Raw genomic sequence first — 123,254 nt, forward strand, 5'->3', positions numbered from 1 at the left:
CAAGAATGGAGATGAAATCCAAATGCACATTTCTCACTATAAATCACATTAGTGATAAATGTTAAAGCAAATAAATGAAGAGGGAAGGGACATACAGGAGGGATGTTAACTATAAAGGTAGGGTTATCATGGAAGGCCTGAGAAAGTGACATTGAAGCAAAGACCAGTGGACCGTACGGGACAAGACCAGGTGGCCATCAGGGGAAGAGCATTCTAGGTAGAATATAGGTAGTGTAAGCATACACAAGAAACACGGACAGGGACGGGGAACATACAACATCGAGCCTTTGCTTTTCCTTTGAGATAGGAAACCACTGGAGCGTTCCAAAGAAGAGGGACATGGTTTGACCCACCTTTTAACCCAATTATACCAGCCATTCTGTTGAAAACAGAGCATAGAGGGGTGAGGATAGAATCCAAGGAGATGAGTCAGGAAGCTACTGCAATCATCCACATGAGTAATGTTGCTGTTGCTGACATGGTGGCTGAGAAGATGGAGTGATGTGGTCAAATATGAGTCTACAGTGTTTGAAAGGTAGCGCCTATATGGGTTTTTTAAAGACCTGTTTTAGGGTCACAGCAAAACTGAGAGGAAGGTACAGAGATTTCCTGCGTGCCCCCACCCCCACTAATGCACAGTCTCTTCCAACATCAGCATCCCCCACCTGGGGGTCCATTTGTTACCACTGATAAGCCTACATCAACACCTCATTTGCACCAAGCCCTATAGTTCACATTAGAGGTCACTCGTGATGTGCGCACTATGGGTTTGGACAAATGTATAGTGATGCATATCCACCAGTATGGTCTTAGTAGTTTCCCTGGCCTACAAATCCTCTGTTCTCCTGTTCATCCCTCCTCCCTAACTTCTGGCAACTATTCATCATTTTATTGTCTCCAGTTTTGCCTTTTCCAGAATGTCATGCAGTTGGAATCATACAGTAAGCAGCTTTTTCAGATTGGCTGCTTTCACTTGGTACTGTGCATTTAAGGTTTCTCCATGTCTTTTCATGGCTTGATACTTTGGCTCTCTTTGACACTGAATAATATTCCATAGTCTCGATGGACTAGTTTATTTATCCATCTACAATGGACATCTTGATTGTGTCCAAGTTTTGACAACTATGAATAACGCTGTTATAAACATCTGGTTTTGATGGGGCCATAAATATTCAGCTCCTTTAGGTAAATACCAAGGAATATACTTACTGGAGTCACATCAATTGCATATGGTGAGAGTATATTCAGTTTTGTGAGAAATCTCCAGACTGTCTTCCTAACTGGCTGTGCCATTTTGTGTTCCCACCAGCAATGAATGAGTTTTGGTTGCTCATCTCGCCAGCATTTGGTGGTGTTAATGTTCTGGATTTTGGCCATTCTAACAGGTGTGTAGTTGTATCTCACTGTTACTGAATTTCATGTCTACGTGACACAAGATGTGGAGCATCTTTTCATGTGCTTACTCACCATCTGTAGAACTCCTTCAGTGAGGGGTCTGTTAAGGTCTTTGGCTTTTTTTTTTTTTTTTTTTCAGTCAGATTGCTGTTTTATTTTATTTTTTTAAGATTTTATTTATTTATTCACGACAGAGAGAGAGAGAGAGGCAGAGACACAAGCAGAGGAAGAAGCAGGCTCCACGCAGGGAGCCCGATGTTTTTAAGTAGGTTCCCACACCTAGTGCAGAGCCTAATGCAGAGCTTGAACTCATAATGCTGAGATTAAGACCTGAGCTGACAGGATGCCTGGATAACTCAGCGGTTAAGCTCTGCTTTTGTCTCAGGGTGTGATCCTGGAGTTCAGGGATCTAGTCCCACATTGGGCTCCAGTGGGGTGTCTAAACGACTGAGCCACCCAGGTGCCCCTGGTTAGGTTGTTTCTTACTGTTGAGGTTTAAGAATTATTTCTATATTTCGGATGACAGTCTTTTATCAGCTGTCTTTTGCAGTACGTCCTCAGTTTTTAATTTTAGTGACGTCCACCTTATCAATTCTTTCATTGGTCCTGCCTTTGGTATTCTGTCTGAAGTGTCACGGCCACAACCATGGTCGTCTGGGTTTTCTCCTATTATCTCCTATGAGTTAAATAGCTCTGCATTTTATACTGAAGTCTATGATCCATTTTGAGTTAATTTTTGTAAAGGGCATAAAGTCTACATTTCCTTCTTCTCTTTCTTCTTTTGCATGTGGAAGTCCTTACAAGTTGTTGTTGTTAAGTAAACTGTAGACCTAGACATGGAGCTTGAACTCATGACCCTGAGATCAAGAGCTGCATGCTCCACTAACTGGGCCCACCAAGTGCCAAGTTTTTAATGAGGAATTTTTGAGGGAAGACTCAAGACAGAGGTACTCAGTACTGAGTCAACTAAGTACTTTGTTGTAGAGAAGAGAGAGCCTGGAGAATAGATTTGCAAGCCAGTTATCAAAGAGGCACAAAGAACAGAGTGTTAATGAGGCAGGGATTAGTGTCCTGTTTTAAATTAATCTAAGCTTACAGGAAATATGAGGTTCTAGCAAATTTGTTTACTGAGAAGTATAGAAAAGAAAGAAGAAATTGGCAGCCCAGACATTGGGAAACTAGAGATAGACACTTTCAGCTCCAGAATCATTACCATGTGACTGTATTTCAGTAACAAAATCTATGTAACAAACTATGCATTTTTAAAGTATATACGTAAATATTGAAAGTCAGTACTGATAACGTTCAAGCAATATTTCAAGCAGAAAGGCATCTCACAAATGTGTATTTTCTTTGGATGTGTTTCCACTTTTTAAGAAAGGGTGGAACAGAACACACATATAAAAAAATGATCTGAATCATAAACGTATGGTATAAAAAATAATGCTACACACCTGAATAAACACCACCCAGGCCAAGAAAAAAACCACCAGCAGCATTCCACAGCCCCAAGTGTCCCTCCTGACATTACCTCCCCACCTGAACCTCTGTCCTGAAACTGCAACACTCATGTGCCTTTTCTTCATGTTACTTTTATTTATGCCTTTGTGTGCACCTGAAACACTCTGTGAAAATCTTCTCTAAAGGAAGTTCAGTGTGGTGGGAAGAGTGCAGACCCTGGATTCAGAAAGACCAGGTGGAAAGGAAAGGAAAGGAAAGGAAAAAGGAAAGGAAAAAGGAAAGGAAAAAGGAAAGGAAAAAGGAAAGGAAAAAGGAAAGGTAAAAGGAAAGGAAAAAGGAAAGGAAAAAGGAAAGGAAAAAGTTCCAAGAACCCCCCCCCTGACTTCCAGTCCCGGTCCTTTAAATTCACAGGTCAGGCCCTTTATTTGCCCTTTAACGTCCCCCCGTTCCCTTCCCGTGCCACCGCCCCACTTCACCTTCCCTTCCTTCTCCCCCGTCCCCTTCCCTTCCCTTCCCCCTTCCCCTTCCCGTCCCTTCCCCCGTCTCCCCTTCCACCGTCCATTCCCCCCTTCCCCCCCCCCCCCCCCTCCACTCCCCTACCCCAGAAAGAAAGAAAGAAAGAAAGAAAGAAAGAAAGAGTTTTAAATCCCAGCCCCTGGGCAGCCCTGGTGGCTCAGGGGCTTATTTTTATTTTTATTTATTTTTTAATTTTTATTTATTTATGATAGTCACATAGAGAGAGAGAGAGGCAGAGACACAGGCAGAGGGAGAAGCAGGCTCCATGCACCGGGAGCGCGACGTGGGATTTGATCCTGGGTCTCCAGAATCACGCCCTGGGCCAAAGGCAGGCGCCAAACCGCTGCGCCACCCAGGGATCCCCCATAGAGACCCTTTATCAGGTAAAGGAAGCAATCTTGATTCCCAGTTTGTTCTTTGTTGTTGTTTTAATCATGAAAGAGTGTAGATTTTGTTAAGAGCCTTTAATGTGGGGATCCCTGGGTGGCTCAGAGGTTTAGCGCCTGCCTTTAGCCCAGGGTGTGACCCTGGAGACCCGGGATTGAGTCCCATGTCGGGCTCCCTGCATGGAGCCTGCTTCTTTCTCTGCCTGTGTCTCTGCCTCTCTCTCTCTCTCTCTCTCCCTCGTGAATAAATAAAATCTTAAAAAATAAATCCCAGCCCCACTGGCTACCCACTAGCAGCAGGACTCCTCCAGGCATTCCCTCCTCTGTATAAGCAAATGCAAAAACCCACACTGCCCCCTCCCCCCATTGCCATCAGAATTCAAAACACAGACTCCGCGTTTATTCAACAAGTTTACTGAGACCTCTTGGCCCTAAGCCCTGTAGAAACTGGAGATGAATCAAACCCAGTCTTCACCCTCAAGAAGCTCACAGCTTGGAAATAGGTAACTACAAAAATATCACAGCCAATAAGTGCTTTGAAACAGGGAGGGAAATAAGAAGGATGTAGTGTTTATAAATCCGGAGTCAAAATCTAACCGCAGAAAGAGGTAGGAGGGTTAACAGCCTCCCATTTGCAGAGATGAGCTTGGGACCATCTAGAAAGGCTCTTTCCACAGATGCAGCCACATCCCCACGGGTCTCTGGAGTTCACTGTAGGCTGGCCCACTGCAGGGAGGTGTAGACCACTTTACCATCAGGCTGAGGGGAACAGAGCAGCAGCGTCTTTCTGACGCTGGTCCCCAGGCGGCCAGCAGAAACCAGGTCCTGGAGTGGAATGGGGTCCCCAGGAGCCCAGCACTGAGCAATGTAGTGGGCGTGGAAACGAAGTGGGTCACCTGGGTAAAAGAGAGACATGTAGCAGTTCCCAGTGGTAGAAGGCTAGAAGACACTGGAATGTCTAAAGGTAGGAGACAGGAATCATTTTAGTAATCACTATGAATATTTCCAAATAGCTCTTCTTGTACCTAGCAGTTCCACTTTTTGGCATTTTTTACTTATAAGGATAGTGACACTAAAATATATCTATGAAGATGTTCACTCTGTTATCATTTACAACTGCTAAGAAATGGAAACAATCAAAACCACAGACTTGTTAAATTTGTGGTCTCTCCATAAGACGAAATATAATATAGCTGTTTAAATGCACTTGATCTTAGCCAAAAGGCTGAGAAGCGATTATAGCTGTTAAAATGAAAAGAATGTACCAACATGGAAAAATAAACAATACCCCGCGTGGGGAGGGGCAAGTGGGGCAAACTGCCACAGATGTATGGCATAATTGTATTCAAAAAACAAAACAATTAATTGAATATATCACTGTCGTGATGTAAGAACAAGGACCACAAAGTCAGTCAAAGCCATGTCATGTGAATATCCAAGAATTTTACTTTACTCTAACAGAGTAAAAGAAGAAAAGAATTTACAAAAGGATGGAGTGATAAATAGATGCGATAAAGGAGCTAACACAATTTTTCAGAAAAGGGCCAGACACTAAATATCCTCCATTTTGTGGGCCATGTTATAGGTACTCACCTCTGCACTGTAGCACAACAGGAGCCACAGACCGTAAGTCAACAAATGGACAGGGCTGCATTCTGGTAACTTTACCTTTAAAATCTGTTGGACTTCATTTGACCTGGGGCTGTGGTCTGCCCCTGAATTAGGTAAATCTGATCAAATAGAGTAGGAACCAGAGTGGGGTACCATACAGAAGATAAAGGGGTAGGTAATGTAAACCTACAAGAGCAAAGCGGTGAGATATCCCACATGAGAGGACTGTTAGCTGGATTTCCAGCCAGAACACAGCCAGGAGCCAGGCATCACTGTCTGGTGTGACACCTCTGCCGGCTCAGAAGGAAGCATCAAAACACTTGAGAAGGTACCCCAAAACTGTTCTAAAAGACTTAGTGTCTTTTAAGATTGGGAAGATTTACTGTTAGAAATATTTAAGGGATTCAGACCTTGAAGATTTTCATCTTCAGGGAATAAGGATTTTATATATATCTCATATATATCAAGTATGTATTGTTTTAGAAATATTGATGTAATAGAACAGGTCAGGGATGCCTGGATGGCTGAGTGGTTGAGCATCTGCCTTTGACTCAGGGCATGATCCCGGAGTCTGGGTCGAGTCCACATCGGGCTCCTTGCGAGGAGCCTGCTTCTCCCTCTGCCTATGTCTCTGCCTCTCTTTCTGTCTCTCATAAATAAATAAATAAAATCTTAAAAAAAAAAAAAACCCTAACAGGTCAGCCTTGTGGGCCAGTTTCAAATGTGTGATTAAGTTGTTGGTGTATTTAACCTTATTTCATTGTTATTTTATTACTTTTTAAAATTTTTTTTTTATTTATGAGAGAGAGAGAGAGAGAGCGCACACACGTGCATGAGCAGGGGGTAGAGGGAGAGGGAGAAGCAGACTCCCCACTGAGCAGGGAGCCTGCTGCAGGACTCAATCCCGGGACCCTGAGATCATGATGCAAGTTGAAGGCAGGTGCTTTACCAACTGAGCCACCCAGGTGCTCCAAATTTATTTTTTTAAGATTTTATTTATTCATGAGAGAGAGAGAGAGACAGAGACACAGATACAGGCAGAGGGAGAGAAGCAGGCTCCATGCAGGGAGCTTGACATGGGACTCGATCCCAGAACTCCGGGATCACGCCCTGGGCTGAAGGTGGTGCTAAACTGCTGAGCCACCCAGGCTGCCCAGGTGACCCAGATTTAACCTTATTTTAACCTGTAGTTTAACCTGTAGTAAGACTCTTAACCGTATTAGAACATGTAAACTTAAAACTCAGCCCATTTGCAATGTATTAGATCTGAGTTTTTGGCAAGTTCTATAACCAGAAAACCACACAACTTAAAAAGGAAAAGAAATACATTAAAACTTAAAATGCAGCTTCTAACGCTGAAAACCACATAAGGCCTTCTGTGAGTAGGATCACACAGGGACAAACAGTCCCTCAAAATCTGCTAGATTGATGGGGATCCCTGGGTGGCTCAGTGGTTTAGCGCCTTTGGCCCAGGGAGTGATCCTGGGGTCCTGGGATTGAGTCCCACATCGGGCTCCATGTGTGGAGCCTGCTTCTCCCTCTGCCTGTGTCTCTGTGTCTCTCATGAATTAAAACAAAACAAAACAAAACAAAACAAAAACCTGCTAGATTGGAAAGAAAGATTTGCAACCTGAACTGAAAGCTTAGAAACTAGATATTAGCCTTCATACGTTCAGTAAGCTGAATACTCATTTTCAAAACCAAAATCACCTTTTATGTACAGAAGTCACAAAAAACCAGCAGCAAAGTAAGGACAGTGGTTCTGTAGAGCACAGGGCAGGTACACTGTCTGTCCTAAGTCAGTCCCTCAGTTGAGTGTTTGGTCTGAGAAGAGATGAAGGTTCTCAGCTCGTGTGCAGAAGACACAGTCGGTCTCCAACCAACAGCTAAGATTTGACTATGTATCAGGTGTTTATATCCTTCTGCGTTCTCAGGGGGAACAAAAAAAGGTGATTTGCCTGCAGACTTACTTTTTTAACCTTTTAGTTACACAATAAAGGCATTCTTACTACAAATTCAAAAATGAACTAATACACTGAAAGTCTCCTTTACCTACACCCAATGCACATTCCTTCTCAGAGGTAACCACTGTACTTGGGCTGGAGTACGTTCTTTCAGGCCTTCTTCTGCTTGCTAGTTACTTTCCACTCCATACTTCACCATAAGTTCTCATATTCTTTCACTAGAGCCATACGGATTTTTTTTAAGATTTTAAGTAATCTCTTCACCCAATATGGGGCTGGAACCTACAACCTGAGGTCAAAAGTCGCATGCTCTACCGGAAGAGCCAGCCAGATGCCCCTAGAGCATAATTTTTAAGGCTACTCAAATAACACGTACATAACTGCATCACAACAGAAAACATAATGTGCTTTTTACTGTACCTGTTTCCGACAAGTGGTTCTTTTTCCCCCCCTTTGGTCATTTTTTCATAAATGTACATGGACCTACATTACTCTGACAACTAACACCAGTGTGTAACCACTAACCTATTAATAATCATTCTGGTTGCTTTCTAATATTTCACTACCGTAAGGAATCCTGCAGTGATGATTCCTTGTACGTTTTATGCACATATCTAAGAGTCTCTGAGTGAAACTTCTGGATCAAAGAAAGTGCTTAGATTTACTATACTGCCCTTCAAATGGTTCCCAAGTGTTCTTGTCCTTCCATGGGTTTCAGAGGCTGAGAAAAGACAAAAAGGTGGCAGGCTTGCGAAAAAAGGGGAGGGCTTTGAGGAAAAAGGAGGTCTCTTTCACAAGGAGAGGTCCCAACAAAACTCACCAGGATAGACCAGGAAGTCACCCCCGAACTTGCCAGCTGCACTGAGGAAGAAGCCTCGTTCCCACAGGTCTCTGTAGATGCTATAGCGAAGCTCATGGGCAGGACGGCCAGCATGCGGCCAGTCTTTGGACTGGACACGCCAATCCAGGGGCCTAGCCTTGATAGGTCGAGGCCTAGCAGTGGCCAGCTGGACCAGCAGAGCCGACCTGGGCAAAGGGGCCACTCCATTTGACGGCCCTGGCTGAGGAGAGGAGGAACCTGCGGGAGGTGAATGCAAGAGTCTGATGCATCCAAGGACAGGTCTTCCCATCCCCCAATGAGCCCCAGGCCCTAGATTCCCAGCCAGGATTCCCAAAAGATCTCCCTCTCCCCTGCTCCTGGTCCGTGGACTCCACTCCCACCCTCACCTGCTTCCTCCGGCTCTCCAGGAGCCTGGCTCGCACCGGCCTCACTCTCTGCGGCAGCCGGGTTCGCACTGGCCTCCTGGCTCTCGCTGGCCACCGATTCCTGCTCCAGCTTCTGTTTCTTCGCAGCCTGGCCCTCTGCAATCTTCTCTAGGAGTTCCTGACGACGAGTCTCACGGGCCTCCGCTGCCAGGGCGCTTTGCTCCTGGAAGCCCTGCTCTTGCTGGCGTTTGAAGGATGCCAGAGCCTGAGAAGTAAAGCGGCGGGAATCCCAGGATCCAAGTCTGCCCTGCCTTAGGAAGCCAGGAACCTTGGCTCCCTGGCTCCCTGACTCCTCCCTAACCCAAAGCCTGAACCTGGGGATCCCAGTCTCCAGAATCCAAGGCGCCCAGACCCCTCCCGCAGAGACCCGCAGTCTGGCTGTCCTGCCTCCACGTGCTGAGCGTTTGCACCGCCCCCACCCCGTCCGCCCCTTACCAGGCTGTGTTGGCGCGGATCCGGGCGCGGGGCGCTGACCAGGGTCACCGCGCCGATTTCGGCCAGAAGCCGCGCCTCTTCGGGCATCAGCAGCAGCGGGAGGCCCAGGCGCGAGTTCTGGCGGGGCCCGCGGGGCAGGGCGCCCACCGTGCGGCCCCCTACTCCCAGACGCTCCCGCAGTGCCTGCACCGCCTCGGCCCCCCATACCAGGGAGCGGCCGTTCGCCACCTCCACCACCAGCATCCTCCTGCGGGGGCCAGGGAGGCACAGCGGTCACCGACAGAGTGCTCCCACCGCGGAGGTGGGGGTGGGGGTGGGGGTGGGGTGGGGGGTGGGGTGCCTCAGCGACGCCCCGCCCCTGAGCCTGGGGGGTGGAGCCTCGCCGGGGCCGCGTTCGCCACCTGCCAATTTTCCACACCAGGCCCCGCCCCCTGCCGCCGGGCCCGCCCCCTGGGCCCCGGACCCCGCCCTCGGGCGATGCCACCAGGCCCCGGTGCCGCCGAGACGAGGCCCCGCCTCTCGCCGAGACGTTGGGGCCCAGCTCGGCCCTCCGGACCCTGCAGTCCGCGTCCCGGTCCTCTGCTCCCCTAGCGCGGGGCCACGCCCCCTTCCAGCGCCTCGGAACTCGGCCCCTCCCCTTTCCGAACCGACGAGGCGCGGCCTCAGGCCCTCCTCTCGCGGGGTGGGACCCCACAGCACAAGCCCCGCCCCTCCCGGGTCGGCCGAACTCGCAGCCCCGCCCCCTCCCGAAGGCCGGCGTTCGGGCTCCCTCGGCTCCCGTCGACCAGCAGCCGGGCCCCGCCCGCTCCGGCCGCAGGCGCTCCCGGCGGGAGAGTCCCCGCCCTAGTGAGCGAACCCGCAGCCGGAGGTCCCTCCCCCGGGGCACCCGCCGTCCGTTCGCTGCCCGGGCGGGCTCACCTCCTCGTGAGCGTTCCCCTCAGAATGCGGTACCGTCCTCCGATAGAACGAGTTAGTCGCCTCGTAAACACCCGCTCGCAGCCCCGGCGGAGCCGCCCCCTACGTAGCGCGCCACGCGCAGCTTCCTCCACCCCTCCCCATCCCGACCCCCTGCGTCAATCTCGTCACGCCGCCACCTCAGCCGAGCGGGAAGTCTGGGATCCGCCCCAGCGGCACCGTAGCCCCGCCTTCCCGCGAAGGGGAACAACCTGGCCCCGCCCCCGCGAAGCGAACCTCCCTCCGCCTCTACGGTTCTGCCTCTCGCGTGTGGGAGGCTAATTACCCTGGCCCCGCCCCCGCGGCTGACGGGTCAACGGGGGCCGCCCCTCGGGCTGGGCTCCTGTTGGCCCCGCCCCCTCCGAGCCCTGTCTGTGGCCCCGCCTCCTCAGGAAAAAACAGACTCCGCCTATCTCCTAATCTGAGCCACTGGTACCCAACCATCTCCGGAAAAAACCGACGCTATGACCCCGCCTACGTCCGCCCGCAGCTCTTGGCCCCGCCTACATCCGAACAGAGACTTCCGAAGTACACCGAAGCCTGTGGCCCCGCCTCCAAGCTGCCGCCGATTCTGCCCGAGGGAACCCGAAGCGGAGGCCCCGCCTCCTTCCTCCGAGGCCTCGCCTCTTTACGTGCTCTGGGCTCGGCTGCCGTGAGGTCCAGGTGCAGCGGCCGAGGGGTGCTCGCGGGCGCGCGGAGCAGGACGCTTCCCTGCCTGGCCCGCAGCCTGACGGAGCCGCGCACTGGCCCGGGACCGCGCGCGCCGGGCGAGGGAGGCGTGGCCGGATCCGGGGCGCCGGTGGGCCGGGACTGCTCCGCCGCCTTCTGCCCGGCGGGCAGCGCGGAGCCGGGCCCAGGTGGGCCGGAGCGGGGCGCCTCGGGGGCGAGGCGGGGGCGCTTGCGGACCGGCGGGCCGGCCCGGGCGGGTGTGGCGCCGAGAGCGCGGCGGAGCGCGGGGTGGCGTAACCGCCTGTGGCTCTGCCGGGAGGTCTGACTTGCGCCGGGGGGAACTGGGGCGCTGGGGTGGACCGTCCTCCGGGCTTCAGGTGGGAGAAGGGTCTGCAGCTCCGGAGGAGGTGGAGGCTGGAGGCTGAAACCTGGGTTATCGGAGAGGGAGGGTTGAGTCGCTGGGTCCTCGAAGGAGGAGGAGGAGGCCGGGAGATCTGGAATCCTGCGCTCTCCAAGGGAAGGGCCTGGGACAAGGGTTGTTGCTGGGTTCTCAGAGCGATATCTCAATCCCTGGGACCTCAGTGGGGGCGGGGGGAGTTGCTTTGATTTCTGGGATCGCAGAGAGAGGGCCTGAGAGGTCTGGGTTCCTGGTTCTCACAGGGGAAGAGGACTGGTGGCCCGGGTTCTCAGAAAAGCGGAGCTGGGGGGTAGATTTCTTTAACCTCGAAGGAGGAAGGTTCTAGAGGTACAGATTTCCGTGTTCTCAGAGGAGAGGAGCTGAGGGTAGGACTCCAGGACCCTCACAACTGGGAACTACGGGGGAGTGGGTTCCTGAACCCTCCAGGGGGGAGGGGCCTCACTAGGAACCTCTGCCCCTCCCCCAGACCATGTCGCCTGAAGAATGGACTTATCTAGTGGTGCTTCTCATCTCCATCCCCATCGGCTTCCTCTTTAAGAAAGCTGGTGAGTTAGGTTCCCTCCCTAGTGGAAACTGGGGGAGGGGGGGGGAACCCGGCAGGAGCTCCCTGGAAGGTTCCAGGCTTATGCTCTCCCTTCTCTTTGCAGGACCTGGGCTGAAGAGATGGGGGGCAGCAGCCGTGGGCCTGGGGCTCACCTTGTTCACCTGCGGCCCCCACACTTTGCATTCTCTGATCACCATCCTTGGGACCTGGGCCCTCATCCAGGCCCAGCCCTGGTGAGGATTTGGTGGGAGGAGGAGTGGGGAGGAGGTCTGTCCCTTTCTGCCTCTGTCTCTGGACATCTCTTGCTTATCTCTGAACTCACTGTGTCGTTTGGTCTGTTTCTCTTCCTCTCGTGCCTTTTCTTCTGGGTCTCATCCCTGTGCGATTGACCTGATCCTTAACATCCAGATCCTGTATTCAGGAGGAAGGGGCGTTTGTGTGCTGGCCCTGCCACCATTCGTGTTTGTATTATGTCTCTTTCTCCCTCCTTTTTTCTCGCCTCCTGCAGAAAAGATGGAGGCCCTGTGGGTTTTCACCCTAAAGCTTCTCCTGACCCCTTCTCATGCTCTTCTCTGGCATGGCACATTTCTGTGGGGCTGCGCCCCTTCTTCTACCACCCCCCATTTTTGGAGTGGTGGTGGGGGAGGTTCTGGAGCTAGACTCTGGGGGAGGCAGAGGCAAGGGCCCTGCACCAAACACAGCCTGCGGCCTTCCTCTGTCCCAGCTCCTGCCACGCCCTCGCCCTGGCCTGGACCTTCTCGTACCTGCTGTTCTTCCGTGCGCTCGGCCTGCTGGGCCTCCCCACCCCCACACCCTTCACCAATGCGGTTCAGCTGCTGCTCACACTCAAGGTCAGATGCCCCTCCAGCCCCTCTTTGTACCCTTGAACTCCCATTTTCACCTCCTCCTTCCCGACCTACTCCCGTGGGGAGCAGGGGAAGTGGGGTCTTACCTCCCCCGCACCCCAGGACGTGGGAAGGTACCTCCTTCATGCTCTGGGGCAGATCTTCACCTCTCAGCTATTCCCTGGGGTAGAGAAGTACACCCACACCCCCATCTATGTAATGTAACCGTAGGTGTTTGCCATTTGCCAGAGGTGAGCTAAGTGCTTTACCAACGTGTTCTCCAGGAGCATGTGTTGGTAGCAAACCATTTAGCAAGGTAGGAGAAACAGCTTTGGAGAGAAAGCACTTCTCTAAGGGCACAGAACCAGGACACCGATGTCTGGCTCTTTATCACCTGGGAGAATGAGTGAAAGCAGATTCCCAGGCCCCACCCCAGACTGAAAAGTCAGGATTTCCCATGTGCAAGGCTCCAGCAACATATCAGGGCACAGGAAAGTCACACAAGGTTGTGAACCCAGTGTCCTCAGCGTCCCAGGTTCTCGGGTGGCAAGGCAAGGACAGGCAGGAGTTGGTCAGCAAAGAGTTGGAGGGAGAGCCTTTCAGGATGTAGGACCAGGGTGTGGAAGGGAGCAGGCTGGGTTGCATCAACGGTGTGCCAGCCATAGCGAGTGTACATCGGGAGAAGGAAGGGGAATGGGCCCAAGGTGTGGGCTTTGGGCTTCTTATGGGGCCCAGGAGCCACTGGGAGTGGTCTTTTGGTTTGTTGCCAGAAGAGGTAATGGGACCAGGTTTATGTGTTTGGAAATATGCTCTGGATACTGACAGAATTGTCACAGAAAGGGCAAGAAGGGATGAGGATGGTCTCCTTGATCAAAGTCCTGCTGACTGGCAGTGGCAGCTTGATACAGTCAGAGCTCCAGCAGGAAATGCTGCATTTGGGACACTTTGAGGAGTTCTTCTTTACAGCAGTGGGGGCAGGATGTAGAAGAGCCAGAGGGGACAGTGAGGAATCCTGGACCAGCAGCTGGGGAGCCCAGGGCCGAGAAGAGGGCCAGGTAGTGCAACCTGAAGGGAAGACATTGTGCAGAGCCCTCCCTCCATCTTGACACGGTCCGTCCATCAGTGAAGGGGCACAGCCAGGCCCTGGGGATCTTACAAGGGAAGAAGAGCCCAGTGCTCAATCCTGCCTGCCCCCTCTCCACCCTGGGCTTTCTATGGGCCAAACCTGAGAGGAAGCTGGAAGCCCAGCTGAGGCCTGCTGCTGTAGGCTCAGCCTGAGGTCTGCAGAGAAGGGGGGGTGGGGGCGGGGGGGGGCAGGGAACCAGGGTGAACCCATTCAGCCTCAGCGGAGTGTAGGGGACAGACTCCGAGACCTGCGGGATCAGATCTGGGAAGTAAGGCAGGTTCCTGGTCTGAGCAGTTCAGGCTGCTGGTGGCCTTTGCTGAGGGGACTGGGAGGGGACCCGCTCTGTGGAGTGAGTAGCACAACGCTCCACTCTGGATGTGTCGAGTCTGAGGAACCTGGCAGGCATCCAAGTCCTAATGACAGGAGTCACCCTGAGTGGTTTTGGGGGCTGGAGGGAGGAACCCAGACTAAGGATACAGTTTGTGGAGGTCATGAGATCGTGGCTGGTATCAAGCCACAGAGGACAGAAGAACCTGGAAGGGGGAACAGAGAGATGGAAGGGCCCAGAAGGGAGTGCCCAAAGCCCTCAGCTAGCAGAAGCTGCTACCGGGCCACCTCTGATTCCAGAGGCCCAGAGCTGCCCCTGGAATAGAAGCTCGGCTCCTAGTGGCACGCTGGCCGCAGCACCCCTTGGCTGCTGAGAGGAGTGGGGGCGAGGAGGTCCTGTTGTCTGATGTGTCTGTACCCTACGTGTGCCCCCTGCTCCCAGCTGGTGAGCCTGGCCAGTGAAGTACAGGACCTGCACTTGGCCCAGAGGAAGGAAATGGCCTCAGGTTTCAGCAAGGGGCCCAGCCTGGGGCTCCTGCCTGACGTCCCCTCCCTGATGGAGACACTCAGCTACAGCTACTGCTACGTAGGAATCATGACAGGTGAGTGTGCCTGTGCCCCCATCCCGTCACCCTCTCGGCTCCATTCTGCACCCTGACTTTGGTGCCTGCCCTGTGTTCCTGCCTCCATCCCAGTGTCTGCTCCTCTAAAGGATGAGCATCTAGGCCTGGGTTTATGTCAAGCTTTCCCGCTGCTCCTCCAGAGTAGAGACAGACTGTTCTCCGCCTAAATGATTTCCTGTGGCTTCTTGGGAACAAATAGGAGATGAGGGAGAATGACCTATGGAAGCCTGAGGTTTCTGCCATGCAGGGAATAAATACATTCCACTCCCACGTTAGCCTCAGGAGGTAGTTTCCACTGACACTGACCTCCTAGGCGGTTTTCTGTTTGATGACTGCTGTCCTGATCTCTGATCCATGTGTTCGCCCACTTCAAACTGCATCCCATTCACTAGCTTTAAGTCTAGTTGCGGAGCCATGCAACCTTCACCACCACATCACTGTAGGACAGTTGTATCACCTTCCCAGGCCCCAGCTCCTGGAAACCACCGCAGACTTGCCCCTTTGGATCATTATGAATGGAATCCCACTCAATCTGGTCTTTTTTTGTGACATGTGACGTGGCCGCTTCTGTTCATCCCCACGGCCCCCTCCCCAGGCCAGGTCATGAGTGTATCTCCGGCTTGACAGCTCTTTCCTGTCTTCCTTTCCATCAGTGACCCCTGGCAGTCTCAGCCCTGCTCGAGGGATGAAGGGAAATGCTATTCCAGCACTTCCCAGCACTTCCTAGCCTACGCTGGTTTCCTAGCTCTCAGCACAGGACACCCCCCCCCCCGCCCCCATCCTTGGTGCCTGCAAGGCCAGCGACCTGGCCTCTGCGACCCTCTGGCTTCTTCTCCCACCTCTCTTCCTCTCCAGATGCACCACTCTACCTTCTCCCTCATGCAGAGCTCACTCCCATCCCACGGGGTCTGGCTTATGCATCCCCATCTTTCTCGGGGACTTGTCTCCATAGCCCTCCTTCTCTAGGTCTTTGTTCCTCACCATCTGGCTGCTCTGTCCTCTTTCTTTCTCTCTCAGTCCTGTGAACTCCCTCTCTCCAGTGTCTGTCTTTCTTTTAAGATTTTACTTATATTTTTAGTTTTTTTCCTTCCAAACTTTTATTTAAATTCAAGTTAGTTAACACATAGTGTCAGATTGGTTTCAGTGGTAGAATTCAGTGATTCAGCACTTACATGCAACGCTCAGTACTCATCCCAGCAAGTGCTCCCTTAATGCCAGGCACCCATCCTGCCCATCTCCCACCCACCTGCCTCTATCAGCCCTCAGGTGGTTCTCTATTGTTAAGAGTCTCTTATGGTCTGCTTCCCCCAACCCTTTTTAAGATTTTATTTATTCATTTGAGAGAGAGAGAGCACAAGTGGGGGGTGGGGGGCAGGAGAGGGAGATTGAAAAGCAGTTTCCAGCTGAGCAGAGAGCCTAACACAGGGCTTGATCCCAGGACCCTGAGATCATGACCTGAGCTGAAGGCTGACACTTCACCAACTGAGCCACCGAGGTGCACCGCTTCCATTTCCCGTGTTCATTTGTTTTGTCTCCTAAATTCCACACATGAGTGACAGCACGCGTGTTTGTCTTTCTCTGACTGACTTATTTCACTTAGCATAGTGCCCTCTGGTTCCCTCCACAGCTAGGATTTCAGTCTTTTTGATGGCTGAGTAATATTCCATTGTAGATACACATTGCACTTAAGATTGTGTTTTTAAGTAATCTCTATACCCAGCACCCAATGTGGGGCTGGAACTCATGACCCCCAAGATCAAGAGTCTGCTCACTCATTGATTTCTTGTCCTTTTTTCTCTGAGTGTCACTCCCCTTGTTCTGGGTTTCAGACCCCTCTCCCTCCTCCTCGCCCCTCCCCCCCCATCTCCCCAATCTCAGGCCTCTGGCCTCCTTCCTCCTGTTGGAGGTTTCATAACCCTCTCCCCGCAGCTCCCCAGTCTCAGGCCCCCCGGACGTCAGACACTAGCTGTGGCCACCCTCCCAGCCAGGGATGTCTGACCAGCCACCCTCCCTCCTCCCTCCTGCCACAGGCCCGTTCTTCCGCTACCGCACCTACCTGGATTGGCTGGAGCAGCCCTTCCCGGGAGCCGTGCCCAGCCTGCGGCCCCTCCTGCGCCGAGCCTGGCCGGCCCCCCTCTTCGGGCTGCTATTCCTGCTGTCCTCACACCTCTTCCCGCTGGAGGCCGTGCGCGAGGACGCCTTCTACGCCCGCCCGCTGCCCGCCCGCCTCTTCTACATGATTCCCGTCTTCTTCGCCTTCCGCATGCGCTTCTACGTGGCCTGGATTGCCGCTGAGTGCGGCTGCATTGCTGCCGGCTTCGGGGCCTACCCTGTGGCCGCCAAGGCCCGGGCCGGGGGCGGCCCCACCCTCCAATGCCCACCCCCCAGCAGGTCAGGCAGTGGGAGGGAGGCTTCCCAAGACCCGGCAGGCCCCATCACCACAGGCTGGTCATGCCCCTAGCAGGGAGGAGAGTGGGGAGCAAGGGAGCAGGTTCATCACCTGTTGTCAGAAGAGTGTCGCCCACCTACCCCTGTCCTAGGGAGCAATACTCCCCATACCTTCCACTGCCCCTTGTGCTACTGCTTGTCACCTCTTGGGATGGCGAACTGCTCTCTGTTGTTAGGAGAGGGAAGATGGTCTTTTAGCAACCATGCACTGCCCTTCTGTTGCCATGGAAGTGTTACCCTGGTAACTCGGTTGTTCCTGGTTACTCCAGATACCATCTTTGGGCTGTGATGGGGCCCCACCCTTTGTTGCTAGGGAAATGGTACCCTGGCAACTAGACTGCCCCTCTATGCCAGAGAAGCACTTCCCTAGTAACCGTGGCCTGCCCCTTCCAGCCACAAGACTTGCTTTTCATTGCTGTGTAAATAGCATCCCCTTTAAACCTCTCTCTGTGGCTAGAAGCCAGCACACACACACCCAACCATGGGCTGTACTAGCAGCCTGCACCTTCTAAGCAAATGGCATCCCTGACCATGCTGCCCTCTGCACAGAGGGGATGGCACTCCTAGCCACCGCAGGTCACTTTCCTACCGTTGCCAAGGACATACCCTGGTAACTATGGAGTGACCTTGTTGGCAATGCTGCAGCCCTCACCTCACCCCTTTCTTTAGTTGTTGGGTAGGTCACACTGCCAGTAACTAGGGGCATCTTGTTGCTAAGGAAGTGTTGCCCCTGTGTTGCTAGGGAAATGATGCTCCTAGCAACTGGGAATGGACTGCCCCACTGTTCCTAGCAAACATGGGTGGCCTTCTACCTGGGGCTGAGGCTGGGCAAAGCAGCCTGTCTATGTAAATTATGAATTCCTCCTTGCCCGGATTGGGGCATCCCCTAGTAGTCACAGACAGCCATTCCATTAAGGGGGAAGTAGCACCCCCAAACGAATTTCAGCCACTGCCCTGGTAACCACGAGTGGACCTCCAGTTACTAGAGAGAGTGTCTCCCAGAAAATGTCAAGCAGAAACTGAAGGCTTTTCTAAATCTACTGAGCCCCACTTTTAATAGATGGCTCCCATCCCATTATCAGAAACTACCAACGGCTCAGATGGGTGCAGAATGTTCACCACTGTTGGGGATGTTGACACCAGGGATCCAGGAACCACCGTGTTGCTGGAGATGACACTTCTTAAGTCATCATAGGACCAATAACCAGGAAAGGCCCTTTCTGGAAGCATTTCTAAACATCCCAGGCCTTTTTGCTAAGGAATGCCCTTTTTCTAGCAACAGAGACTGTCCTGGTGTCACATGGGTCAGAACATCTCCCTAGCAACCACAGACCACCTCATTGTTAGGAATGCTACTTCCCTAGCAACCACAGTATCTTCCCCACTTAGAAGGGACCATACTTGGAAGCTTCTCGGAATATAGTGAGCTTGGTTGCTAAGGAATGGCCTTTCCCTAGCATCAGAGACCAGTGAAGGATCAGGTTGCTAAGGACTCATAGCTTAGCAACTGTAGCTCTTCCAGGCTCTTCCTTGCTGTTGCAGCCCTGTTACCAAGAGGAGGACCCCATTGTCAGTGAACTGTGCCCCTCACCTCCACTAGTCTTAGTCCCGGAAAAGCCCCCCCGCCCCAACCCTGTTGCCCTAGCAAATGTGACAGCCAGAGCTATTGCCTGGCCGTGATCCCCTCCTGAGTGTCTGGGGCTAGGACAGTAGCCAGCGTCGGGAGGGGGCCTGGCTGAGCTGCATGTCTGTCCCCCACCCTCATCCTCCACCCCCCACCCCCCACCCCCAGTCCGGAGAAGGCGGCTTCCCTGGAGTACGACTATGAGACCATCCGCAACATCGACTGCTATGGCACTGACTTCTGCGTGCGGGTGCGGGATGGCATGCGGTACTGGAACATGACAGTGCAGTGGTGGCTGGCACAGTATATCTACAAGAGCGCACCTGCCCGCTCCTATGTTCTCAGGTGAGCCCGCCCGCCTTGGGAAAACTCGGAACTACATCTTCCGGCAGCACTTGGGGCTGCCTGCCGGCTCCGCGGTCGGGCCTCCTCCCAATAGAGTCACGGGAGTTGTAGTTTCTGGAGGCTGTTGCCCTGCCATTGATTCGCATTCCTCTGGGAGGTAAATCATTCCCCCTCTCTGGGCCTCAGTTTCTACTTCCGTCCTGTCAACCTCATTCGACAGAAGCAATGTACTGAATCCTATGGACTCTGGTCAGACTTTCTGGAATCTTGGCCCTACCAACTACAGAGAAACCTTAATGAATGAGCTGACCTGTGTCCTCAACTCCTGAATGGGGGTCATGATGTTACCTGCTTCATAGTTTGATGTGAGGATGAAGGGAGATAAAGTGTGAAATGTAGTCACTGTGGGGCCCGCCAGGTGGGTGTGACCATACATTAGATTTTTTCCATCATTCATCTTATATTTCTTGAGTGAAAACTTTGTGCCAGATACTGCTATGTTTACAACCTTATGATGTAGAACTGAGGCTCAGAGGGTTAGGTAACCTGCCTAGTGTTACTCAGCTTTCCCAGAACCAGCAGATGAGGTCAGGACGCAGCTGACAGAGTCTTGTAATGAAGCCAGACTTACTGGGTGCTGGGGTCGGGGTCTGGCACCAACTGGATGTGGGAATAAGAAAGTGCAGAGATGACACAGCACACCAGGTGGTGGCTGGGGGAACGAAGGGCACAGAAGGGCCCTTCCCGAGATGGGGAGACTGGGCAGGAGGCAGTTTCAGGACTGGGTCAGATGAGGGAGCAAAATGGCTCTAGTGTCACTTAACCCAGGGTGACAGTTGCGTTCAGCTGAGGTTACCGGATACGCTGTTAGTTACGTGACTGGCACATAAGGAGGTCGGTGTGAGAAGCAGACACTCCGGTATCATCAGGTAGAGGCAATATGGAAGGCTCTGGAGCCGAGCACCAGGTCAAAGTCCAGGGGGCTCCAGACATTAGACATTCTCAATGGGTGGGGGAGGGAGAGTTTGTGCCACACTCCTTGGCGGGGCGGGGAGCGGGCATTCATCAACAGCTAGAAACGTTGTCATAACCGGGAGGTGCTACTGGCATCCAGTGCTTAGAGGCAGAGATGCTCCTCAACATCCTGGGAAGCACAGAATGGCCCCCACCATAACACAGAATGACCTGGCTCCAAATGTCGTAGTGCTGAAATTGAGAAACCCTGGTGTGGACTAGGGACGAGGAGGAGCCGGCAAAGACCCACCCCATGAGATGGAGGCCAGTCAGGAAAGTGTTCCTTCCCAGATGGGAGCCAAGTGAACCGAGTGTTTCAAGGAGGGAGGGGTTACTTGTGTCTGGTGACTTGTGTCAGGAGCTTCAGCACGGGGTTGGAGGGGAGGAGAAAGTCCCCGGCAGCCTTGATGCAGCCTTGACAGGGGCAGTTTGGTGGGTGGAAGCAAAAGCAGTTGGAGTGGGTTCCAGGGAGAACAGAAACGGGGAAGGGTTGAGGGGAGCGTGGACTGGTCCTTGGAGAGTGTTCACTGCCAGACAGGGCGAGCAGAGGAGGATCCATGCCTAGTGTTGCCGTGTACCTGTGTGGGGTCCTAGGTCCCCAGGCGCCATCCGTGTGCATCCTGCTGCCCTGCTTCCCCCTGTTGGGGACCATCATTGCAAAGCTCCTGACCCAGAGAATTTTTCCTCCACTATAGGTGGAAAAGAAAGAAAACCGTTTTGTTAATGAGCTAGCATTAAGCCAGGCTGTGATGCATGTCGTCGCTTGTAACCCGCTAGGGAGATTACCAACACGGAAAGCTCACCTTCTTGTAGACCCACCTGTCACAGCCCACTGCGCAGCACGTGCTTGAGAGACACGATGGTAACTTGCCCTCCGGCAGGGACTCAGCAGCTCCGTTTGCCACCCATTCCTTCATGTTCTTCCTCAGTTGGGCTGGTGACCGGGGGCAGCCACTGGTGCTGCTCAATAGGAAGACTGGAACGTGTGCCTATGACGAGCAGGTGGCAGCGTGGTGCCAGGTGCTGGGATGGGCCCCCACAGTGGTGGGGAGACAGGGACCCTGTAGATCTCGCAGAGGTGGCACCACCTCCCTCCAGAAAAACATTCATGGATTGCGATGTTTTCATCTACACCCAAAGGACAGAGGAAAGAGTCTCAAACACTAGGTTTTCCAGGGAAGTAGCCAAGAAGAGTGAGAGAGAGAAAGGTCTCCCCTTTCGATAGCAAGGAAAATTCAGCCTTTTTATGGACTCTGTGTGCCCCCCAAGAATGAGAGGGCAGCATCATTGTGTCACCAGGTGTCATCAGCACCCTGATAAGCCAGAGGGAAAAGTTGATGCCACAGACCAGGAAGAGCTCCATCCCCACCCCAGGCCGTGGTCCATGGCAGAGCCTGCTGTGACTTCTGTGTCTTCCATGCGCGTGCCTGAGTTTGTGGGTCTTCTATGGAAAACACGTTTGGGTCATAGAAAGAGGAGACCATGGCTGGAGATTTCTGAGTCCTCATGAATCAGGAATTATACTGATCCCAAAAGGAAGTGGCTGGAGGCTCAGGTTCTTGGGTCTTAAGGACAGATATGATAAGAGGGAGTTAACCAGATTCCTGAAGAGTAGTGACTCCTGGGTCTGAGGGAGGAGGGGGCTGAGGGGCCTGAACTCCTGGGTCTGAGGGAGGAGGGGGCTGAGGGGCCTGAACTCCTGGGTCTGAGGGAGGAGCGGGCTGGGACTCTGGACTCCTGGGTCTGAGGGAGGAGGGGGCCGAGGGGCCTGAACTCCTGGGTCTGAGGGAGGAGGGGTGGGGCCTGGACTCATGGGTCTGAGGAGGAAGGGGCTGGGGCCTGGACTCCTGGGTCTGAGAGAAGAGGGGGCTGGGGGGCCTGGACTCCTGGGTCTGAGGGAGGAGGGGCTAGGGGGCCTGGCTCCCGGGTCCTGAATCTCGGCCTCTCCCCCAAGGAGCGCCTGGACCATGTTGCTGAGCGCCTACTGGCACGGCCTGCACCCTGGCTACTACCTAAGCTTCCTGACCATCCCGCTGTGCCTGTCGGCTGAGGGCTGCCTGGAGTCAGCCCTGCGGGGGCGGCTCAGCCCCGGGGGCCAGAAGGCCTGGGACTGGGTGCACTGGTTCCTGAAGATGCGCGCCTACGATTACATGTGCATGGGCTTTGTGCTGCTGTCCCTGGGAGACACCCTCCGGTACTGGGCCTCTGTCTACTTCTGTGTCCACATCGTGGCTGTGGCCGCCCTGCTGCTGGGGCTGGCCCTGGGTGGGGGCAGCCCCGGCCGCAGGAAGACGTCACCCCAGGCCGCCAGCCTCGCCCCAGAAAAACTCCGGGAGGAGTAGGCCACCGCCGTGACACTCCTTTGCCCGCCACTGCAGCCACTAAGCTTCTGCCTGGGAATTCCATGAACCAGGCTGCTGTCTCCTTTCCCAGAAAGAGCCCCTGATTGGGCTGGGGCCTGGAGAGGATTCCCTCAGCTCTGCACCCCACCCTCCCCCAGCAAGGCAGGGCTGCTCTCCCTGCTCCCCTGCCCTGACCCGAGGGCTCAGGAAGCTCAGACTTCCCTTCTGGAAAGTTCAGGTGTTGTCTAGAAGAATCTCCCTTGGTCCCTGCCCCAGCTGCCAGGTCTTCAGAGCGAGCTACCCACTCCCCAGCCCCCCAACAGGGCCACGGGGATTCTCGGGCAAATTCCCTGTTTCTGGCTCCATGGTGTGGGGCCGGGAGCCTCAGGGCAGGCCCTGGGAGTGGGAACCTCTCTCGTGGGCTTTCCCCCTTTCATCAAGCAGTGTTTCAGGCCGGGAAGGGAACATTTCACAACGGGTAAACTGAGGCAGCTAGGAGCTGCAGCTTCCATCTGAGCCACCTCAGGGTCCCAGTGCTTATGTCACCCTCTTGTCATTTTCTGGCCTAAGGTAGGGTCAGACTATGTGAACCTCCCCCAATAAAATGTTCCAAGAGGTCTGTATGTGTGTCTATGAGTGACCACCAGGTGTGGGGCTCACACAGCCGCTGCAGGATGGGCGCTGCAGGATGGGCTCGAGCCAGGCTCCCTGGTGTCACACTGGCATCTGGGGGTTTCGGTTCCCAGAAGACCTTTCGAGCAGCCGCCCTGTTGGTTGATGACAAGTGCTTCGGATTCCCCTCCCTGAGCCACCTGGTGGCCAGGTATGGACCTGCCCATGTCCCTTCCTTACCTGCGGCTGACCGCGCCCAGCTGGCCGCTGGAGACGGAAACAGTTTCACCTGCGGCCATGGAAGAGCGCCCGACATGGGAACCGGAGGCCTGGGGCTCCCCTGGAGGGTGGCTGGCACCCCGGGAGGCCAGAGCAGGTGGGGGCGTGGGAGGGGGTCCAGCCCCTTGGGCTGGTGGAAGTCCTGAGGGAGGCAGGGACCGGAGGCTGAAACTCCAGGGTCCAGAGGGCAGAAGGGGGAGGGTTAAATTCCTGGTTGTCTGAGGGAGAAGGGAACCAGGAGCTAGGACTCCTGTGTCCTGGGGAGCAGTAGAGGGGAGAAGAGGGGGGGCAGGGTTGCAAACTCCTGAGCAAGAGGAAAAAGGAAATTGAAGACTGGGTTCCTCAGCCCTGAGGAAGGAGGGGTCTAGGGAGCCCACATTTCAGTGCTTACAGAGGGGACATGGGGCCTGGACTCCTGGGTCTGAAGGAGGAGGGACTGGGGACCTGGATTCCTGGGTCTGAGGGAGGAGGAGCAGGGGCCTGGGCTCCTGGGTCTGAGGGAGGAGGAGCAGGGGCCTGGACTCCTGGTCTGAGGGAGGAGGAGCAGGGGCCTGGGCTCTTGGGTCTGAGGGGAGGGGCTGGGGGCCTGGAGTCCTGGTCTGAGGGAGGAGGAGCAGGGGCCTGGGCTCCTGGGTCTGAGGGAGGAGGAGCAGGGGCCTGGACTCCTGGGTCTGAGGGGAGGGGCTGGGGGCCTGGACTCCTGGTCTGAGGGAGGAGGAGCAGGGGCCTGGGCTCCTGGGTCTGAGGGAGGAGGAGCAGGGGCCTGGACTCCTGGTCTGAGGGAGGAGGAGCAGGGGCCTGGGCTCCTGGGTCTGAGGGGAGGGGCTGGGGGCCTGGAGTCCTGGTCTGAGGGAGGAGGAGCAGGGGCCTGGACTCCTGGTCTGAGGGAGGAGGAGCAGGGGCCTGGGCTCCTGGGTCTGAGGGAGGAGGAGCAGGGGCCTGGGCTCCTGGTCTGAGGGAGGGGCTGGGGCCTGGACTCCTGGGTCTGAGGGAGGAGGAGCAGGGGCCTGGGCTCCTGGGTCTGAGGGGAGGGGCTGGGGGCCTGGACTCCTGGTCTGAGGGAGGAGGAGCAGGGGCCTGGGCTCCTGGGTCTGAGGGAGGAGGAGCAGGGGCCTGGACTCCTGGTCTGAGGGAGGAGGAGCAGGGGCCTGGGCTCCTGGGTCTGAGGGGAGGGGCTGGGGGCCTGGAGTCCTGGTCTGAGGGAGGAGGAGCAGGGGCCTGGGCTCCTGGGTCTGAGGGAGGAGGAGCAGGGGCCTGGACTCCTGGGTCTGAGGGGAGGGGCTGGGGGCCTGAGCTCCTGGGTGTGAGGGAGGAGGAGCAGGGGCCTGGACTCCTGGTCTGAGGGAGGAGGAGCAGGGGCCTGGGCTCCTGGGTCTGAGGGGAGGGGCTGGGGGCCTGAGCTCCTGGGTCTGAGGGAGGAGGAGCAGGGGCCTGGACTCCTGCGTCTGAGGGGAGGGGCTGGGGGCCTGGACTCCTGGTCTGAGGGAGGAGGAGCAGGGGCCTGGACTCCTGGTCTGAGGGAGGAGGAGCAGGGGCCTGGGCTCCTGGGTCTGAGGGGAGGGGCTGGGGGCCTGAGCTCCTGGGTCTGAGGGAGGAGGAGCAGGGGCCTGGACTCCTGGTCTGAGGGAGGAGGAGCAGGGGCCTGGACTCCTGGGTCTGAGGGAGGAGGAGCAGGGGCCTGGACTCCTGCGTCTGAGGGGAGGGGCTGGGGGCCTGGACTCCTGGTCTGAGGGAGGAGGAGCAGGGGCCTGGGCTCCTGGGTCTGAGGGAGGAGGAGCAGGGGCCTGGACTCCTGGGTCTGAGGGAGGAGGAGCAGGGGCCTGGAGTCCTGGTCTGAGGGAGGAGGAGCAGGGGCCTGGACTCCTGGTCTGAGGGAGGAGGAGCAGGGGCCTGGGCTCCTGGTCTGAGGGAGGAGGAGCAGGGGCCTGGGCTCCTGGTCTGAGGGAGGAGGCTGGGACTCCCGCGCCCTCCCAGCCCCTTCTTTTCCACCCCAGGCCCATCGCTCTCCTCTGTGCTGAATGAGCTCCCCAGTGCTGCAACCCTTCGGTACCGGGGCCCTGGGGTTCTTCCGTGGGGGGCATCGGAGGAGGAGGAAGAAGATGGAGAGAGGAGACTCCAGACCATGGCAGAAGCCGCCCAGCAGGAGCTGGAGGAGCCCGTCCCCTCCCGGGAGCTGCCATGGCCCATGCAGGCCCGCCGGACACACAGGTGAGGCTCCGCTCCGGCTTGCCAGCGTGTGTCCTCTCCTCCTCCCTCAGCCTCTCCCTGCTTCTCTTGCCTTCTTTCCCTGTGCCTGTGTCTCTGCTTCTCTGACTCCCAGGCCTCCTGCCTCCCTGGCTCCTGGCTCCAGAACTCTCCTGTCGCCCGGGTTCGTGTGCTGGCTCTCTGCTCTGGCTCCTTCTCCCTGTGCCTGGAATCTGTGTAGTGTTTCTGTTGTGGCCTTCTGTTTTCCGAAGTTTGTCCCTCTTCCTTCTTTCCCTTCCCGGGCTACAAGATGTGCACGGCTGCTGAACAACGAACATTCTGGACAGCTCCGGCAAGACTGACAGGTTTCCCCGCTATCCAAAGGACAGCGTTGCTATGAAATCTTTCATAAACCTGCTTGGGGCGTCAAGCAAAGGGTAACACAGGTCTTCCTAAAAACAAAGGCCTGGCCCTGGAACTTTGGGAAAATGTGGGATGCCTGTGTTGTGCATTTCCACCCAGGAACAGCAGGACAGAAGAAGCAAGCACAAGGCCCTTCTGAGAATGGGGCCATGTGTCTTGAAATTGTTCTCCAAACCCCATCATTTTGTTTTTATTCTTTATTTTTTTAATGTATTTATTCATGAGAGACACAGAGAGAGAGGCAGAGACACAGACAGAGGGAGACGCAAGCTCCCTGCGGGGAACCTAATGCGGGACTCGATCCCAGGACTATGGGACCACGACCCGAGCCAAAGGCAGACGCTCAACCACTGAGACACCCAGGCCTCCCTCGTTTTGGGTTTTTATGGTGGTTTTGTTGCACAGGCGTGCTTGGTTAAATCTGTGGGCATTGGCCATGGAACTCAGCCTGCAGCCCCTCTCTCTCCCTCCAGTCTCAGGGCTGGCTCCCCCCGGCAACGAGGCCCCCACTCTTAGTCTCATCACTCAGGGCATTCCAAAGATTTTTAAAGCTCTGTGCCAGGAACGGGGACAAAACCCGATATATATATATTTTTCAGATATATATTTCTTATTATAAATCACAGGATCACACCTTCCTTTTTTTTTTTTTTCCTTTTTTCCTTTTAGGTTTTGATATTTGCCTACAGAAAAGTGCATGAAACATTGTGTATACACAGAGTATTCCCATCACGGGAACCCACGGAAACTCCACGCAGGGCAGGAGACACAGCTCCACAGCTCCCAGAAGCTGCCCATGGGCCCCAAGTCACCCCCACCTCCCCACAACATCCCTTCCCAGACTTTTAAAAAATATTTTATTTATTTATTCATGAGAGACACCGAGAGAGAGGCAGAGACACAGGCCGAGGGAGAAGCAGGCTCCCTGCTGGGACCCTGATGTGGGACTTGATCCTGGATCCCAGGATCACGCCCTGGGCCAAAGGCAGATGCTCAGCCGCTGAGCCACCTAGGCATCCTATCTCAGACTTCTATGATGATCTGTTCCTCATTCTCCTGTCCAGCTTGGCCACCTGCAAGTTCATCCCTGAAGAGCACGGTGTGTGTGCTTGCTCCAGAGCTCCTGCGGTATCTACAGCCTGCCTGGCCTTCTATGCATTAGCTGTGTCTCTTCCTATTGCTGTAGAGGATTCCGAGTTATCGATATATTGCAATTTACTTCCCGCTCCTGCTGTTGTGTTGTTTCTCCACTTGGGGGTGTCCACTGGGAGCTGCCAGGTCCTTCCTATTCTGTCTCTGAATGTTTCCCTACCAGGAAGAGCCATACCAGGGACCAAGTGGCTCAGGGATCGGGTTCCAGAGCCTCAAATTGCGCCCTGAAGTTCCGGAGGATGAAGGAGAAGACGAAGGAAGGCCTGCACACCTTGCAACCCTGGGCGTGGACACTGAAGAGAATTGGGGGTGCGGTGGGGTTGAGGCTGGCCCCATTCCTGGGTCTGAGGGAGGAGGGGCTGGGGAATCAGGACTCCCAGGTCTGAGGGACTGTGTGTCAGGAGCCCCAGGCCTCTCTGCACCCCCTGTAGGCCAGTTTGGTGCCGGCACCGAGTCCTACTTCTCCTTGCTGCGTTTCCTGCTGCTTCTCAACGTGCTGGCGTCTGTAATTAAGGCCTGTATGACACTGCTGCCCACCTGGCTGGAAGGGACCCTCCCGGGTCCCCCTGGCTCTGACACCTCCTCGCCCTGTGGCTTCTACAACCCCAGCCCCCAAGGCCTAGTCACCTTCCCCACCCATCTCCTCAACTTGCTGTCAGGAGAGGTGCGTCCCTGGAGCCCTGGGAGACCCCCCCACCGAGCCTCAGTACCCCCCGATTCTGATTGCCTAAGCCCACGGTGAACTTTTCCTCTGCAGGGTTTTCTAGAATGGTCTCCCCTCTTCTATGGGTTCTACCCACCCCGCGCACACCTGGCAGTCACCTATCTGTGCTCTGTCTTTGTCATTGGCCTCCTGTATCTGCTGCTCATCCTCCATCGGTAAGTAACAACCGCACCCCATCCCCACCCTGGTGTCGTGGGGAAGGAGTGGTGGTGGTAGAGGACCAGTCCCCAAGAATCCAGAGTCCTGCTCCATGATCCCTTTCTCTAGTTGTATTGAAACCAAATTTTTAAAATGCCAAAGACCAGTGACAAAGATGGGCAGTTTCAACTTCCTGTGTCTTAGAAGCTTGTAGGGGAAAGTAAGATATTAGCCCAGCAAATTAAATACATCTTTTCTGGAGGGGAGAGTGCTTTATAGGAAACCAATAGGGGTGATTCATTCATTCTCACAAATATTTATTAAGCCCCTACTATGTTCTGGTCACTGTTCTAGACAGTTGGCAAAACAGGACAACAAACGAATGAAAACCTGACCGAGGGGCACCTGGGTGGCTCAGTGGTTGAGCATCTGCCTTTGGCTCAGGTCATGATCCTGGAGTCCTGGGATCGAGTCTCACGTCAGGCTCTCTGTAGGGAGACTACTTCTCCCTCTGCCTCTCTCTCTGTGTCTCCATGAATAAATAAATAAAATCTTTTTTTAAAAAAAGAAAACCTGACCGAGTTCTGTCCTGATGGAGCTGACAGTCTGCCTGGTGGAGACAGGTGATAAGCAATAAGCTATAAATGAGTCCATGACGTGGGGTGTAAGGTGATTGGGGCTCTGGACACACACAGAGCAGGTGAGGTGGGGTGCCAGTGATGATAGGCCAGGCTGCTCTATGAATAGGTGCCCAGGGAGGCTTCACTGAGACAAGATCTTTATTTTTTTTTAAGATTTTATTTATTTATTCATGAGACACACAGAGAGAGGCAGAGACACAGACAGAGGGAGAAGCAGGTTCCATGCAGAGAGCCCGACTTGGGACTCGATCCCGGGACTCCGGGATCATGCCCTGAGCTAAAGGCATACGCTCAACCGCTGAGCCACCCAGGCGTCCCAAGACAAGATCTTTAAATGAGGATGGGATGTTGAGAAGGAGAGGGATTTGGTCAAGTAAACACCCAGGGAAAGAGCATTGCAGGCAGAGGGCCTGGCCAGAGCAAGGTAGGAGGAGAGTGGTGTGCTGGAGGGTGCACTAGGCAGCTGGCTGGTACCAGAGCAGAGGGAGGTGGGGAGAGCCGTGGAGATGCACCTGCACTCCAGAAAGGATTTGGCTGCTTTTCTGAGTGAGATGGGACTCAGCGCAGTTTCTTGACCAGATCAACCTGATTTGATTTCAGGTTCTGGCCCTGAGGGAGGGAGAGGCAAGAAGGAAAGGAGGGAGGAAAGACAGTAAGGGATGAGCAAACCCACAGGAGGTGAAATAGTCACAAGGGTTTTGCAATCCAGGCAAGAGACAGTGGTGGCTTGGAGTAGGGTGGTTGTAGGGGTCAGCTTGGGATTTTTCTTTTTTTTCCTTTTTTTTTCTTTTTTTAATTTTTTTTAAATTTATTTGATAGTCACACAGAGAGAGAGAGAGAAAGAGAGAGAGAGAGGCAGAGACATAGGCAGAGGGAGAAGCAGGCTCCATGCACCGGGAGCCCGACGTGGAATTCGATCCCGGGTCTCCAGGATCGTGCCCTGGGCCAAAGGCAGGCGCTAAACCGCTGCGCCACCCAGGGATCCCTCTTTTCTTTTTTTTAAATTGAATTTCTACTCCCCCTCCCCCAGCTGTCTTGAGATACAATTGGCATAAATAACATTGTGTAAGTTTAAGGTGTACAAAGTGTTGATTTGGTACATTTACATATTGCAACATGATTACCGCCACAGCAATGGCTCATACCTCCACCCCCTCACATCATATCATGTCTTTTATGATGACATTTAAGATGTACTCTTGTAGGGACGCCTGGGTGGCTCAGCGATTGAGGGTCTGCCTTCAGCTTAGGGCGTGACCCTGGGGTCCCAGGAACAAGTTCCGCATCGGGCTTCCTGTGTGGAGCCTGCTTGAGTATTGTATGTGTTCTTTTTCTATTTTTTCAATTAACCCCAGTGACAGATATGATTTGCAAATATTTTCTCTTATTCCATAGGTTGCCTTTTCATTCTATGCATTCTTTTGCTGTTCAGCGGCTTTTAAGTGTGATGGAGTCCCACTAATTCATTTTTGCTTTTGTTGCTTATGCTTTTGGTGTCCTAGCCAAAATATCATCCCCAATGAATGTCAAGGAGGTCTTGTTTTTTTTTTCCCTAGGACTTTTTCTGTTTTAGGTCTTATGTTTACATGTTTAATGCATTTCAAGTTAATTTTTGTGAGCAGTTTAAGATTGAGACCAGGTTCATTCTTCTGCATGTGGCTCTCCAGTTTTATCAGCAACATTTGTTGAAAAGACTATCCTCCCCAAGGGAATATGTGGGCTCCCTTGTCAAATCTTAGTGTTGTGTGTGTGTATATATATATATTTTTAATATCACACATATCCAGAAAAATGCAAAAATCAAAGAATAGAGCTTGGTATGTCCCCATCCATATCAAGAAATAGAACATGACCAGCCCCTGGAAGCCCCCTCAAGATCTCAGGTTACTACATTTCCCCTGAACTCTCCCCACCCCATCCTTTCTGTTAACATCATGGGCTGCTCTGGCCTGTTTTGTTCTTCATATAAAAGGGAGACTCTGGCTGTATGTTGAGTAGAGCCCAGAGGGTTCCCTAATGATTGGATATGGGGCGTGGTGAAGCTGGGAAGTTAAGAATGACTTCAGGTGTGTTGAGCCCGAGCCCCTGGAAGGGCCACATTGCTGGCAGTTGTGATGGCAAGGGCCATGGAGAGTAGCCTTGGTGGGGAGCACAGTTGTGGCCGGTTTGTTCTGAAGTGGCTTCTGGACAAATGAAGGGAGCAGGTGGTTGCCCACATGGGTTCTGGAGATGGATCCAGATAGAGATGCCCATCTGGGACATGCTGGCATTCAGGCAAGACTGGGAATCCCTCAAGGGCAGGGGCTGTGGTCAAGAAGAAAATCATGGGCTTAACAAAGAAAAAGTGGAGGGTCTCCTAAATGCCAGGCACTGGGCCAGGGCCATCAGATTGGGTCCCCCTACCTTTGCACAGTTCACACAGTCCAGGAGGAGAGAACTGTGAGATAAAGAAAAAGCAACTTTTACATTAAAAATCGAATCAGCTATTTCAGTGTGAGAGCAGTACTATGTAGAAAACAAATGGGGGGTACCTGGGGGGCCCAGTCGGTGAAGCATCTGCCTTTGGCTCAGGTCATGATCTCAGGGTACTGCAATCGAGCCCCACTTCGGGCTCCCTGCTCAATGGAGAGCTTGCCACTCCCTTGCTTGTGCTTTCTCTGTCAAATAAAATCTAAAAAACAACAGTTTTTTTTTTTTTTAAGAAAAAAGGGATGAGATGATAAAGCAGAGATCAGTAATTATTTTCCTGATAAAGTAAAGGCCTGATAAGAAATATGTTCATCTTTTCTGGCTATATGGTGTCTCAATTAAACTCTGCTGTTGTAGGGCTAAGGCAGCTATAGCCAGTAAGTAAATGAGTGGATGTGGTTCTGTTCCAATAAAACTTCATTTACAAAAAACTGGCACCATAATTTGCCACCCCCTGTGATAGAGAATGGGAGGGGACCCTCATTAAATGAAGTGGTAGTAAAGGACTGACCTGTAGGTAGAGACCCGAAGATGAGAAGGAACGTGCCAGGTGAGCAATTAACGACCTGGACATTCTTGGCAGCAGGAACTGCATGTGCAAAGGCCCTATGGTAAGAAGAGGTTTGGAGTGTTCTGAGAAATGAAAGGCCAGGAGGAGGGACAGGATTTTGAGTTTTAAGAAGTAGGTGGGGGCTAGATTAGGTGTTTGCTGGCTGGCTGTGCTATGAAGGAGCCTAAACTTCCAGAACAAGGACGAGCTGTGGAATAGTTTTTAAGTGGTAGTACCATCTAATCTGCATAGAAAGAAGGTTCCAGGGCAGCCCCGGTGGCGCAGCGGTTTAGCGCCGCCTGCAGCCTAGGGCATGATCCTGGAGACCCTGGATGGAGTGCCACATCAGGCTCTCTGCATGGTGCCTGCTTCTCCCTCTGCCTCTCTCTCTCTCTCTCTCTCTCTCTGTGTGTGTCTCTATGAATAAGTAAATAATCTTTAAAAAAAAAAAAAAAAGAAGGTTCCACCAGTGTGGGAACAGAATGGATTCAAGAGGGCGAGGGTGGAAGCAGAGGCCAGGTGGCAGTTCTGTAGTCATCCACTCAAGAGATTCTGGGGGCTTGTGCCAGGTCATTGAGGGTGGATATGGAATCTCTTTGCCCAGTTTTCTCTGCTTCCTTGTCCTCTCCCTGGGTCTTTGCCCCACTTCTTCCTTTCCCTTTCCCTTTCCCTCTTTTCCTTTCCTATCTATCTATCTATCTATCTATCTATCTATCTATCTATCTATCTATGAATGACACAGAGAGGCAGACACAGACAGAGGGAGAAGCAGGCTCCCCACAGGGAGCCGGATGTGGGATTCAATCCCCAGACCCAGGATCATGCCCTGAGCCTAAGGGAGACGCTCAACCGCTGAGCCACCCAGGCGTCCCTGCCCCATTTCTTTGAGTCTCAGTCCTCCACCCTTTGGGTCTTTCTCCCTCACCCCCTTCTCTGGACGTCTGTCCTTCCCTCTGAGTCTCTGACCTCTCTCTAGACCTCTTCCCTCATTTCCCTGTCCACTTTCTCTGAATCCTTTCCCAGTGGGGTCGCAGTCTCCCCTCTACATTTGTGTCTGTCCCCAGGATCTTTGTCTTTGTCACTCTGGGTCCCCGCCCTCTGCTCTCTGGAGCGCGTGGCTCTCTGCGGGGTGTCTACCTTCCCCAGTCGGCCCCTGAATCCCTCTCTTGGTCTTTGGCTCCCATGACTGTGTGTGTCTGCACGTCTCTGACTCTACTTGTCAAATTCCCAAGGTCCCAGGGTTCATTTCCCTGCTAGTCCCATAAGAGGGGTGACCCCGCCCTCACTGACCTTCCACACCCCGTCTCTGGGGCCTTCCTCTCTCAGCTCCGTGTCAGGACTGAAACAGACGCTGTTGGCTGAGTCGGGGGCCCTGACCAGCTACAGCCATCGGGTGTTCACCGCCTGGGACTTCGGCCTCTGTGGGGATGTCCACGTGCGGCTGCGCCAGCGCAACATCCTGTATGAGCTGCAGGTGAGCTCAGGGAAAGGACCAGAGGGGGCGGGGCCCAGACCCGAGACGGGGCTCAAAGCGACGCTGGGCGGAACGTTCTCCTAAGGAGGCGGGCCTTGCGAAATGAGAGGGCTGGGACGAGGCCCCAGTTGGGATACCTGATGTCAAAGGGGACAGGAAAATCAGGCAGCGGGAGGGGGGCGGGGCATGAAGCTCCTCTGCACTGGGTGAGGACTTGGGCATGGCCAGAAGGAGGCCAAGAAAGTAGAACTAGGGATCCCTGGGTGGCGCAGCGGTTTGGCGCCTGCCTTTGGCCCAGGGCGCGATTCTGGAGACCCGGGATCGAGTCCCACGTCGGGCTCCCGGTGCATGGAGCCTGCTTCTCCCTCTGCCTGTGTCTCTGCCTCTCTCTCTCTCTGTGACTATCATAAATAAATAAAAATTAAAAAAAAATAAAAAAAAGTAGAACTGGAACTCCGCCCCAGCCCAGGAGGGCTGGGCGGGGCCTCGGAGGGGCGCGGTGTGGAGCCCTGGGCTGTGGAGAGGTGGGAGATCTAAATTGTCCAGTAGAGGACCATGGGGGGATTGGGACAAGAACTGCAGAAGTCTTTTTTTTTTTTTTTTTTTTTTAAGATTTTATTTATTTATTCATGAGAGACACAGAGAGACGCAGAGACACAGGCAGAGGGTGAAGCAGGCTCCATGCAGAGAGCCTGATGCGGAACTCGATCCCGGGACTCCAGGATCACGCCCTGGGTCAAAGGCAGGTGCTAAACCACCGAGCCATCCAGGGATCCCCTGCAGAAGTCTTTAGAGGGTGCTGCTGTGTCAGTTCATGTTGAGCTGGGGTTCTGAACCACCTGCCGGGCCTGTCTGTGGGACTTGAGCCCACAAGGACGTCTTTCCTGGCCTCAGGTGGAGCTGGAGGAAGCTGTGGTGCGGCGCCAGGCTGCAGCGCGGACCCTGGGCCAGCAAGCCAGGGTGTGGTCGGTGCGGATCCTGCTCAATCTGCTGGTGATTGCACTCCTGGGAGCGGCCTTCTACGGAATCTACTGGGCTACAGGGGCCACCGTGGAGCTTCAGGTGTGGAGGGTCCTGGGGGAGGAGAGTCCTTCCATCCTGGAACTTACATTTCCAAGGTTGGAGGGCATCTTAGGAGGGATGGGGGTGTATGTTTGGACTTTGGGGTGCTGGAGGAAGAAAAGGCTGGGGGAGGACATTTAGCAAGGTTCTGGAGGACCAGAAGCCCAGAGCTTCTTTGCTTGATCCACCACCCTCTCTCCCAGGAGACGCCCTCTGTCCAGCAGATGCCACTGCTAAAGCTCCTGGTGGATTACCTTCCATCCATCTTCATCTCTGGGGTTAACTTCTTGCTGCCACCTGTGTTCAAGCTCATCGCCCTGCTGGAGGGCTACACCAGGAGCCACCAGATTGCTTTTATCCTGCTCAGGTTCTACCTCTGTGGGTGTGCTGGGGATGACGGCAGGGCTGGTGTGAAAGACACTGGCTCTAGTACACAAGGCACAGAAATCCCCTGGATATGGGACCCAGTGAGATCTGGATTCAAATCCTGACTCTTGTTCCATCAGAGCCTCAGTTTCTTCATTTGTGAAGTGGGAAGAATTGTGAGCGTGTTCCACATGTGGGGGGCGGAGGGGGGCTGGCATGTGGTGAACACTGGTCAGGGCTGATTCCGTTCCCCTTGCCAGGACCGTGTTTCTCCGCCTGGCATCCCTGCTAGTCCTGCTCTTCTCCCTCTGGAATCAGATCACTTGTGGGGGCAAGGCTGAGGCTGAAGAGTGTAAGACCTGTGGCTACAATTACAAGGAACTACCGGTGAGAAGGGGCCCCAAATCCTGGGTCCTTGAAGGAAAGCAGGAACTAGATGGGTTCAGACACCAGGTTTAAGAGGAAGAAGGAGCTTAAAGTGCTAGGACACCCTCCCCTTAACCCCCAACCCCCCAAAAAAAGGTTTGTTAGGATCACTTGTGATTTGGAGACTTGGATGCTTGGACCTCCAGGTGCCTGGATCTGGAGGTCTTTCTGACCCATGCCTTCCTTCCTCAGTGCTGGGAGACCCGGCTGGGGCAGGAGATGTACAAACTCCTGCTCTTTGATCTGCTGACTGGCGTGGCTGTCATGCTGCTCATCCAGTTTCCTCGGAAGTGAGCCCCCACCCCTACCCCATTTCTTTGACCTTTTGTCTGCAGGCCCCGCCCCCTCTCACCTAGTTACTTCCCTCTAGACACACCCCCTCCAGGACTGAAAACTCCACCCCTATTCAAATATATTCACTTCTGATTGGCGGGCAGGACGGCAGGGGCGGGGCAAGGCGGGCGGGCTTGCCTCTGACTTGGCCCCGCCCCGCCCCTCAGGCTGCTCTGTGGCCTCTGTCCCGGGGTCCTGGGTCGCGTGGTAGGAACCCAGGAGTTCCAGGTACCCGACGAGGTGCTCGGGCTCATCTACGCACAGACGGTGGTCTGGGTAGGGAGTTTTTTCTGCCCTCTACTACCTCTGCTCAACACGGCCAAGTTCCTGTTACTTTTCTATTTCAAGAAGGTGAGGAGTGTGGTGGATTCCTGGGTCCTGAGGAAGGAGGATGCGAGGGTCCCCAGCTACTAGCTCCTGAGAGAGAAGGGTCTGGAGGACAGACTCCTGGATGTGGGAGGAGGGGATTAGGGCGTCTTTTCCGTCCAGGGGAAGAGGGGATCCGGCCTCCCAGATCTGACGGCAGCAAAGAACCAGGGATTCTGTTTCCCTCCTGAGGAGGGGCCAGGGACAAGGACTCTTGGACGATGAAAAAGGACAGGCCAGGGCTCAGGGTCTTGTGTCTCCTTCTCCCCCCAGTTCACCCTTTTCTCCACCTGCTCCCCGGCCTCCCGCACCTTTCGGGCTTCCACAGCGAACTTCTTTTTCCCCTTGGTCCTTCTCCTGGCTCTGGCCATCTCCGCTGTTCCCGTGCTTTACAGCATCTTCCTGTAAGTGTGGCAGGGGCCTGCCTCTCCCTTCTCCTTCCCTCCTTCCTTCCACCCTCATCCAGGATTCTGAATCTTGGCCATCCTTGAACACTGTCTCTGACTTCTTCAGGATCCCACCTTCTAAGCTGTGTGGTCCATTCCAAGGGCAGTCGTCTATCTGGGCCCAGATCCCTGAGTCTATTTCCAACCTCCCTCAGACCGTCCAGAACTTTCTCTTTTTCCTGGGGACCCAGGCTTTTGCTGTGCCTCTTCTCTTAATCTCCAGGTGAGGGAGCCCAGAATCCTGGGTCTGAGTTTGTGTTCCCTGGGGGCCCCTACTGCCTGTTTCTAAGAAAGGAGGGGTTGGGGGCCAGGACTCCTGGGTCTGAGGAGGGAGGGGGCTGGGGGCCTGGACTCTTGGGTCTGAGGTTGGAGGAGCCTGGACTCCCGGGTCTGAGGGAGGAGGGGTCTGGCGGGGGTGGGGTGGGGCTGGGAGTCCAGATCCCCGGTTTCTAAGGAGCCTTTACACTGAAGATATGCTAAGAGCCCCCTGGGTATGGCTTCCATTTCCGTCCCTATAGCATCCTGATGGCATATACCCTGGCCTTGGCTAACTCCTATGGACGTCTGGTCTCTGAGCTCAAACGCCAGATAGAGACGGTGAGGCAAAGCGGGTTCATGGTAGGGGGTCCTGGATGTTGAAAGAAATGGTGGGGAGCGGTCGGCCTCACCTGCACTTCTCTTTACCCTTTACCTCTACCCAGGAGGCGCAGAATAAGGTCTTCCTGGCACAGCGCGCTGTGGCACTGAGCTCGGCCACCGGGGCTCTTCGACCTCCCTAGCCCTGCTCGGGACCATGGCCCACTTCATCCTGCCCCCGGACCCTATGGAAGCCCGCACCTCATCTGTAAAAGAGAACTTGAGAAGACCCTAAGTCCCCGGCTGCGGAGATTTCCGGGGCCCTGACACCCCCTCACTCTCGCGTTAACCTTTCTCGTACCAATAAACGCCGCTGAGACTGCAGAGCGCTTTGTTTGTAACTTGCATCCTGAGCCGGCCAATCAGATTATCGGCCTCGAGAAGGCCAGCCAATCAGCGGCCGCGTCCCGTAGCTTCAGGGCGGGGACAAGTGATTGGCTCAGGACCTGGTGAAGAGGCGGTCTCCAGGCTACACCAACCCGAATTCGGCATCTCAGCCAATCAGCGCTCGCTACGGACTTGGAGGGGCGTGGCAGCCAGCCCAGGGCCAATCCGTAGCTGAGGCAGGAACAACAGGGAACGGCATCCTCTCGCCAATAGAAAGTGCTCAGAGGTGGGCCTGCAGTCGGTGGACGGCTACGACGCCATGAATATCTTGCCCAAGAAGAGTTGGCACGTCCGGAACAAGGACAATGTCGCCCGCGTGCGGCGTGACGAGGCTCAGGCCCGAGAGGAGGAGAAAGAACGTGAGCGGAGGGTGCTGCTCGCTCAGCAGGAGGTAAGCCCCGAGTGCGGTCGGACGCGACTCCCGGGCCGAGCGCGCAGGCGCGTGGGGGAGGGGCCGGAAGCGGGATGGCGCACACGCGCAGTGCCTCCCGTGAGGCTGGAGGAGCTGGGCGCGGTTGGAAACGCAGGGGCTCGCCTGCGCGGGCCCTACCTGAGGCTTCCCCACCTGGGCCTCCCCTTTGCCCTGGTTTCCGCCACTCGTTTTGCGTGAGGCCGGGGTGTGCCTGGCTTAGAGTAGGGGCTGCTGAAAAAATGAATCCTGTGCAGTTCAAAGAAACGCAGACCCACGTTTAGTGTTCCTGCCCGACCCCTCTGGAGCGTCTGCTGTATGCTCGCCCCGAGCAGAGCGCTGGACCTGCTCTGTTCGTGCCCAGAGGGCACTGCCCTCCGCTGTGCAGAGAAGTGGGACGTACCCATCCCCCTGTGGGGCCAGCCCTCTCCCCGCGGCCCCCAACCCCGGGGGTTCTCGGAGTAACTTCTAGCTTCTAGTGTGCACGGAGTTTGAAGTTTGTTAACGAATCTGGCCCTCACCGCTGGCCGGGAGGTGGTCTGGGCTTTTAAAGCTCACTTTGGTCAGCAGATTGCACGTGGTCGAGGGACAGTGATCTGGAGCCTTACTGTATTTCTGGTCGCCTGCTCGCAAATTTTGGGCTGCCTTCCTAGCTGTTTTTATTGTGCCAGCTGAGGTTGGGAAACCCTTCTGGTTCACCAAAGGCAGCGTACAAACCCAGGTGTCACCTCATTCTCCCATCCTCTCCCCCAGGCTGGGTGATGCTCTGATGAGCCCTCAGCACCAGCACGGGGATTCTCTGTGCTTGGCACCGGTCTCACAGTTCTTGGAGGCATGGCTAGGCAATGAATGCTCTGCCTGTAACTTTCTTTCCCCCAGGCCCGCACAGAATTCCTACGGAAGAAAGCCAGGCACCAGCACTCGCTACCTGAGCTCCAAGCAGCAGAGGCGGGAGCCCCCAGTTCTGGCCCTGTGGACCTATTTCGGGAGCTGCTGGAGGAAGGGAAAGGGGCGACCAGAGGCAATAGAGAGTATGAGGAAGAAAAGCGACAGGAGAAAGTAAGCTGCGCGCCCCCCCCACACCCGTCCCTGTCAGTCAGGGGTAAAGTCTGGGGTGACTGATGGGAACAGAGAGGTAGGGTGGGGATGAAATGAGCTGACACAGAGAACTCAGTACTGGAACACAGCACTCCCAGTGTGGGTTATTGGCACCCTCCCTGCAGGGGCTTGGAAGTGGGTGCACGGCACTGTCAGGTACAGACCCCTTGGGCTGATGTCAAGACCCTGTGGAGGTGTATTAGGAAGCTTTTTCATCTAAATCAGAACCTGGGTCCTGTCACTTACCCACTTTCAGGGGTTCCCACCAAACTCTGAACTTGCCTTTGTCTCGCCTCACTCCTTTGCCTTGCTGGCGGGCTTTCAGGTTCATCTTTAAAGTATCTCCCCAAAGATGCTGCCTCTGAACCCTAAAGCAGCTGCACCCTGTCCTTCCCCCTTGTGTTTTTTGTTATTGAATTGACACTCTGCCCAGTGCAGGAGGCCCACCTGTCCTTGGAAAAATGGCTGAGTTGACTCATGCTGCTTCTACCTGTCCAGGAGCCTGGGGGATTCTGTTGTCACAGGTAGGGCTCCCTGAGTGGAGACATCGCTGACATCCTCAGTTCCCTCTTTCTGTCCCCCTCAGGAGAGGCAGGAGAAAGCTCTGGGCATCCTGACCTACCTGGGCCAGAGTGCAGCAGAAGCCCAGACTCAGCTGCCTTGGTATCAGCTACCCCCACGGCAAGGGGCCCCCCAGCTCAGCCCAGGTCCAGATGAAAAGATCAAGAACCGCCTGGACCCTCTACAGGAGATACAGAAGCACTTGAGGAGGAAGAGACGGCACAGTGGGGACAATGGTGGCCATGGCAGGAAGGGGAAGGAGAAGCCTGAGAAGCAGCGGCCTGAAGTGTAAGGAAGTGGGCAGCTGCATTGGTGCTGTCAGGGTGAGGGGCTGGGGGCCTGGGGAGGCGGCTCGCCACGTGTGGCTTTGGGGCTCCAACGCCCTAGCAGGGGGTCTGCAGAGGCAAGCTGGTTTTCCTGAGCCCCTGTGACCCTTCACTCAGCCTTGATTGTCCAGTGGCTTCTAAAGAGACAGGGCGTGAAGAGACACTGTGGTGACTGGGGACGTAACCTTGTTTCAAGGTTTTCTCGCTTCTATGCAAAATAGCAATAGATGAAACCCACTGACACAAAGCTTTCTGGGGTCTAGTTTGAGAACCACGGGGTCAGTCAGAGCAGGTTTGTGTCCCAAGGAGGACAAACCTGAGCAGGTCTCCTAGCTCCTACAGAAGGAGAAACTGAGGTCCTGGCTGTGCTCATCATCATAGCTCATGATTTGGAGGGGCATCAGGGGCAGTGATGGCAGTCCTGGGTCCTTGCACAGCATGAGGCCAGCTTCCTACCCACAAACCTCTCAGACCAGAGCAGGTAGAGGTGGACGGGGTTCCAGGTGGGGCAGCTCCTTCTTGGGGGAAAGTGGGACCTCTAGGGGCTATAAGCTTTCTGACCTGAGTGTTCTCCCCCCAGACCCCCATCCCTGGACCAGCTTCGAGCTGAACGTCTTCGGCGGGAAGCAACAGAACGGGCTCGGGCAGAGGCCCTGCTGGCACGAGTCCGGAGCACAACCCCCCAGGAGGAGCAGCCTGAGGAGGAGACAGATGAACGGCGGAGGCGGTACAACTCCCAGTTCAATCCCCAGTGGGCCCGGCGCCCCACCAGCAAGACCCCAGCGCTCACTGACTCCTGGGGGGAGAGGAGAGGCCGCAGCTGCCAGCCGTCATATAAAACTATTTATTCATAAATATTTTCCAAAATGAAAATAGGTTTACCAAAAAATGTCCCTCACTGGGGAGGGGAGGAGGGGGCAGCCCTCGCCCCCGGGCCCCCAGGGTGGGGCTGCTTCCTGGGGGTGAGGGCTGCCCCAAGGCCTGGGGCCTCCCCCAGTCTTCCAGGGCCGGGCCCTAGCCTGGGCAGGGGGGTCAGCATGCGGGGGGGGGGCGGGGGGGCGCGCGGGGGTAGAGGGAGGGCCCGGTGTCACTGGAGGTCCCGGTCCTCCAGGTAGCGGTACTCAAAGGTGAAGCCTTCCTTCTTCCGCTGGCCCCACTTCTCGTAGTCAAAGTAGATGTAGGTGCCCTGCCCAGGGGAGAAGGTGGTCAGTGAGTGGACGAGCAGGTGGCCAGGAATCTGGGCCGGACCGACAGACAGAGGAAACGGATCTCTGGGCCAGGGACGTGCCAGGTACCAGGCCCAGCGGCCTGCATGCACGTGCCAGCTCCTTCCACCCTCACCAGGCTCTTTTTGGTCAGGAAAAGATTCTCCTGCCCCCTTTAAAGGAACCGGGGAGGCAGAGGCGCACCAAGGCCAGCATGGGGCCTCAGTCCCCCGCACATTTACACAGCATCTGACTTCTCCCGAGGGCTGCGGCGCTTGAGCACAGGAGCTGGTGCTCAGCCCTCGAGCTGTGTGCTGCTAGCATTGACCTTCACACAACCCCGAGGCTGTTACCCCATCCTAGAGAATGGAATAGGCTGAGTCTAAGTCCAGGCACGCTGTTGGGATAGATGTTTTATTGGTGACAGTGGTGGCGTGGGTGTTTCTGAAGGAGGGAGGCCTTGCCGTGGACTTGGAGGATTACTTTGGCCCAAGCCAGGATAGAGAGGGGAGTCTGCTTAATGTCAGAGAGGACACGGGGAAAGGGCCGGGTCTGCATCAGTATCTGAGATGCTGCAAAGAACCTGAAAAGAACTGAGGGGAGGGGACCGAGTTCTCTGAGGATAGAGGCCTTGTTCAGAACTTGGCATCAGGCAAATATTGGGTAGAAAAAACCATTGTGGAACACAACAATTAGAAGTTATCAGAAGCCAACACCCCCATGGTACTACAGAGCGGGCACCACAGAGTACTCACATGTCATTAACTCATCTAATCCTTGTAACAACTGCACACATGGGGTTTGTCAGCTCGTGTTTATACATAAGGGCATGGAGGCAGGTCCAAGCGACTTGCCCAAGGTCACCCAGCTGGAGCTGAATTCAAACCCAACACAGCCTGGCCACAGAGTGTTGTGCAACAAGTAGGAAGTTCTGATTTTCACCATGTGGGAAGGTCATTAAAGAATACAGCTTCCCTGTTTGTGTTTGCCGAGGAGCCCCTGATCTGCTGGGTGTGAGACGATAGGCCAGGTGCCTCCCCGGAGGACGGGACACCATGGTGATGCCCCAGGGGAGGACCAGCAATGGGGCCGGAGGAAGAGGACGACGACCACGGGCCTGGGGGTGGGCAGGGCACAGCGAGGGGCCCTCACCTGCTCAAACTCATCTGTGATGGTCTTGGGCTCCTCGTGCCTCTGGAACCACATCATGTACTTGGTGTGGAACCGCCACGACTGCTTCTTTAGGGCCTTGGCTGCCAGATACTGCGCCTTTGTGCCCTGGGGGAGGAAGGGAGGAGCCAAGGATCAGGGGGCCCCCAAACTGGTGGGGGCAAGGGGCACAGGGCATCAGGGCTGACCCGGGCCCCGCCGTAGACCGAGGGTGGGCTGGACAGTCCAGGTGGAGATGGGTGGGGACACAGAACATACCACTGCTGGTCAGGAAGAAATAGCTTTCAGAGAAGCTTTGAGAAGGAAAAGAAACTACTGCGTGTTGAGAGCAGGCAGTTCAGGAAGCTTCCCAGGGCAGGATGAGAGTGGGGCTGGTTCTAACTCCCTGGGGTCATGCAGAGGGGACAGTTCTCTAGTGGCCTCCAGAGGCCGTGACTGCACTGTGACGGATACCGGGGCACACCCACAGGAGGCCGGAGGGGCGGGGGCTCCCAAGCCCCCACAGTGGACAAACCTAGCCTGAGCTGAAGTGGGGATGGGGACAGGTTTGCCTGGGGGGTGAGGGGAGGGCAGGACTGGGGACAGGGAGGGGGTGCGGTCCCTGTGGCCGCAGTGGGGCACCCACCTCACCCCTCCAGCCCGAGGGGGGACGGCGGCGGTGGCGGCGAAGCCGGGGGGCCCGAGGCTGCCCCGGGGGCCCTGCTGTACCTCCAGATAGTAGAAGATGAAGAAGAGCGTCTCAGTCGACAGGCGCTGGTAGAACTCCACGGTGTCCGAGTGTGGGGGTGGCATCTGGTGGTGGTAGGGGGGTGTCGGGCAGGGGTTCCGGGGGAGGTACTGCCTGTGGACGAGAGGAGGCTTATTCTAGTGCCTGATGATTCCCACGGTCTCGAGGTGGGGGTAGAAATCTAGACCTGATGTGACCACAGCCGCCCACCCCACGGATCAAGGGAGCTTCCAGGTACCCATCACCCCAGCATGGAGGACCAGCAGCAAGCTTCACACAGTGTCTCAGGACTGGGGAACCATACCCCCCCATCAGGGCTGCCTCCCCACGCTCAGGGGTCTTGGTCCCTCACCGGATCCGCTCGGAGTCTGAGGGGTGGGGCATATGGTGCCAGGCGGCCTCTTCCATGGCCTGCTGGTAGAGCTGCTCCTTGGTGAGGGGCACAGGCCCCAGGGGACACACGCCCAGCGAGAGCGGGATGTTCACTTCTGACAGCTGCAGGGGCGGCTGAGCTGAGGCTGGTGGGGCGGACGTGCTGCTCAGGATGATGTCTGCAGGGCGGTGTGGGGGGTGTGGCAGGGCCAGGCCCTCCGGTGAGGCTGGAGTGTGCCGTTACACCTGCCTGGCCGCCCCCGCCCCCGCCTCACCCAGACCCTCACCTCGCTCGGTTAGGTGCAGCGTTGGCACAGGATCCTCGATGCCGGAGCTGATGGCTGCCCGCTCTGCCATGGACTTGAGAGAGCTCAGAGGTTCCGGGGCCTGTGGGGAGAAGACAGCTGCTACCCATGCTGCTTCCCCCTCTGGCGGACGCTTGGCTCAGCCAAGGCTACCAGTTCTTCACCAAGGCAGCTGGCAGTGGGGAGAAAATCCGGATGTTGGGGCATAGGCAGCATCAGAGGAATGCCCGGTGAGCAGGGCCCCTCCCGAGCCGGACCATGACCGCGTGCTGCACATGGCAGACCAAACTGTGGTGCATGGATGCGGCACCACCACTGCTCAGAACATGTGGTAGCACACAATTCTCATACCCACACTAGCACCCACTCTGCTGGCGGCCATGCCATGGGAGGCTGCTGTGGGGCAAGGATCTGCACGTACCCCAGCTCCCATGGCAGCCATCCCAGAATTCTGGCACAAGAGAACCACTCCTTCCCTTAGCCTGTCCTGCTATGGGGACCTCACCGGACCCCAGGACCCCCATCACTCCCGGCTCAGAGGTCTCTCCTTAGAGACCTTGCTGGGCCACCTCCCCAGGTTCAGTATAAGACATTTCTATGGCTCCACAGCACGTGCTGCCCTGCCCCGTGCAGTCACACGCAGCTTCCCGTACAGAAGGCGGGACCTGGGTGTATTCACCCAGCATGAAATGCATCCCAGAGTGGGCATCAGTGTTTTCTCAATTTAGGCGGTCCCTCGGAAGGGAAAAGGATGGTGGTGAGCTGGATGATGGGTGTCTGAAGGAGTAAGCAGAAATGGGGACAGAGATGATGGGAACCCAGAGTGCAAGAGGGCAGGTCCCAACAGGAGCACAGGAAAGTGTCCCAGAGGGCAGGATGGTGGAGGAGCTCAGAGACCAGGAGAGAGCGCAGGCAGTGTGGAGAGCACACCAGAGCCCCCCAGAGGAGTTGAGGGTGGCAGACCTGCAGGTTGGGGGACAGCAAATGTACAGGAGGACGGCAGGACAAGGACACAGCAGCTGGGGCCCACCTTGATCTCTGGGGCGGTGCTGAACTGTGGAGGTCCGTTGAGCAGGGCGCCAGCTGCCTTGGCCTCACTGAAGCTAGGTGTTGGGGAGCTGGGAGGGTTCACGGGAAGCGGCACCAGGAGGCTGGGTCCTCCTGTATTGTTCCCTGAGCCTGGGGCCACACCCCCAGCCCCTGCAGGGGCTGCTGCACTGGGTTCCTTCCTGGGCAGCAGAGAAGGAGAGAGGGCTCGGTGCTCCAGGGACGAGTCAGGCCGCGGCGACGGCACATGGGGTGGGGAGCATGTGGGAGGTGGATGTTCCACTTAGGTGCATGGACACAGGGCAAGTGCGTCCATCCCTTGGGGCAGCCCACCCAGAGCCTGGTAAGGAGGCAGACCCAGGGAGCAGCTCTTCACTCCTCCCTTTCTTGGGGCCATCTTCTGAGAAAGGTCTGACCTGAGGTATGGAGCGGCAGCTCTCTGAGGGGAGTCAGGTGAGCCTGAGGCAGGTCACCAGAAAGGGGACATATGGAACTCTGTGAGCACTCCCAATCAACCAAGGAACGTTTTAAAACAGTCAAAAGGGCAAAGCTAGGGGACTGGCGTATACGATGTTCTGGCTGGAAAGAAGTTGGACACGACACCCAACCCAGTGGGAGAAGTCCTGGCAAGGACAGGGGCTGAAGGCCAGACACTCACGAGGTGCTGGGAGGTGGGTTGTGGGGACCTGATGGGGGGCCCAGAGCCTGGCTGCTGGCACCACTGCCCCCACTGCTGCTGAGAGCCACCTCTGCCGGGCTGTCGGCCACCACTGAGCTATAACCTGGGGGTGGGAAGAGAGAATGAAAAGAGGCCAGCCAATCCCAGACCCCCCCAACCCCCTGCAGTCCTCCCACTTACTGGTGGCGCCGTTCTGTTTGCCAGCACCTCCACCTCCACTGCTGTTACTACTGCCACTGCCGCCACTGCCGCCTCCACCACTTCCCCCTCCCCCACCGGGCTGGACACTGGGAGGCCGGGGCTGGGTGGTGCTGGACCCGCTGGGGGCTGGTGGGGCCACGGCCTGGGCGTAGGGGGCAGGGGTGCCGGAACTGTGGCTGGGAGCTGGGCTGGCCTTGGGGCCCAGGGCACTTGTGGGCGCTGCTGGGGTGGAGGCCCCATTGTTGCCAGGAGTGGTGCTAAGGGCAGAGGTGGCAGGTGGGGGGCCAGGTGGGTAGCTGGGCGGCACGGCCGGAGACTGAGGATGCTGGTTGCTGTGGACAGGCTTAGAGCCATTTTTGGCTGGAGACTGCAGGTGGGAGAGAAGAGGATCAGGATCCAATTGACCAGCAGGTCTGCTGAGCCTCCCGCACATGCTGCCCGCCCTCCCCCCCGCCGCCCCGGCACCCCTCCTCCAAGCTGGGCTGCCGTCCTCACTGGGCCTGGCTGCCTGAGCTTCCTCCCCCTGCTGACCTCAGCCTCAAGGCTTCAATAACCACCTTCACACCTAAGACACTCACATGCATCCCAGCCCCCACCCCAGCTCCCCATGTCCTACATGGACGCCTCCCCACAACATCCGGTGGGGGTTTGACACACAACCAGGGTGTCGGTCACAGACACCCATCTGAGGGCAGGGAGGTAACTAAATGTCCTCAGTATGTAATTAGTCCAACCAGCTGAGTCCAAGAGAAGAAAAAAAATCTAAATTGGACAGCAGTCCTGAATGTCACTTCAAGGGTCACAAAAGCTACTTGAAGGGCTGCTGATGACCACTACCTAGAGAGCAGAGTGACACGCCCAGGGCACAGTGGCAGCTAACTGCTCCCCACACCTCACACATGCCACATGTCAAGGGATTATGAGACCAACTGGTTCCTGGCCCCCCCCCCCCCCAGGGCCTACAGCAGCCCTACCGGTGCCCTCCCACCAGGCTCCTCCCTAACTAGGACCCTGGTTCGAGGACCAGCTCCCGTCCCAGATCCACAGGGTTCACTGGGGGAACACAGACGGCCTGAGAAGTGCCTCCCCTCTCGGAAGTCCATGATGTCCATCACTAGCACAGCCAAGACCCAGGACAAGGCCCAAAGAGGCCCAAAGAAACCCGTGTGACTTCTGACTGGTCGTTTCTCCAGCTGGTGGGGCCATTCCACAGCCACTCCACAAGGGGCGGGGTGGGGGGCGGGACCCTCGGCCTGAGCCAGGTGGGTCATCTTTGGACACCACCCACCTGTCTGCCCGCCCCCTTCTCCCCACCTGGTAAACCATAGTCTTCCCCCCACGTCACGGGCAGGGGTCTCTCTGGAGCAATGTCTCCTGACCACCCAGGCCAGGCCACTACTCCATGCCACACACTCAACCACAGCACCAGCCACCTGCTTGCCTGGCCCTCCACACCTGCCCTAAGTAAGGCTACTGGCCTTCCTTGGGGTGCACTCAGGCCTTTGTGAGCCCTGGGAGCCAATGGCAGACTGATGTGCCCGTCACACCTACCTGGCTGACTTCGCTATCTGTTGAGCGTCCTCTCTTCTTGTCATCTTCAGAGTTTTCCTGAAGTGAGAGAGGAGCAGTCGGAAACCTGTGTGACCCCTAGGGCCCCAACAGAGACTCCAATCTCTGAAGCTCCCAGGGCTGCTGCGGGACCTATGCCCTTAACCTCATCGGGGGACCCAGGGTCCTTGTCTCCTGGGAGCCAGCACCCCCTGCCAGCGTCTCACAGGCCTGGCAGCCTGCTCTCCTCAGGGAATCCAGTCCTGGATCCCTGCCTGAGCCACCCCCCACTGCCTGGCCTCTGCCGCATGCTCCAACCCGTGACACCAAGACCCCACTTCCTTGGTTCCCCTCCCCTGGGCTGCCTCCTCACCGTGGTGCAGTTGGCCGGGCTGGGTGGGATGGGAGAGCTGGAGGTGGTCGAGGTGGGTGTGCTGCTGGACTGGTTGAAGATCTCATCCTCCATATGACTGTGGCTGGGGGGGGAGGTGGCGACCAGCGCCTGTGCTGTTGGGAGCAGGGAGGGGCATGCTGAACAGGCTCGGGCACCGTCCCACCTGGCCCTCACTGCCCCATGCCCGTAGGCCAACCCCGGGCCTCACGAATGTCCTCGAGGTCCAGATCGTCATAGAGGAACTCGTTCTCCTCGAAGTCAGGGTCCTGGGACGAGTCGACATAGTACTCAACGTCATCCTTGATCTTGCGAATGGCATCAACAAGGATAGAGTCGTTGTCCAGCATGCGCAGGATGGTCTCCAGCATGCGCACGTGGTAGCGGTGCTTCTCGATGTGCCGCTTCAGGCCCTCAATCCGGTCCTGCTTCTGCTGGCGAGCCCAGGGCCAGGCTCAGGGGCTGCAGGGCACCTGCCCAGGCCCCTCCTGCCCCCGCAGAACCCGTCCTCAGTCCCCGACCCCTGCAGAGATGCAGGAGGCTCCACTCCAGCCCCTCCTGGCACGGGCAGTGTGGAGTCTGCCCGCCCCGACCCCTCAAGGACCCTCAGCTCCCACCCAGACATCCCTGGAAACCTCCCAACAGACCAGAAAGCCCCATGCCTCCTACACTGTGGCCCTCCCTGCAGCTCCCGACAGCCCAGATCTCACAACTGCAGCCTACCCCACCCCGCCCCATCTTGCTCTAACGGCAAATGATGATGCCTGTTTGCAGCAAGCTTGCTGTTTATGACCACCGTCATCTTTGTCCTCACAATCCCCACCCCTAGGGGTCCAGATTCAGTAGCTTGGCTCGGGCTCTCCAGCCACCTGCCCCTCCTTCAGTTCTAAATATCCCCATCCTTTCCACAAGGACCTGTTGTGGCTCCAGCTTCCCAAACTCCTCGGAGTCTGACACCCAGATTGGGCACCTCTCCCATGCCCCCTGCCCCTGGACCCAGCTCTCCGCTGCCTCTGCCATCAAGTACATGTCGTTTGCATCCCCCTGAATCCACACCCTTCAGCCCTGGAGTTCTGGAATCTGGGAACCTAGAGCTGGCTCTGCCCTAGATGGCTCTTCTCAGCCCAAATGAGGCTTGCCTCTCCTTACTGCCTCAGGACCTGAGCCTTCTCGGAGCCAGGAGGCTTCAGCTCTCAGACTTCTCCACCCTGTATGGCTATCTGCTCTCACCTAGTCTGCAACCCCAGCAGAACCCAGCATGTTCCCCCAAACCACTCCCCCTTTCCATGGTGCCACTGCTGACCAAGGCTGGAGCCCTGACACTGGCTCACAGACAGGTGCTACCCCCAACGGGCCACATGCCTCCCACTCGCCAGCTCATCTCTGTCCCCTGGGTGCAGTGTCCCCCCTACTCACATCCTTGTCACCTTTCTTCTTGCGCGTCTGCACAGACAGTGACTCCACTTCACTCTCAAACTGGTCCACCTGCATGTTCAGGGTGTCAATGGTGTTCTGGGGGAGAGGGAGTGGAAAGGCAGCTGGTCAGCAGGTCTCCGTGGATGCCTGGAGGTTAGGGCCCCAAAGGTCACCTCCTCCTCTCTTTCCTGACTCACTGTGAGCCACTGGCCGACCTCCTCCTTCTCCTTCTGGGCAGGGTCCACCTTCTGCGCCAGGCCCAGGCCCTCCTTGCTGTAGGCTTTAGTCTTGGTCTCTCGCTCCACAACTTTGAACCGTTCCATTTGCTGTGGAGAGCGCAGTTGGCAGGAGATCCCAGCCCATCACCTCTCCCCTTAACCTTGCTGGAGAAACCATCCTCTTCCAGAGACTTCTTGGGCCCAGGGAGTCCGGCCACCTCCCACCTCTCAGGTACCAGGCTCTGAGCTCCTACCGTCTCAATGAGTTTGCGGTTGTCTATGAGCTGCCTCTTGTCCTTGATCTCGTTGGATGCTACCCATGTCTTGATCTGGTCCCTCAGCCGCTGCAGATGGGGAAAAGCAAGAGTCACATTGCCTCAGGACCTGGGCACCAAGGCTGCCAGCCCCCTCCTCCCTGTTCCCTCTGCCCTCAGGATGCAGGAAGCCGGGCCCCTAGGCCCCTCACTTGAAGCTTCTTAATCTCCTTCTTTAGATCAGCTTCATACTTTTCTTTCTGGTTCGCGTTGGCTGCATTGTGGAGCTGCGGGATGAAGGGAGCCCAGGTGTCAGTGTGGGGCTTGCCATCCTAGTGCCCATTCTAGTGGTGAAGCTCCAGCCTCTGAGGAGTATGGATGCCCCCACCCCCATCTGTCTCAGAGCTGCTCCTTCCGTCCTCAGCACCAGACCCACAGCCCCTCTCCCTGGCCTACACCCAGAGACCCTGAGCCTTTTCCCATGCTCTTCTCCTCTAAGACCCAGACTGTTAAGGCCCCAGGCTCTGTACCTTCTGCCAAATATCCTCAAACTGTTCCACGCCCTCGGACACCTTCTTGAGGCAGCGATCAATCTCACCTGGCCAGGGAGGAGAGGCTATTAGCACCTTGCCCAGGCAGCAGGCACCCAGTGGGGAGTTCTGAGGATAGTGGGCACGAGGCCACACAGGCAGTGGGCAGGGAGACCAGTACCTTGGAGTTTGCGCTTGTCCGCCATCTTCCCTGCCCTACAGACGCACTCTCTTCATACTCTCTTAGAGACGGACGCTGCTGAGAGACAAGGAAGGGGGACATGTTTATTCCCTGTCTGTTCCAAACACAAACATGACGGGGCTGGGAACAGGAATACATGGGATGGTAAAGCGAAGATGCGTTCACTCTCTGATGAGAGATGAGGCCAAGTTCTACTTATGCTGCCCTGACAGCCCACTGCAGGGGTCTGAACACTCTGGAAGTTTGCTGAAACAAGGAAACAAATGTACTTTTCGTGTACCTCCGACCCAGGAAGTGGGAAGTACCCAGAGCACGGGATACTTTCTCACCAGATGACAGACATTTTAGAGCAAGAAGTCAAGCAGCCCATGGCTGAGTGCTGGGGATGAAGGCCCACAGAGGGGCAGGGCACACAGGTGTCTAGACTCCTAACTCGGGGAGGTTAGCCCTCAGACAGGTCAGAGACAGTTTTCAGGGAGAAAGTTCAGATGCTGTGAGAACTGCAGGGGAAGGAGGGGGAGCAGCGGGAGATGGGAAATACCTGGAATCAGGAACAGCTAAACCCACCCGTCGTGACAGGACTGGGTCCCAAACAGAAGAGGGCCTTACACCACCAAGTTCATTCCAGAACAGAATCCTTAAAACACAAGAGACGGCCCAACCCAAAGACACCGATACCAAGATTTAGACACATGGGAGTAGAAAGCATCACCCCCGGAGGGCCAGGAAGGTGGAAGGGGACCACAGCTATGAGAGAGCCATCTGTGCACTCGAAGGAGTTAACGTATCAGATGTGGTGGTAACACAGGTAACACAGCCAGGACCAGGAGAGAGGGGCATCTTCACCCTAACAGTCTATGCAACCCAAAGGACGCTGAGGTCAAAGGGGAGCCACCAGGAGCTCTGGCCCAAGGAAGCCACAACTTAGGGTCGACACCAGGATCAGGGAGGATCCACGAGCCTTGCAGGAGTGTTATGCCAGAGGTCACTCCCCAGAGAGGGGGTCTCTCCTGAAGTGTGGCTGAGACAGGCCCAGGGCAGGGAGCCCAGGGCAGGAAGCCCAAGAGCGGCCTTACCCACAGCCAGGACGGACTGCCTCACCAACAGCCCTATCCAACAACACTTTCTACGATGACAGAAATGCTCCCTATAAATGCTACCTATGTCTCTAAATACCACTATGAAAAACTAGAACTTTGCATTTTTATTTCAATTACACACAGCTAACGGCTAGCGTATGAGAACACGTATGAAAGCACAGGGCATGAGAGTATGCTGGAGAAGGACCAAGGCCCCAAGGCTGTCTGCACCAGCATCCTCCGCGAGAGCCCATTCTGGACACTGAAGAGCGGGGGAGAGGGATGTCACAGCTCAGACTTGAGGGAGCATACATCTCCATAAGAGCCAACCCAGATGATGGCTCCACCCTCGGCCCCAGGCCAGCCGACACACCACAGTGGGGCCAGATCCCCACACAAGATCCCTCCAAAAAGGAGGCAGCCAGAGAAGCACCTAGCAGACAGTTGCACAGAGAGGACCAAACTGAAATGGAAGAGCCTTTGGCCTGGGAGCTTGGGAGAGGGCCAGGACCCCAACACAGGAATGCCTCTTACTGCCCAGGGGCAGCCCGGAGGGAGAGGATGCATGCCACAGCTCAGGGGGGAGGTGATACCCCAAGAGGGGAGCAGACTGTGGCAAGTCCTGAAGGAGTGAGAAGCATGGTGCCAGGGGAACAAGAGACCTCACCCAGGAGAGGACATCTTGGGCCCAGGGAAGACAACCCTGGATCTGTGGGAGGCACCAGGGCCCAGGGTACTTGCACCTTCTGGGTACTTGCACCTTCTGGGCTGGGTGCTACAGTGGACAGGAGCCTTTGCTGTGGGAGCAACAGCCCCTGCCTTTGAAGAAAGATGCTCTCCCTCCCCCACCCTGAAACAAGGGACCAGAGATAAAGAGAACTGGAGCCTGGGCCTTGAAGTGGAGGTGCCACAACGGAAAAGCCCCATTCTAATAGAGCTGGGAACCCCCATGGCTCCTGGGGGATCCTCAAGGAAAAGGTAACCACAGTAGGCCCACCGAGACAGGGGATCTCAGGCACCAAAGAGCTCCCACGCTCATAGCAAAGTGTCTCAAACATAACTGAGGAAACAAGAAGCCCTGGCCCAAGAGGCTTCACCAAGTCTCATCCCTCCCCAGGAGCCCATTCTGGGGTTGGGGTAAGTAGTGCGCCAGACCCATGGGAGGCAACAGCCATTTCAATGCAGGACCAAAATGACAATCATGGACAACCCCCAAAACCTCAGCTCCGGGGAAAGGGCACAGTCACAGAGAGGCCTTGCCGGGGACCCGGGGAGGAGGGCAGAAAGCCTAGTCCCTAACCCCGGGGGCTGTCACAGTGGACCAGGAGCTTTGGCACACTGGGAAGTGACGCTGGAGAGCAATCCTTAGCCCAGGAGGCTGCTGACGGAGCCACACAATGCTCCTGAGACCCTGGAGGAGGGACATGTAGAGCCTAGGGTGCAGGTAGTCACCCCCCCCCACACACACACACAGGGAGGCTGACACCAAGGATGGGGGCCTGGGAACCCCACCCGGGGAAAAGACTACAGCAGAGGAAACTCCGTGCTTCGCAGACTGACAACGGCGAGGGTCTCCCAGCCGCTGAGAGGGTGGAAGCCTTAGAGCCACACCTGAGAGCATGCAGGAAGGGGCAGAAGCGCTGCCCTGTGCACCTACACCTAACACGGGCCAGGGCCCACCGGGGCAGGAACCCGCTGCCTGGGGGAAGCAACACCGAGAAAGTTTCCTTGCCCTGGAGGAGAAAGCACACCCCCCAGCAAAGTGCACATGTCTCATTGGTAGGGGAGCCTCAGCCCTAGGAGGCCTCAGGCTCCCAGGGGTCCCCGGTACCTGGGAGTGGGGTGCCGTGTGCCCGGGACCCAACACTGCGGACACCAGTAGGGACCAGCACAGACGCCGGGGGGCGGGCCGGGCCACGGGGGGGTGCACTCCACCAAGGGCTGATGGGAAGGGGGCACGCTATCGGCACACCCAGGTCCGTGGCGGGCGCCCCAGACCCGCGAAGCCGAGGGAGTGGGAGTGACATCACCCGGCCCGAGGGGCAGCGCAGGGGCTGCCCCGGCCGCCCCGAAGGCGCAAGGCCCGGGCCCCCGACTTTCCGCTGCGGGGCAAACTTTGGCGGAGGCTGCCGGGGGCCGGCGGCGGGCGGTGCAGGGGGACCTGGCCCCGGGGTGGAGACCCCCTCCCCGAGCCGCCGCCCCCGACGCGGAAAGGGGCGGCCCCGCGCGCCCGCACCACCGGACCCCCGCGGGGGACCTCCGGCGCCGCCGCGGGGCGCGGACGAGGGGGGCACGGGGGGCGGGGGCAGGGCGGCGGGCGCCGGGGCCGCCCCTGCCGGGAGCCGGAGGTCCGCCCGCGGGGGCCGGGGGTGCGGGGGCGGCCATGTCGCGACAGGCGGTGGTGGCGCCGGGGGAGGAGGGGAAGGGGTCCGGCCCAGTCGAGCCTGACGCTCTCACCACAGGAGCTGGCGCCGCCGCTGAGGAGCGTATCGCGACAGGCGGGGGAGGCGAGCACCCGCCGCCTTTTTCTCGCGCCCCGGGCCCGGGCGCTATCGCGATAGCGGCGCGAAGCGGAAGTGGGGTGGGGGGGAAGTGGGCCCGGGGTTGTTCTGACGACGGGGTCGGGGCTCAGGGGAGGCCGCGGCGTCTGCCGATGGCTCCGCGGAAGCTGACCGGGCCCGGTCCAAGATGGCGGCGGCGGAGGAGGCCTCCCCTCCTCTCTTCTCGTCTCTGGCGCCGACCCGCCCCCGAGCCCCGTGCACAGGCCTGTGATTGCTCCGGCGGCACGTCGCTCTTGCCCTTCGGTCGCACCCTATTGGTCTTTGGCCAGGACGCAGCCGGCCCCCTCTCGCCGATTGGGCAATCCCTCCAAGGCGCGGCGTTCGATTGGCCTCCCGCGCAGGCTACTAGGATTGGCTCAGGTTTTCCTCCCCGCTCCTCCTCCTCCCCGCCTCAGGGCACAACACGCCAGCGCGAGGGCCCGCGCGTCCATCAAGACGCCACTGTCGTGCTGATTGGATACACCCGCCCCCCTCTCCTAAACCAATTGGCCGCGGGGAGGAGCCAGGCTGATCAGGGGCGGGAAGTCGGGCGTCGAGTTTAGGGCCGTTTGTAATTGGTTGTGAGGGGATCTTCTGCCCCGAGGCCATTGGTTGGCTCCGGAAGTGGGTGGGGAAAGCGGAGGCAGGCGTGGAGCGTGGGCGTGAAAGGCCTTACACCTAATGGGAGGAGGACAGGTGCCGAAGTCGCCTGCCAATTAAAGCTGCGCTGGGCCACGGGGCGGAGCTGGGCCGGCGGGCCCGCCCCTCTCCGCTCGTTGGCCAGGACAGCTGTCGCTCACCGCGGCCAGTCCAGGGGCGCAGCGAGGGGGCGGCACCGGCCTTCGCGGCGTGTGAAACCGGGCGTAGCAGGCGGGCTTGGCTCCCGGGCGCGTAGTGCTCCTCTCGCTGCCTGTTTGGGATTCTCATGTTTCGGACTCAGGGTTGTAGATCGGAGGAGGGAGGCAGTGGTCACCGGCAGATCCGCGCTCCGCGGCGGGGGAACAGGAGCTGCCTCTGCACGTCCGCTTCCTCCGCGTCGTGAGGACAATGCAGAGGATACGCAGGAGATCGCCCTGTGCCCTCCGGCGCCCCGGCTGCCCTCCTGGAGCTGGCATCCGCAGGAACACAGTAACTGTTGGCTCAGGGAAGGAATGAATGAATGCATGTGCATGCATGCGAGGGAAGACTTGTGGTCGACGACTCGGGAGGCACTGGTGCTTTCACGAACCCTGAGGCATTTGCCCAGGGTCAGACGGTCTAGATGGGAAGGTGGGGAAGGACAAATCCAAGGAGGGTGCAAGTGAGGGCTGCATCGGAATCGCCTGGCAAAGTAGGGGAAGGGTTTGTGAAAACGCAGTGTTCCCAGGTCTACACCGATGGAGATAGCGAAGCCTAGACGTCTGCACTTTTACACACTTCCCTGGGTGATCCCCATGCTCACTGGAGTTGGATGGCCATTGATCTAGAGCCACAACACTCTTCAACGTGTGGTCCCTGGATGGAGCAATGCCTCTCTCAGACATCTGGGAACCAACTGGAGATTTGTTAAAATGCATATTCTGATTCAGGAGTTGCCAGGTGATGCTGATGCTCCACAGTTGGCACTTTGAGTAGCAAGGATACAGAGCAGTGGTTCTCAAATTTGGTTGCACGTGGCTACAATACCCTGGGTGGCTTGAAAAAAAAAAAAAAAATCCAGATACTCAGGCTTTACCCTAGACCAGTGAAATCTGGAATTTCTGGAGACAGGAACCAGACAGTAATTTTTAAGTCTATTGAGATGATTCCAACATGTAGCTCATCCGGTACAGAAAATTTTCTAGGGCAGTGGTTCTCCAGTGAGGTCTCAATCAGCAGCCTAAACATCACCTGGGAACTTACTAGAAATCCACACTTTTGAGTTCCCACCCTAGACCAATGGAAGCAGAAACTCTGGACTCTGCAACCTTGGTTTTAACAAGCCACCCTGGGTAATCTGAAGTATATTAAGCTTTGAGAATCTCTAAGACTTCGCAGGACTGCAGCACCAGAGGAGTCAGATCCTTTCTTGACTCCGGACAAGTGGGTGAAGGTTGTGAAGAGTAGCGGGCAGAGCACCCTTCCAGCAGACTCATCAGCAATCAGCCAAGTTTTTAACTTTCCAACAGGGCTGATCTAAAGGCTCAGGGATAAAAGTTGGAGAAACCAAGTGACGTGACCTGGGGTAATTTGGCCATTAGAAGGAATCTCCCAGGTGATGGAGACTCTAATGTGAGGGGAGAGGTTCAAAGAGCTGCTGAGGTCCCCAGAGTGAGCCCTGAACTGAGACACACTCAGAGCAAGTATGACAGTGGGGGGTGGAGGGCAGCCCAGAAAGAGGAAAAGAGAGGGAGATAGATCTCGGACAGCCAGAGCCCCAGAGAGAAAGTGTGAACTGCAGGGCAGGAGATGGGCAGAGGTAGGAGGCAGCACCTTCCTACAGGGTAGGCTGCCAGTAGGGAGCCCGCTTCGGCCCCATCAGGGCTTGGGGCACCAGGGTGGACGGGGAATCCTCTACAAATACTGGACCCTGTCGGGGAGCCCAACACTAAGCACCTCCCGAGCATGTCTCACATGGTCATGGGTGACCCCGTAGTGTTCAGGGTGGAGGCCTGGAAAGGCATGGCCACTCCCCTGACATCACAGCCACCCAGGTTGGCAAGTTTTCAAAGCCAGGGCTTTCAGTAGCCACATCAGAAGTGTCAGAACTTGAGTGTCAGAACTTACGTTCTCCAAGGAGGTTTGGACATAGAGAAGGCTTTTCTCTTCCTGGGGTCCATCACAGGGAAGTGAAAGGCCAGGGAAGGGCCCAAGCTCTGTGCCCCCAAACCCGCACAGCTCTGACTCCTCCAGTCACGCATGTGTTTGACAAATGATCACTCCCCAGGAACGGAACTTGATAATGTGCTTTTTAATCGTACTTTTTCCAAAAGTATCTTCCTTCCTAGTTAAAAAAGGTGAGGCATGATGAAGACTGGCTCTGCCCCCCTGCAATAGGGAGCGATCTCGTGCGTGGGGACTGGGTCTCCTCCTGAGTCTTCCTGGACAGTCCTGGCACTGGGCTGAGGACAGAACCTCCCAGCCCTATCCTGATCCTGATCCCTTCAGAAGGGCAGGGCCTGTGTAGCTTCAGGGGCAGCCACCCAGGGTACAGCCCCTCAGGTGGACATGATGCCGCTTTTCTCGCCCTTGACCTTGAGGAACTCGGCCATGCTGGAGAAATACTTCTGGTTGGCTTCAGCCACCTTCTTCTCAGCTGCTTGTGGGTTCACAATCTCTAGGCCCTGGGCAGGTGAATGAGGTAATGATGGGGTGGGGAGATGGGCTGGCCCCTGACAAGGCCCCCTTACCCAGTAAGAGAATTGTGACATGTCGGGGAGGCCCTTTTCAATGGTTCCGGGCTCCAGGTGATAGAACAGTTTTCCAATTACCAAATTGCCCCCACCCCAAACCTGGGGAGATTCTAACTGTGGCTCTGGGAAGAGGGAAGAGTGGGGAGGACCTGGGCATCTGAATTTTTATCAAGTTCTCTAAGCAATTTTAAAAGCATCAATGTTGGGCAGCCCAGGTGGCTCAGCAGTTTAGCGCCGCCTTCAGCCCAGGGCCTGATGATCCTGGAGACCCGGGATGGGGTCCCACATCAGGCCTCCTGCATGGAGCCTGCTTCTCCCTCTGCCTGTGTCTCTGTCTCTCTCTCTCTGTATGTCTCTCATGAATAAATAAATAAATAAAAATCTTAAAAAAAAAAAATCAATGTTTCAGAACAGCTGACCGGGTTTGGTTCCTGAATAAGGAAACTGAGTCACAGAGCTAAGTGGCTCACCTCTGGCCCTCGTGCAAATTACACCAAGCCTACTGGTGACACGGCGTCCAGCTGTGGGGGCTCCACACTGGCTGGCACCATTCCCAGTATCTTCCACAGGTAATTCTGACCTTCTTGCTGAGGCCTCCCTGGGCGGGTCCAACCCGATGCCTCACTCCCTCTCCCCTTTCTTCCCTGCACTTTCCACTTTCCACCAGGCTCCATATCTTATCTGACCCCTGCCACCCCACAAGCTCCCTGAGGGCAAGGCTTGCTGTCTTGTGCTTGTGGCTCTATCCCCAGTGCCTGCAACAGCACCTGAAACTTAGGTGCTCAGTACACCCTTGCTGATGTTGCCAATGAACTCAGTTATTCTACTCGATGCTATGGGGCGTGCTGGCGCTATCTGTGGGTAGGCTGAGAAATGGACAGATGCAGAGGCTCTGTCCTGTGCATGAGTGGCTGGGCTGGGACCTCTGCTTCCCAGCCAGCTACCTTTGAGTTTTCTTCCGTGGAGCCCTGAGGTTGTCCCAGCCACTTAGCACCTCAGGGAGGAGCTGAGCCCACTTGAGGTCATGGGGAATCAGTAGTCACCCCTAGTCCCAGCCCGATCCTAAAGCCAGCCTGCACTTGCAGGCAGACCTTTTCCCTTCTGCTCCCACTAGCCTGAGCACCAGGAACTGAGCTGTACCTTTCAGGGGCTTCACTGATACACAAGGCTGTCCACAACAGCCCTGCGAGAGGAAGGGGCTTGCCCAGGTCCACTCAGAAAGCTGGGAGTAGAGCCTGCCCAGAACTGGGCCTCCTGACTCAGGTGCACAGTACCTGCAAAGGGGTGAAAGCCACACTGGAAGCAGTCCCCGAGGAGCGGTCACGGATGGTGGACTTCCCGCCATACACGACACTCTGCTTCTGCAGGGTCCGCTGTGTGGAGGGGAGGGGACAGGATGTTTGGGCTTGGCTTGGGCTCTCCTGCTGGAGCTCCCAGACTCCCAGGCCCACTCAGGCCCCGCCTGTACCTGCAGTGTCTTAGAGATCCTGGCTTTGGTGGCCTCGTTCACCTGTGTCTGCCGTACCCGCCCGCTGCCTGATTTGCCCAGATGGCCCAGGCTGAAGCCCAGGTCCTCTTGGTAGGCGTCTTCCTCGATCTGGTGGGAGGGGAAGGTAACCAAGAGTTAGCCATCTTTCATCAGCCGGATGCCCCAGGCACTGACCCGATTCAGGTGCCTGCTGGGGCCCAGTGAGGAGTCCAGTCCTATTACGGCTCCCTGAGCTGACAGTTGAGGGAAGCTGTGAGTGTTCATGTATGCAGTGTCAACAACCAAAACTGGGCTTGCTGACTAGAGGGTGTTTGAGCTGGTTCTTGCAGGACCATGAGGATGATGCTTGGGTAATGAGTCTGGCAGAGGTGAAGCCTGAGGAAGGACCCTCCCTGGGCAGATCCAACCCGACAGGGAGGTGTGTACAAAAGGGTGGGGGTCGGGGGACAGGGCCAACACTGAATGCTGCATAGGTCCCTTCAGGGTACATGGATGTGGGGGGAGGCTGGAGGTGAGGTGCTGCCTCAGCCGAGAAGAAATGTGGTGGGGACATCCAGACTAAGGCTTTGACCTCTCCGAAGCTCATGCGGTTGGCCTGCTTCCGGATCTCGGTCAGCCCTAGCCGCTCCTTCATCTTGCGGTACCTGGGGAGGGGCGCCAGGGGTCAGCTGGGGTCACAAGCCCCTTCCCCTCCTCTTCACCCCCACTGGCCCTCAGGGCCTACCTGCGGCCACCTCGCTTCTTGCGCTGCCCGTCCAGGGGTGCAGGCAGGGGCTTCACCTGCTTCACGGGCGGCGGCTCCTGCCATTTGTCAAACTTGCGCTCGATTTCATCCTTCAGCTCATATCCCACCTGGGGAGGGCAGGGGGTCCCATTGAGCCTTGCCCATCCCTCTACCTGTGTGTGGCACCTGTTCCCAGGCCTGGGGGGCCTGTGTTTCTTGGGAGACTCAGACTTCTCCCAGCACCCCTCATATAATTCTGTCCTTGATGGGGGAGAAGGAGGGCAGCCCCCGAGTGCAACAGGGCCAAACCGCACACCTGCACCTCTTCCCCAGCCTCCAGCTCCGGCCTGCACAAGTTGGTAAAGGGAGGTCACTTGGGAGCCTCACCTCTGGCTTCTCTCCCTCTGGGCTTTTCCTTCAGTTAAGACCCCAAATCGCACCCCTCAGCATCTCTGCTACAGCCAAGGTCTCTCTGGGGCACACAGGCTCTGCGTGACCTGTCCCATCCCACAGCCTCCTCTCCCTGGCTTCCTGTGGGCCAGGCTCAGGGCCATTGCACTGGCTGCTTCTCCTTCCTAGGACTCTTCCCCCAGGCACTCACTTGACTTGCTTCACTTCACCAACTTGCTTCACTTGCACCAACTTCACTTGGGTGCAGATTAGACCTTCACCTTTGCAGCAAAGCCCTCCCCAACGTCCGGGTTAAACTCAACCTCCCTCACCAGCCCAGCACCCTTTGATCCCACCCTAGCATTTATGTGGCATCCCTGGACACACCACAGATGGCCCGTGTCCTCACCCCGCCCCCAGCCAGAACATGAATGCCACAGGGGCATGGCTTTGGTCGGAGTGCTCACTGCTGTCCCCACTGGAACCTCAACCAGTGGTCAAGAGGAAAAGTGGGGGGCAGTGAGAGAAAGAGACTGAAGCCTGGACACTGTGCCAGACTGCACAAGACAAGATATACCCACTTTCATGGAGCAAGTCTGCCAAGAGAGATAGAGGTAAACTCAGTGATGACCTGAACAATGACAAGTCTGGTAGAGGAGACAGACCCACACAGATGCCTGCTGTGCCTCACCTTCCCTTCTGTGCTCTCGTGGAAGCTGTCCACACGGGCTGCCAGTGTGCACTTGGCAGCCACCAGCCGAGCCGCTTTCCGCCGGAGATCCTGAGGCAGCAGAAAGGGGGCAGAGTCAATGGGAGGATTCATCCGCCAACACCAAGCATTTACCAGACACCAAGCGTTTCCCAAACCCCAGCTGCCACTGGCTCACTTCCCATGGGTCAGCGGTTCACCATCTCACTATGTGTTACCGTAATAACGTGTCATGGCAACAAATCTTCACTGTCACGGTTTTCTTTCAACCTACTTTTTCATGAAAACGGGTTCTTCATAGACAGCAGGGGTACTGCAGGAACAAGACTCAGACTAAAACCAATGACTGGGGGATCCCTGGGTGGCTCAGTGGTTTGGCGCCTGCCTTTGGCCCAGGGCCTGATCCTGGAGACCCCGGATCAAGTCCCGCATCAGGCTCCCTGCATGGAGCCTGCTTCTCTCTCTGCCTGTGTCTCTGCCTCTCTCTCCATGTCTTTCGTGAATAAATAAATAAAATTTTAAAATAAAAAAATACCAATAAGACCAATGACTGAAGAGGGAACATTCCTCAGCATCTTAAAGGCATCTATGAAAAGCCCACAGCAAATATTCTCAATAGGGAAAAACTGAGAGCCTTTCCCCTAAGAATCAGGAACACGACAGGGATGTCCACTCTCACCACTGCTATTCAACATAGTCCTAGCCTCAGCAATCAGACAACAAAAAGAAAAAAAAGGCATTCAAACTGGCAAAGAAGAAGTCAAACTCTCCCTCTTCGCAGATGACATGATACTGTACCTAGAAAACCCAAAAGACTCCACCCCAAGATTGCTAGAACTCATACAGCAATTCAGCAATGTGGCAGGATACAAAATCAATGCCCAGAAATCAGTGGCATTTCTCTACACTAACAATGAGACTGAAGAAAGAGAAATTAAGGAGTCAATCCCATTTATAATTGCACCCAAAAGCATAAGATACCTAGGAATAAACCTAACCAAAGAGGTAAAGGATCTATACCCTAAAAACTACAGAACACTTCTGAAAGAAATTGAGGAAGACACAAAGAGGTGGAAAAATATTCCATGCTCATGGATTGGAAGAATTAATATTGTGAAAATGTCCATGCTACCCAGGGCAATTTATACATTCAAGGCAATCCCTATCAAAATACCATGGACTTTCTCCAGAGAGTTGGAACAAATCATCTTAAGATTTGTGTGGAATCAGAAAAGACCCCGAATACCCAGGGGAATATTGAAAAAGTAAACCAGAGCTGGGGGCATCACAATGCCAGATTTCAGGTTGTACTACAAAGCTGTGGTCATCAAGACAGTGTGGTACTGGCACAAAAACAGACACATAGATCAATGGAACAGAATAGAGACTCTAGAAATGGACCCTCAACTTTATGGTCAACTAATATTCGAGAAAGCAGGAAAGACTATCCACTGGAAAAAGGACAGTCTCTTCAATAAATGGTGCTGGGAAAATTGGACATCCACATGCAGAAGAATGAAACTAGACCACTCTCTTTCACCATACACAAAGATAAACTCAAAATGGATGAAAGATCTAAATGTGAAACAAGAATCCATCAAAATCCTAGAGGAGACCACAGGCAACACCCTTTTTGAACTTGGCCACAGCAACTTCTTGCAAGATACATCTATGAAGGCAAGGGAACCAAAAGCAAAAATGATTATTGGACTTAATCAGGATAAAAAGCTTCTCTACAGCAAAAGAAACAAAAGACACTAAAAGAAACTAAAAAAGACAACCTACAGAATAGGAGAAGATATTTGCAAATGACATTATCAGATAAAGGACTAGTATCCAAAATCTATAAAGAGTTTCTTAAACTCAACAGCAAAGAAACAAACAATCCAATCATGAAATGGGCAAAAGACATGAACAGAAATCTCACCAAAGACATACACATGGCCAAAAAGCACATGAGAAAATGCTCCATATCGCATGCCATCAGGGAAATACAAATCAAAACCACACTGAGATACCACCTCACACCAGTGAGAATGGGGAAAATTAATAAGACAGGAAACAACAAATGTTGGAGAGGATGCGGAGAAAGGGGAACCCTCTTGCACTGTTGGTGGGAATGTGAACTGGTGCAACCACTCTGGAGAACTGTGTGGAGGTTCCTCAAAGAGTTAAAAATAGAGCTCCCCTATGAACCAGCAATTGCACTCCTGGGGATTTACCCCAAAGATACTGATGCAGTGAAATGGCAGGACACCTGCACCCCAATGTTTATAGCAGCAATGTCCACGATAGCCAAACTGTGGAAGGAGCCTCGGTGTCCATCGAAAGATGAATGGATAAAGATGTGGTTTATGTATACAATGGAATATTACTCAGCCATTAGAAACGACAAATACCCACCATGTGCTTTGAGGTGGATGGAATGGATGGTATTTTTTTTTTTTTAATTTTTATTTATTTATGATAGTCACAGAGAGAGAGAGAGAGAGAGGCAGAGACATAGGCAGAGGGAGAAGCAGGCTCCATGCACCGGGAGCCCGATGTGGGATTCGATCCCGGGTCTCCAGGATCGCGCCCTGGGCCAAAGGCAGGCACTAAACCGCTGCGCCACCCAGGGATCCCTGGAACTGGATGGTATTATGCTGAGTGAAGTAAGTCAATTGGAGAAGGACAATCATTATATGGGTTCACTCATACGGGGAATATAAAAAATAGTGAAAGGGATTATAGGGGAAAGGACAGAAAATGAAAGGGAAAAATCAGAGAAGGTGACAGAACATGAGAGACTCTTAACTCTGGGAAACGAACAAAGGGTTGTGGAAGCGGGGCAGGGGGATGGGGTGACTGGGTGATGGGCACTGAGGGGAGCATTTGACAGGATGAGCACTGGGTGTTATACTATATGTTGGCACATCGAACTCCAATAAAAAAAGATACATATTAAAAAATAAAGAAGGAAGAGAAAAAAAAATAAAACCAATGACTGAGTAGAAACATCCATTTGTGTAACAGAAAGTTGTGTCCTGTGTCACCAAAGGAAGGTGGCTCTTGTTCTGAGACACACCAAGAGGGTACACATAAACCCCCAGCCACACGTCTCAATTAATAATGATGATAAAACAAAGTTAGTGGTGGCTATGTGTAACCTTGCCCTCATCTCCTGGGCAGTGATCTTTTGGCCTGGGGGCCTCGGACAAGGCAGAGACCAACCGTGTTATTTAGGGTGAGGTCTTTGGGTTACAGGCTCTCAACCTGGAGCCCAGATCAACCACCTGGGCTACCCAGTCACATCTATTCAACTAAGCCCCAGGAAAGACTGAACTTCAAGGCTCAGCTGGGCCTCCCTGGGGGCGGTTCTTTCTGCACGCTGTCACATGTGGAGGCCAGGAGTGACATGTCCTGATGGAGAGGATGACTGAAAGCGCTGAGGCTGGCACTTCTGGCTCCTGCCTCATACGCTTCCTCCAGTGGCTGAAATAGTCTGTCCTTTCACGACGACAAACCATAGCCCAAGTGGGTCAACTTGGAGTCTGTACACCCCTCTAGTGGGCTACTGAACCCAAGGATGGCTTGGAGACCCCTACAACTTGCAAGCTAATGACATCGCTTGTTATGTGCAAGACCTGGAAGTGTTTCATATAGGAGTCCTAATCACAACCCCAGGAAGCAGGTTCTATTTCCCCCATTTTACAACACTGAGGCACAGCTCATGCCTCTTGCCCAGTTGTTAAGTAGAGCTCCAGAATCCCTACCCCTGTACATCTGCTCTGGGGTCCTTGTTCCTATGCCCCGTGTGACCCTATCCTCTGAGCTCCTAGTCAATGGGAACTGAGGAGCAGAGGGGGCAACTTGCTTGGGCTCACACTGCCCTCTGGACAAGGCTGCTTCTGGCCCAGCAAAAGGCTCTGCGGGGAGCCACATGCCAGTGGCACTCACCGGGGGCAGAGACTGCACAATGTCACTGTGGTAGATGTAACCAGTGTGGGGCAGCACAGACGTGGACGAGAAGCCGGACAGCGTCTTCCGCTGGGCCCCAAGCAGCATGATGTTGCAGGCGGGCATCTTGGAGAGGTTGGTCAGGCCCCCAGCCACCCCTGCAACAGGAAGGAGGGAAACAGGTCAGAAGGAACACAGGACATTTGTTTGGGGGCTCACCGAATGCTTTGTGCCTTTAGGTGAGTTTCTGGTTGAATTTCTGGGTGGGCTCTGCCTGGGAGGGCCTGATAAGTCCCCTTTCAGAAGGAGGATTCAGAGGAGGCTCAGAGAGGTGAAATCACCTGCCTGAGGATGGAAAGTGAGGCAGCAGCCCAACAGGAACTTGCCCCCAAGTCTGCAGAGCTACACAGCCCCTGCTCTGTTTTATAACAGTTACCACCATACTGGGGACACCCTGATGACAGGGCCTAATGTGAATCATCTCTGGGTTCCCGTGAGCGCATCTGCAGGCCCAGGGGAGGGGAGGAAGAGCTGTAGGTAAAAATGCCTACCTCTGACAGGGGTCTGCTTGTGCCAGGCCCTGCACTGGGCGTTTTTAAGGACTAGGTCAACTGTTTGATCAAACACACGCTTCCCACACAAGCATGGCAATCCATGTGTGAGCAGAAGAACGCCCCCCCCCACACACACACACACAGACATCACAATCCCTACAACCTATGACCCTATGCAGATATAATTATGTGAAGGACCTTGAGACAGGGTAGTGGAAGGGAAAGGCAGAGTCACAGGCATGTGAAACAGGAGACTTTCAGGTGGGAGGATGCAGGAAGCTTCTAAAAGCCAGAAAAAGCCAGAAGTGGATCCCTTCCCGGAAACTCTATACAGGAACTAATACCTTAATTTTAGCCCCGCAGTCATAGGACAGGAGCAAAGCCCCACACCACCAGGGAAACCAAGGTATGAGATGTCACCTGCCCAAAGATGCGAGGTCAGCGAAGGGGGAAGGAGGATCCACACCTGATAAGTTTATCTTGCTCTGAAACCACTGCCTCCTTCTGCCCTGCAGCTATGCACACACCTGCCACCCAAGGCTGCGCTACGAGCTAAGCTGTGTCTCCCTGAATTCCTGTGTTGAAGCCCTACACCCCAGTACCACAGAATGGGACTGTGTTTGGAGACGGGCCTTGAAAGCAGTGATTAAAAGAATGACATCATTGGATGGGTCCTGATCCAGTGTGACCAGCATCCTCGTAAGAAGAGATGAGGACACAAACAGGCAGAGGGGAGGCCATGTGAGTAGATGACCACCTACAAGCCGAGGAGAGAGGCCTCTGCAGGGCACAGCCTGCTGACATGCTGCTCCTGGCCTCCCTGCCTCCAGGGCTGTGTGACAATGAACCCCCGGTAAGGCCCCCACTGCCTGCCCCGACCGGCGACACTTTGTTAGGGCAGCCTGAGCAACCTAGCACAGCTGTTTTACCAAACTCCCCCAAAGAATCCCTCAGCTGAGGGGGCTAGGAGCCCAAGAGGGCATGCTGGCAGATGAGGCACCACCCTCAGCCCTAACACATCGTCCCGACTGGCACCCCACCTCATGCATGAAACCGAGATCCTAAGAGCTGACACAGCCAGTGCCAGGCAGCCCTAGGGTCTCTGCAGAGCTGAGGAGGGCCAGCCTCTCCAGCAGCCATGCTATCTCCTCCTGCGCCTGCCTAGTCCAGCCTGGCTCAGGGCTGCCATCCTTTCTCCGTGTGTGCAGGAATAGCAGGCTGGGTGACTTCTGTGATCTCTAGGAGGGATGACAGGATGAGGGTGAGGGGGAGTAGGGTCCTGTCCCGTAGAGGAGGGACGTGGCTTCCTCAAGGTCACACTGTCCGAGGATGGCCCCATATCTCTACCGCACCCCAGGGCCTCACCCATGATCTTAGCGGCTGTGGATGCCCCAATGATGATGGAGAGGTTGGGCGCGATGAAGGACATCCGAGACTCCACATATTCGTAGATGCGGTGCTTAGAGGCGTTCAACTCTAGTGCCATGTCACAGGCCTCCTCCAGCCGCTCTAGCTCCTCCTCTGACAGCTGTTGCCTGCAGTGGTTAATGATGTGACTGGGTTGGACCCCTGCCCCTCCTGGGGATCCCACTTGACCAGCATGAGAGCCCGTGTCCTCCTAGCGGTGTGTGCACGTCTGTACACATATGTGCACGTCAGGGCAATTCCAAGTCCCGTCAGCCCTAAGGCCTGGAAGCAGGAGCTGCCAGGAACCTAGGGCACCACCCTTGCCGGCCAGGGCCTGCCTGCCCATGCCAGTCTCTGCCAGGTGCAAGCCGGTGTCAGAGCCTTTGCCTGTGGGCCTCCACTACTCTTCCTCATCCTCTAGGTCTCTGCCTCGCCAGCCAGAGGCCCACTGTTACCAGCTGCCAAACTGTGCCTGTTTACAGCCTCCCCACTTTCCGTCCACTTCTGACGGGAGACAGTCAGCCCCTGAAGAGGGACCCCACACCTGATCCTCAGCAGCATGGCCAGCCCATCTCTGGTACATGGAAGATGCTGACCAAGTACTTGTGGAAGAAAACCACAAAGGGGGGCTGTTATCACTGTCGTTTTACAGAGGGGGGGCCCGAGGGTGAGATGGCAAAGGGGACTGGCCAACCCGCAGAGCTGGTAACCACACCCAGCCACACCCTTCCCTCAGTTACCCCACCCACGCTGTAAAGAGCACTAAGGGGGACCATGGAGGCTGCCACAGGCCCTGCAACCAAAGTCCAGTGGGTTCATGCTCATAGCTGCCCCCATCAGGGACAAGCTAGAGCCCACTTGTTCTCCCACTAGAGCCTGGTCCCTGCCTGAGATGGAGTCGTCACCTCCTCCAGGAAGCCACCCAGCCCAGCAGGATAAGTATCCCTTGGCACCCCATCTGCACTCTGACACTTGCCCTCCAGCTTGACCTGTGTGTGCACCTGCACCTGTTTCCTCCTAGACAGGAGCTCGGGCAGAGCAGCCTCCCGCCTCCCCTTTGCAAACTTCTCTAATCTTTGCCCTCAGAACAGTTCCCCGTGCTTGGCTGGCATTTATTCAACAAACAGAATGAGAGCCCAAGAGAGGTCTCCACACCCCAGGACTCTGCTCTGGGGTTCAAGACAGTTCCTCCTCTTAGGCACAGAGGCCAGAGGGGAAGGTGGAGACCAAGAGGCCAACACAAGGTCCCTGACTTCAGACACTTTCATTCCAACGAGGGACAACATGCCCGAGACAAACATTCTATGGGATGGCCCTCTGCCTCTGCACTCAAGGCTTCAGGCTCCCCACTGAATGAGCCCCTCCAGGCCCAGCAGGGTACCTGGCTCACCTCAGCACTCAAGGCCTGACTCCTCACTGACCAAGCACCCTGGGCCTAGCAGTGTACCTGGCTCACCTCAGCACTCAAGGCCTCAGGCTCTCCACTGACCGAGCACCCTAGGGCCCAGCATGGAACCTGGGTTACAGGGGGCCCTTATTAAACATTCATGAGACAGAAATAAACTGTCCTCCTGAGATGGACACCTGTATCGCTGGGACCCCAAGATCCTCATCTGCTGTTAGATGGGCTCAAGGGGGCTGCAGTGCATGGTCCCACCCTATGCACGCACCCCTGGGTGGTGGAGGCAGTCACGCTGACGACCATGATGGTGGCGTTGGTTAGGATCTGCTGTAGGTTTTCGTTATTCTTGCACTTGTCCAGGCTGTTGCCCAGCTCCTGGAGGTGAGAAGGCAAGAGGGGGAGGCACAGGGATTCAGGAAGGCCTGAGGAGCTCTCTTGCCCCTGCACCTAGTTAAGTCTCTTCTGGGGACATCTGGGGTCTGGATGAAGGCTGCCTGCTCCCAGCTCCCAGGACTTCACCACTCAGAACATCGGTACCGTTGCTCCTGCACTGCTGGTCTAGAACCAGAACCAGGCAGACCCACTGTCTGCAGCAACTCAAAATGCAACTTTGACCACACTGCTTCCTGCATGGATGCCCCCTGCACCATCCTCACCTCCTCCTGACAGCACACAGGAATCTCCTCACCGGTGTCCCCACTCTCACTAGTATCTGGCCCTCTCATGGCTTTTCCAGAAGGCCCAAAGCCTTGGGGGTCACAGGGGATGCAACCTCATTGACTTTGCCCTCACTTCCTCCCTTCTGAACATACCACAGCTTGTCATTATCTCCCGTTCTTGGTACTCCAGGCTTTCCCCCCCATATCTCTGCATGGCTGCCCCTGCATCAACCTTTAGATATCGACTCAATGCCACCTGCTCCAACCACTGTTGGTGGCATGAGAGACCCCCTCATCTCCCTCCTTACTCCCTCAGCCTCAAGCAGCTCCCAGCCCTTCCTGGGAGACCCATCCAAGGAAGCAGCAGGATTGGATGGGTGGCAGAGGAGCCATGAGAACATCCTTTCCAGGCTTCATCCCTTTCTTGCTGGGGAGCCTGGAGCAGCTGAGCCACCACTCGGCCCCTGCCAGTATCTGCAGGCCTCAATAACGAGAAAGGCAGCTGAGGCCTGGAGCAGCCTCACTAACCACATTCCAGGTCATTCACCTGCTCCCTGCTCCCCTTCACATGAGGGGTAGTCAAGAGAACTCCACTGTTCCTGAGTCCCCACCTCTGTCCACTCACCTTGACCGTGCGGATGTAATCCAGTGCATTAGGGACCAGAGACTCCAGTTCAGGGAAGCGCTTTGAGTACTTATCCCGGATGAACTTATGGATGATGTCTAAGGTAGGGAGAACAGGTAGCTGATAAGGGGGCAGGCAGACTCCACTGGCTGTCCGCAACACCCATCTCCCTGCTTCTTTTTAAATAAATGAACCCCTGAATTTAGCTGGGTTCGTGGGTACCCAGCAAAAACGCTACTCCCCTGCTGCCAGGTGTGGCCCTGCAAGTTAGTTCTGGTCTACAGGATATCATATGAAGTGATGCATGCAATTTCCAGGTCACCCCCTTAAAGAACTGTGCCCTCTTTTTCTTCCCTGTTCTGCTGGTGGGGATGTGGAGGTGATGACTGGAGGTGGACAGTCACTTTGTGCCCTGACACAGGTGGCAGGTCAAGACAGAAAGAGCCTGACTCCAGGGCTGGACTCCTCATCCAGATTCTCACATCGGAGAAAAGCACACTTTCTTTTTTTTAAGCTGCTGTTATGGCAGCTGAATCTGGACTACAGCTAGTATGAGGAGTCTGGGGCAGGATCTTGGGGAAGGCCAGTGGGGAAAGTAACCAGGGTCCTGCCTGTCCTCTCCTTGTGGATGGGAGGAGAGTGGAAGGGACAGCAGGCAGGGCCATCTCTGCCCTTCCTGCCACTCACTCAGCTCATTCTCGATCTCCACGGTCAGGTTGTTAGCATCCACGATGACTCGGTATTCAGGGGCCGCCTCAACAGGTCCCATCACTGTGAAGATGAGAAGCAGCCTTGGTGGGTGAGTGTCTAGGCTCCCACAGCCAGGGGAGTCAGGAGGTGTAGTTGGAAGGGAGCTGGGAGGCTAATAAGAAAACCTGGAGGTTTTCCAGGTTTTCCAGGGTTTCCACGCTGGCACACCTCCCATTTCTCTCTCTCCAGGCCAGTCTAGACACCACGGCGTGTCGCCCCGGAACTAACCCCTTAGGGGATCCCCACACCACTGAGGCCGAGGTGCAAGCTCCCCAGACGGGAAACACTATGAAGACAAGTTCTGCACCCCCAGTGCCCAGATGCCCACAATAGTGCCTGGCGCACGGGCACTGCTCTGTAGGTACCTGCTGACTCTCCAACTCCACAGTCTGGCCTTTGCACCGTCCAAGCCCCACTTTTTCAAGACACCACCATCTTATCACACACCAGCCAGGAAGGACTGACTGCAGTGCCCGAGCACTCAGGGCTGCTTCCTCTCCTCTGGGCCTCTGCATATGCTGTTCCCCCTCCCTGGCATGGCCCTTCCTCAACATCTGTTTCCAAAAGGTTCCTCTCCAGGTTTTAACAATGATGACAGTGAGAACATGGTCACAGGCCGTAGGTGCAGTGGCCAACACACATGGGACTCACCACGTAAGTGCCACTGCTCTATGTGCCTTACAGGTATTAACCTGTTTTACCACTATCATCTGGGGAGGCTGGCATCACATCAGACCATTGAGGCAGAGAGAGAGAAATGGAGGGATGTGGCCTAAAGCCATGGACCCAGCAGATGGCAGACCTGAGATCTAGCCCCAGCACCTGCATTCTTAACCCTGATCACTCAAATGTTTCTGCATCTTGAGACTCAGACAGCACCTCAGGATCCTTCCCTCCCCCTTCAGGAGGGTCAGATGTCTCCTCTGTGCTCCTGCGGAACTCCTGCCACATCCGTTAGACATAACCGCCACCCAGGTTGGAGGTGTTCTGTGTTCACCTCCTCCACCAAACACCAGGTGAGATCAGGTCTGACCTAACTCCGAGCCTGACCCGACATCAGGGAGTGTCCCTTCTACCGCTCCCCACAGCTCGCTGGCCTGGTGCTCAAAATCCTGCAGGATCTGGCACTTTCTCCTGCTGCCTCTGCCACTCCAGACATGTGAGGCTTTGCACACACAGTTCTCTTTCTCAGGGCATATAGCTGCTGTTCTTGGCCTGGTATGTGTATTCATGCTTCAAAGCCAATTTCAGGTATGGCCTGAGGCAGGGTCAGCCCCGCTCTGGTGGCTCCAATGCCCCCAGCTCTCCCCACCCCAGCAGGCACCGCCCACAACCACTGCCCAGACCTGACCTATCCGCTTTGCCAGACACCGAGTATCCTGAGAGCAGAGAGTTGGGTGGGTTCCCCAGTGCACCCAGTGCCCATGCGGGCTTGCCACAGGGCACCTCATGAAAACTTTACAAGGAAGGAAGGAAAGAGTAGGTCTGCCTGCAACTCTGCTCTGCCCACACCACTGCTGCACTGACAACCTCCCATGGCTGCCTCTGCCAATGAATTCCATTCCGGAACTCCAAACTGTTAAGAAGAATGGGTGGCAACAGGAGAAGCCTCTCAGAGCTGGGCTGAGTATTCAGAGGCAATGTAGCATGCCCCAAAGCTGATGATCTGAAAACTGTGCGTTTTAGAATTACTCTCTACTTACCAAGTGATACCAGTTTTCTACTCGCAGTAGCAATAACTTTCCTTTTTAGGTAAATTCAAAGAAAAGAGTACACTGATTTGAAAAAAAAATTAAGTAAAAAACAAAACAAGTGTTCACAGATGTGGCAAGACCCTCAAGCAGTCACATGAAGCCGGAGGAATCTTGAGGCAAGTCCTACTGCAGTTAGTAAGTGCTCAGCACGGAGCAAGGACTTAAGGAACATCAGCTTTATGATGTGATGTGTTCTCAGGGGAGAAGAGACTGGGTTGGGATGGAAAAGAAAAAGAGGGCTCTCAAAAAGGCTGAGAGGCAGGCAGACCAAACTTTCAAAGCTGTACGCAGCAAAGGAGCCCAGGGGCTGGGTGGACACAGCTGGGTGGGTGAGAGGGAGCAGGAGGGGAGAGGTACCTTCCGAGGCCTTGGCCTGCTTGCTGATATACTCCTCAATCTTCATCATGATCTCAGCAAACTGTTCAGGGAGGACAGAGAGACAGAACTCAGGACTCTCAGAAAGAAGAGCAACTGCACACATCAGCCCTCCCGGCAGCTTCTCTCTACAGCCCACTCACCATCTTGCTGTCCCACAGCTTGGCGATACTCTTGACTGAATCCCCAGAAAGATCCAGCTGCGTCTCCTCCTGCACATCCTCGATTGCTGGCTCCTCTTCTTCCTCCCCATAGCTTCCTCCTTCTTCCTCCTCTGCCGCCTCCTCAAGGTCGGCCAGAAGCTCATCTGCCAGAGACATGCCGAGGCCTATGGGAAGGGAAAGCAGCATCCCCTCTCATTAACGAGAGGGGCTTGGCCTGGTCCTTCACGGGTCAGCCCCACAAGCATGCAGGCTCCATAAGCACGGGTATTTTCTTTTGCTTTGTTCTTTGGCACCTAATTGTGCCTGGCACCTAATAGATGCTCATTAAACACCCACTGAATCACTTTGTGAACAAACCTCCCAGAACTAGGTGATCTCTGGTCACAGCTCACACCACCTTCCCTTCTCACACTTACTTCACTGGAAAAGACACAGCATGCCCCTCACACAACCACTTTAAAAGACTTGAAGACTTTGAAAACCTCCCCTTGATGAGATGGGACCTCTCTTCTGACCATTTTTCTCCCATACAGAGACCCCTCTTCAAAATTGTTGGGTGACAGATATCCTAAAATACCAATCTCCCCAGCCATCATGGCAACCATGTGGGGCCTCAAGTGTCTGGAGCCCCCAGGCTGATCCCCTCTGGCCATGAGCAGTCTCCTCATCTACTCCCGGTGTTGGACAAAACGTGTATTTTCTTTGAGTCCCATGATGTGGAAAAGAGCAGGAAGCACGACTCAGCAAGGTACAATCCCGCCACCATCCTCCCGCTGCTTTTACTTCTTTAAAGTGAGAAACCTCTCCTCCTTCCTGTACTTTCACTGTTTCAAAGAACAAATCCCTCATTCCCTTCCCTTCGACACCATGCCCCCCTGAAACATAAAACCAGAGGCTTAGCGGGTGATTTGTGGAGTGAGGCCCCCGCGGTGACAGGGGTGCAGAGAGCTCGGGGGCAGTGTAAACGTGCGGCCCACGAGCAGCTGCACATGAGCCTTGCAAGTGGGACTGTTGGTTGCATGGCGCCAGGTTTTCTCAAGAGATTCAGGACTTTTATGTAGAATCTCTCAGTTTCAAAGTTTCCTTGTGATTATTCAAGGGGATGATTTAACTAAAACTAAAGAAAGCCTCGCCAAACCAGCACAGCACAGGTAGAGTCCGACAGGCTACAGGCCAGGTCTGGCCCTCGAGGTGGCAGTTTGGGACCTCTGGGTGTCCAGCTGTCTGTCTGAGGTCAGTTTCCCCTCACGCCCTCCTCTCTCCCTCGGACGCGACATCCCCTTTATACTTAGTCACCTCTCTCTCTTCACAAGACACAGCATTGCTGCGTGGTCTCATACGTGCCTCTCTCATTCACTTTCTCTGCAGAAAAGCTCTCTTCCCACAGAACACACCTTGCTCCCCATACGCAGGACGTGGGTATCTGTGCACATCCTCTCCCGTTTCCCCACTTGACGGTAGGCAGACCCGGGCACCACATCTGTTCCCAGCTACACCAGGAGGCCGCCCACTCCCCTCCTGGCCCGACCCCTGCTCAGCCCCCGGGTCTCCTCCCGTCACCCCGGGAGCCCCGCGCGTCCCAGACGCTCTAGCGACCTAAACCCGTCTCCTCAGGAACCAGCACGGCACAGACACGGCAGCAACGGGGTCTGCTCCCGCTACACCGCCAGAGCGCGGACGCCGCAGAGGCTTGGAGGACCTTCGCGCCACCCCTCCAGTAAGGTGTGTCTCTCTCCCTGCACACTCCCGCCCCCGGACCCGAGAGCCCGGCCTCCCCACTCCCCTCGTCTCGCTTACACTCACCTCTCCCCGCCTCGCACGACGGTTTCTAGGAGCGTCGCTTCCGAACAGTGGTCGGCGCCCACTGATGACGTCCCAGGCTCGCGACGGCGTCGCGTCAAACCCGCGCTCTGATTGGCTCCCGCCCTCGCGTCATTCCCGGACGCCTTTGGAACAACAACTTTATTAGTTCCTGCAGCGAAGCGGAGAGGGGGGTAAGCAGAGGAGAAGGGACTTGTCGGGCTGACGGCCCGCCGAGTACTGAGCCTGCTAAGCGGAGCATCGCCCTAGCCAGTGAGAAGGTGCCCAGACAAGAATAAAGACGGGGACAACTAAGACGACCGAGGAAGGAGTGAGATGAGAAAGCAAGGCCTTTAAGCAGGGCGGAACTCCGGGTGGAGGTGAAGGTGGACGGGGGTAAGGAGCGAAGCCGGAAGCAGGGAACTACAATTCCCAGAAAACCCAGCGGCAATGACCCGGATGCCGAGGCCGTGAAGCCCGATGGGACAGGTAGTTTTGCGAAGGACTTAACCTAGAGGTTTGCGAGGCTGGGCGTTCTGAGACCCGCGGCGGCTGGAGCTGGAGAGAGACATGGAATTGGAGCAGAGAGAGGGGTGAGTGGCTTTGGAGGAAACTACCGCTCCCAAAAGGCATTGCGGCTGCATCGCGTACACCCATCTGCGCTTTTATTTGAGGGCGGATGGGGATTGTAGTTCATGCAGCTGCTTTCGCTGAGCCCTCTTAAGGACCGGGGTCTGCGCTTGGACGTCCAGGGGGAAAAAAGCTAGGAGTTGGAGTTCTGAATCTGAGAGACAGACGAGGTTGGAGGCCCCGGCTCCTGGGTCTGAGTGGGGGCTTGAAGTCCCTGCGATCCTCGGGGAGCAAGTCTGGGGGTATGGACACCTGGATCCTGGGAGGAGGGGTCGGGGCTCGAACTCTAGTGGGACTCCCGGGTCTGAGGGAGGAGGGGCTGGGGATCTGGACTCCCGGGGCTGAGGGAGGAGAGGCTGGGGCCGGTGGTTCAGGATTCCTGAACCTACTGACCTTACAGGACCATGGCAGCCGTGGGCTTTGAAGAGTTCTCGGCGCCGCCAGGCTCGGAGCTGGCGCTGCCGCCGCTGTTCGGTGGTCACATTTTGGAGAGTGAGCTGGAGACGGAAGTGGAGTTCGTGTCCGGGGGTCTGGGTGGCTCAGGTCTCCGGGAGCGAGATGAAGAGGAAGAGGCTGCCCGGGGCCAGCGGCGGCGCCAGCGGGAACTAAATCGTAGGAAGTACCAGGTGCTAGGTCGGCGCTGCCGGGAGATCGAGCAGGTAGGTGAGTGCGGATTCCCCCGTTCTGGGGTCCCCTGGCCTAAATTACCCCTTCTCTGTCCACATGCCTGCCTTCCTTACCTGGCTGAGTGAATCGTTCAGTGGTTCTGTACCTATTGTGTATCAGGCACCATACAAGGCACTGGGAGAGCCCTGTGCTCTGAGCATCCCTGGTGACCCAGCTCAGCTCACTGATGTTTGTAGGTGCCTCTCATGTTCCCCGCTGATCAGACTTTTCAAGTCTCCTGTACCCTTCTCATCAGGTCCTCCTGTCCTGTTGAATCCTTCCCCTGCCCCCATCCCCATGGCTTCTGCCCCAGACACAGGTTCTCAGCTGCATCACTGCATCAGCTCCTCGGTGAGAATGAGGAGCATGCGGTTGGCCTGGACCAGATCTTGAAAAGCTGGGAACACCGGGGCATAAAGTTTGGCGTTTGTTTTAACATTTAAGTGAGGGGGAAGGGAGAGGGTCAGGTCTAGGTGTTTGAAAGCCTGAGTATGGTCGTGTTAGTCTTAGTGCCACGAACGGGGCACTAAATAACAGAAGTGTACTGTCATGGCTCTGAGGCTGCCAGTGCAAGATCAGGGTGTTAGTCCACAGTTGGTTCCTTCTGAAGGCGGTGAGGAATCTACCACGTGCCTCTCTCTTTGCATCTGGTGCTTGCTGGCACCCGACTGGTAGGTCTCTGCCGTCACCCACATAGCGATCTCCCCGGGGGGGGGGGTCCCTGTCTTTGCCCTGCTTTTCTCCTTGTATGAGGACATGGTCATGTTGGGTCAGGTGCTTACCGACCTCGTTTCACTTGATCATCTCTGTGAAGACCCCATCTCCAAAGAAGGTCACATTCTGAAGTACTTTTTTGGGGGGACACCATCTGACCCCTAATGGTGGTGTTGGGGAGCTGGGAAAGAAGGGAGGCTGGTGTAGTGGCCTGGGCAGGAGAGGATGCAGTCTGCACTGGAACAGGGGTCAGGAGACAGAGCAGGTGGAGAACCAGGGCGGACGTTGAAGCCCCCTTAGGATGAGCGCATCAGACTGCCTGAAGCCAAATAGACACTTGTTTTGACAGGAGATGTTGGGGAGAACCGCATGGGAAGTGAGGGCAGTGGGAGTGCTTGGAGCAGGTCAGCCCCAGAAGCTGCTCTGAAGCTGAGTCTACGTGCACCTGGGAACAGCTAGGATGATCCAGGATGCTATTTGCTATATGGTTTTATGTGTGTTCACATGTGTTGGTGTAAAATAGTGTGGAGACAAATCAGATGTGATATTCACAGATACTATACATCTTGTACTAGGCAGTTGTTGGCCCCACCCCGACCTCCCTCCTACCTCTTCTCTCCTGGAGACTCCTCACCTGAATCCCATGGTAGCCATAACATTTCATCCCTGGCATTCTGTGTTCACAGGGCTTCTCAGTACATGGGTGCTGACGTCAGAGCGACCACTGTGACATGGGAGCACCCACCGTGTTCCAAGCCTGCCCTAGGCTTTACAAAACACGACATCTCAGGATGCCCTGCTACCTCTACCTACCTCCCCACCCCCAGCTCCCCCGACTTGCAGCGGGGACCCCAAGCCCTGTTTAGCACACAAATACCAGGTCCAGAGGGACTCAAGCATTTGCTCAAATGTATCTGGCATTTGATTTTCTGCTCTTAATCTGTCCCATTAGAACAGGTGGCGTTATTCAAGACAGGTGGTGAAATGCAAGACTAAGATAGGTTAGGTAACTTGCCCAAGGTCACACAGCTGAGAGTGGCAGGCTGGGATTTGAACCCAGGTCTTTCCGATCCAGGGAAGTACCTGCTCGTTCGTGTCTCAGCCCACATGCCTCTCTGATAGCCCTGAAGTAGGCCACCTCCTCCTCGTCTCCAGCATGTGAACCTGCTTGCTGTCCCCCACCACTGTACACAGCAGGAAGGCATGCATTTAGCAAATACTGATGGAGCCCCCCTGCCCCCTACAGGGTTCTGCTTAGGGAGTGGGGACACAGGCACAACTCCTGTCCTTTGGAGCTTATGGTCTGGTGGGAGAGAGTGAGCAAGAGAAGTGGATAGGCTAGAAGGCGGCAAGGAGCATTTTAACGAAAGCCAAAGCAGAGGAGTAGCTGGGTGCACAGTTCTGGTAGGGGGAGTGAAAAGGGGGTATTGCTGTGTGGTGGGAGGTCTGGGTGGACTCCCTGAGGAGGTAACCTCTGAGGTCAGGCTTGAGGGAGGGAGCTCCTCTGGCATGTGGGAAGGCCCCCAGGACAGGAGGCAGCCAGCTAGGGAGGCGCAGATGCAGGAAAGGAGTGGGCGCAGCAGCCCCAGAGGCCATGGGGAGTGTGGCCGGCTCCCTGAGGCCTCTGGGCCCCCGCTGGCGCTACATTCATCCCACATGGAATAAGTGAGCAGAGTCCAGGTGACCTGTGCCTTCTGGCTCCCTGCAGGTGAATGAGCGGGTCCTGAACAGACTTCATCAGGTGCAAAGGATAACACGGAGACTGCAGCAGGAGCGGAGGTAAGCCCCTGCACGCCCCCCTCCCTGGGCCCCGGGCCTCTGCTCCCAGCTGCTGTTTCTACCACCTCTGGCGATTCTTGCCTCCTTCGTGTCTGTGCAGGCCTCACCGGATGGGCTGAGGGAGGCTTGGGTGGCAGGTGCACTCCTTTTGAATGGGAGGTCCAGCAGAACAGGATCATGATGTAGAGTCACACACTTGGTTTCAAGTAGTTTTGCTGTGTGATGCTCAGCAAGCCACATACCTCTCTGAGTCTGTTTCCCATCTCGGTTGAGATTGGGTAACGCCAAAATCTCAGTAGCTGCTGTACTGAAGAGGAAGGAGTTCATGGGCTGTGCCCAGAGCCTCCAGCCACGTGCTATGTCCCAATGTCTGTGACCTGTACTCTGAGAAGGCGCCAGGATGCTGACCCCTGGTCAGTCCTCAGCCATGCACTCACCTGACCCACAGGATGCGCCCACCTGGAAGCAGGTCCCTCACTCACCTGGACTCCCCCACCCACTGGCCCCAGTACCTTGGCCCTGGGTGCCCTTGCATCTACACCTCCACTGTCCAGCATGGTAGCCACAGGTGCTGACCTAATCTGACAGTTTATTAAAACTAAAATTTAACATTAGTCAAAATAAATTTTATTTTTTTTATTTTTATTTATTTATTTATTTATTTATGATAGTCACACAGAGAGAGAGAGAGAGAGGCGGAGACACAGGCAGAGGGAGAAGCAGGCTCCATGCACCGGGAGCCCGATGTGGGATTCGATCCTGGGTCTCCAGGATCGCGCCCTGGGCCAAAGGCAGGCGCCAAACCGCTGCGCCACCCAGGGATCCCCAAAATAAATTTTAATTGATTGACACAAAATAGAAAATTCAGTCCCTTCAGTTGCACTGGCCTCCATTCACATGCTCAGCCACTACCGGTGGTGATTTTTGCCCAAACTAAAATGAAATGAAATGCTCCCTCAGTGGTGCTCCTGCACTGCAGCTCAGTAGCACAGGTCACAACTGACATCAAAACTGAAATAAATGACCTCAAAAAGTTCCTTCATTACTGTCACCACACGGCGACAGGTGGCCAGCAGCTCTGTGGTGCATGGCACAGGTATAGGCCGTTCCTGTCCTCACAGAAGGTTCTGTGTGCACTTCTAGAACATCTCACAGCATCGTGGTCGGGAAGGACATCTAAACACCGCCAACCTTTGAGTCCTGTCTGCAGCTCTTTCAGCTGTGTATCCCCTCTGTGGACCGTCTGCTGGACAGTGGCTTCTGGTCACCTCACACACGTGCAGAGCTAGCCCTGACCTCGCCCCTGCCCCCGTGTGCTCCCCCTCAGGCTGCTTCATGTCGGGGAATGAACCCTCCCATTGGCTTATCTCCCACCTCCTGGTCTGACGCGCCCTCAGAACAGACCCTGGGTGTCAGCACCCTGAGCCACAGGCCATGGCTCCTTGCCCATGCCTGCCACACTCTCCCTGGCCTCCCCTCACCTCTCACAGGGCTCCTGTCACAACACCTTGGGTGAACCTTTTTTTCTCTAGTTGTACCATCAGCCAAGATTCTTTTACAGTAAAACCAAGAGAGTTTATGAAAGGGGAGGGTGGCCTTGATGGCTATAAGGTCAAAAGTCTGGGAATGGGATCTGCAAATGCTACACTTGCCTTAACAGTACAGATCAGTCAGGGTGATCACCTTCTCTGAGCTGCCTCTCTTGAATGCTGCTCAACCCCGAGCTTCTCAGTGTGCGGCCCTTGGACCAGGAGCCCCAATGCCACATGGGAACTTGCCACAAACCCAGGTTCCAAGGCCTCACTCACCCCAGACCTATGGTATCAGAGATTCAGGGGCTGTCTACTTATAAAACCTAAGACAGGCCACTGTGTAAAAATAGTATGGCAATTCCCCAAAATTTAAAAACAGAATTATTATATGATCTAGCAACTCCATTCCTAGGTATACCCCCCCCAAAAAAAGATTCAAACACAGGGCCGCTGACCGATATGCATACACACGGGATCCTAACAGTATTCACAGCAACCAAAATGTGGAAGCATCCGAGCATCTTATCTGTGGATAGACGGATGAACGGAACATGGTCCACACGTAGGATTATCATTTAGTCTTAAAAAGGAAGGAAATCCTGACCCACATTACACATGAACCATGAATACGTTATTTGAGCTGGTCCCAGGAGGACAAATACTCTGTGATTCCACTAATATAAGGACTTAAGTTCATAGACCTGGAGAGTGGTGACTGCTAGGGGGAGGGGAGTTAGTTAATGGGACAGAGTTTTACTTTGGGAAAATGAAGAGTCCTGGAGACCAACAGGAGTGATGGTTGCACAACACTGAATGTGCTTCATGCCCCTGAGCTGTACTGGTTAACTTAAAACTGGTTAAATTGGCAAACTATGTTATGTGTATCTTATCATAAATTTTTAAAAATTCTTTTTCAAAAGTAAAAAAAGAAAGAAAGAAAACCAACATAAGAGGTAAGACAGACCAAGTCACCTCTCAGAGCAAGATCATCCTACAGTAGCCAACAAGGCCCTATGTTCGAGGGCCCGTCACCTTGCTCTACCAAGAACACAGCATGCATGCTGCTCCCACCTCAGGGCTTTTGCACTTGCTGTTCCTTCTGCCAGAAGTGTTTTTCTGCTACTCCCTCACCTTCTCAGTGAGGCCTTCCCCACTGACTTATAGAGGTTTCAGCCCTCTTCCAGGTATCATGCATCCTCCTTCCTACTACTGTTTGGCTGATTTGCTGATTGTCCCAAGTTCGGTGCAGACAGGGGTTTTTGTTTGGTTCCCCGATGTATCACTAGCACCAAGACACGGTACAGAACAGGTATGGATACACACCTGGAAAGATTGTAGGTAAAGTGCTCCACCCAGGTGCTTGCCCCCAGATAGCATTCAGAGCTCTGAGAAGCAGGGACCAGGGAAGCAGAGAAGGTCATGTCAGCAGGAGGGCTCTTTGTCTTGCCCTTCAGTTACTAATAAAGATAGCTGACACCAGAACGTGGGCTGAGCACAGCAGATGCCACTCTCCAGATGCAGTGTCACCCTCAGGTGGCCCACCCACTCAGGGCTGTCGTGTCCTGTCAACAGAGCGGGAAACAGGTGCAGAGAGGTCCCCTGGTCTGGCCCAATGTCCCCTGCTGCTCAAACTACTTGGCAACCAGGTCTCAGATTTGGCAGCTCTGAATCTTCTGGGTTTATGGGTCTGGGACAGCCTTGGCTTCTGAGCTGGGGCTGGGCTGTCGGGCGCCCCTTTCTCCAACCACCAGATACTGAGGTTGTGCCTCCCCAATGGCCTCTCTCCGGACGCAGGTTCCTCATGAGAGTGCTGGATGCTTATGGCGATGACTACCGTGCCAGCCAGCTCACCATAGTCCTGGAGGTGAGCATGGCCTCCTGGCAGGCAGGGGGGTGGGTGTGGGGGGACAGGGCACCAGGACACAGCCTTCACCTGCCACCCCTTCTCCCCACCAGGACGAGGGCAGCCAGGGCACAGATGCTCCCACTCCCGGCAATGCTGAGAATGAGCCCCCAGAGAAAGAGGGGCTGTCACCACCCCGAAGGACACCCGCACCTCCAGAACCCAGCAGCCCAACCCCCGGGGAGGGGCCCAGTGGACGCAAGAGGCGGCGAGCACCCCGGGACGGACGCCGAGCGGGAGCTGTGCTCACTCCAGAACTAGCCCCGGTACAGGTGGGACCAGGGCCTTGGGTTTTGCAGCAGTGTTGTGGGAGCTGGGCCTTGTAGAGCATTCAGGCTCAGGGCAGGCTCAGGACAAGCTCAGGGCAAGGGACAACTGGAGAAAGGAGGTGGGGCTGGGAGAGGTGGGGGTGGGCAGGGAAGAATAAAGAGCTGGAAGAAGCCAGGTGAGGGCTTGGATGGAAAAGGAAGGAGAGCGATCTGGAGGAAGCTGGGGGTGGGTGGGTAGCAGGAGGGTCAGAGAACATGGGTGGAAGGGAAGGTGGGACCATTGGGATTTCTCCCAGGTGCACAGAGGAAGTTGAGGAGGTTGAATGGTGAAGCTGCTGGGCCTTCTCGAGATTCTAGGCCTGCTTACGCTGGCTCCTTCTCTCCCCCAGATTAAGGTCGAGGAAGACTTTGGCTTCGAAGCAGATGAGGCCCTGGACTCCAGTTGGGTTTCTCGGGGGCCAGACAAACTGCTGCCCTACCCCACCCTAGCCAGTCCCCCATTTGACTGACCCCCCCACCCCCAATAAACTCACCGGCAGACTCGCCTTGGCCACTGTTTCCACCTCTGATCACACTCAAGCTCAGATGCTGGGGTCACTCTATGCATTTTATTGACTACAGGGAAGGGGCCACCTCCATGTCACCAGAGGTGCTCACAATTTCTTCAGCCACTCCAGACTGGGGCCCTGGGGGTCCTGGGGGTGGCTGGGCACGTCGGGCATGTTCCCATCATCTCGGAGGGGCACTGTGGGGCAGGAGGGTGGGCCATTGAGACCAACAGGTCTTGGGAGGCCCATAAAGGCTAGTCTGTCAGTTTGGACTCAAAGAGAGAAATGGGACCCCAGAGGAGAGGTGAGAGAGGGGATGCAGAGAGAAGCAGGGAGATAGAGACCTGGAGGTACGGAAAAGCAGAGAGACAGAAACAGGACAGACACCTAGAATGACAAAAGTCCAGAAAGGAATACAAATCTGGAATGACAACAGAAACTCAAAAGTGCAAAAACAGACAGGAAATGATTTTTATGGCACATGGATCAGATCTCAGAAAAAAGAAAGTCCAGTCCATACAGCAGGTTCTCAGATCCTTGCTGAGGAAGAACCTACCCATGATTATTCCTCCCCCAGCGCAGGAAGGTCCCTCCTCACCCTCCACCCCTGCTTTGGGCCAGCCCTCCAGCTCCCACTCACCTGGATAGTTGTAGGGTGTGGCCTGGTTGATCATGGTGGCATATTTGGTGAAGGGACTGAAGATGGGCAGAATCACAGCTGTGGAGAGACGGGTGAGGCCCAGGGGAAGGTGGCTTTCAGGACAGGGGAGGGGCAGAAGCTGAACCTCAGCAAACTAGGAGTCAGGTACTTAGGAGGAGGGGAGCGGGGAGGTCCTGCCCCTCCAGGAAACCCCATGGCATTCTGAGATCCCCACTTATCAGTGGACGGAGCGGGAATGGGACCTAGAGGGCACAGAGGAGGGAAGACATGGGGGTGGTCACAGAATGAGGGCATGAGTGTAGAGGTGGTCAGGGAGCACAAGGTAGTGGGTGAGAGGAATGGTTTGGGGATCTTCCAGTGGAATCATGAACTGTTACAAACCGAGGAAAGGAAGGGTTGTCTCAGAAATCACAGTCCACCTAGGGTGGGCACCAGGAGTCTCAGGGAGTAGGGCAGGGGTGGGGGGTAAAAAGAATGTTCTAGGCCAGCACTGTCCAGCAGAAACATAAGAGCCACATATTTAGTTTCACACCTTCTAACAGGCACATAAAAATAAAAGATACAAATGAGTTTTTAAAAATGATTTAACCTGGCATATTGGAAACATCATTTCAATACCCCATCAACATGAAAGAAGCAGAGATATTTTATATACTTGTCATTCGCTTTGCAATCCAGTGTGTACTTTACACAAAGCCTACCCAGCTCAATTCACAGTGGTTCGGTTTCGGGCGCTCGGTGGCCGGTGTGGCCTGTGGCTGCCATGGGGGACAACTGTTCTAGAACCTCAGCGGGCTGCGGGCGGCCTGCAGACCAGCAGCGCTGACAGGACCTGGGACCTGGGGGAGATGCCGCATTCCCTGCCCATCCCTGACCTATGCCGAGAGCCTGCCCTTGAACAAGACCTCCCGCACGTTAAAGTCTGAGCAGCCCTGCTCTAGAACAGAAGCTGTCAGTCAAGGCAGCGCGGAAGAGGCTTTTCACCGGAGATTCCCCAGCCCCACCTCCACCCCACCCCACTCCAAGCTTAGTGTGGGGCGGGGCGGGGGGGGGGGCAAGGGTGAGGAGTGGTAGGATTCTGACCGTGTTTTTAATGCACAGCCAGGGCTGAGAACCTCGCCCTGAGGGTGGGGTGGGTGGGGTGGGGGAGGGTCATGGACCTCCCAGGTAGGTGTGTACAGGGTGGTCCTAATAGTGGGGGTGGGGCGGGGTGCAGACACACGAGGGGGCCCTAGAACGTTGAGGGTACAGGGCAGAGCGCTAGTGGGGAGCGACGGGACCTTGGGTGAGGGCGCTGCACGCTCACGCACCGAGGCCCCCGATGGTGAAGGACGCGACCAGCACCGGCTCTTTGGCCCAGGCATCCTTGAGGAAGGCGGCGAGTCCTGGAGGGGAGGGCGAGGAGGGTCATTCCTGCAGGGGACGCCTCCGGTGACCTCTAACCCTCTCGCGCCACCCCCGCCCCGGAGGAGCCCTCTCGTGATCTCGGCGCCCCCCTGTGGCCCTGCCCCCACCGCCTGCACGGAGGCTCCGCCGTGCCCCAGCACCGGCACCACCGGGGCTCCGGGAACCAGCGGACCCAGCGCGCCGCGGGCGCCCTCACTTACTCCCGGCCATCTTGGTCTCGGCGGCGGCGGCGGCGGCGGCAGCAAGCGGCCGGAGCACTCTGGGAATTGTGGTTCCCGCGCCCGAGGCTCCGCAATCTGAGTGCGCATGCGCACTGGCACAGAACTGCGGCCCGGGGCTGTGGCGAGGACGCGAAGCACTCTGGGAGTTGTGGTCCCCGCGCTCGAGCCCCCGCAGCCTGAGTCCGCACGCGCGCACTGGAGCAGGACAACTGTCAGAATCCGCGGCAAAGAAAGCAGGCGGCACTGCGAATTTAAGTGCAAATCTGTCTCCGCCTAGGAGTCGTGCCTGAGGAGTACTCCCAGTCCTGCAGCTGCGACTCATCCAAGGCGGAATGCAATAGTCCTCATTTTAGAGTTGACTCATGAAAGCCCATTTCACAGATGAAGAAGCGGAGGCTGGGAGAGGACAGATAACTTAGCTATCCTTTGAGGTCTCAGCTCAAAATCAGTTCATCCTGGAAGCTTTAAGTCTCATCCCAGGAGGGTTAGGGGCCTTCTGTGGACTCTCTCAGTGCCACATGTGACCTCCATGTAGCTGACTTTTTTTTTTTTTTTTTTTTTTTTTTTTAACTCACCTGGTCTGCCTCTGTTTTTACATCAGACTGGGAGTTTCTCTAGGGCAGTAACGGGGTCTGATCCCTCTCTGTGTCCCCAGAATAGCGCAGCACAGGGTCTGGCACATCATAGGTGCTAGTTTTAGTCTTTTTTTTTTTTTAAGTTTAATTAGTGAACACAACTGGTTATGACTGCCCCATCTCCCAGGCTTTTCCACAGCACCATGGGGCTGTGACACAGTCACCCAGAGGCCCCCACTTCCCTCCTCCCTTCCTTAAACAGAGCTCTGGCTTTCTGGTATTGCATTTCCTGAGAAGTGAGAGGGCACGGCTGAGCCCTGGCTCCTGCTTCTGCTCCAGCCAAGATCTGACCACCATGGCTCTGGCGCTGATCCTTGAGCTGCTGATCCTCTGTGAGCCACCCCTCCCCCTTCTCCCTGGGTCCCAGGCTGGCTTGGGTGCAGAGAGACAGGCTCTGGGGACCTGGACACTCTGAGCAGGGAGAGGGAACGGAAGAGGGCTACTGAGTCCCTCTGAGGGTAGGTGCGGGATGGTCAGACAGCACTAGCTGAGGGTTCAGAATTCTAGACCCAGAATAAGGGGACAGGACCCAGATCCTTGGGTCCTAACACAGGAGAACACAGAGGTCTTGAATTCCTTCCTAAGGACTGAACTCTTGGGAATGACAAATGTAGAATCCTAGACTCTGATGTGGGAAGAAGAGGAAGCCAGAAGACCTGGGTCTCTGGGAAAGAAGGGAGCTGGGGACCCAGACTCCTGGACCCCAGAGAGGAGACACTGTGGGCTCAGATTACTGTCTCCTGGAAAAGGTGGAGTCCAGGGGTCTGGACACTGGGTGTAGAGGCAAGAGGGGGCTGGGGCCAGACTTCAGACTAATGAAGTAGGCAGGGATTAAGAGCCTGCAGTTCTGGCTACTGAAAGAGGACATATGGGTAAGATTCCTGTTTCCCAGAGGAAGATTTAGATTCCTGGGTTTGCAGTGAGGTGAAGCTGGGAGAAGCCTAGAACTTTGAAAAGACTTAGCCCCTCCGTGATCTACAGGGCCTCTGTGTCATTCAGACATCACTCCAACTGGTGAGTAATATCCCCCAGCCATTCAGCTGTAAGCCACTGACAGCCCATTTCCAACTACTCAGATTTTATTTTGGTGCCCAAGCTCACCCCAGATTTCCAGATTTCCCTCCCTCCCGCTCCTCTCTTCTTACATCTTTTCTTCCCTTTCTCCCCCCTTTCTTTCCTTCTCATCTTACTCCCTTTAGTGACCAGGATAGGTGAGTAGTAAAGACCATGAACTTTGGAACTAAAGATCTCTAAGCTAGAACCCCACTTTCACCATATTATTCACTTGCAACTTTGAACAAAGCATCACTTGCTACTCAGTTTCCTTCTCTGTGAAATAGGCTATTGTGAGGATTTAATAAAATCACCCATGTATACCAGGAGCCTGGCTAGCTCAGTCCATAGAGCATGGGACTCTTGATCTTGGGGTTGTGAGTTTGAGCTCCATGTTGGGTGTAGAGATTATTTTTATTTTTTAAAGATTTTATTTATTCATGAGAGACACACAGGGAGAGGCAGAGACACAGGCAGAGGGAAAAGCAGGCTCCCCCAGGGGAGCCCGATGTAGGATTCGATCCCAAGAACCCAAGATCACACCCTGAGCTCAACCACTGAGCCACACAGGCATCCCAGTGTAGACATTACATTTAAAAAATATTTTTTAAAATAAATTTTAAAAATCACGTTGTAAAACCCTTGACTCAGAGCTTGGTGTAGTGCAGGGCTCAAGAAATAGGATCTCTGGCCAATGCCAATTATTCCCCCATTTGGAAGCCCATTTGGACAGGAGTAGGGATCCTCCATCCTGAGAGAGCCTTGAGTTTCCTTCTAGGTTTTCTGATGGGTGCGATCTCTTTCTCTCAAACCTCCCCACTACACTACACCTTCAAACAAGAATCACCTGGAAAACCACTGAAAACCACCTTAACTATCAATTTATTTTAAATTAATAGTTTTTAATGATACAGCTAACATATATTCATGGTTTAAAAAATCATTACCAAAGGACATATAACCTCCCTCTTCCCCTTCCTCATCTTCCTTAAATAAGCTGTGATTCCTTACCAAAAAATTTCCATGCATTCAGACTCATATATGTAATATATACTTTGTTTTATTGCCAAGGCAAGATTGATATTTCATGACCCATGTTGTTCTGCATCTTCTATTTCTCACTTTACAATCTCTCTTGGAGATGTTTCTGTATTATTATAACTAACTACATTTTTTTTAAACTGCTGCTTACCATTTGCTATGTATGGTTGGAGTCTAGTTTATTTGGCCCTCTTGATATATATTTAGGTTGTTTCCAGGGTCTTTCTCCAGTCTCACCCTAATTAATGCTTCAATGAGTGCTCCAAAGTGAGCTTGTTGTGCCTCTGTGTGTATATCTGTCTAGGGTGGAACAATGGAATTATTAGGGCATGCCCTTTGTGGATTTTGATAGAAAGAGATAAATGAACTGCCTTCACAAAAGGTGCACTCAAGTATACCTACCTACCTGTTTCACCACATCTTCACTTAAACAGGAGATAAACAATTGTTTTAATTTTTGACAACCTGATAGGCAAAAATATCTTACTGTTGTTTAAATTTTTTAAAAAGATTACTAGTAACATTAAGCAACTTCCCCCGCTCCCTATGTGTTTTCACACCTTGGATTTCCTCTTTTGTGTACTGCCTTATTCATGTTTTGTCCAATTTTCAACTCAGCTGGGTTTGGGATTTCTTTCTATACTCTTAATCTATGTGATGAATGAATAAGTCATTTCTGCCAGTGCTGTTGATTGTTTTCTAGCTCCATTTGTCTAGTCTCATATACAACTTCAAATTTTGCAGTCATCAAATTAATTAACCTTGTCTCTTCTGAATTATTTTGTTCTGTATTTTAAGATAGCTTTTTCTACCCCCAAGACAGATATATTTTCCTATATTTTCTTCTAATACTTTTACAGTAAAACAAAACAAAATAAAACATTTAACCTGGAATTGGTATTGGGGAATGGTCTGAGGTAGGGATACACCTCCCCCCCCCCAGTAGATAGCAAATTTGGCAACTACTGAAATATGCTGACTATGATACAAATAGTCTGAAGAACAATTTAAAATTGCAGATTTCAGGGACCCAATCCCTTGACATTATGTTTAAAAAACACGGAGTCAATAAAGCTCAGGAGTGACCCTGCTATTCTAATTTGCGGCTAGTCTTGACAATCCTTGACTGGGGTCCAGCACCTTCCCTATTTTATAAGCAGGGAACTGAGGATGAGAAAGAGGCAGGGACTGCCCCAGGTGATTCTCTTCCCACCCCACCTGCCCAGGAAGCCCAGGGACCCAGGAATTCTGTTTATTCAGTCTCCCCAGCCTTATACCCCAAGCCATGGCTGGAGGCTCAGCCTGCTGCAATTGTAACCCCTGGGGTCAACGTGACCTTGAGGTGCCAGGCACCTCAACTTGCCTGGAGGTTTGCACTCTTCAAGTCTGGAGAAATCACTCCTGTGCTGTACCGGGATGTGTCCATGGAGCTGGCAGAGTTCTTCCTGGAGGAGGTGACCCCAGCCCAGGGGGGCAGTTACCACTGCTGCTACCGGAGTCTTGGCTGGGACCTGGGTATCTGGTCCCACCCCAGTGATACACTGGAACTGCTGGTGACAGGTGAGGTCCTGAGGTGGGGCGCTGAGGGGAAAGGAGGGACTTTGGGGTGTGATGAGGGAGGGAGAAGGAGGGACTGAGAGATACAGGAGATACGGAAAAAGACATACAGAGACAGGCTTGTACAATGACCCAGAGCAAAAATTACTACATGAGGGAAAGAGAACCAGAGAAATGGATGATTCTTTACTAGGGACGACTGTGCCTCCCAGGTGACCTTTGGCAATACCTGGAGACATTTCTGGTTGTCACTACATTTTTGGGCTATCCCTACTACCAGAATTGCTGCAAAACACCCAACAATGCACAGGACAACCTCCATCCTCACCCCATACAACAAAGAATTATCTGGATTTATCCAAAATGTGACGAGTACTGTGGTTAGGAAACCTTGGGAGAAACCCAGAAGCACCAGAAGAAACCATACGGCAGACACTGCCTCGGAGATCCAGGGTAGTGAAACACACAGCGCGGGGGAGATTAAAACAGGGACGTACAAAGAGAATTTCAGTGAACCACAGGCAGACAGACAAGGGGACATCCGGGGACACAGAGGCAGAGACTGCAAGAGAAAGGTGTGCTCGGGGATGAAGATACAGGGGGCGCCACCGACTAGGATGCAAAGGACACAAAAGCAGAAATAACGAGAGACACAGAGATGTTGGGAGGGAGGGAGAGAAATGCAGAGTGAGGCAGGGCAGGGGCGTCGGTGAGCGGCGGAGAGGGAACGAGAGCAGGAGGCGGAGGCAGCGGGAGAAGGGGGCCAGGCCGGGGGCACAGGGCCGGGGAGCGGGAGGAGGGGCGCAGGGCCGGGGGGCCAGGCCCGCGCCAGCGCTCGCCCCCGCCCGTGCCCCTCGCAGACCAGCTGCCGCGCCCGTCGCTCGTGGCGCTGCCCGGGCCGGTGGTGGCGCCCGATGCCAACGTGAGCCTGCGCTGCGCCGGCCGCCTGCGGGGCATGAGCTTCGCGCTGTACCGCGTGGGGGTGGCGGCGCCGCTGCAGTACCGCGACTCGGCGGAGCCCTGGGCCGACTTCCCGCTGCCCGGAGCCCGCGCGCCGGGCACCTACAGCTGCTACTACCACACGCCGTCCTCCCCGTACGTGCTGTCGCTGCGCAGCGAGCCGCTGGTCATCAGCGCTGACGGTAAGGGCCCGGCGCCCGGCCGCAGCCCCTGCTCCCTGGCGGGGGAGTCCGGCCTCCGGTGCCTCCCTGCTCCCCAATCTAGGGGTCCGGGCCCCCAGCCCCTGCCAGGAGTCCGGGCCCCCTGTTCCTCCCTACTCCCCAGCCCAGGGATCCAGCCCCCACCTTGGCCCCTACTCCCCAGCCAGGGGATCCAGGCCTCGGGTTCCTCCCTGCTCCCCAACCCTGGGGTCTGAGACCTGGTTCCTCCCTGCTCCCTATCCCAGGTGTCTGGGTTCCCAGCCTCTCCCTGCTCCCCAGCCCAAGGATCCAGGCCCCTGATTCCTCCCTGCTCCCCAGTCTAGGGGTCATGACTCTACCCCCTTCTCCCAGACCCAGGAGTCCAGGACCCCTGCTCCCACTGACCCATCTCAACTTTGAGACTGGGAGCTGTGTCCCCAGTATCACCCTGTAGGTTCAAGACCCAGATGGCAGGCCCAGACTCTGGGTTCTGGAGCTGAAGGCCTCTCTCTTGCTGTCCCACAGGCTCAGGCTCCTTGGACTACACTCAGAGCAACCTCGTCCGCCTGGGGTTGGCTGGCCTGGTCCTCATCTCCCTGGGCACACTGGTTGTTTTTGACTGGCACAGCCAGAGTCGCACCCAGGCAGCGTCAGGCCCTGAGCCCCAGAGGACTGGATACAGATGCCTCCAAGTGTGAGAAGACTTCCCAGAGATGGGGAGAAGAAATAGGTTTCCTGGGGGTGGACAGGCCCTTTCAAGAGCCCCTCAGTCCTCCTGGCTGAGCTCAGCTTCTGAGTCACAATAAACTTCCTACTGTGTTCTCTAGCTCCCTTCTGGGTCATTCCTCTAGTAGATCAGTGGAAGGCTCTATCTATGGTTGTGTCTTCCTAGTCACGAGGCCTGGGTTTGAGTCCCAGTGCTGCTGCTCACTCGCTGGGATATTAGGAAAGTGACCTCTCCCAAGTCTAAATTACCCTAACTGTAAAATGGGCTCAGTGATAATACCCACTTCATAGTCTTGTTGTAGGATTAAGTTGGCAATACACACAAAGCCCTTAAAAGTGACTGGCCTATAGTAAACACTCAGTAAATGTTAGCTCTTATATAACTGTAGTTTCTACCAGATGCACAGGACTGGAATGAAGTTATAGGGTTTGTTTGTTTGTTTTCCATTGTGCATGTTCCAGCTGAACTTTTAAGCAATTCACTGCCATTTCCTTCATGACTTCATTCTTGGTCGCCAAGCAAACCTCTTCTGAACACCTCCTCAGACCTTCACCAAAGTCTAGACCAAGATCAGACAAGGTAAAACTTTTTCCCTATACAGCTTCGTTTGTGTGCGGTGCAGGTTGTTTTCTTGAGTCATTGTCATAATTAAGCGGAGTCTGTTGCCAAGGCTACAGCAAGAGCAGTGTCCGCACAAGAGCTTTGACCTAGACATTTATACGTTGCACCTGCCCGCTTCCCACCGACTCTTGGCTGCTTTCACCATTGTGGGTTTTGTGTGTGTGTGTGTGTGTGTGTGTGTGTGTGTTTAAGATTTTATTTATTTATTCATGAGAGACACACAGAGAGAGGCAGAGACAGAGGCAGAGGGAGAAACAGGCTCCCTATGGGAAGCCTGATTCAGGACTCAATCCCAGGACCTTAGGATCAGGACCCAAGCTGAAGGCAGACAGTCAACCACTGAGCCACCCAGGCACCTGCGTTATGCCTAATTTTGATGGAGCATACATCCTCTTCTTTTGTTACTAAATTTTCCACCTTCCCCTCCTTCTCTCCCCACTTTATCAAGGAGAGGATAAATTCCATTTTTTGGACAGCCCCGGCTCCATCACTCACTAGCGAGATAGCCTTGAGCAATCTCTAGAGTCTCTTGAATTGTTGTCTGTGAAAGAGGAAACTAAAAATATCTACCCTCTTGGTTCAAGAGAACCAAACAACTTGTCCCCAACATGTGGAGAGAGATCATAAAAGCGCAGATCAGCTGTTTTAACCTATTCACTCCGTTTTGGGGAGACATTGAGTAGGAAGCAAAGCTTACATCACAGCCCTGTACATGCATCCACTTACATCTATAAACTAGAATTCAAGTTCTATGAAGCAATATCTACTTCCACTATTTTATTATAATCTGTTTTATTTAAAATGCTGATCATGACTCCTTTCATTGATACAACAGCTCACATGCCTAACATACACGGTGAAACATGACTTTAAGAAGTTGGGCAATATTTGTTCTTTGGTTACAGAAACTGATTTCTGGACTTGTATAAAGACCAGTAAATTCAAAATATGGATAAACAGTGTAAAATGATGCTATTTCAACACCCAGTTCTCCTAGTAGTTGAGATTTGGGTGCTGAAATTCAGCAGCACTGAAATTTTGGAATCAAAGTAGCCACCTGGGTTCATTGACTTTTGCTGAAGAGACAAGAGGAGGGACTTCCAAGCAGGACTTTCTGGGTTTGCACTTAGTACCAGTGGGGACTCCTGTGGAGCATGTCCTGGGCAATCTCTCTGTGAACTGTGTGTGGATATCGGAAGTCAAAGGAGAAGCAGAGACCCAGGTTCACATGAAGGAACCAGATGTGGATGGGGCTGCAAAGTCATCAAATCCAATCTTCTCATTTTATGGATGGGAAAATGGTGGAATGGAAGGGTGGCATGGAGCTCCCCTAGTCATACAGGAAGTCAGTGTCACATCAGGAGGCTCCATCTATTCATTCATTAGTTCCTTTACTATTCAACCACTTATCCCAGTCATTCATTGTCATCCATCCTTTTGTTCATTGATTCTCATCCTAGTTTCTTTCTATCCATCCACCCATCCCCTTTCCTCTTGCTCTTGTTTTTTTTCTTGCTCTTATTTAACTATTTATCCTTTCTTTTGCCCTTATACCCATCATTCATTCATTCTCACATCCATTCACCCATTCCTCCCTTTACTAATCAGTTAATTTATTAATCCACTCATCTATTTATTATACTTATTCAGTATCCATCAACCAACCTATGCATTTACTTATCCAAAAACTTGAAGGTATCTTCTTCAGTAAGTGGGGAGAGGGGGAAGGGACATTGGAAAATTTAATAACAACAGAAGAGGATGTGTGCTCTACCAAAATTAGACATAAATCAGGAATGGAACACATGAGTTTTGAGTGGTTAGAAGTGCTCTGAGGCGGAAAATGTGTGTACGAGAATGAGAAAGGAATAAAGGTTAGCCAGATGAAAACTAGAACGTTATTGATAAATAATATTATAAATAGACTATTATTATTTTTACTTTTAAATATTTATTTAAATAAATAAATAGCATCTGAGTGGCTCAGTGGTTGAGCATCTGCCTTCTTTCTGCTCAGGTCATGATCCCATGCTCTGGGATCAAGTCTGCATCTGGCTCCCTGTGGGGAGCCTGCTTCTCCCTCTGCCTGTGTCTCTGCCTCTCTCTCTGTCTCTCATGAGTAAACAAAATCTTTTAAAAGAAAAAAATATGTATTTATTTAGAGAGAAAGCATGTGTGAGCAGGGTGAGGAGCACAGGGAGAGGGAGAGAGGATCCTCAAGCAGACTCCTCGCTAAGCGCAGAGCCCGACACGGGCCTGGATCTCGGGACCTTGAAACCACGACCTGAGCAGAAACCATGAGTTGGCCACCCAACCAACTGAGCCACCCAGGTGCTCCTGTCACTTCCACTTTTGAATGAGAAAGAGAAAGGGGAATATTATTACATTTAACCATTGCAAAGCAATTCACCATTCCTGAGGCAGTGGTTCCTTTTTCTTTTTTTTTTTTCTTTTAAGATTTATTTATTTATTTTAGAAGGGGGAATGGGCACAGAGGGAGGGGAGAGCATCTCAAGCAGCCTCCATGCTGAGTGCAGAGCCCAATGAGGGGCTTGATCCCATGACCCTGAGATCATGACCTGAGCAGAAACCAAGAGTCAGACGCTCAACCGACGACACCCTTAGGGGCCCCCAGGCAGTGGTTCCTTTTCTTTGTCACCCACAAATGCTCACAAGGTGTTTGAAGTGAGATTGTGACACATCTGCTACCAGCTCTACCAGCTCTCCTTTTCTATCTGCCCTTGCCTGGGTCTGCACTCATCCTTCTGGTCTCAGGTTACATGCTGTTTCCCCTGCAAGCTTGCCTGGCCCACCTGTGTTCCCATAGTTCCCTGAGTATTTACACTGTATTCTGATTCTCTCCCCGCCACCCATTAGACCACAAGTTCCTCCCGAGAGGGACCAGGTCATTTCATTTCTGTGTCTCCAGAGCCTGGCATAGGTCTTAGGAAATGTACACAGTGTGTCTGGATGAGGCTCAGCACCCTGACAATGATCTAAGTGAGTTCCGTACTTTTTTTTGCCTTTGTGCAGTGGGCAGAATGATGCAAAACTGCTCCCCGCCGCCCCTGCCAACAAGTGATGTCCTGATTCCTGGAACCTGTGAAAATGTTGTGCATGGCCAAAGGACTTCCTAGGTGTGATTAAATTAAGCATCATGGGGTGGGGAGGTTATGCAGGATTATTTAGGTAGGTTCCATGTAGTTACAAGGGTCCTTATTTATAAGAAGGAAGAGGTCAGAGTCAGAGGCGGGAATGTAGAAACAGAAGCAGAGGCCAGTGTGATGCAGGGTTATGAGCCAAAGAATACAGGCTCCTCTAAAGCTGGAAAAGTCAAGGAATTGGATTCTCCCCTAGAGCCTCCAGAAGGAATGCAGACTCTTAACCCATTTTGGACTTCTGACCTTCAGAACAGAGAGAGAAAACATTTATGTTCAGGCTACTAGTTTGTGACAATTTGTCACAACAGCAATAGCAAAACTAATACTCTTAGCTTCAATGAGACCTCTTTCCTTTTCCCACAAACCCAGGTATGTTCACCCTTAGGACTTACACTTCGGTCCCCAATCTTGCTTCCCCCAGGTCCCCATTCATCCACTTGGCACACATTTTTTCAATGCCCTCCATGTGGGGGGGCACTGTGCTGGGTGCTGGGGACAAGCGGGGAATGACAGCAGGCATAAACCCTAATCTCATGATGCTCGCTGAGAAAAGCATTAACCAAATTGCTACTCACTGTATTGATGAGGGAGCACTTTGAGCTGATGTAAAAAAAGAGAAGGAAAAAAAAAACCTATTATGATTTTATGTCTCTTTCACTTCACAGTATATAGTTGAAACAGTCTGGGACTGTTTACCAACAGCTTTGCTCTTGTCAACATGCAGTTTTCCGGTGTGGTTCTGAGGCAGCATGAAAGGAGGAAGAGAGAAAGACAGAGACAGAGAGAAACAATCATTTTGAAAGAATAAGGCCCAGGATTTGAACATGTCTCCTCTACTCTCATCCCAGAACTCAGTTCTATGGCCAGGTCTAGCTGCAAAAGTGGCTGGGCTCTAGCATGTGACCTTCTAAAAATGGGCAGGTGGGTTCTATTACTTAAAGGAAGAAGGGAAATTTGGATGCTAGGAAACCATTAGCCATCTTCATCAGTACAACTATAGCAAAACAGAAGAGAGAGATTTGGTCTAATCTTGGAGCTCTCTGATGGCTTACTGAAGTGAAGAGGTGAGATCTGAAAGGTGAGCAGATTTTAACAAGGTAAAGGTGCTGGAAGGGTGTCCTAAGCAGAGGGAAGAGCATGTGCAAAGCCCCCCTCCCACCCCCACCCAATGCCGGGTGGAGGGCACTGGGATTGAGAGATGCAAAGTTGTGTGCTCCTGCCACCTTGTGGTCACACCTTTTTCCTTGCAATCCCTGAACTCCCTAACAGGCACGTCATAGGACTGTTAGCCATCCTTGTCTATTCTGGCTCGACACTGAGTTGTGAATGGCAGTGACCAGTGTCATTTCCAAGCTGGAGTGTTTAATTGTAAGGACTCCCTCCTCCCCACTCCGAGCTCCCTCTTTTCTTGGACAGAGTGACCAGCAATGTCGGAGATGGTGGCTGCTCCACTGGTCGGGGTGCATGAGGGACAAAGATGAACCAGACCCCCCACCAGCTGCTCCTACTAGAGTCTCCCTGCCCTACCTGGCTCCAGGCACTCCTCCTAGGAGCCAATCAATATTACCATCTTTTTGTATGCCTGTCTTGGTCAACTTGGGCTTTTTAAAAATGCCATACGCTGGGTGGCTTGAACAACAGAAACTTATTTCTCACAATCCTGGCAGCTGAGTGCCAGCATGGTTCTTGTGAAAGCCCTCTCTCTGGCTTGCAGGTGCCCTCTTGTTGTATCCTCACATGGCAGGGGGAGAGGGAGAGGGAGAGGGAGGGAGGTGAGGGAGAGAGGGAAAGAGAGACCTGAGGTTCTTCTCATGTCTCTTCTTATAAAGGTACTAATCCCAACCATGTGGGCTCCACCCTCATAATATCATCAAACCTAATCACCCCCAAAGGTCTCACCTCCTAATACCAGCACACTAGGGGTTAGGGGCTTCAATATAAGAATTTTGGGGAGACACAGACATTCAGCCAGTAACAACATCCTTCTGGAGATCTTGTACCCATTGCTTATTTTTAAAGAACTATGGAAAGTTCATGCCACGGGAAGGTGGTGGGGGGCTCTGCTATGGCATCCTGGAAACCCTTCACATGGCTACACAGTCAGAGGCTTGAACTGCAGCTAATCTGAGTCCGGGCACAATGCCTTATGATCCCACTGGAACACGCAAGGATGGGAGGTTTGTGAGGAGCTGCTGTGAGCCCATCTCCCACTCACCTTATCTTCTTCCCGGGAGACTTTTGCCAGACAGCTTCTCATTGCTTCTCAGGTTCCAATGAGGCGTGATGCTTTCTGCCCTGCTCCCCTCAGACTGCAGCTCCAGAATACAAAAATGCTCAGCTGCAGTCTAGATTGGGCTCTTGTGGGTCTGCAGAAAGAGACGTGGCCTTTATTTCTGGTTCCTGGCACAGAGCTCCTAAAACTCTTGAGATTTACTGAGTGACCAGGGTGACAGAAGCATCTTTTGTTCTAATGAGGCCACACTTGGTGAGCCTCTAGGTAGCTTAGGATGGGGACTGATCATCAGAAAGACCAGCCATGTGACTGGAAGCTTGGAATCTTCAGCACCATCCTCATCTCTGGGGAGAGGGGAAGAGGCTGGGTATTGAGTGATTAACTCAATGGCCAATAATTTAATCAATCATGCCTCATAGTGGAACTTCCATAAAAACCATGTGATGAAGAAGAAAGATCTTTCTAAGTCATACAAATTGTTTAAGAAATCTGGTTACGGGAAAAAAAAAAAAAGAAAGAAATCTGGTTACGGGACACCTGGGTGGCTCAGCAGTTGAGCGTCTGCCTTCAGTTCATGGCATGATCTCAGTCTGAGGATAGAGTATGACATCAGGCTCCCCACAGGGAGCCTGCTTCTCCCTCTGCCTGTGTCTCTGCCTCTCTGTGTGTGTGTGTGTGTGTGTGTGTTTCATGAATAAATAAATAAAATCTTTAAAAAAAAAAGAAATCTGGTTACGGGGGCTTGGGTGGTTCAGTCGGTTAAGCATCTGACTCTTGATCTCAGCTCAGGTCTTGATCTCAGGGTTGTGAGTTCAAGCCCTGTGTTGGGCTCCATGCTGGGTTCAAACTTAAAATCAATCAATCAATCACTCAATCTGATTAAAGTGTTGAGGTGAAAGCTTTGCCAAAAGTATCAGTGTTGTTTCCGGTGCAATTAGGAGAATCACATAAATAATTCATTTTACTATATTGTTCTCTACTCTGTTGAAATAAATCTACACAGAGAAGTGTTATTTAAACAAAAGGGTCTCATAAGAATCTCAAAACTTTATTTTTTTAAAAGATTTTATTTATTTTTTAAAAGATTTTTATTTATTTATTCATGAGAGACACAGAGAGAGAGGCAGAGACAGGCAGAGGGAGAAGCAGGCACCCTGTGGGCAGCCTGATGTGGGACTCTATCCTGGACCCCAGGATCACACCCTGCGCCAAAGGCAGACTCTCAACCACCAAGCCACCCAGGCATCTCGAATCTCAAGACTTTAAAAATCATTGCCATATCTTTTGGAGATCACCCTCAAAGAAACTCCTGTGATTATAATTGGTTTCTCTCCCCAATAATTCGTTGCCTTGTTGATTTTTCTATATTACTGAACAGAAAGATAAGTAAGCTCTGTCAAGACAATAGTCTCAGGGGCATGTTGCTTTTCTTCCAAATTAATGGTGGAAAAAATCATAAAAACCTATGATGTGCTTGGCTTCTTATTTTAACAAAGACATTGGGAATTTTGTCTGAATTGGCCTATCGATCAAATACAGCTTGTCGACTTGTAGATTTGAATCCTGATTTTTTAAAAACTGACAGGGATGCCTGGGTGGCTCAGTAGTTGAGCATCTGCCTTTGGCTCAGGGCGTGATCCCAGACTCCCAGGATCGAGTCCCACATTGGATTCTTTGTGTGGAGCCTGCTTCTCCCTCTGCCTGTGTCTCCACCTTTCTCTCTCTCTGTATCTCTCATGAATAAATAAATAAAAATCTTTTTAAAAAAACTGACCGAAGAATATATTTGATATTATTGAGGAAATATGGATACTGACTGGATTATGCGATGGTAGCAAAGATACTACTATGATATTGCTTTGGTGGTTATTATATATTTTTTAAAACAGATTCTCATCTGATAAAGATAGCTATGTACTAAAATATTTTGGGATTAAAAAGATACGTTCACAAGAAATTTACTCAGTAAAATCTAATTATTTAATAGCTACTATTACTTAAAGTTTTTTTTTTTTTTTAGTATAGCTGACACACAATATCACTTTGTTTCAGGTGTACAAAAGAGTGATTCAACTTCTCTATATGTCACACTGTGCTTACCACAAGTGTAGCCACCATCTATCACCATACAACACTATTACAGTCTCATGGACCATACTCCCTATGCTGCATTTTATATTCCCATGACTTACTCCATAGCTGGACACCTGTATCTCTCTCTCCCCTACACCTATTTTCCCCATCCCTACCCCCTTTCTTTCCGGCAACCATCAATTCGTTTTCTGTATTTTTAGGTTTGATTCTGCTTTTTATTTATTCATTTTTTTAGACTCCACATATGAATGAAATCATATGGTATTTGTCTCTCTTAGTCTGACTTACTTACTGACTTACCTACTTACCAGGTGTTGGCACAATACCCTCTAAGTCCATCTGTGTTGTTGCAAATGACAAGACCTCATCCTTTTTATGGCTGCATAATATTCCTCTGTGTGTGTGTCACTTCTTCCTTATCCATTCATCCATTGATGGGTACTTAGGTTGCTTCCATATCTTGACTATTGTAAATAATGCTGCAATGAGTATAAGGGTGTACGTATCTTTTTGAATTAGAGTTTTCATCTTCTTGGATAAACACCCAGTAGTGAAATTATTGGATCATAAGGTATTTCTATTTTTAATTTTTTGAGGAACCTCCATACTGCTTTCCATGATGGATGCATCAGTTTGCATTCCCACCAACAGTGCAAGAGGGTTCCCTTTTCTCCACATCCTTATCAACACTTTTATTTATTGTATTTTTATTTTAACCATTCTGACAGGTACTTCATTATGGTTTTGATTTGCATTTCCCTGATGATTAGCAATGTTCATCATCTTTTAATGTGTCTGTTGACAATCAGTATGTCTTCTCTGGAAGAGCGTCTATTCAGATCATCTGCCCATTTTTAAAATTGGATTGTTGGTGTTTTTTTGGTGTTGGGCTGTATAAATTCTTTATATACTTTGAGTATTAACTCCTTATCAGGTATATCATATGCAAATATCTTCTCCCATTCAGTATGTTGCTTTTTTGTCTTGTTGATGGTTCCTTTGCTATGCAGAAGCTCTATATTTTTATGTTGATGTAGTCTCAATAGTTTATTTTAGCTTTTTCCCCTTTGATTTAGGAGACATATCTAGAAAAATGTTGTTATGGCTCACGTCAGGGAAATTACTGCCTGTGTTCTTTTCTAGGATTTTTATGGTTTCAGGTCTCTTAGATCAGAAACAAGACAAGGATGTCCATTCTCATCCATTTTATTCAAAATCATCCTAGACGTCCTAGCTATAGCAATCAGACAAGAAATAAGAGGCATCTAATCGGTAAGGAAGAAGTTAAATTTTCACTATTTGCAGATGATATGATATTGCACAAAGAAAACCCTAAAGACTCCACAAAAAATATAAGAATAAATGAATTATGTGAAGTTGCAGGATATAAAATTAATATCCAGAGATTGGTAGCATTCCTATATAGACTAATAACAAAGTAGCAGAAAGAGAAACTAAGAAAACGATCCATTTACAATTGTACCAAAAAGAATAAAATACCTATGAATAAATTTAATCAAGGAGGTGAAAGAACTGTACTCTGAAAACTATAAAACATGAATGAAAGAAATTTTTTAAGAAATTTATTCATGAGAGACACAGAGAGAGAGGCAGAGACCTAGGCAGAGGGAGAAGCAGGCTCCATGTAGGGAGCCCGATGTGAGACTTGATCCTGAGACTCCAGGATTATGCCTTGAGCCCTGAGCAAAAAGCAGATGCTCAACTGCTGAGCCACCCAGGCATCCCTGAATGAAAGAAATTAAAGAAATAGAAAGGTATTCCATGTTCATGGATTGGAAGACTATTGATAAAATGTCCATACTACCCAAAATAATCTACAGACTTGATGTGATCCCTATCAAAATAGCAACAGCATTTTACACAGAACCAGAACAAATAATACTAAAATTTATATGGAATCACAAAAGATCCCAAAATAGCCAAAGCAATAGCAATTACTATAATCATAATATATCAGACATAAGCATGGCCCTATCCATTCCCCTCCACCCCTAAAGGCAACCACAACCTGGTGCAAGTCTCTTTGTTTGTTTTATTATTTTAGAGAGAGAGAGAGAGCCTGCATGCGCCCACGTGCGCATGTGCATGTGAGAGCACGGTGGCAGGGGGAGGGGCAGAGGGAGAAGGAGAAGCAGACTCCCCACTTAGCAGGGAGCCTAATGTTAGGCTATGCAGTTTGAGAGTCAGGGGACGTGACTTTTCTTCTTGGTGCCCTGCTACAAGGACACACATACAGTTTCCATAATTGTATCAACATTTCTTATCCTACAGTTGCTCCTCTCATTGCCTTTCTTTTTTTTTTTTTTTTTTTCTCTCATTGCCTTTCTTGCTTCTCAGCTTATATCCTCCTCATAAATCCCCTTTCAATGAAATTTTGGGAAGAAATGTGTTATGTCCCATTGGCATGTTTATGTGAAAGTCCTTATATCTGTCCCTAAATTCAGCAGTCCCAAATTCTAAGCTTTTTATTTTCTAAGATTTTATTTATTCATGAGAGACATACAGAGAGAGGCAGAGACATAAGCAGAGGGGGAAGCAGGCTTCCTGCAGGGAGCCCAATGCAGGACTCGATCCTAGGACCCGAGATCACACCCTGAGCCAAAGGCAGACGCTCAACCACTGAGCCACCCTGGTGCCACCCAAATTCTAAGCTTTACAAGAGTTCACTTAAAAAAAAAAGATTTTATTTATTTGTTCATGAGAGATGCAGAGAGAGAGGCAGAGACATAGGTAGAAGGAGAAGTAGGCTCCTCACAGGGAGCTGGATGCAGAACTCGATCCCAGGACCCAGGACCATGACCTGAACTGAAGGTAGACGCTCAACCACTGTGTCACCCAGGTATCCCAAGTTCACTCCTTTTTTCAACCTTGAGTTTTTCTCATTCACAGCACTTCACTTAAAATTTAGAAAACCTTAAATTTCAATAATATTTAAAGGGTTAAAATTCACATATCAATTTCAGCCAATTTAGAAAACATATATAACCAAAGGAAAAAAATACTGAGCACAATTCTACTACTCAGAAAATAACACTTTAAAAATACTAGATATACCCTTCTAGATTTTTCCATGTGCAAGTCAGCTCCTGCCCATTGCCTGGGTCCACTGTCTGGATTGTCTCCTGTTCTGTCTACACTTCAACCAGATGTGGAACATGACTCCCTGAGTTCTTCTGAAGGGCTTCGTTACACCAGAGATCTAATGACAGAAGATTTCACAGAAGAGATTTCACCCACAAGGTAGTTCACATCACGTTCCACAGCAAACAACTTACAAACCCACTGCAGACATTTCCTTCTTCAAATTCCTTTTCTGCCATACTGCCTTTCAGTAAGTGTTCTTCTGTCTTATCCTTTCTTTATAGGGCCTGTTCTCTTGTTCTCCAGGATCCTGACCCTTCCCTGATGCCCTATGAGTTCTCATCTCTTTGCCCTCCGCCCTGGCCCTGCTCTTGCCTTTAGGGTTCCTGGGACACAATCCAGAAGTTGTTCACATTACTTTGCTCACATCCTATGAGCAGAAGAACCCACAATTTCCTAAGGCAGAGAAACGTTGTTTGTTTGTTTGTTTTTAAGATTTTGTTTATTTTATTGGGGAGGGACAGAGGAAGAGGGAGAGAGAGAATCAGACTCCCTGCTGAGTGCAGAGCCCAATGCAGGGCTCACAATGCTCAATCCCATGATCCTGAGATCATGCTCTGAGCTGAAACCAAGAGTCAGATGCTCAAATGACTGAGCCACTGAGGTGCCCTTAGAGAAATGTAGTTCTTATTCTGGATTGCTGGGAGCCCAGCTATTTGCTGTCACTGTGCAGAAGGGGACGATGGTGATGGAAATTCAGCTAGCAGTTTCTCCCATGCTTTGCATATTCATGGATATGCCTTAGAAGTGGGTGGCTGACTTCTGTGCTGTTGGAGGACTCAGTGGGTCAGGCCTGAAGGAAGTGACTTGAGAGTGTATTGCAATAGTCATTTCCTGATAGAGACTAGAAGACAGAAACCGGGGGCATGTAGAGTGGAGGGCTGAAAAACCAGAGGCAAAGCTGTTCCTGCATGTCCTGCAGTCGAGAACATTTGGCTAATCACCAACAGCAAGACTGAAGGAAGATCCTTAGAAGAGGCTTGTATGGCTGCCATGATGTCCCAACTCCTGGTTGTGCTCTATACTGGTAAGTCTTGGGGAAGGGCAGTCACTATGGGAGGTGGGGCTGGTCTGGGGCAGCAGCTGGAGCTGGCAAGGCCTGCAGGGCAGGGTGTGGAAACACAGACTAGAACCTTCTACAGAAGTTTTATTAAAACTAGAACCCTGAAAAAAAAAAAATAAATAAAATAAAACTAGAACCCTGAATACAAATTCTGTACACAGGATATGTTGGGGACTTTACACACATTTTCCTGTTTCCCCAAACTCAGTCAACCCTGAATTTCCTAATGACATTTTTCCCTCTGTACGTGGCATCTGTATTCTTTCCTATGTTATCTTCCTCTTCAAATTCCCCAGGTTTTTAATGTTATTATTTTTGTACTCAACTCTATCTTAAAAGAAAATCTGTAGAATACTTCTATTAATGGAAAATCAGTGTCCATCCTCAAAAACAGACCCTCTGGTCCCTGGGCCACAGTTTTCTGTTTCTGAGAGGTAGCAGTAAATGCGAGAAGCTGGCTGCAGACCAGCACTGGGCTGTGGTATTCCTCCATGGGATCAGAGAGAGAACCAGGAACCCAGAAGAGAGAGATTTTCTCACACAGGCTCAGCGATACTCTCCTGTCATTGCATGATCTTACATCTCTTAGAGAAATTCTCCCAAATAGTTCTCTTCCCCATACTTCATTCAAAGAATCCGAAACTCACAGCTGAAGTATGTGCCAAGGCCACTCGCTACTATGTGAAGAAGGTGAATTCAAATTCTGGTCTGCACAGTACCAAAAGCCATAATTTTCTATTGGGCAATATGAAGGAATTTAAAAGGTCCTAATTTGGGGGTTTAGGGGTAGAAATGTCTGGAGGGTGAGTGAAGGGAGTTGTGGCTAGAAAAACCTCAAGAAGGTAAGTGAACATGGATCCAGTGATCTAAATAGGTGTTGGCAATCTTCTCCTGTATAGGGCCTGATAGACAGGCTCTGTGGGCTGCATGATCTCTGCTGCTACCACTCAACACCTGTCAGAATGGCTGTCATCAAGAAGACAAGAGGCAACAGGTGTTGGTGAGGACGTGGAGAATAGGGAATCCTCACGCACTGCTGGTGGGGATGCAAACGGGTGCAACCACTGTGGAAGACACAGTGATTCCTCAAATTTTTGAGATTTTTGAGATTCCTCAAAAAGTTAAAAGTAGGGCTCGTGGGTGGCTCAGTTGGTTGGGTGTCTGACTCTAGATTTTGGCTTAGGTCATGAACTCAGGGTCATGAGCCTGAACCTCATGTTGGGCTCTACACTGAGCATAAGCCTGCTTGGGATTCTTTCTCTCCTTCTTCCTCTGCCCCTCCCCCACATACTCACAGTCTCTTTCTAATAAAAATTTTTTAAAAGCTAAAAGTAGAACTACTATATGATCATCAATCTCACTTTGGGGTTACATATCTGAAGAAAATGAAAACAGGAAATTGGAGGAATGTCTGCACCTCCATGTTTATTGCAGCATTATTAACAACAGCTAAGGCATGGAAATGACCAAAGGGTCCGTCATGGATAAATGACTACAGGAGATGTGGTCTGTATGTATAGTGGGATATTATTCAGCCGCGAGGAAGAAGGAAATCCCACCATTTGTGACAACATGGATGGACCTTGAGGGTTTTACATGAAGTGAAACAAGTCAGACAAAGACAAATACTGCATGATCTCACTTTTAGGATCAGTTTGGTCTAGATCTGAAAGTAAGGCCACCAGAGGGGGTAGATGGGGAACATACACTTCACCCTTGCAAGCAATTCCGATCTTATATTTTTGAGATTTACTCTGGGGCACCAAGGAGATGACTCATGCCAACCATCATACCAGGGATGCATTTAGGCTATTCCCCAAGGGCAGACAAGTATCTTCACACAAAGGACTGCATTCTCAGCAGCTACATGTCCCTTATCATAGGGTAGGGATCTCCCGACCTCCTTCCCCTGCTCTCAGTTGACGCAGATGGTTATGCTGTTGTGTTGGGAGGGAATTTGGGAAATAATTTCTGGGACTTCAGAAATCTTTGCAAATGACTCTCTTTACATAAGATTCAGACTCCATTGGTAATCATATATTTATTGAATATTTGCCAGTCTGCGCTGTGTTCTAGGTACTGAGGATGTATTCTCTGCTCTCAAGGAGCTTAAATTCTAGTGACTCCAAATCTCTTCAGGACCCAATAGCATCAGGAATAATAGGTGTCTCTAGAACCTAAGTGGTTGGATTTCCCCCCAGTCAAATGGTTTGGGTCATAATTAAGATCTTTCTCACACGCTAGAAGCCATGGTATGAGGGGAAGAGTAGATCCTGTGCCCTCTACAATGTTGACATGCTCAGGAGACAGCTTGAGTGACACACTTAGCATAACAGGGATGATCAGGAGCCAAGCATAGTGCCCCATGTCCTTCACCATGCCCTCCACCATGAAATCTTTTTTTTTTTTGTCCACCATGAAATCTAAAGAGGACATCACAGAATACAACAGATGAGTAGGGTGGATGGATAAAGGGTGGGGGAAATCCTTGGACTCTGAGGCAAAATGGCAAGGCCATCTAAAGTCCTGGGGCCATTGTAAGGAGAGAGGACACTGGGACAGTGAAGTGGGACAACATGAGAAATGACAGAGAGACTGAGATAGACTCCCAAGGATGTCTGTGTCCTGACTCCCTGGAGCTGTGGGTACATTCCTGGATGTGGCAAAGAAAATCCAAGTGGCAGGTAGTATTATAGTTGCTTATCAGTTGACCTTAAGGTAGGGAGTTGCTTCTGAATTATTTGGGTGGTCAGAGTGTAACCACAGGATCCTTAGAGTGTAGCAAAACAGGTACAAGAGGTGTCAATGCACCAACCATTGCTAGTTTTACAGCCAGAGGAGGAGACCACCACCAAAGGGTGTGGGCATGTCTAGACATGGAAAAGATCAGGAAATGGGTTTCATCTATAGCCTCCAGAAGGAAATCATCCACAAAGAACTCTGGTGTTAGCCAGTGGAACCTGTGTTGTTGGACTTTTGTAACCCACAGAACTGCAAGATAATAAATCTGTGTTGTCAGGAGCCATTAAACTTGTGACAATTTGTGACACCAGCAGCCCTAGGAAATTAACGTGAGGGGCAAACCAGCACCCATGCCAGATGGGCTCTCCTGCAGGAGGCTGAGACTGTCACTGAGTGTGATGACGGGAGTACATTCTCAGCAGGAGCCCCAGGGAGGCCCCTCAGGACAGGGCTCCAGGCGGATGCTCGTGTCTCATGGATGATTCTCTCACAGGGTTGTGTGCTGGCCGAGGAAACAGGATGACTGATGATGAGTTTCTTCAGTTAGATCCTCTCTCTCCTTTACTCCAAACTCCCCGTGTCCCTTCTCTTTACTTTTTTTTATATTAAATTTATTTTTTATTGGTGTTCAATTTACCAACATACAGAATAACACCCAGTGCTCATCCCGTCAAGTGCACCCCTCAGTGCCCATCACCCATTCACCCCCACCCCCCGCCCTCCTCCCCTTCTACCACCCCTAGTTCGTTTCCCAGAGTTAGGAGTCTTTATGTTCTGTCTCCCTTTCTGATATTTCCCACACATTTCTTCTCCTTTCCCTTATATTCCCTTTCATTATTATTTATATTCCCCAAATGAATGAGAACATACACTGTTTGTCCTTCTCCAATTGACTTCCTTCACTCAGCATAATACCCTCCAGTTCCATCCACGTTGAAGCAAATGGTGGGTATTTGTCGTTTCTAATGGCTGCACCCCGATGTTTATAGCAGCGATGTCCACAATAGCCAAACTGTGGAAGGAGCCTCGGTGTCCATCGAAAGATGAATGGATAAAGAAGATGTGGTTTATGTACACAATGGAATATTACTCCCTTCTCTTTACTTAAAGGGACTTCCTGAGAGCAGCTCAGGCACCAAATCCCATCCCCAAATCTGCTTCCTTCCAGAGACCCTTCCCAAGCCCTCCCTCAGTGCCTGGCCCAGCTGGATAATGCCTCCCAAGAGCAATGTGACACTGCAATGCCACACTTCCACCAATGATGTCAACTTTGCTCTCAGAAAGGGAAATGTTCCTGTGGAGTTCCCACAATCACCAGATTCCACAGAGGGCATGGCTCGTTTTCTCCTCACTGACCTACAAGCCAGCAGCTCTGGACTGTACACCTGTGAATACTACAGACGAGATCCCCCGCAAAGAAGTTCACAGCCCAGTGACATTCTCCTCCTGCTGGTGACAGGTGAGGAGGGTGCTTTGGAGTAACAGGGGCAGGTGTGGGGAGGAACCCCAGGGAGGCAGGGCGGGGGGGCGGTGGCAAGGGGAGATGGAGAAACACGGCAGCAGAACGACTTGGCTGGGCTTCACCCAGGGCTTGTAGTCAGAGTCAGAAGAGGGTGAGACCAGGGATCTGTCATCTTTCCTGCTTGGTGGAACCCCTGCCAGGAGAACAGGGTGGGGGGGATCTCAGGCTTCTCCCCATGACCTTGGAGCCCTCTTCTCTTCCAGGAGAGTTCTCTAAACCTTCCCTCCAAGCCCACCAAAGAGGTGTGGTGACCGCAAGAGAAAATGTGACCCTGCAGTGTCAGAGGCCAAACAATTCTTTCGAGTCTGTAAAGTTTGCTCTGCTGAAGGCAGGAGCAGCAGAACCCATAAGGGTCCAGGGTCCAGCAAAGAAGAAGATGAACTTCTCCCTCAGGAGTGTGACAGTCAGTGATGCTGGGAACTACAGCTGCGTGTACTTCCTGATGAGGGCTCCTTTCTGGGCCTCGGAGCCTAGCAACCATCTTGAGATCACAGTGAAAGGTGAGGCGTTTACTGTCAGGAGGACGGCAGATGGATTACCTGCCTGCTGAGCTGCTGGGACCTGAGAGAGAGAGGTGTGGACACAGTCTGTATCCACAAGACTCTGCAACTTGGGGAAATCATTTAGGAAAATCCAAGTGAGGGCCAGTATTCTGTGGAATAGTGTAGAGGATCTTGTGCCAAGGAAGGAGTGCAAATGGTGGAGAATCATATAAAAGGAGGCTGGGTGTGGGCTTCCCAGTGCAGGTGGCCAAATATGCTCTGAGGACACCAGGTGTGGGTGAGGGGGGATTTGCAATTGACCCCCACTAAGAAAATAAGAAGTAGCCACAAAACTGTCACATATATCCTGGGCAGGGCACAATTCATTTAGACTAACGTGTGAATGACACCTCCTGGGGTTAGGCAGGAGGAGGTTCTAGCAAAATGGTGGATGAGGAGCGAGAGAATAACAGAGAGCCCAGGAGCATCTTTCTGAGAAAGACTCAGAGACTCAAGGAAGATCTGTGTTCCATTTTCACTGGGACTCTAGCACTCTTGCCTTTTAGCTCAGCTGAGTTGAGCTTTTCTCTTCCTACTGAGCCCTTTCTTTCTTTTGGAGAGGAATGATTTTAATTTATTTTTATTTAAAAAAATATTCGTTTGAGAGAGACTGTGTGTGCATGAGTGAGTGCACATGAGTGGGGCAGGGGCAGAAGGAGAAGCAGACTCCCTGCTGAGCAGGGACACCAATGTGGGGCTCCATCCCAGGACCCCGAGATCATGACCTGAGCCGAAGGCAGACACTTAACTGAGTCACCCAGGTGCCCAAGGGGAATGATTTTTAAAAACCATGGCAAAAGTGCCTAACATAAAAGTTACCATTGTAAGTATTTTCAAGTGCACAGCTTAGAAGTGTCAAGTGCACTTGCACTGTAGCCTAGCTGCTGCCACCACCACCAACACCTGCCTCCAGAATGCTTTTCATCTTGCAGAATCGAAACTCTGTCCCCATCAAACAGCCTCTCCACACCCCACTCCCCCAGCACCCTCCATCCTATGTTGTCTCAATGCATCTGACAAATCCAGGAACCTCACGTAACTGTCCTTTTGTGATTGGCTTTTCTCACTCTGAATCATGTCTAAAGGTTCATGCATATTGTAGCAGATAGCTGGATTTCCTTCCTTGTCAAGGTTGACAATGGTCCATTTTATGAACGGACCACATTTCATGTACCTATTCATCCACTGATGGATATCTGGGTCATTTCCACCTATTTGACTACTGGCCCATCACCTGCTGGCCACCTACTGGGTATCAGTTCTTTTGGATGTATACTCAGAAATGGGATTGCTGGATCACAGGAGAGTTCTACTTTTAGTTTTTTGAGGACCCACCACCATCCTGTTTTTCATAGTGGCCACACCATTCTACATTGCTACCTACAGTGCATATGGGTTCTGTAGGTCTGTTCAGGAAAGGGATATTTTTTGTTTATTTGTTTGGTTTTTTAAATATTTTATTTATTTATTCATGAGAGACACAGAGAGAAGGCAGAGACATAGGCAGAGGGAGAAGCAGGCTCCCTGCGGGACTCAATCCTGGAACTCTGGGATGACACCCTAAGCCAAAGATAGACAGACGCTCAACTGCTGAGCACCCAGGCATCCCAGGAAAGGGATGTTTTTTTACCCTTGTGCACCAGGGCTATTTTGTGAGTTTGTCCAGGATGAGGGTAGGAAGAGAGGCCAGTAGGAACCAGGCATCCTACTGGATGGGGGCTGAGTTCCCCTGTATTGATACAAGGACCAGAATTTCCTAAAAGCTCATGGGGCAGGGATTCAGAGGTCCTGAGAAATGTCATACAGTATATGAGAAGAAGAGAAGCCAGCTGCCCTGAGTTAAAACTATAGCTCTGGCACTCGCTGTGAGTATCCTGCAACTCATTTCTTTGTATGCCTTTCTGGGGGGAGCAATGCACACATCGGACCCATACAACTTCTATGAGAAGGAGAGGGAATATAGCTGATCAATTATAACAGATAGTTTTCATGATTGTATTAGTCAAGACACTTGGTTGCACCTACCTTGGAGTGACCTAGGAAAAGTTAGGGGAATCTATCAGCCTTTGGAATTAAAGAGGTCATTCAGGGTGTCCCAACCTGGCACTACTGACCCTTTTTTGCTGGATAATTCTTTTTGTGTGTGTGTGGGTGGGGTGGGGAGAAAAGTGCATCCTGTGCATCATAGGATGTTCAGCCCCATCTCTGATCTCCACCTGCTACAAGTGTCCTTTGCCAGCTGTGACACCCACAAGGTCTCCAGACACTGCCCAATGTCCCACAGAGGCAAGGCAAGGCCAGGCCTGGCTGGAAACCACTGGGATCACAGGCCAGGAAATCGTGGGAAGTGCGTGGATGCCACTTGGCTTCAGAAACTAGAATGGAAAAAAAAAAGAAACTAGAATGAGGGACTGGTTTCATTCTTTTAGTGGGGACCAGCTCCTTCTTTTGGGCAGAGAACATGACTTTTAAGAGCTGAGTTTGCAGCTCATAAATTCTACTCCTGGAGAACCATCTGACTCTCCTTCCCAGACCCAGTTCAAAACAGACACACACAGACAAAGGGACCTGGGGCAGAGGATTGGGAGATGGGGTGGAGGTTTGTGAACAGGTTTGGTCAGCTCAGCCTCTAGGTTGATCCTAGGAAATGCTCTCTCAGGAGGATGCTGTGCAAGAAAAACTCAGGTCCATCCTGGGTGACTTGATTTAGGAGGCAATGAGCAGTTCCTAAAAAAGAGGAGAGGTGATACCTTCTGATCCTAGGGTCTGAAAGTTGTGTCCCTCCTCCCTGCAATTTCATGTTGAAATCCTAACTCCTGATGTGACAGCATCAGGAGGTGGGTGCCTTTGGGAGGTGCTTCAGTTAAGAGTGGAGCCCTCCCTTCCGCTGGGTGAGGCTATCGAAGTTTGCCACCTAGAAGAGCCCCAACATCCCTGGACCATGCTGACACCCTTATCTCGGACTTCTGGTCTCCAGACCTTCGAGCAAAAGATATCCGTTGTTCATCATCCCCCTGGCCTGTGGCATTCTGTTAGAACAGCCCAAATGGACTGAGACAGCTAAGGAGGGTGAGGTATTTGCTCAGTAAGGGTGTTTGCTCCAGAATTATAGAGCCCTGGACAGAGCAAGAAAATTCTAAGGTCCTGATGCTGATTTGGAGACCACCTGGCAGCACCAGGTAAAGGCGTTTTCTCTCTACCCCAGGTTGGGGCCAGGGAGTGAGGTGGGGAATTCACAGACCTAGGGACACCTTTCCTGTATCTAAGATCCACCTGCTCCATTGATTTCTAGGTCAGTGTGAAGGGCATTCCCCCCAGGGGCATAAGTCAGGTAACTGGGTGAAAGGAAAAAACATTCCAACAATGGTAACCACCCATCTGTCACTTAGGTAGATGGCCCTACTATCTGGAAGGTGTGTACCTACTCTTGTTTTGCAAATTAATTACAAGTGTTTGGATTTGGGTTGGGGCCAAAGATTACTCTGCCCCTGTCTGCCTCAGCTTCTGTCTGTTAAACAGGGTTGATAGTGGTACCTATATGAGGGACTTGGGGTGAGATTTTGAGGAGTTAATTTACCTAAATCCAGGCAGCCCCCATGGCACAGTGGTTTAGTGCCGCCTGCAGCCTGGGGTGTGATCCTGGAGGCCTGGGATGGAGTCCCACGTCAGGCTCCCTGCATGGAGCCTGCTTCTCCCTCTACCTGTGTCTCTGCCTCTCTCTCCCTCTCTCTCTCTCTCTCTCTCTCTGTGTGTGTGTGTGTCTATGAATAAATAAATACAAATCTTTAAAAAAATAAAGTTTTTAAAAAAAATAATAATTTACCTAAATCCTTTCTAAGCTGTGTCTGGTGGACAGCAAATATCATCTAAGTATTTACTATTATTATCATTATCAACATCCCAAATTTCTTCCTTACATGTTGAAACAGCTTTATCAAGAACTGCACTCCTAGTGGGAGACTTTCTAGGAAAAAGAGAAGGTACTTATCCTTCAAATGATAACAGTAAATATCCTCATGGTTAAAATGAATTATAAATATTAGTGGAAAGCTGCATGACCTCTCAAGATCTTCCAGGTTCTAAAAAGGCCAAGGGTACACGTCTGTGTCTCTAACGCAGCTCAACTGCATGTGACAAGGTACAAGCATTAAGCACAGATGAGACAGTCTTTTCAAAATGTGATGCTCAAGGAGACAAAACTGGAAGAAAAATATTGTAGGCTGGATTTGCTTTCTGTAGAAGGGAGAAATTTTAAATAATTTGGGGTTATTCAACAACTGGTGAGTCATTTTTTTTCCCTCTTCCTTATCCTTGGCCTGTAAGGAACCTTCTGAGTTTCTTGTGTGATGGTCACACATACTGCTTCTTCTGGTGTGAATACGTGTAACGGAACGGCTCACCTGGAGGCTATTGATAAGCTCAACCACCTTTCCTGTGTTCTTTCAGCCACTGTTCACATCCAGGCAACTGTAACCAAGGGCAACAGGCTGAAGAAGACAGGAAGATGTCACCTGCAGAGGGGTGGGGGGGAGGAGTTGGCAGGTGGATGACTGGATCCAGGTGCATGGACAGATTATCAGCAATGGAGCCCAAGAGTTTCCTTAGGGATTCGCAAGAGCTTTTTGTACGCCCTTACAGTCTAACGCAGTTCTTACAGGGCCAGACCCCCCAAACCAGCTGCTACACACCAGCCTGTTTAACTTGTGGGGATGAGAGGGTCACCTGACTGGCCAAGGCAGGAAGCAGGCATTCTGACAGAGGACAAGGAAAGAGAAGTTGCTCATCTTAGGCTCCCCTCTTATTTTCCCCAGTCCAGTGGTTCTCCACTAGGAGCGATTTTGCTACTCGGTGGCATATGGCAATGTCTGAGACATTTCTGGTGGTTGTGGCTGGGGATGGGGGATAGGCGATGCTCATGGCATCTAGGAGGTAGAGACCATGGATGGCCACAAAACAGCCAATGATGCACAGGACTCCTCCCCACCAAGAATTATCCAGCCCCAAATATCGGTAGTGCCCAAGATGAGAAACTCTGCTCCAGACCTACTGTCTCATTTCCAGGTCGACACCAGAGTTCCTTCAGGGATTTTACAGGTGGAGACCATATTCTCCTCCAACTCCTAAAGCCTCTAATTACTTAAACTATGTGCCCCGGACCAGTAAGCTGCTTCAGAAGCTACTTACCAGAATACTGGCTCAATCACCTTTCCTGTGGTCCTGTCTTCCTTCAAGGTCACTTGAGGTGTTTGGTTTTTTTTCTCCCTTTATTCCAAAGTGTGATTTGTGTCCAGCTTCCCAGTGATTTCTTTGGAGCCAGACCCTAGAAGCCTGATGGTTCGTGGGGTTTACTCATCATTTCTGAAGTCAGAACTGTCAAAGCAGTCTCTGGTCAGGAGGAGAGCAAATGCAGCTGGCAGGGGGTGGGAGGGGAGGGTGAGTAGACAGGAGGTGTTTGAGACAAACAGTGTCCCCCTTTCTGACACTGTGGCTCCCTAGGACACACAGGTGAACAACTACGAGTAGTCCAATAGAGAACAGCACAAACAGTGGCCTGGGGTGAAGTACAGGGCTGGGAGGAGGTGGGGTCTTTGGGTGGTCTCAGAGGTCTACTTCTTCTGCTGTGGTCAGCTCCTAGAGGTGGAGCCAGCAAAGCTGTGGGTGGTAAAGGCAATGAAGAGTGACATGGTGAGTATCATATCAGCAGAGCTTCATGAAGCTTGGTCCCACCCTGGCTCTGCTACTCACTAACTGTGCGACCCTGGGCAACTCATGTAGCCAGCAGGCTAGAGACCCTGGGGAAGAGCTGATGTTGAGTCTAGAGGGGGTAACTGTAAGAAGAATTCCTTCATCCCCAAAGGAGATCAGTCTTTCTCTTTTGGCCTTCAACTGATTGGATGAGGCCCACCCATATTACAGAGACTAATCTGCTCCACTCAAACTCTGCAGACTTAAACGTTAATCACGTCTTTTTAAAAAATGAATTTAGGTTAAGACTGCATTTGTTTTAATTCCAGCGTAATTAACATACAGTGTTATATTAGTTTCAGGTGCCATCTTCCTGGCAACCAGTCTAGACTGGTATTTTACCAAATAACTGGGTACCATAACCTAGTCAAGTTGACACATAAATCTAACCATCACACCTGCCTACACAGGAGGCTTGGGGTCCCTGAATGGGATCCGGACATTCCTGGAGTACACTCGCTTTTTCTTTCTGCATCCTATCTTACTTAATTCTGTTCCCTGGATAGATCTAAAACTCAGAAAACCTTCCTCCCACAAACCAGTGAGAGAACTGATAGGAATTTCCTTTCTTTTGAGAAATCTGAAAAATACTACCTAATAAAAGTAACCATCAAATAACAGTTACATATCCACCACCCAGAATTATACTTGCTCACAGCTCATCGTATTTGCTCTAAACTGTTTTCTTTACACACACACACACACACACACACACACACAAGATTTAAAGAGTCCTCTTTCCCTCTCAACATTATTTTTCTCCTTCCCAGTAGAACCCTCCACCCTGTGGTTAGTGTTATTTCTGTGCATGTTTTTATACTTTTACTACATAGGCATGCCTTTGTAAATAATGCATAGAGTTTTAAATTTTATTCAATTTTATTTAAATTTAAACTCAAGAATTCTGTCTTCTAGATAAAACTGAAAGAGAGTCTCCCAAGATGGCAGAAACAGGAGTAGGTAAGACAGAGCTTCCTGGGACAAAAGGTCATTCACCTGTGGGATGGGACATCCTTGTGAAGTCCTGAGTTATCCACCTCTGGGAAAATTCTGGAAGATGTCTATCTTTCAGTGATGCCTGAAGGCTATGGCTCAGTGCTAGGTCTTTTGAGGTGGGAAGGATCAGAGGCACAGCTCTGCATATTCGGTAGCTGGGCCACTTTGGAAATGGTACTTCAATTCTCTGATGCTCAGCTTCGGCATCTGCACAATGGGGCATCACTTGGTCTCCCTCCCAGTATGAGAAAAACGTAGTGAGGTAGATCTCCAGCACGCGGCAGGAACTCAATTGATGGTAGACACACTGAGGCACCAGAACATGTCTCAGGAAATGGAGGGCGCTCTCACCTCTTCTCCTCTCCCCAGGGACCGTGGAGCTCACCCTCATTGTGATCTTCATCCTTCTCTTCATCCTCGGAGTCTTCCTCATCTACAAATACACCCAGTGTGGTGAGTTCAGGAAAGCAACCGCTAAGTATTTGGGAGGAAATGGAAGAAATGGAATGGGAAAGTTAACACCACAGGGTTGATGCTGTCTCTCTTTCATCCCCAGGAGCAGCTCCTAACAAGATGACCAAATGGTAGGGCTACTCGGAGGATCCCATCAGCCCATACTTAACTCCTCCTCCACTGCTGCCTTGATTCCTCAGCACCTTTCTTACCCCAGTGACCACCCCAAGCATCTCTCCATGTCTTCTCTTCTTACGACCACCCTTCAATTCTCACCCAATGCTCTTTCCTTGGAGTCTGTCCTCATGGACCACCCAGCCCCCAACCCCTCCCCCCCTCCTCTCACAAAACTCTACTGGGCACCCAAAGAGCCTGGGGACCCCAGGGAGTGGTACATGAGTGTGGAGAAGGTGGGGGGACTTTGGTTTACACACAATCTTGCTTGCCACCTCACCTCCGCCCACCCACCATGATCCCAGTGTCTCACTCCAATTTCCTTCACCTCCAACGCTTCAGTGTTTCTCTCCTTCAGCTCCCGCTCTTCTAAGGACCCTCAAGAACAGAGGACAAGTGTTCAGCCTGGGAAAGAAAGCGATGGTGGGTCCCCTGTGTGTGTGTATTTGTACGTGTGCAGGGTGTGCACATTTGCATGCTGCCTGTGCCCATGTAAGCATGTGTATTTGAGTGTGCACATGTGAGTCTGCACATGTAGGTGCGCAGGGATGTATGCATGCATGTGAACATGTGTATGCATGTAACAGTGCACAAATGTGTGTGTACGTGTGTCTGTGTGTGTTTGTAGATGTGCGTGGTTGTGTAAGTCTGTGTTGCATGTGTTTGTGCGTGGTTTGTATGTTCATGTGTCTGTGAATGTATGTATGCGAGTGTGTGTGTGTAGGAGTACTTGTGAGTGCACATATATGCGCATGTGTGTGTGTGAGACGATATACAGGGATAGGTGTGTGCATGTGAGGGTGTGTATGATGAATGTCTGTGTGAGTGGTGGTGTGTGTGCAGATTTCACCCTGGGAGCCTGGGGGCGCAGCAACAGCAGATTCTTTTCCTTCCCAGATTTGTCCATGGCTATCACAAGCTGTTCTCCTGCCTTGGTGAGTTTCCACTATGGCTACCCCATCATCACCCCTCCTTGTCCCAGGTTCTCTGTCACTCTGCCTGGTTTTGTCAATGGTTTGGGCCTCTGCATTCCTCCTCACCGCCCCCACCCCAGCCCTCACTCAACTTTCCAGAGGAATCTGGGTTGAACTCTTCATCCCATGACTTGTCCTTTCTGGGGACATTTCCCCATGTGACGGGGGATGCAGGCCACCTTCTCTCTAGAACTAATGGGATGATTTAATGAGCTCAGAGCCACACAATGATCAGTCAGATCCCAGGCATGGCATTGTGTTCAGTACCCCTGAACGTACTATTATTATAAACTGTTAGAATCTCGGGCCAGCGACCTTCCCATCCTGAACCTCTGTTTCTCCATCTGGACAATGGGGATAATACAGCCCACCTCTTGGTGCTCTTAATGAAAATATGGTAAGATCCCCTGTAAAGCACCTACCATGAAATACATCCATAGTACATCCTGCAGCTATTTATAGTCACCCTTATTTTTTTTACAGTTCAATTTTTTAAAAATTGCAGCAAAATTCACATCACATAAAATTCGTAATTTTAACCCATACAATTTAGCAACTTTTGGAATATTCACAATGCTGTACAATAATCACCAATATCTAATTCCAGAATGTTTTCATGGTGCCCCAAAGAAACCCCACAGCCTTTAAGCACTCTCCACATGCCCACACCCCCACCCCAAGCCCCTGACCACCACTAGCTTTCTGACCCTAAGGACATTTCATATTAACACTCACTCTGATGGCTGTGGGTATAAATTATCTATGGTTCATAACAATTCATCCCCAACGTAGTGGTTTAAGCAACACTTAATGATCTCACAGTGTCTGCAGGTCAGGAATCTGAGTGTGGCTCGTGCCGGGTCTCACAGGTTGGGATTCAGGCTTGATGAAGAGAGGATGTGTTTCCACATCCACTCACTCAGGTGGTGGCTGGTGGAATTCAGTTCCTCACTGGCTATTAGCCAGAGACCATCCTGACCATATGGGCCTTTCCATAGGACAGCTTATGACACAGCAGCTGGCTTGATCAGCGTGAGCAAGTGACCATTGTGAACAAGATGGAAGTCAGTCCTTCATAACCTAGTCTTGGACATGATGACACACAACAGCCCATCCTTTATGCTTATTCTGTTTGACAGATGCACATCCCTAGATTCCATCAAACTTCAAGAGGGTAGGGGAACACAGCAAGACTTGAAGAGTGGGAGGCTCTAACACAATTGTCTACCACAACTTGTCCCAAACGCTCAATCTTCACAACCCAACACTTCTTCCTGGGAGTACTTGATCCTTTTCTCCTTGCTTCCCTTTCAGGATAAAGCATCCCAAGTGTCAAGAGCTGAGGAACCCCACACAGTGACTTATGCTGAGCTGAACACCAGAGCCCTAAGAGAGGGTCTTTCCCGGCAGATGGAGCAGCCCCTGGAAACCTGCGTGTATTCGACCCTTAAGGCATAGCCAGAAGGGCACCTGTAGCCCAGGAAAGAACTTCTAGCATGGAGATGGATGATAAAGAGAGGAAGGACCCTTGTGACACTAGGCAAATGGGGATCCCTTCCCCCAAATCTTCAATGAACACTTGTTTCCTTCTTCTAAAAATTTGTTTTCAAATAAGAGGTATCATTTGCACAGAGTAAGATGCACAAACCTTACATAGCCAAGTGACTGTGTGTGTGTGTATATATATAGATCTCAGTGATAGATCTCTACCTATTCCCTTTGGTATAACCACTGTTCAAATAAAAACAGCATTTCCAGCACTCCTTCTAGAAGGTTTCCTGGCACCACTCTCCAGCTAACTGCCATTTTCGCTGAGATCATTCCTTTCTCTGACTTGTGTCACCTTGGATGACTTGCCCGTTCTTCATATGCACTCCATACACCTGCAAGACACCACATGTACTCTTCTGCATCAGCTGCTTCCACACACATGTTATTTCTGAGGCTCATCCCCGATGTTACTCATATCCATATCTTCTTCCCTTTTTACTGCTGAGTATTATTTCGTTGCATGGTCATGCCACAGTTTGTTGATCCACCTTCAGGTGGATGGACATCTGGGTTGCTTCCAGGCTGACATTTCTATGGGTCAGGCTGCATGAACACTCTTAACTATGTCTTTGTGGCATACACGCAGGCCTTTCCCTGGATTGTAAATAGTGGGATGACTGGGTCAAAGAACAGGTGTGTGCTTCATTTCATTAGACACTTCTGAACAGTTTACCAGAGGGGTTGTACCACTTCCTGTTTCCTTCTTGACAAGTGCCCAGTGCCTTTCTTAGTGGCCACACTCTGTTCCCACTCCCTTCTCTCCACATAACCTTACACAAGTCTGTGGGCTTAAGCCAGCCTTCACTGTGGCTTGTGACCTCCAATGATCCTTATTGCTGGTCTTCGTGCCCCTATGTAATGCCCTCCCCTGGCTTTGGGAGACTTGTTTCTAACCTACAGAATGAGGCAAAGAAGGCAGGATGTCAGTTCAGCACTTGCACTACTGAAGAATACAACTACCACCTAGACAGCAGGCTCTCTCTTGCCTTCTAGGATTGTGCACTTGCTTGATGATGTGAGCTCCCCAGCTTGGAGAAGCCCACTTGGCAAGGAACCAAGAATAGTCTCTAGCCAGTAAGGAACTGACTCCTGCCAACAAGCATGTGGTATGTGTTGTGTAATAAAGAATATGGCTGGTCTTTTTCCTTGGCTTCTGGGAGGTAATCTCTAAGTGCTCAGAATCTCTCGAGTAACAGGAGTATCTTTGCTATTCACAGTGGGTGCTTTGTACCACAGCTGCATTTATGCCGGTCAGATGACCCGGGATGGAGGTGGTGATGCTAGAACGACCCCATATGATTAAAGGGTTACAACCTTGACCTCTGGGGATCAGAGGAGGAGACAGTCAGTTATGTGGGTAGTGATTCAATCAAAATCACACCTATGTGAGGATATCCTGATGAAAACTCTGGACAGCACTTGGGGAGCTTTCTGGCTGGTGACACATCCTGAGAATATAGGAAGCTTTGCTTTGGGGGTCCTCCCAGACGTCCCCCTGTGTGTCTCTTCATCTAGGTGATCTTGATTTGTGTCCTTTGTAATAAAAACTATAAACATAAATACAGTACTTCCCTGAATTCTTTGAGTAGTTCTAGCAAGTTATTGAATCTGACAGAAGCAGGAACCACCAAAATTTTAGGTCATTGGTTCAGAAGTGCAGGTGACTCAGGATACCTACGTCTTTAGCTTGTGTCTGCAGTGAGGACAGTCTTGTGGGTGCTGCACCGTCAGCCTGTGAAGTCTGTGCTAACTCTGGGTGGGTTGTGTCAGAATTGCATTGGAGCTCGGAAGCAGACCCTTCCTCAGCTGAACTCTCAGATTAGACCCCAGCCTTGGCTGACACCATGTTGGTGGTAGTGGGGGCTTCAAATGGTTTTCTGAAAAGGGAATGGGCTTCTGACACAGAGCTGGGTTCCAACTCCTGCACCTGCCTCTTTTACCTCTATGTCTTTGCACAAGGGAATCTGCCCTGCTGCCCCTCACTTTACATATTTCCAGTGAATTGCCCCCTGGCACTCTAATTTTACCAAATATGATTTGGCAGGAAGCACACTGGTTCACCTGTACCGTGAAGTCAGCAAGTTGGTCAAAATGTAGGTAAACCGGGATTTACATTTTTAAGTTGCAGAGACACATTTTGCTATCTAGAGACAAATCAGTGAGGGTGGTGGAAAAGAATGGAAAGTTGCCATTTCAGATCTTCTGATAATTTCATTTCTTGGCTAAGTAAGAGCCTGTGAGTCACACACAGCTTTCCCAGCAGACAAAAACGATTGTGGGTGTAGACACCATGGCTTCACCAAAATCACTGCAAATCCTGAAGAACGTGGCACTGTGCCCACGCATGATGGTTCTTCAAGCATGGTGCTGACACACGTGTACCTCATGATAGGGGCCTCTGATCATGGAATGAGGTCTAATGATTAATAGTGTTGCTCTGCAACCATAGGTCCAAGCAGTTGTCTGTGCCAGCTTCTCAGTGCTATTTACTGGTCAACGTGAGAAGGATGATTCACACTGGGTCCTGTGAGACCCTCCAGAGGCCTCTGCCACTGGGACGGCCAACATGCCTGTCATGAAATAGGAAACCCCAGCCAAACACCCATTTTGGGTTTCCTTGTTCTGAGACACTTTGTGAACATGCTGGTGACCCTCTGACCCAAGAGAGAAAGTCCATCTAGGCAGCTGAGAGGAGAGAAATCCTTTTTTTGCCTGGGATGCACACTCTCATTGTAATGTTCTACAGCTTCTATATTGTATCCTTCCCCTACAACACACAACATGTGGGTTCTATCAGTCTGCTTTAGCAACTGAACCTCATGGCATAGTTAGTAAAAGAACTATTTGGTGGGATACCTGGCTGGCTCAGTCGGTAGAGCATAGGACTCTTTTTTTTTTTTTAATTTATTTTTTATTGGTGTTCAAGCATAGGACTCTTGATCTCAGGGTTGTGAGTTTGAGCGCCATGATGGGCACTGAATTTACTTATTAAAAAAAAAAAGGAAGGGATGCCTGGGTGGCTCAGCAGTTGGGCGTCTGCCGTTGGTTCAGGTTGTGATCCTTGATCCATGGATCGAGTCCCTCATCAGGCTCCCTGCATAGAGCCTGCTTCTCCCCCTGCCTATGTCTCTGCCTCTCTCTCTCTCTCTCTCTCATGAATAAATAAATAGAATCTTAAAAAATAAAAAAGAAGAAGAAGAACTATTTGGCTATAGTCCTTAGCTCTTAAGACAGTGGGGAATGTCTAGCAACCTGAGTATCCAGGATTTTCCAATATTTTCAACAGTGAGGTACCTTTATCTCCTCTTAGGAACTCTTCAGGCTCAAGCCTTGGGCATCTGGGGGGAGGGGGCGTCACACATTTGATGCCTGAAATCTGTGACAGATGAGGACTTTCTGTGAGCCAAGTCTTTGAAGCCAAGTGTGCAAAGAGTATGTTGCAATCGGCAGCACCAACAACATTTTCAGAAAGCGGCATGGAAGGAGGAACTGAAAAGTCTGAGAAAAATCATTACTTCGACACTGTGGATTCAGGGCAAGGCCATGGCCACCCCAGCTCCTCGCCCACCCGTGGACTGCAGAACTGAAAGTAGGCGTTGGACAGGCAGAAAGTGACGTGCTGCCATGATTTCCCAACTACTCCCACTCCTCTGTCTCAGTAAGTGTCACAGGGCACACATTGGGACCACAGAAAACGATAGAATTGGTAAGAGGTTTGGTATTGCTTCTCTGTCTCTTGGCTAAGATCAAGTAGGGTAAGAGATTTGGACTGGGGATGGAAAGAGAAAATAAAACATCAGCTTTGGTTTATCGGCTGCAGAAATCTTAAAAAAAAAAAAAAAAAGAAATCTCGCTGAGTGCAATGCATATGCTACATAATGTAAGCCGGTGCTTTACAAATTTCGATTAGTCTTGTTCCAAGTTCAGGGTTTCTGCTGAATGCCTTTGCTACCTGTACTTTATTGGCTTAATGTGTTTTGTTTTTAATATAGACTCAACCTTTTTTCCTTAAAGAAAAGTGCTTACAATAGAAAATCTTGATACTATCAGCAAAAATCTTGATACTATCAGAAAAATCCAGGTCAAATACAAGGACTATAAAGTAAATGCAGTGATAAGGAAACAATGCTAGGATATTGTAACTATACACTGGTCCTCATCAAGCTTCTGAGCCTGAGACCTGCTAGTTCTTTGCTCTAAAGGCAATAAGCCACGATCCACATATATCAGAGACTAGCTTCAAGGAAGTTTCCTTGGTGATATAATCAGCTCTACTGGACTGCATACTGCATGCAATCATATAGTGCTTTTTTTAAAAGATTATTTATTTGAGGGACACCTGGGTAGCTCATTCGGTTGAGCATCTGCCTTTGGCTCAAGTCATGATCCCGGAGTCCTGGGATTGAGCCCCACATTGGGCTCCCTGCTCGGTGGGAGTCTGCCTCTCCCTCTCCATCTGCCTCTCCCCCCACTCATGCTCTCTCTCACATGCTCTCTCTTTTTATTTATTTGAGATAGAGGGAGTGGATGCACACAGAAGGGTGAGGGTGAGGGACAGAGGGAGAGGGAGAGGGAGAATCTCAAGCAGACTCCATTCTGAACGCAGAGCCCCAGGCAGGGTTCCATCCCACAACCCTGAGATCACGACCTGAGCAGACACCAAGAGTCGGATGCTTAACTCTGTCACCCAGGCACCCCCATGTAATGCTCTGATTGTCCTTCCTTCCACCTAAAATCATCACACATAAAACTGATGGGATGTGTTCTATGTTTGGGAAGTATCACTCTGATCTACCCCCCCCTTAAAAAAAAAAAAACCCTGCAAGAGAGAATACATTTTTATAGATCAGGCATCAAATTTGAGTCTGCAAAGTGAGCGAGTTGCCTCAGATTGCACAGGTGGTAAGGAAGCCAGATCTCAACCCAGAACCGCTCAGCTCCAAAAATGTTTCCACTCAGCCATGATGTCAAATTAAGAGGAACACACACGTGGGATCTGTGGTATGCAGCACCCTAGGCATGTCTGAAAGGACTTCGGAAAAAGCCTGAGGAGGTAGAGAGGAGTGGTTCCGAATGTCCCTGGTTATGGAGCTAGAACTGTACCTCAGAATGAACTGGTTTCCAGACACCAACAAAGCTAATTATTCAGAAAAAGTCAGGGGAGGAGGACCTGCCTCTGCATGGCCCTCTGCACTCAGCTTCCTGCTACCACTACAGTTCTCTGACCCCCAGGCTCTAGGCTCCTCCCCGGAGCACCCCCTTGGGAGGACACACCTGTTTGTATGCGAGAGAATGCAGGGATGTGGTGAACACAGCATAGTTCTGAGGATTCCAATCCTGCACACAGTCCTTGTGGGGCCTTGAGGAATACACGTCCATGGTTATAAGTTCCCTTATCTTTCACAGTTACCTTCAAAATCAGGTTCAAGCACACATGATCAGTCCATGCTCAAAAAATGATCTTTTTATGTTCCTAATTCCTTTCTTCATTCACTCTCCTCTGCCTGATTTAGACACTGATTCTACCAGCATCCCTTCCAGAGATCCTCCCAAGCAACTTGTATGAAATTTTCATTTCTTTTTTATGGCTGAGTACAATTCAGTTTTTTTTTTAAAGATTTTATTTACTTATTCATGATAGTCACACAGAGAGAGAGAGGCAGAGACACAGGCAGAGGGAGAAGCAGGCTCCATGCACCGGGAGCCCGACGTGGGACTCGGTCCCGGGTCTCCAGGATCACGCCCTGGGCCAAAGGCAGGCGCCAAACCGCTGCGCCACCCAGGGATCCCTACAATTCAGTTTTATGTATGGATCATGTTTTGTTTACCCACCCACCTGTTGGTGGACACCTGGCTTGTTTCTACCTTTCAAATGTTCCTGATCTTCCTCATGTCAACGAGATCAACCTTTTCTTTGTCGTATTTGTCTTTGAGAGACAATGAGTCTCTCCTAGTGGACTTCCTGTTGCTCCCCTAAGTTACCAGGCCCCTGAGCAGCTGTCCTGCTGAAGACGGAGATGAGATCAGATGAGATGCCCTAGGGTCTGGAATGTATGACCAATCCAATCTAACCTGAGGGTGTGTCCACTGATCTACCGAGCTGTGCAAAGCCCTCAACCCACTTTTTCAACATCCTGACATAAATTCTGTACTCATTAATCAATAAGCTTTTTTCCTCTCTTTCTCTCTGGCCTCCTGATAACCTCTGTTCCACATTCTATCTCCATGGATTTGCCTATTCTAGGTACTTCAGGTAAGTGGAGTCATAAATATTTGTCCTTTTATGTTTGGCTAATTTCACACAGAATAATGTTTTCCAACTCCACTCATGCTGTAGCATTTATCAGAATTCCACTTCTTTCTATAGA

General features: G+C 52.5%; 10 protein-coding genes, 1 long non-coding RNA gene and 1 pseudogene across 29 annotated transcripts; 7 read left to right on the plus strand and 5 right to left on the minus strand.

Moving 5' to 3' along the window:
- Positions 1-4,156: 4,156 nt before the first annotated feature.
- On the minus strand, positions 4,157-10,132 carry TSEN34 (tRNA splicing endonuclease subunit 34). Its single transcript, XM_038527849.1, has 5 exons — positions 9,953-10,132; positions 9,035-9,281; positions 8,561-8,804; positions 8,154-8,411; positions 4,157-4,654 (listed from the first exon to the last, which is right to left on the minus strand). The coding sequence occupies exons 2-5, from the start codon at positions 9,275-9,277 to the stop codon at positions 4,467-4,469; spliced, it is 933 nt and encodes a 310-aa protein (XP_038383777.1). The 5' UTR covers positions 9,278-9,281; positions 9,953-10,132; the 3' UTR covers positions 4,157-4,466.
- LOC119869930 lies at positions 4,852-4,995 on the minus strand (annotated as a pseudogene).
- A 275-nt stretch (positions 10,133-10,407) lies between the features above and the next one.
- Positions 10,408-22,932, plus strand: MBOAT7 (membrane bound O-acyltransferase domain containing 7). 5 transcript variants are annotated; one of them, XM_038527825.1, is made up of 8 exons: positions 10,408-10,651; positions 11,542-11,620; positions 11,723-11,852; positions 12,344-12,470; positions 14,360-14,519; positions 16,571-16,931; positions 18,781-18,957; positions 21,926-22,932. In XM_038527825.1, exons 2-8 carry the CDS (start codon positions 11,545-11,547, stop codon positions 22,311-22,313), a joined length of 1,419 nt encoding a protein of 472 aa, XP_038383753.1. In that variant the 5' UTR covers positions 10,408-10,651; positions 11,542-11,544; the 3' UTR covers positions 22,314-22,932. The 5 variants fall into 5 exon arrangements, with proteins under 5 accessions (XP_038383753.1, XP_038383750.1, XP_038383751.1 ...); XM_038527822.1 differs by having other exon boundaries at positions 10,639-10,845; XM_038527823.1 differs by lacking the exon at positions 10,408-10,651 and adding an exon at positions 10,905-10,976.
- Positions 22,933-23,145: 213 nt separating this feature from the next.
- On the plus strand, positions 23,146-36,918 carry TMC4 (transmembrane channel like 4). Of its 2 annotated transcripts, XM_038527802.1 has the most exons (15): positions 23,146-23,301; positions 25,199-25,412; positions 27,127-27,272; positions 27,395-27,627; positions 27,721-27,842; positions 32,812-32,959; positions 33,854-34,021; positions 34,225-34,388; positions 34,648-34,774; positions 35,006-35,103; positions 35,314-35,497; positions 35,786-35,916; positions 36,026-36,181; positions 36,477-36,555; positions 36,660-36,918. In XM_038527802.1, the coding sequence occupies exons 1-15, from the start codon at positions 23,151-23,153 to the stop codon at positions 36,735-36,737; spliced, it is 2,199 nt and encodes a 732-aa protein (XP_038383730.1). In that variant the 5' UTR covers positions 23,146-23,150; the 3' UTR covers positions 36,738-36,918. The 2 variants fall into 2 exon arrangements, with proteins under 2 accessions (XP_038383730.1, XP_038383731.1); XM_038527803.1 differs by lacking the exons at positions 35,786-35,916; positions 36,026-36,181.
- A 262-nt stretch (positions 36,919-37,180) lies between these two features.
- Positions 37,181-40,248, plus strand: LENG1 (leukocyte receptor cluster member 1). Its single transcript, XM_038527870.1, has 4 exons — positions 37,181-37,372; positions 38,270-38,449; positions 39,075-39,337; positions 39,956-40,248. The coding sequence occupies exons 1-4, from the start codon at positions 37,241-37,243 to the stop codon at positions 40,227-40,229; spliced, it is 849 nt and encodes a 282-aa protein (XP_038383798.1). The 5' UTR covers positions 37,181-37,240; the 3' UTR covers positions 40,230-40,248.
- Positions 40,197-53,418, minus strand: CNOT3 (CCR4-NOT transcription complex subunit 3). 6 transcript variants are annotated; one of them, XM_038527800.1, is made up of 18 exons: positions 53,177-53,418; positions 49,620-49,697; positions 49,439-49,506; positions 49,121-49,195; positions 48,909-48,998; positions 48,634-48,762; positions 48,437-48,532; positions 47,232-47,454; positions 47,003-47,136; positions 46,633-46,689; positions 45,061-45,448; positions 44,860-44,983; positions 44,185-44,383; positions 43,137-43,236; positions 42,830-42,995; positions 42,459-42,591; positions 41,733-41,858; positions 40,197-40,561 (listed from the first exon to the last, which is right to left on the minus strand). In XM_038527800.1, the coding sequence occupies exons 2-18, from the start codon at positions 49,642-49,644 to the stop codon at positions 40,463-40,465; spliced, it is 2,232 nt and encodes a 743-aa protein (XP_038383728.1). In that variant the 5' UTR covers positions 49,645-49,697; positions 53,177-53,418; the 3' UTR covers positions 40,197-40,462. The 6 variants fall into 6 exon arrangements, with proteins under 6 accessions (XP_038383728.1, XP_038383725.1, XP_038383724.1 ...); XM_038527797.1 differs by having other exon boundaries at positions 42,830-43,028; positions 49,620-49,694; positions 53,177-53,415; XM_038527796.1 differs by having other exon boundaries at positions 42,830-43,028; positions 53,177-53,415.
- A 2,762-nt stretch (positions 53,419-56,180) lies between these two features.
- Positions 56,181-73,463, minus strand: PRPF31 (pre-mRNA processing factor 31). Its single transcript, NM_001286979.1, has 14 exons — positions 73,375-73,463; positions 71,551-71,735; positions 71,390-71,450; positions 69,216-69,299; positions 68,529-68,626; positions 67,513-67,619; positions 65,801-65,970; positions 63,882-64,039; positions 59,925-60,014; positions 58,844-58,971; positions 58,691-58,763; positions 58,099-58,227; positions 57,905-58,003; positions 56,181-56,561 (listed from the first exon to the last, which is right to left on the minus strand). The coding sequence occupies exons 2-14, from the start codon at positions 71,725-71,727 to the stop codon at positions 56,436-56,438; spliced, it is 1,500 nt and encodes a 499-aa protein (NP_001273908.1). The 5' UTR covers positions 71,728-71,735; positions 73,375-73,463; the 3' UTR covers positions 56,181-56,435.
- LOC106559634 lies at positions 71,207-73,294 on the plus strand. 2 transcript variants are annotated; one of them, XR_005354464.1, is made up of 4 exons: positions 71,207-71,835; positions 72,105-72,319; positions 72,940-73,028; positions 73,186-73,294. It is a non-coding gene; the product is annotated as an uncharacterized LOC106559634 (long non-coding RNA). The 2 variants fall into 2 exon arrangements; XR_005354463.1 differs by having other exon boundaries at positions 71,207-72,319.
- A 35-nt stretch (positions 73,464-73,498) lies between the features above and the next one.
- Positions 73,499-81,409, plus strand: TFPT (TCF3 fusion partner). Of its 3 annotated transcripts, none has more exons than XM_038527882.1 (6): positions 73,499-73,964; positions 74,402-74,660; positions 77,090-77,160; positions 80,487-80,556; positions 80,649-80,861; positions 81,254-81,409. In XM_038527882.1, exons 1-6 carry the CDS (start codon positions 73,942-73,944, stop codon positions 81,371-81,373), a joined length of 756 nt encoding a protein of 251 aa, XP_038383810.1. In that variant the 5' UTR covers positions 73,499-73,941; the 3' UTR covers positions 81,374-81,409. The 3 variants fall into 3 exon arrangements, with proteins under 3 accessions (XP_038383810.1, XP_038383809.1, XP_038383811.1); XM_038527881.1 differs by having other exon boundaries at positions 73,500-73,964; positions 80,649-80,867; XM_038527883.1 differs by lacking the exon at positions 73,499-73,964 and adding an exon at positions 74,019-74,243 and having other exon boundaries at positions 80,649-80,867.
- Positions 81,410-81,450: 41 nt separating this feature from the next.
- On the minus strand, positions 81,451-84,038 carry NDUFA3 (NADH:ubiquinone oxidoreductase subunit A3). The gene is made up of 4 exons (XM_038527890.1): positions 83,681-84,038; positions 83,384-83,458; positions 82,053-82,130; positions 81,451-81,609 (listed from the first exon to the last, which is right to left on the minus strand). Exons 1-4 carry the CDS (start codon positions 84,021-84,023, stop codon positions 81,518-81,520), a joined length of 588 nt encoding a protein of 195 aa, XP_038383818.1. The 5' UTR covers positions 84,024-84,038; the 3' UTR covers positions 81,451-81,517.
- Positions 83,903-89,952, plus strand: OSCAR (osteoclast associated Ig-like receptor). Its single transcript, XM_038527871.1, has 7 exons — positions 83,903-84,132; positions 84,539-84,668; positions 85,318-85,350; positions 85,536-85,547; positions 87,691-87,990; positions 88,848-89,129; positions 89,652-89,952. Exons 2-7 carry the CDS (start codon positions 84,632-84,634, stop codon positions 89,822-89,824), a joined length of 837 nt encoding a protein of 278 aa, XP_038383799.1. The 5' UTR covers positions 83,903-84,132; positions 84,539-84,631; the 3' UTR covers positions 89,825-89,952.
- Positions 89,953-90,310: 358 nt separating this feature from the next.
- On the plus strand, positions 90,311-118,446 carry LOC106559612 (T-cell-interacting, activating receptor on myeloid cells protein 1-like). 6 transcript variants are annotated; one of them, XR_005354447.1, is made up of 14 exons: positions 90,311-90,432; positions 101,046-101,223; positions 101,349-102,151; positions 105,423-105,458; positions 106,098-106,388; positions 106,655-106,951; positions 113,654-113,698; positions 114,104-114,187; positions 114,291-114,318; positions 114,720-114,784; positions 115,259-115,296; positions 116,650-116,952; positions 117,880-117,992; positions 118,104-118,446. XR_005354447.1 is itself a non-coding variant. In XM_038527843.1 (12 exons), exons 3-12 carry the CDS (start codon positions 102,109-102,111, stop codon positions 116,791-116,793), a joined length of 1,071 nt encoding a protein of 356 aa, XP_038383771.1. In that variant the 5' UTR covers positions 90,311-90,432; positions 101,046-101,223; positions 101,349-102,108; the 3' UTR covers positions 116,794-117,095. The 6 variants fall into 6 exon arrangements, 4 of the variants coding, with proteins under 4 accessions (XP_038383771.1, XP_038383774.1, XP_038383773.1 ...); XR_005354446.1 differs by having other exon boundaries at positions 117,880-118,446; XM_038527843.1 differs by lacking the exons at positions 117,880-117,992; positions 118,104-118,446 and having other exon boundaries at positions 116,650-117,095.
- Positions 118,447-123,254: the final 4,808 nt, after the last annotated feature.

This window comes from Canis lupus, chromosome 1, assembly GCF_011100685.1.
Source record: "Canis lupus familiaris isolate Mischka breed German Shepherd chromosome 1, alternate assembly UU_Cfam_GSD_1.0, whole genome shotgun sequence".
Lineage (NCBI taxonomy): Eukaryota > Metazoa > Chordata > Mammalia > Carnivora > Canidae > Canis > Canis lupus.

What these genes read in the sequence shown, in the direction of transcription:
- TFPT (XM_038527881.1), top strand. Translation starts at nt 73,942, where the DNA reads ATGGAATTGGAGCAGAGAGAGGG. An exon ending in GAATTGGAGCAGAGAGAGGG is followed by an intron (nt 73,965 to 74,401) that starts GTGAGTGGCTTT and finishes CTGACCTTACAG; the next exon opens with GACCATGGCAGCCGTGGGCT. An exon ending in AGCTCACCATAGTCCTGGAG is followed by an intron (nt 80,557 to 80,648) that starts GTGAGCATGGCC and finishes TCTCCCCACCAG; the next exon opens with GACGAGGGCAGCCAGGGCAC.
- OSCAR (XM_038527871.1), top strand. Translation starts at nt 84,632, where the DNA reads ATGGCTCTGGCGCTGATCCTTGAGCTGCTGATCCTCT. An exon ending in ACTGGAACTGCTGGTGACAG is followed by an intron (nt 87,991 to 88,847) that starts GTGAGGTCCTGA and finishes TGCCCCTCGCAG; the next exon opens with ACCAGCTGCCGCGCCCGTCG. An exon ending in GCTGGTCATCAGCGCTGACG is followed by an intron (nt 89,130 to 89,651) that starts GTAAGGGCCCGG and finishes GCTGTCCCACAG; the next exon opens with GCTCAGGCTCCTTGGACTAC.
- NDUFA3 (XM_038527890.1), bottom strand. Translation starts at nt 84,023, where the DNA reads ATGAGTCGCAGCTGCAGGACTGGGAGTACTCCTCAGGCACGACTCCTA. An exon ending in CGAGACCAAGATGGCCGGGA is followed by an intron (nt 83,459 to 83,680) that starts GTAAGTGAGGGC and finishes CCTCCCCTCCAG; the next exon opens with GACTCGCCGCCTTCCTCAAG. An exon ending in CTTCACCATCGGGGGCCTCG is followed by an intron (nt 82,131 to 83,383) that starts GTGCGTGAGCGT and finishes GTCTCTCCACAG; the next exon opens with CTGTGATTCTGCCCATCTTC.
- CNOT3 (XM_038527797.1), bottom strand. Translation starts at nt 49,644, where the DNA reads ATGGCGGACAAGCGCAAACTCCAAG. An exon ending in TCTGGACCTCGAGGACATTC is followed by an intron (nt 47,137 to 47,231) that starts GTGAGGCCCGGG and finishes TGCTCCCAACAG; the next exon opens with CACAGGCGCTGGTCGCCACC. An exon ending in TCATCTTCTACTATCTGGAG is followed by an intron (nt 41,859 to 42,458) that starts GTACAGCAGGGC and finishes TTCCTCCCCCAG; the next exon opens with GGCACAAAGGCGCAGTATCT.
- LENG1 (XM_038527870.1), top strand. Translation starts at nt 37,241, where the DNA reads ATGAATATCTTGCCCAAGAAGAGTTGGCACGTCCGGAACAAGGACAAT. An exon ending in AAGAAAAGCGACAGGAGAAA is followed by an intron (nt 38,450 to 39,074) that starts GTAAGCTGCGCG and finishes TGTCCCCCTCAG; the next exon opens with GAGAGGCAGGAGAAAGCTCT. An exon ending in GAGAAGCAGCGGCCTGAAGT is followed by an intron (nt 39,338 to 39,955) that starts GTAAGGAAGTGG and finishes TTCTCCCCCCAG; the next exon opens with ACCCCCATCCCTGGACCAGC.
- TMC4 (XM_038527802.1), top strand. Translation starts at nt 23,151, where the DNA reads ATGTCCCTTCCTTACCTGCGGCTGACCGCGCCCAGCTGGCCGCTGGAG. An exon ending in ACCCCGGGAGGCCAGAGCAG is followed by an intron (nt 23,302 to 25,198) that starts GTGGGGGCGTGG and finishes TTTCCACCCCAG; the next exon opens with GCCCATCGCTCTCCTCTGTG. An exon ending in GTGCTTTACAGCATCTTCCT is followed by an intron (nt 35,917 to 36,025) that starts GTAAGTGTGGCA and finishes TGACTTCTTCAG; the next exon opens with GATCCCACCTTCTAAGCTGT.
- TSEN34 (XM_038527849.1), bottom strand. Translation starts at nt 9,277, where the DNA reads ATGCTGGTGGTGGAGGTGGCGAACGGCCGCTCCCTGGTATGGGGGGCC. An exon ending in TGGAGAGCCGGAGGAAGCAG is followed by an intron (nt 8,412 to 8,560) that starts GTGAGGGTGGGA and finishes CACCTCCCGCAG; the next exon opens with GTTCCTCCTCTCCTCAGCCA. An exon ending in TGACTTCCTGGTCTATCCTG is followed by an intron (nt 4,655 to 8,153) that starts GTGAGTTTTGTT and finishes TCTTTTACCCAG; the next exon opens with GTGACCCACTTCGTTTCCAC.
- MBOAT7 (XM_038527825.1), top strand. Translation starts at nt 11,545, where the DNA reads ATGTCGCCTGAAGAATGGACTTATCTAGTGGTGCTTCTCATCTCCATC. An exon ending in CTTCCTCTTTAAGAAAGCTG is followed by an intron (nt 11,621 to 11,722) that starts GTGAGTTAGGTT and finishes TTCTCTTTGCAG; the next exon opens with GACCTGGGCTGAAGAGATGG. An exon ending in AGCTGCTGCTCACACTCAAG is followed by an intron (nt 12,471 to 14,359) that starts GTCAGATGCCCC and finishes CCCTGCTCCCAG; the next exon opens with CTGGTGAGCCTGGCCAGTGA.
- LOC106559612 (XM_038527843.1), top strand. Translation starts at nt 102,109, where the DNA reads ATGGCTGCCATGATGTCCCAACTCCTGGTTGTGCTCTATACTG. An exon ending in AGGAAACAGGATGACTGATG is followed by an intron (nt 105,459 to 106,097) that starts ATGAGTTTCTTC and finishes GCTTCCTTCCAG; the next exon opens with AGACCCTTCCCAAGCCCTCC. An exon ending in CCTAACAAGATGACCAAATG is followed by an intron (nt 114,319 to 114,719) that starts GTAGGGCTACTC and finishes TCTCTCCTTCAG; the next exon opens with CTCCCGCTCTTCTAAGGACC.
- PRPF31 (NM_001286979.1), bottom strand. Translation starts at nt 71,727, where the DNA reads ATGTCTCTGGCAGATGAGCTTCTGGCCGACCTTGAGGAGGCGGCAGAG. An exon ending in GGAGATCGAGAATGAGCTGA is followed by an intron (nt 68,627 to 69,215) that starts GTGAGTGGCAGG and finishes TCCCTACCTTAG; the next exon opens with ACATCATCCATAAGTTCATC. An exon ending in AAGAAGCGAGGTGGCCGCAG is followed by an intron (nt 58,764 to 58,843) that starts GTAGGCCCTGAG and finishes GCCCCTCCCCAG; the next exon opens with GTACCGCAAGATGAAGGAGC.